A 141,451-nucleotide genomic window follows, 5' to 3' on the forward strand; every position below is an offset into this window, starting at 1 on the left:
GGGGGGACCTCTGCACCCTGCTGTAAGCATCCCCATGGGGAAGGCAGGATGCTGCCCACCTGAGGCAATGCTCACAACCATGCCAGCTCCTTCTTCTCTGACACAGAGTTTAAAATCCTCATTTCTTCTATGCCACACCACCTCCTTGCAAAAATTGAAACCCCAGTTCTCTCGCTCACAGGATCCACTAGGATTCACAAGGGTGTCAGGACATACACAAGCACAGTGCTGACCCACTGCACTGGTACAGCAACCCACACATCTGAAACAATCAAATCTGACCCAGTGTATTGCTGATCTAGAAGCCTTACCTTGTAGCAAATTAAAGATGCTGCCATGGTTAAAAGTCCATTGGAGATTTCCAGAGATGGGAAGTTGGTGCTGAAGTCCCAGGTCTCACAAGTAAAAGACCAAATCCCTAAAGACATTTATTCACTCAGAGATGCACCAAAGGTTGTGCTAGGAAGCATTCCAGCAAGCAGCATTCAGGGAATCCTCCTCCCCACATCTCTGTGCTTCCAAATACTGTTAAAATCTGAACTATAATCAGCCTATACCCTCTCAAGGAAATGACACACATTCCCACAGCCCTTCCCTTCTCCTGCTCCAGTGACTTGGATTCTACTTCAGGACTGACACTTTCCTATATGCACAATGTGCATGCCTAACACTGCTGATCAGGCCATCACCTTCACAAGGACCTCACAAGACAAATAATATATAATATTGCCAGGACTTTGTGGGAGTGGGGCTTGCAGGGCTCTTCAGTGAGCCTGGGTTTATTGCTAGCTGTACTGCTGTGCTCATTGATAAGAACTGGTCTTTCTTCCTCCGTGCTCAACGCTGCTTTGCTAGGGCAGACTTTGGCACTTTATCCTCTTGGCAGTGCTAGGTTTATGGTTGCACTTGATGATCTAAAAGGTCTTTTCCAACCCAAACAATTCTGTGATACTAAGAGGAAGGGAACACAGGTAGCTTAATGCTCTTTCAAGTGAAGGTCTGTGGCAGGTAAGAGGACTTCTGCAAAGATGAGCCCTTCCACTGGCTCATGTAACAGAAGGTGATGGTGATGTAACTTCATGTGGCAATACTCCCTTGAACACTCCCAAAATGCCAGTCCTTCCTTGGGTGTTTCCAAAGCAGTAGAAACCTTCCTCAGGAATTTGAAGTCCCATGGATGTTTTGCCTACTGAAGCAAAAAATGGTGCTCTTCATTGCCCTGCCTGCAATCCAGTCTCTCCCACTGTTGTGCCCTTGACCAGTAAGATTTTACCTGCTATAAAATGCTGGATAAGAGGCAGGGATTTCTGCCATCCTCAGCAGGGAGCCACCCTCTGGATGAGTGCTGGCAGCTCTGGGCTGTGCATCCATCCATCCATCCATCCATCCATCCATCCATCCATCCATCCATCCATCCATCCATCCATCCATCCCACTGTCTGGGTGCCCACAGTTGTCCATACAGCACTCAGTGTGACAACTGGAGCCAGGCTGTGACAGATAGAACTCCCAGGTGGAGAGCACAGGCGAGTCAGGGCCCTGCCAGTGGCTCATCCCCATAGCCGGGGCTGTCACTGGGAGTAACAGCATTAGCAGAGAAAAGAGAAAGCTTCCAGGCTAGGAAGAAATAGACAAAGTGAATAAGGAGTTCAGGCCATGTTTTTAAGCAAGTTTTATAAGTGTCAATAATAATGAGACTTGAGTATTTTTTTAAAAAGGGGCAAAAGGAGTAGCAAGAGCCTGCTCTCTCCCAGAAAACCATGTTGCTGCACAGAGCAATTCCCAAACACAGACACCAGTCTGGCCTTCCCAAAACCCGGCTGTAAAGCTAACTGCTGTGCTATTAAAGTGCCAGATAAGCCAGGCGACAGCACCAGCCAGACTCCTGGAGCTTCAGGACATTCTGGCATCACTCAGATGCATCAGCTTTTATCCTGAAAGTATCAGAATCTAGGAGTGTTAAGACCAGGGTAAACATTATCAGTTGTTGTTCTGCCCTCCCGCAGTGACTACAGCTGATCTGTTTGGACAGAAGGGCTGGGAGGAAGAAACAACACCAATTTCAGAAAGCTACCTATTCTCTCCCTGAAAGAACTTTGGGGGAATGCACAATTCACTGTGTGCCTCTGAAAGTCATGCAACTGCTTTCAGTGCTGAAAATGTGCATCTTGTTTCCAGTGCAATGTTTTCTCCAGTCATCATGTTGTGTCATGGCTGCTCCTCCATGGTGCTGGACACCTTGGCTCCAGGTGGGTGCTGGCAGCCTGGAGCCCTCACCACCCCAGATCATCCCCCCTTGCCACAGAGTGGAGGGGCACATTAGGACAGGGAAGGAAAAAACCAAAAAAGAAGTGAATTAAAGCCAATTAAAAGCACAGGGAAAATGCAGGGAGGCAGGTTGTCATTACCAGAGCTGGAATTTGGCCTGGGTGCCATGGAGATGAAACCTGGCAGATGGTTAAGGTGCACACGGGAAGCATGCACGCAGCACCTGACTATAGATTTATGACCAATTAATACAACAAAAGAGAAATCTTGACAAGGAAGCCAGAGACCTACAAAATGAGTAAGTGAACCATGAAAAGGGGTGGCTCTCCCATCCAAAAAAAAAAAAAAAAAAGCAGCTGAGTGTACAATACCTACAGAGCCGTGAATAAACTGAAGTTGGAACAGATGGAGAGAGAAACAAACCGCCGTGTGTATTAGTTGGCTCCCAAGTAAAAGAGCCAGCATGGGGAAAGAGCTTCCCCACAATTCAAGGAGAGAACAATAGGCTCCAGTTCTGCTGCAGCCCCTTCCCCAGGTGCTCAGTGTCCTTCCTACAGCTTAATTTAAGGCTCACAAGCTGCAGCACTCTCAGATACAAGATCCTAACAAACAACCAGCAAAGAATATTCTTTTAAATAATGAACCATGTGTCTCTAATTAAAAGAGCCCAGGCACAAGGCAGCAGAGACAGGAGCCTTCTCTGGCAACCCATCACGCAGAGACAGACCCCCAAGTACATGGCCTTGCCTCAGACTGCATGTGAACCAGGATCAGGGATAACAAACAAGGGATTTCCCATGGAGGGTGACTGCCCTGAAGTGGCCATGGTTGCAGTCTGCTGGGCAAACAAACACTTGGTAACCCCCAGCACTGTTTGGAGGCACAGAAGAGACCTTTGCCTTTGCAGGCAAGAGCAGCTTGGCACACCAACATTTCCACTGAATTTTGTCTGTCACCTGTAAACTAAAGCCCTGCTTTAGGTCAGAGATGAGAAAACAAGCAAGGAGGAGATGAGCCAACCCACTCTGGGAATGGGAGTAGGGAGAGGTTAGTGTGGTGCAATTAAGCACAAGGAGAGAAGCCCCTCACTACAAGGCTATTTCAAATCTCAGCCATGAAGAAAAGGAGGGATGTGTGCTGTGGTTCTGTGGAGCACCAGGCACCACTGCCCCACAGACACCCTCGCCCTGACCCGAGGGCAGCAGCAGCAGGCACTGGGGGAAGGCTCAGCCCCCTCCTTGGGATGAGCGCTCAGCTTGCTTTCCCTCCAGGTCTGCGAACTCGGGGCTGTCCCGCCGCCGTATCTGGGATGTAAATGCCAAAGATAACAAGGCAGCTCTACAGACAACATTTATCACCCACTTTAAAGACAGGCAGCTTGGGACTAAGCCCTTGAGGGGCACTCCCCGTCCGTGGCAAACTCAGCCTGGAAGAAACAAGTTTCAAGTCCTGCCTTGAAGGTGGTGGGCTGAAACTTAACTGAGTTCACAGTGAGAGGGCTTTTGCAGAGCCATGTGCTCGCTGTCCCCAAAAGCCCCTCCTTTTGCCCATGCTCCCCACAGCCCCTGCATGCTCATGCATCAGCTGGTTCACTTCTTCTGGGGACACCAGCATATTTCCCCCCACTGCACCTGAGCTTATACAAGAACACTGTCTGAGAGGCAGCACCTGTAATGAGCCCAAGCACAGGCACAAGCTATTAAAACCTCCCCCCACCTGATCCCCTCTGTGGCTTTAAGCAAATTGCATAACTTTTCCTCTTTAGTTTCTGCACCTGGGAGAGAGTAATATTTACCTATCCCAGAAGGGCGTTTAGGGGGTTAGTTAATGTTTGCCCAGCATTTTAAAGGATAAAATATTCTGTATTAATTCCTGACTGCCAGAAAGAACTGACATGTGTGACTCTTATTAGCTCCACTGGAGGATTTTTTACTTGAGTTGGGCTTTATGTTTCTGAAAAGTAGAAGCAAGATGATGTGACATTAACATCTCAGAGAGCACCTGCAGCATGGGCTGTAAAACCCCCTTCTCTTTTCACTGCCAGCAGGTTCCTGCTGCATGGCCTGTTCTGCAGAGGTGCAGCCGTGCCTGCTAAACATTAAAGCACTCCCAGCCCTACACGGGGCTCTGGGCTGTGCCAGCAGCAGCAGGTCCCCCCCAGGTGGGGATCCCATTGGGGAGCTGCCCTCACCTGTGAGGTGGCCTGTGAAGGGTTAAACACAGCCACTGCTTGGCACTGCCCCTCTGCTCAGGTTTGTCAGCTCTTATTTGGAAGCCAGGTTTGCTTGCCATGACAGCTGTGGGCTGCAGGTGGGATCGTGCAGCACCACACCTGCTGGTGGGTGTGCCAGGGGAACACACCGGCTGGGTGGGCATCCCCACTGCTGCTGTGCCACCGCTCTGGTTGTGTCCCCTGCCACCTGGTACTGGGCAGAAGGAAAAAGCATTGGATAAGAGCTGGGCTCCAGCAGCACCCAGCTGTCTCAGCTGGCTTTGCAACCCAGGACACTCATAGTGCATGGGAAAATACAGCGCTGCACATCCCTCAAATCAGACCACCCACTGCTCAGGCCCTTTACATTCTCCATGTGGCACCAGCAGTACCACAACATTATTGTTCCCTCCCTGAGCACTGGACACCACATTTTTCAGGCTGAGGACAATGAGCTGCCACCCTGGGCTCATTTCTCTCATCTGTTTCTCAGTGCTGGTATCCCATATGTGATGGGTCCACATGGGATCTCCACTCATGTGGGCAGCAAGTGGAAATGCCAGCAGCCTTCGTGTGCTCCTGGGATGGAGCAAGGGGAGGAAAAAGGCTGGCTTTGTCTCTTGGTGCCTGCAGTGCTCTGGGGCAAACAGGGCTCTGGGCACCACAGCCAGCCAGAACCCACCTGCAGCAAGCCCTGAGGCTGTGGGGATGCACCTCTGTAGGCCTGGCTCCAAAAGCAGCACAGCAGGGCTGAGCCCCAGGCAGTGGGGAGGGGGACAGGGGGCTCCTGAGCCCTCCGGAAAGGGATTTGGGTCTAACTGCTGGTTTACTGCCTGCCTGCAGAAGTAAATGGCTGTGCAATAGGGAAAGGCTGCAGGAAGGTGTTTGAAAACCCAGCTAGGCCACTTCAGACTCATGAAAGAACAACGCCACCAAAGCAGCCCCACAGTTTCAGGGAGGGAAAGCTGGTTTGAAACCTGAGAACAATGGAGCAACCTTCTCTTCCTTTCTTCTGGCAAAGGTAAAAGGCCTTGTGGAGGTGTCCACCCTGGGGAAGGCACTGAACAGGAAGCCCCACACCAATAAAGCATTCCCTTGTGCCTTCAAACACCACATCCACACACTTCCCAACCTCCATCACTGCTGACTGCTGGCAGCACCAGGAATTCTTACCCCTTGCTGTGCAAACCCTGACCAGAGGCAATGGCACAGCTGTGCTGCCATGGAGGGCTGTTTGCCAGGCTGGTCTGGGCACTCCCCACCAGTGGTGGGGCAGAGCAGAGGGTTTAGTTCTCCTTTCCAGAGGGATCCTTTTGTGCCCATCACTCCCTGCCTCTCCTGTCTTGCCCAATGTCCAGGACAGCAGGCAGAGACCATGGCAGTGCAGACAACTGCTGAGCAAAATCAGAAGCACAGACTGAAACATGACTAATTTCTAACACATCACAGCCTACGAGTCAGTCTGTTTGTGAGCCTCAACTGCTCTCTGCTGCTTGCATACCAGCTCGTTTCAAGGGTGAGTAAGCAGACAGTGGCAGACATGACTTTTATTATTCCCAGAGCTTTGAAGCTCTACCATTTCCCTGTGGTTAGCTGGCTGCATCAGCTGTCTGTAGTGACACATTTTGAAGAACTCAGCAATGAGACATAGGTAGCCAGACCAAGCCGAGCTGGAGCTCAGAAGCTCCATTGGCAGTATTTCATGGTGACTCAGTGGTTGCCCACCCTCTATTATTCTTTGTTTTTACCCTGTCATGTTATTTCTATATTCTTGGCTACTTTCAAGAAAGCACTTTCACAAGCAGAGGTCAAAGGCAACAAAAACAGCTTCAAGTTGTAAGTGAAGCCCATTTCTGTTAAAGTGAATTTTGGGATGAATATCCTCAGAGAATAAGCAGCACCATATGAAGAGAGAAAAATATAGAAAAAATGAGCTACAACAGTGTGAGCATTTCATGTATTTATACATGTGTATATACTCATACATATGCAAAAGAATAAATACAGAAACACAAATATCTTTGACTAGAAAGTGAAACTTCCTGCATTTTTCAACTACTCCCTTAAGCCAGCTTAATATACAGGTATTTTTTCATATATATCTTTAAAAATGTAACACTTGCACACACTTTGGAGAAAATGGTAAGTTTCCTTCCATCCCAGGTTAAACTCCTATGGTATTTTCCTGCTGCTCTAGTACTTCCACAGTTCTCATCTATATTTCTACATTTAACCACTTCTACTTTGAATGGCTGAACATTAAAAAGTATCTTTGCATAGCATGAAACAGCACAAACATCAAAGTCCAAGCAAAAGCACCAGATTGTGATTGTGGGTTTTTTTGCACAGACTAGTTCAAATTCTACTTTTAATTCCACTGCCAAAAGTTTAGATCTTGAGATAAATCACTCCCTCCCCTTGAAAGGGGCTGATTGTATTTATGGCCCATTTCAGAGTCCAAGGGCCCAGGCTGAGATGAAAGGCTGGGGGCAGAGCAGGGCGATGCCCCACAGCCAGTGCCACATAAGAAGAGGGTGAGGGCTCTGGCCACAGTGGGAGGAACTTCCAGATGTAGTTCCCAGCAGGGCTCAGCCCCTTTGGGTAACCTCAGATGTGTCATTCAGTCTTCCTCTGACTCAGTTCCTCAGCACTGGGGAAATAACACCACCACTGCACTACGTGGGAGTTTTGGGCAGATAGACACCTTTTGAATGAGTACTGGAATCCACACTAGAAGTGTAACTAAAATAGAGATCAGTTGCAATTCTAAAGAAATGACACGAGTGTGGGCTAGGAGGAAGGGATGAGATGTATGGTACGAACACAGGGAGCTCCCTACCACATTCAAAAGGGCTTGATCATGAACTCAAGCACAGGAGAGATGCAGTTCCTGGGTTACGAACCCTGCTTTGTGGCAGATCCTTAGGTACCCTCAGTGACTCTGCAGTGCCTTCACCTCCTGGTTGTGAAAGAAGCACTTGCTGCATGGGTCCCATGTCCCTGCTGGGGCTACTCAGTCACCCAGGAAGGGAAAGAAAACACAGTAGGTTTCCTACAAAACCGGTACACCTCTGTCCGTACCCTACAACTCCCCCAAAGGCAGGTGGCCCCACCTAAGTCCCCATGTTTGAACCTCTGGGCCATGCCAGGCTTTTGAACTGATGTCATATTTTGGCACATCAGACATGACCCAGATTCTTCTACCTAACCATGGAGCAGATGCCAGGGCAGGTCCCAGCCCTGTTAGTCTGGCAGGGTCTGATAGCATCTGGCAGCCAGGGCTGGTGGAGCAGGGCCACCTGGGCCAGAGTGCCTCGCTGTGTGCTCTGCATCACCAGCCACAGCAGCAGCCAGCACACAGGGAGGCACTGCACGGCTGGTGAGAGTTCCAACAAAGTGACCTCACAGCCTGTCCCCAGCACTGAGGTTTCCTCCTGGCGCTCTGTGGCTGACCACACCCCCCCTCTCACCCTCAGCACATTGCAGTGGGCAAGCCAGCAGAGGTAACAATACTCCTCTTTTTTCACAGGAGACAAAGCTGCGGAAGACGCCGATTCCCATGGCAACAAAGGCAGAGAAGTGTCCCAAGATGTGATTTGCTGTCACTATACCCACCTCGCAGCAGATAAGGACAAGTGATAGCTCTGAAAGGAACTGTTTCCATGCGACCCTTCCCAGTGAGCCCCCACAATGACAACCAACCATCAGCCACAGCTTTCAGCATCAAACAGCTCTGACTGGAAGGGAGCAATGCTGCTTCCTGCATCTTGTGTCCTCTTGTGGGGGACAGGGATCTGCTCTCTCAGAGCCTGCCTAACCCCCAACAAGCCACACTGCTGCTCACTAATCCACTTACCCAGGCAATTACACTGGGAGAGCAGCCTGCAGGGAGCCTGCTCAGCTTCTCAGCTAAACATCCTCCTGGGTTTTTTAACCCACTGAGTGGTATCTTAGGCAATGGCAAGAGCTCCTCACAGAGCACACATTTGTTCTTAAGCAGCGTGGCCTATGTAAGTGCATTTCCTTCCCACACTTCCATTTATCATAGTTCTTCCCTCCCAGTCCTGCCCCTTCAGTTCCCTGGGGAAAGTCAGTGAATTTATGAAGGAGCAAAGTCACCTTGAGCCTTAATCCACACCCCAGCAGAAGGAATACATCTGTCGGCAATCACATCCACCCACTCTGCAACAGCATTACAACAATGCTCACTTTGTTAGCACAGAAAATGCTGTCTCTCCTTCTCTGGTCCTGCACACAAGCTACCACAAAGGCTGGAGCAAAGAAAAGGCTGGGGACAAAGAACATGGCCCTGTACATCTGAGGTCAAACAGGTAAACTGAGGTGGGACAGTGGAATCGGGAAGAGAAGAGCAAAGAAAAGACTCCACAAACTTATGATAAACCCTCCAAAACAACTCCCTGCTCCCTTTCTGCATCAGAAGTGAAGGCAGTTGAGAAAATTGTGCTTAATAAAGTTGGAGAAGACAGACAGAGATCCTCATTCAACTGAGAGCAAAACAGCAACCAAAGCAAGTGTGGAACCAGGTGCATAAGGCAGTTGGGATTTTACCAGTTGGGATTTTGGCAGTTGGGAGCAACGGACAGATTCCCTCATAACCAGGCTTGCTGGAGCCATGGCTCTGTGTTCCTCTTTCTCCTTCCCTCAGGGAAACCAGCCCTGATGCCACCTGAGCACACAGGACCAAAACAGAGTTCTAAAATGGGCCTGAGAGCTGAAGAGATGCACACAGAGACAAAGCTCTCTCCGGCAGAGGCTGTCCCAGCCCTGCACAGGCAGTGCCCTGATATTTTGGGGGCGTGGGTCGGTTCCCAAGTCCCTGACGCTGCCACAGGACTGCTCCCACAGGCAGGGCTCCCACCTGTGTGCCCATGCCCATGGAACAGCTCCTTTGCACTCAACAGGAGCAAGCACAGCTGCTTGTTGCCATCTGCCCTACTTGCTGCCGTGACTTGATCATCAGTCCTGGGATGAACCTGCTGGAAGAACTGAAATTTTACTATTCCCAGAAGGATGCAGGAGTTACAGCAGAGAGGCAAGGAGGCTGAAGAAGAGGTAAATGGATAGCTGAGCCAGTCTCAATGAAACTGCTGCCTCTCAAACACTCCCATCCTGCTGGCTGGATAGTGCACTGGGCTGAAACCCAAATGCTTTGTCATCTTTGGCACTTGCTGCAGGCAAGCACCAGCTTTTGTCAGCCCAGCATCCTTTCCTCTGCCATGCACCCCAGAGCAGATGAGTGAGTTTCTAGAAACGTGTCCCAGCTGACAAACAGGGAAAGGAGTGAGGATATAGGTGTCCTGGTGCAGGAGTTCCCTGAACTAGTGTTGGAATCCAAGAGCCCAGAGAAATCAACCCATCCTAAATCCCCAATACTCTGCTAACTGCATTATAAACAAAGATTTAATTAGCACATGTAAGTAATCTCCTCCTTAGCAGCATCATTCCAGTGGTACACTCTGAATTCTGTTGCTACTTATGTGGCCCTCAAGGACAAGAGGTGGTGTTATATGGATTTCCTTTGCTTCACAACAGGGGAAGACCAAAACTACAGAGACTTCACCAACTCACCTATAAGTCCTCCAACTGCCATCAGCCACTTCAAAATGTATTCCCAAAAGAACCAGATTGTCCCCAAATAGCTTACCTGGAATTCTCTATCCTCAGCAGCAGTCTTTCTTCTCCTGCCAGCACTCTTAAATTTTACAAGAGAGTAAAAAAGCTTGCCTTTTGCTCCAGGAGAAGACTCCAACTTGCCTATTGCACCTGCCTGCTGTCACATCCCTGGTCAAGGGAGACATTCCAAGAGAACCTCCTGGATCCAAATGTACAGAAATATCATCACCAGTGCAGGAGAACCAAAAGAAATGTTCCCAGTAATTGCCTGAATTAATCTTTATACTAAATACTCTTCTAAGCAACTCTCATTTAGAGATACTTCAATAGAATCACAGAATGATTTGAGTTGGAAAGGACCTGAGCGCTCATCTAGTTCCAAACCCTCCCTTCTGTAAGCAGGGACACTTTCCACAAGACCAGGTTGCTCAGAGCCCATCCAAGCTGGCCTTAAACACTCCCAGGGATGGGGGATGCTTTCATGGGCGTGTACATAGCACAGGGAGCCCCAGTCCAGCCTCACACTGCGTCCTCAGAGCTTGTATTTACAGGCTGCTGCAAGTGGGAGGCTGTTTACTAAAAGGATTAGATAAGGCTTGACAAAGCAGGAAGGTGGGCATGCTGTGCCTTAGAAAACTTCTGCAACACAGAACGCAAAACATCCCTGTAGGCAATTCCAGTTAGAAAAGAACCTAGAAAAGAAGAAGGGGGGAGAAATTGCAAACAGGTTTGGCAGAGCACTTTGGGCACAGCTGGATAGAGGGTTAATGGCAGGAGAGTAACCAAAGAGCAGTGTGTCCAAGCCACCCCAAAGCAGTCATTTCTTGTACTGGAGAGGTCTCTGGGACAATCTCAAAATACTTTCTCCTTCTATCTCTGAGAGAAAACAACCCCTAAAGCATGCTGCTACTCGTCCCACTCTCCTGCAGAAGGGAGAGCTGCTCTCCTGGGTTTGGTGGGGACAAGCAGCTCACGTGCTCAGGAAGGCTGCCCAGCACTGAGAGCAGAAGCTCAATTCTTCCTGCTTTGGAGAGCACAGTGGTACCCACTAGGCAGACATCCAAAACTTTTGGGTTCCAGACTTCCAAAGAAACCAGGATACAGCAGCATTGCTTCTAGGACACAGCAGCATTGCTTCTAGGACACCTATTGCAAGGCCCTTCCTTGACACAGACAGGTGTCATGGGGCTGAAGCACACCTTTTCTGTCAGTATCAGTTGGTCAGTCTGTCATACCTGGCATTCAGTCTGAAATAGAGATCAGTTCCTTATGCATTTCCTTTGCACTTCTGAAGTTAAGCAATTCCTACTCTTTTGCTTGCCCACACATTATGCTCTGGAGATCACAGTCACAGTGGTGGTGATGGGGTTTACTACTGTCAGCATTTTCAGATGTTCAAGCAAAACTCTACTCCTTCTTCAGAGTGCTTCCAGAGTAGGCTGGGAAGTTCCTGATGAGTAGGTGGGGAAAAAAGTGACAGAAAAGGGGTAAAAACATGAACTGTTAGTTTCCTTGAGGAACAGCATGATAGTACCACCAAACTACTTGGGGTTGAGAGACCAGAACATGGAGGCAGGAGTTTCTCCAGTGGTCTGGTATTGTGCTCAGTTCAGAATTTATTATAAACTATAAAACACAAACACAATTACCAAGTCCCCCACTGTGTCCATTTAAACACAGCTAAGCAAAGACATGGATTCATGTTTAATGGAATGAGCCACAGGAGAGAAGGCACAGCAGGGCCACAGCCACATGGCACATTTAATTCCAAGGGAAGAACACCTGACTTCTACATGCAGATCAACAAAGAAATAAATTAATAAAACCAAGTATATGGTCTGGTTCCTTTAGGACCATTAGTTACACCATCTCTGTTAGGGGACTCTCACAAAACCTCCTGTGCGCCTGATCAGGAAGAGTGCTAGACTGCAGCCCTGGAACATGGTCCCCTTTTAGGCTGGGATGAGGGTTTGGTTTCAGCAATAGTCAGGGCTCAGGTCTTCACAGCAGCTGAGTGAAAAGCAGCTGCTAGAGCCAGACCTGTGAGGAGGAGGAAGGGAGGAAGAGGAGGATGCTCAGCAGAACCACACCAGGGAGAGTGGAATAAAGCACACGGAAGGACAAGCCCAGATCAAGTCAAAGAATGTTTATTCATGTGAGGTCAGTTCAGACATGACCAGATTGAAAACCTTTCTCCCTCAGAGCACCCTGGAGAAACACAGAAAACTGCAAACCCAGGACAAGCACAGCAGCAATCCCCAGGCCCTGGGCACACTAATGGGGGTGGTCCCAAAGCACCACGTGCTGGGCAGCCTGGCCTTGGCACTCCATCACTGCTGACACTTCCCAAGAGGGGACAGAGCTGTTTACAGGAAGCCATTTGTTACAGGGGCCAGCCTTCTCCTCCCCCTCGACCCCAGCCACGTCCCTTTCCCACCCCACCTTTCATCAGAAGCTTATCTGCTGCCCACAGAGGCAGCCAAAAAGTTCATCCAGGTTGGAATTTGAAACCAGAGATTCTCAGACGCTGTAGCTCAGGCAAACGGTGCCACAATCAATTTTAGAACTAAATTTCAGGGAGTTTTCATTCTATTTGTACAGGGGCTAATGAGTAGCTTGGGATGTGAAAACTAACCCCAGGGCATAATTCTGAGAACAGGATGATAGATTCTCAGTCTCCTGCTCTAATTATACAGGCAAAAATTGGAATGGGAATGAGAAGAGTCAAGAACAGGACTCAGGCCCCATATCAGCTTAATGGCATTATTTTTCCAAGCACTGAAATACTTTGAGGGTCACCAAAAATAAATGCAACAATCACCTCCACCCAGAGAAAAAGACTCAAAAAATATAAAATGGGGCAACTGAGTTCCACATTAAGCAAAGCTGTGCATGGAGACATAACTACAGAAGCAGCAACCACCAAGCAACCGTTCAAAACTGTAGAACCGTAAGGCACTAATGATGTTCCACTCATTACAATCAACACATGACTAAAAATTGACATTCATCAATTAAAAATAAAAAATAAAATCAATGCACATTTTGAAAAGGCAACTGTTCCCTTTTAAAGTTTCAAATTCTCAGCTCCAACTTTTGCTGCTCCCCACCTCCATCCAGGCACTGACTAGTTAGACAGAGTGTTTGCTCACAAGGTCTGTAGGTTAACACAGACCAATTACAATGAAACATTTCAAGGCATAAACAGAAAGCATTTTTTTGAGAAGTTACTCAGTGATCCCATTAAGATCACCAATAAATGTTAGAGCTGTCAGTTGGTCACCCCATTTAGCAGAGTACTGCAAAGCACTCAAACACCACCACAGCAAGCACAGCCACTTGTTTTTAGTGCTTGCAGGCAGACTTGCATCTACCTTTCCCTTCCAAGGTACAACTCAAGCTTCCAAACCCTGGAGCTTGAGGTCCCCTATGCAGCCATGGCCACAGGAGCATGAGGGGAAACAGCAGCAGTTGCTCATTAATGCTACTCCATGAGTACATTTCAGCCCCTCTCTGAGAGCAGCCAGGTCCCTTAAATTCCTTTAATTCCATTCTGATCCTGCTTTGCTAGAGATGAGCAATTGCCCAAGGAGTATGAAGTCAGTGACACCAGTTTCCTTCAGAAGGTCATCTCACACCCATTTTGGTCAGTATTGGTCAGGTGCAATAAACAAAGTAGTGAAAGTGTTTGTGTCCCATTACTGATCCCTGAAGCCATCCAAGGATCCTTTAGACACAAAGGACCTATTAAGGCTTATTTCAGAGATTACAGAAAGTATTGCACACTCTTTGTCTGCTTCAATAGTTTAAAAAATGAAATCTCATTTCTCAGAGATTAGTAACATTATTAAAAATGTTAAAAACAAATACAGAGGTAACTTCTTCATGTGACTCTACTGGAATATGTAACAATTAATAGATGGGGATAGCAGAGGTCCGTCTGTGCAGAGATTTAGCAACAGCAGTTTTTAAACAACTGGACAGCATAAATCCCAAATAATTATTTTTGCCCTTTCTAAAAGCTAAGGTGATCTGAAATTTAGGACTATCCATGAACTGCACTGTATGATTTCACCAGCACAAAAGAGCATCAAGATTCATTGCGAGACAGCCTCCCGAAAACCGTCAGTTTCAAAGAGCTGACTTTGGTCAGCAATCCAGAAATAAATAAGAAAAGGTATAGGAATGAGACACCCAACAGAAGACCCTGGTGTGACTGCTGGAAGGGTCTGGGAGGCTGGGACAATCCATCAGTCCCTTGGATTGTCTGGCTTAGGTCAGCAGCTCCACGACACAGGTGGTCTCAGGACAGGTATTTGGTGCTTCACGACTGAGCTCACCACAGGCAAGTCAATCAAGTCTTGTGGAGTCCTTCTGAATCAGTCCAAACCTGGAGGATGTACCCAACAAGTCTCCCAGAGCTTTGGTGAGTGTCCCAGGTGTCAGTTGCACACAGCAGTCCAGGCAGAGGGAGCAGAATCACTCTGCCAGCATCCGCAGGTGCCGCTCGTGCAGCAGCAGCCTGATCTCCCTCACTATCAAGGGTGAAATGAACAGGACTGTGGAACTCGTCTGGGGAAAGAAGCAAATCCAGGACAATTAGCACAGAGCAACCAGAGCTGCAGGCCCCCCTGCTCCAGTGTGCATCCAAGGCCATCCCAGGAAGACACAGGCTTAGGGAAGCAGTGACAGAGTGGCACAGCAGAGGAAGGGCTGAGCTTGCAGGAAAGCTCATACAATTTCAGCTGTCACGATCACCTTTTCATAAAGATGAGCTCTCCAGCTCCTCAGGGACCTTGCTCCTCACCACCTCTGCTGCTTACCAAAGTGGCCTTCTCCCTTGCCAGCACAGAGGCAGAGACATCTCCTGGCACTTCCAGCAGAGAAGACCAAGTAAATTGTGCAGAGTTCACCACTGTGGTGATACTGAGGACATCAGGGCCTTGACAGCTCTCTGCCCCAGCAGCAAAACAGGGCCAAGGCATTTTCAGTTTAGTTTCAATACCCTCACCACTCTTTCCACTAATCTTCAAAACCTAACAAACAAGCAGCTAAACTTCAGCTCTCCAAAAACATCAGAAACGCTGTACCATGGAGATGCAGGAGGGAGAAGCCCCACCTTGGAAGTCAGGTGGTATTTGATTTAGGAAATGCATACAGGTATTTTTGGGCAGGTACTTTTGTGTCTCTGCTACAATCTCAGTTCCTGTTGGGTAACGTGACTTTAAAGGATCCAAAATGAACTGATTTGACTTATAGACAACCTAAGGCAAAGCCACACCCCAGGCCACTTTGAGAATGGTATCAGGAGTCACAGTTCTCATGTTCCCACAAAAACATCCTATGGCAAATTGAGCTTTGACAAAGAATTTTTTTAAAAAGGTGATTTCTTACCATTAGAATGAAGAAATAGAAAACCCACATCCATCCCAGGTTCTCCTGGATCAAAGACACTAGGTACTAAACAGAAAGGGGAAAAAAAGTATTATTCAAACTGGGAAGATAAACATGACTTTCAGGCATGACACTTTCATTTTCTAGACTTTGTGGGCTGTTAGCACTCCAGTTGGAAGATTTTGTGACCAGCTCTGTGTGATCTTTTCCTGTCAGAAGGTATGACTCAGGACAGCAGCGTTTTTCTGTACAAAACCCACAGTTTCAGAAAAGCAGAGACACCACCCTGAAGCTTTACAGTAACTCAGAACAGCACAAAGACAGAAGTGAACTACAGTTTCAAAGGGTGACAAATTGACTCTGCTGAATACGAGGTTTTTGCACGGAACACTGGGACATAAGTGGATGTAAGTACTCTCAGAAGAACTAAAAGCTCCAGAATGAGTTATAAATTACACAGGACACATTTTCAAGAGCTGTGCTACCAGTAACTGCTTAACCCTTCATCTAGGCAAGACACTTGAGACTACACTCTGTTCTGAGCTGCACCCTGGCTCAGCTGGGCAGCCCGGGCCACACAAGGAAATGTGTCTCTTATTAGCAGATTTATACTCAGATGCTGCACAAGGGCCTCCCTTCTTCACCACTGGGTATATCAGAACAGGATGTGAATTTCCAACGTGCTCATTGTGCATTTACTGTCACTCACACACCCCCAGAATGACGTCGTGCTTGTCTCTGCTGGAATAAATGCAGTGTTGGAAGGGGAGGCAGGTGGAATCTCTCAGAAGCAAAGACCCACTTTTTATGATGATGTGAGTTTGGATGGTATGTGTGTGGGAAGACAAAAACACTGAGCTGATGCCAGAAGAGCACTGAGTGTAACAGTGCACTGATATTTGTCCTCAAAGCACTTGTAATTTTCCATGTTCAGAGGAGATAAGCAGCATCTATCCTACAAAACAGTGACTGAATGATTTCATTTATCAGGCAATCAATGGCGAAGAAACTCGCAAGCCTCGCCTGCATCCTTGGTATTTTACCACCACTGGAGGATGCCTGGAGAAACACTGGCTCCAAACTCTCTACTAAATCCTCCCCAGAGCACCACTGTGTTCTTTCACGTAGTTAACACTTGTATTTGAGAAGAAAACATCCCCAGTGGGCACACTGTCAGCTTCCTCCTCTGCAACACTCTGCTCCTCAGACTGTAAGGACTGCTGGAGCAAGTGGGGCTGGGATTACAAGGTGTAAAAGACACCCACAGATAAAAAAAGAAAGCACAAATAAGAGCAAATTTTAAATAACTTCATGAACACTGTAACATTCCAATTTTACTCGGTTATAGAGATACACTTTTCTGTAAGAAAAGGTTTGCCGATCACCTCAAAACAAAAAAACCCCCAAACTTCAAAATACTTTTTTTCACACTTTGCAAAGCTTTTTGAAGTTCAGGATATGAAAGTCTGTAAAATTCACTTGAATTACCAAAGTGCCTTAACATTAGCACTGTGAACACTTAGTTTAGATCTTAATTACATTGTTTCCACTGGAAACTTTGTTAAAACAGACGTGTTCCCTTGGTTGATTCTAAAGGAATTATTTTGAAAAAAACCCCAACCCTCTCTGTCTCCCCCAACACAACTCAGACTGATGAATGCACTAACACCTGTAACCACAACAGACACTTTTCCTCCTTCCCCAGACCTCTCTTTTCCCTGGCAGCCTCACCTGGCCCACGGCAGCACCAATACTGCCTGTTCCATCCACAATTCCTGTGACTGTCGCCAGAGCCTCGCTGCTGCCTTTCACCAGATCCTGACGCCCCAGGTCAGCAGAAATTGCAGAACTGATCATGTTAGAAGGGCCTCCGATGAAAAATCCTGAAAGTGACAGAAAACAGCCTTGGTGCAAAACAAATACTCATACAGATTCTCAACAAAGCATGTTCAAAACACAGATTTTATACTATGAAAGCTCAGGACAAGAATTAAGTCTAGGGACAGTGCTCAGAGACAAACTGCAGGGAGAGAGGTACCTGAAACACACAATCATGGAACACCCTGAAATATCTGGAGTAGTTACACAGAAATAGCTAACAAGAACATTTTAATTAGCATGGACACCCTCAGTCTCCAGGGGCTCATGGAAGAGATGGAAGGCCAAAAAAAAAATACCCACAACAACAGGACAGAGAGTTCTGAAATAAGAGTGTTTGGAAAGAAAGGCTCTATTCATGCAGGCCTAATTCCATAACACAGCACAGTATGTGTGGCAGCACAAAAAGCTTGTGACCTCTCCCAGCACACAGGGTGTTTTGGATTCTGACAAACACTCTCAAGTTTGAGCTGCAGCTCATGACTCTGCCATATCCCCACTTCCTCAGATACCACATCACTGCTAGGTATTTTGGCATAAATCCACCTCCAGCATATTGGAGTCAAGACAGATCCCCTCAGCTCCAGGCCATGATTCTATACAGTCTATATTCTATACCTCCCTCTGTAAGGCAGTTTTCCTACAGCTGTTCTCCAGAGGTAACAGAAACTGGGGCCCAGTTTTCACTCTCTCTGCAAAACCAGCAGAGATGGCAGCACACACAGACACCTTACCACCACCTGGCTAGTGTTGCTGGTTGTTCTGCAATTAATTTAGATGTCTACCAGCATAATAGTGGATTTTGAGAAGTTACCTGTAATTGCCATGATCACAGCATTGATAGGCTTGCTGTTTGGGGAACCTGCAAGAGAAAGACCAGGTGAGTGTAAATAAAACTTGAATAGTAAGAGAATCCTTCATTTATCTCTCTGGAGAAGTCAGACTCAGCTCAAACTCTCATCACAAAGTTTTCAGCACTTGAATCAGCCCTTTCACTCTTCCTACATTTTCCAAAACACAAATTCCTCCTTACAAAGCCATGTCTGAACACATACAGGTTCCCCATGCCTCTCCAGCAGCATGTGTACATGGGGCTAGTTTTCCACTGCAGCCCCTCAGGGCCTTTCAGACAGTTTTCCCTGGTATCTCACCTCCAGGCATCCCCTGAATTCCTCACTCCCTTCCCCTCAGGGCCCACACAGGGTGAGTTACTGCACAAGGCAAGGTGCACCCTCCTCATATATTCTCAGGCCATTATCCCTCTTATGGGCACAATAAGGTTTCCTGGCTTGGCTGATGGAAGCTGAATTATCACACTGCAGGAACTTTGGATCACCTGAGGCTTCTCTATCTGCCTGGACAGCAGCACATTTTGAGCTAAGTACAAGGCACCTGGGGCTCTGGCTGTTCTGCTACCTAGTCACAAACTTCAAACTTCATCAGCAATAATTTCATGTTTATTTCCAATTCACTTTTTAAAGCAATGAGTTAACACAAGAGCCTACAAAAACTCCACCAAACCCAATCCTTGCTATTCAATGATAATTACTTCAAGACCATCTGAGTAAGCCTGCATGCTTCCAAAAGTCACTGTTCATTTCCAGATCCAGCAGAAATTTCTGCCCACAGATCTCAAAGTGCTCTATAAAAGTCTGTATGGATCACCATTCCATTTTGGAGGAACACACAGAGCAGTGAAATGGCATCCCAGAGTTAAATCACTCTGTACCACAGGACATTGTCTGAAAACACAAACCTGTCACCCCTAGAACTGCTTCATAGATGTTTCACACAAATTACATCTTCCCATCTCCTCACACTCTGTTTTCCCAAGGTTCCTTTCAAAAACTGGACACCAAGAACTATATCTATCACAAAAGAGGCAGAAACTCTCCAGTTTCACCATTTTCAGAAGTCTAAGTAGTGAAGCCTAAGAGCTTCTCCAGCCTCTGAGTAGTGAATATATACTCCAGCACACATCTGTCCACAGATTCTCTTTCCTCAGAGTACAGGGATGCACCTGAGACTTCTTTCTCTGCCAAATATGGTGCTGACACAATGACAATGCCAAAAATCTCACTGACACTGGAGAAGGATCAGTACCAGAAGGACCAGTACCATAACTCACCACTACAGGGAAATCCAGCCACTCAGAGCATTCATTTCCACCCAATTAACCAGAGAACAGATTTCTTTCTGCACAGTGCCACACTTGATCAAAGCAGACCAAAAGGCCCCATTCTGATCCAGCAGCAGTTTGAAGACCAGAAAACCTAATGAGAACAGGCTGTGCTCTGGTTCTCTGCAGGAGGTTCTGAACGAGCCTCTCAGCCTGCGCAGCACACGAGTACTCACGGCTGTATCCAAAGAGAGAGCCCACAGCAAAGAGCAGGCTCACTGCCAGCACGGGGGCTCTCTTCTGCAGCACATCAGAAATCAAGCCCTGGATGGTCCCACCTGGCAAAAAAGAAGTTTCACTGTCAGGCTCAGGATGCTGATACCTTGAACAAAGCTTGTTTCACTGACTGCTGTGGCCTCCTCATCAATACACATTCCCTCTAACATCCTGAGAGCTAAGCCTCCTGCCCCTACTGCCCCAGACACAGAGACAACAGTAAATTTAAGTCTCAGATAAAGCAGAGAAAACTACTCATACTGCTTTACTGGGAGTTTATTGCTTCTTTTTTTTTTTCTGACATGCCACTAGCCAATGCATCTACTTTCCTTCCTCTTCCCCTAAAGGACCACCACAGCTCTAGGACCACCACAAGCCTGGATTAAGCTAGCTGAACACTGTGGCTGGCTCCTTTGACTGAAAGTGCAAGAAAAGGCAGCTCCTTCTCACAGGGAAAACATTATCACACAGGGGCCTCACATTCTCTGCTGTCTCACCTGCTTAGGGCAGGTGCAACTCAATGCAACAAATGCCAGTGGGCAATAAAAATCACCTTATGTACCATGGGTACCTCTGCAGGAACTGCTCTGCTGGTAGAAGTCAGAATGCTGAGAAAGCCTAATGCAGAAAATGCCACAGAGGCAAAACCAGACCCTGAATGGACCCAAACAAGGATGTCTATTAAAGCTAACTGGACAAGGGAATAAAACTAGAACCTGAGTACAGGAGAGTGGAAGTCCAAACACATGTATAGAATATACTCTTGATTCTGGAAGAACCAGGTCAGGTTTTGCAGCCAGCAGAAATAAAAGCAATTAGGTTTAATTTCTGAACATTACACAGTTGGTGCCTGCTCTCCTGAGATCTGCAATGAGTCTCTCCTTAGAAACACAGGACAGACAGGACAGTACAGAACCCACCAAGTCCAGATCTAAATCTTCCCCAAGGGTACCTGTCAGAAAGGAAGTAGCAAGCAGGGGCCCCATTTTGTACATAGAACTTTTCTTATATGTTAACTCTAATATGTTAACTCTTTAGGGGGTCATATGCTTTGTGTTTAAGGAAGAAAAGATAAGCCAAGCAGCCACAAACAAACTTAGACTTTTCCCACATTAAGTGACCAGCTAGATCCCAGTGAACACAACTGCTCTGGCTGCATTCTCTGTCTCTCATTCTCAAACACTGGGGAAGCAGCTGCAAGAAGGTGTCACTCCCCTGCTCACTCACCTATGATTCCTCCCACATCATACCAGATTGAGAGCTGGTCAGCTTCTGCTTCTTTCCATCCAAAGTTGCTGCTGAGGTAGAAGGGCAGCCAGAAGAAGAAAGAGTAATTCACCAGCTTCAGGCAGGCATAGGCCAAGGAGTACTGGAACAAAGAGAGGGCCAGTGAGCAGTTAGCACTTGAGAAATGCAAACAGCATTTCTGCTTATTTCCATAAAGCTCTGGATCCAGCTAAAGCTTTCAGAGGAAAGCACTTCTGAATTTCATGTAAGAAGGCAGGATCATGAAAGTTTAATGCTGAACATCAAAGGGAACCCAGGAATACAAAAATCATTGTCAAAAAGGTTATTTTTTTATCACTGAATGCAATGGGTTAATGCACTTTCAGTGTACCTTGAGAGGAAATGACACTAGTCTTCAAAAAATGAAGAAAAGTTAATTCACCTTCCGAAGAGAAGGGAGCCAGCCACATGACACGAAACAGGCTTGAGATTTAGTCATCTGTGCATCATGCTGAGAAAAGTTATGTGAAGTGGTTCCTCTGTGCTAGCTTGTGCTGCTCAGAAGGCTCATCTGCTTACAGCACCACAAGAGAAAGCTTCACTCATAATCCCCAGGCAGGTACTCCAGGACATGGGATGAAAGGTTTGGCCAAAGCTGAGCACAACTTCCAAAGCCAACAGCTGAGAGACAACTTTATTTTGGTTGCTGGGCTCAGTTTGTCCTTAGCTAGCAAATCTCCTCCCACAGAGCCTTCATGTGTGTGGCAAAGATTAGTGCTCAGGGGCTGCTGGCCCAGCATGCAGAGGGACAGGTCACCCTACTTCAGCAAAGACAGCAGCTCAAGGAATTAATTGGAAAAGGCAAAATAGGATAAAGATGTTAAAGCACAACCTTTGAGGCTCTGTGCATATGGACATTTGACTTTGAATTTCAAAAAGCAGATCTTTTTATATATTAAATTCCACAAAATCATCTCTTCTGAATTTATATTATTTTAATAGATGCAGACTTCTAAGCTGTATTATTAATGCTTTTTCACTCTTAGGACACAAAGTAATTTCCACCATACATGGAAGACATGGGGATGTTTGGTAGGGCTCTCCTGCTTCTGGGTGTGAAAAGTGCACTGTACAAAGTGATATTTATTACAACACACTAAGAAACTGTCTACCAGATTGTCTGAGTAATTAAACATTGAATTCCTAGAGGCTCAGGGGAAAGCTGTCTGTTCTAAAACTCTTCCACTGTATCACTCAGCAGGAGATGAGAGGAGCTACAGAAAAAATACGTCAAATGAATTCTTTGTAGAATCTTGACAAGGCTTTGGAGATTCTCTCAGCATTTGGTCTCTCACCGATCTGACATGGTACCCCTGTTTGGCTGGGCACTAAGCTGACATCAGATAAAGCTCTGACTCAGAGGTGCTCAGGTTGTTGGATTAGGGCATGGAATGTGTCCCCAAACCCCAAAGTTCAAAGCAAACAACCTCAGCTGCTGCCATCTCCTTTTGCTCAGGCCAGTGAAAACAAGTCACACATCAACTGAGGCAGACACCATCACTAACATTTTGTGTGAGGCATTTATCCAGAGTAGGAAAGAGCTCAAGATGGGTTTGCTTTGTTTTGCCACCCCTCAACTGCAGCCCTAACAACAGGACTGAGGTTGTCCTGCACTCAGCACACTGACAATGCACCCATCCCTTCCAGATTTTCTGTTGCCTTAATCACAACAGCCAACTGCCTTGCTCATCAAGGGTACCTGACAACACTGCCCATTCAGCAGTTCTGCTCCCTGGCAAACCCAGGCAGCTCCCAGTGCTCTGCCCCCTTTCTTGCACTGGCTCCAGTATTCAGGGGGCACACAGAATGTGTGTCCTGCTGCAGAAGGTTAACACTGCTTTTTAATGACAGGTTAACTTTTCAGCTGAACATGAATTGGGCAACAGTGCTGATACAGAAGCACAAGTTTGCAAGGATATGTGGAAACTGCATCATCAGGCCTTGTTTCCTGTTGCTCATAAAAAAACCCTGCACACTTTGCCAGATGTTACATCATGCTGATTCAGGCTTTTCAGGCAGCTTTCTTCTTTAGGATAGACTCAAGATAAAAACTCCAAGCCTCAGTGTCAGTGCCACAGAGCTCTGTGTGATGCTCAGTTAGGAGTGAGAACCCATTCCTCAGGGCAGGCATCTACCTTACCAAGAAAGGCAGATCCTACAGCCACCTTTGGCATGGCCTCCCTTGCAGATTCACAGCAGGAAGGGCAGGATCTCTGCTGCACTTCACTGGCTCATGACATGCACTCCATGGAGCAGTGGGAAGAGCAACACACACCACACATCCAGACAGCAGCATCCATGTACACAAGGACAGCAGGCCCAACCCCAACATTTTCACAGCTTGAGACATCAGATGCCAACCACTACAACATATGGTCAGCATATTAACAATGATGTGTACAAATCCTGACAACACAAAAAGGCAGCTTTATGTTCAACAGTTAAGTCAGCTCTTACTTAAGAATCTGTGTCCTCACCAATACTACACCAGGAAGGCAGCAAGCCTGGAAGAAGCCAATGGCCTTGGGCTGGTTGTCATTGTCAGTTGCTTGAATGGAGTAATTCTGGTCATCATCATCTACATCATCACTGCCCATTAGGGGTCTGTGGGCATCTTCTTCCACACTGGCTTCATCTTCATCTGCTCCAAGCTCAGGGAGGCCTAAGTTTTACAAGGAATAAGCAACAGGAAAAACAGACCACAGCCTGTTCACCCTCTCCCCACTCTAAAGCTATGCTCACTTCTTTTAAGCAATTCTAGCTTCCAGCAGTTCCCTTGCTCTCCCATACCTCCATCCTCCTGTGGCTTAGAAACTCTTCTAGATGGTGATCTGCAGTGCCGCCAGTTTCTACCCTTTGTCTTCTAGGGCTCTTGAAAGTACTGTGTGATCCTGGCGTCGCTTTGTCTGCTCTGAGTGTCTGGCCATTAGTTGGAAGACACAACAAATTAGTGCACTTCCCCCCTCATTGAGGGCTTGGGATGCTCAGCCTGGCCCTGGGTGCCACCTCCCTCGAGCGTGGAGCTGAGAGCAGCAGCAGGGCCTCAGACACCTGCTGCTGTTAATGCCTCTGCTGGAATGGGAGGCCTGGGAACTGCATTGTGCTTCCTGGGATGCAGAGCACTCTTACGAGCACGCTTTATGGCAGCTTTAGAGCTCCCAACTTTACAGCCTTTGCAGGCACCTGGGAAACCTCCTCCACAGCCCTGTCAAAGCCCCAAAGTTCTTTTGTTTCCCTGTTGCATTCTGACTTGCCTACCACCTTCTCAGAGAAGAAACACATCCAACCCAAGAGTTATTTATCTGGCTGTGGGAGACCTGCAGACCAAAGTTACTTTCCCTTCCCATCGCACACTTAAGGCTTGCCATAGTTTTCTCCTACAATAGCCAGTTATCAGTTTGCCTGCTGTTTCTTTAACAAACACTGATGTTTCAGGTGAAGAAAAACTGATAATTAGGATAATTAGGCATATCCTAGTGGAGATGTTAGAGCCAGGCTGTTTTATTTTGCTTTAAAAAACATCCAGACCCTATTCACGTGACACATGGCAGCATTTAGTGTGATCTTGGCAAGTAAAGCATTTGCTCCATTGAGTGCACTAAGGTGCAGCACCATTTGCTAGGAGCCCTGAGGATAAATGCTGTCAGAATGAGCAGCACTCCACGGGAAGCTGCAGATCTGCTCTCATGGAGGGACTGAAATAGCACAGCTCTTCCACTCACCCACTTCCTTGGGCGACGTCAGGAGCCCGAAGAACACAACGACTCCTCCCGCAAACTGCACCGAGGCCGTCACCAGGAAAGCATACTGAGCAGAAATAAATACAACATTCTTTTTAAAGCACTTTCAGCCACAAACACCTCCCTCTCTAATGAGGGTTTCTTTACATTCCAACCTCATGAGAGAGCAAACACAGCTACAACAAGCCAGACTGCATCCAAGACACCTGGAAACAAGTGATCTCTGCATCCCCTGAACAGACTTGGCTTATCTGCACTGACAGCAGCGAGGAAGGAGCTGAGCCAACACAATCAGAGATCCACCTCTATGGGAAGGGACTGCTCAGAGAAGAGTCAAGCACCAAATTCAGACAAGGTTGCTCAGAGCCTTGATCAATCACATTCTTGAAATCCTCCAAAGGCAGATCCTCCAGGGTCCGCCCCCGTGTTCCAGTGCTTAAAATACATCATAGGAAAATGGTTTTCCAAACATCCAAATGGAACCATCCCTGCTTCACTTTACACCCACTGCTTTTTGCTCTCTCAAAGTGCAGTCCTGGAAAGGGTCTGGCTCTGATTTCTCAGCACACTTCTCCCAGGCTTTTCAAGGTTGCTCTTGTCCAGAGTGACCAGCTCAGCTGTGCCAGCCTCCTCAGAGGCCCCATGCAATGAGATGTGCTGGGTCACTCCCATTCCCCGTGCTCAGCTGTCCACTGCCACATGACAGCCTGGCCTCTTCCCAGTCACAGCAGCTATGCCTCCATGCCCTTCCAGCTCCAGGGACTCCAGTCAGCTCAGAACCTGTGATGGGTGACTCTGAAGAGCACTTGAACCACCCAAATCACAAGAAGGTACAATGTGACACTAGAGCTCCTTAATAAAATCAGTCCCTTTTACAGAGGAGTCTTAGGCTCATTTCTCCCAGCTTGGAAGAGTCAGGAAAGGAAGAGCCTTTCTGTTCTGCCTCCACAGAATTCAGGAATGAAATTGGATATATGAGGCTGTTGTCTCTCAAAGACAGGATAAAAACCCAGTGTCCCATTCAGACACGCAGGTGTAGCTAGAAGCCAGGCAGCAACACCTACCTCATAGCCATACTTGAGAACACAGGAGGCAAGGAATGCCCCAAGGATATTTCCCACAGATGCACAGGCACTCCAGAGTCCAAAGACAAAACCTCTCCTGCAGAAGGAAAAGAAGATTTGAAGCAGACAATGCAAGGACAGATGACATTAAGAACAAGACAAAACCAAAACATTTAAGTGAACTTTAACTTAAGAATAAAGTTACACCATTTTCCCTTCCATTGCAAAGGGGCTTAGCTTAAAGTTCATTTAAAACAAAACACATAACAACTTGGAGGTGCCAAATAGATAAGCTAGAAACCCTGAAACATCTGTGTTAAAGGAGAGTGAGCTGGAAACAAGGTTACAAACTATGACTAGAGCTCATCTGCAATACCCCAAAGTGAGAACAGAGCCCAGCATGACTCAGTTATCATTAGCCCTCTTTAAGCAGAGAGAAACAGGTTTTTCAGTGGTAGGAAAATTAAAATTCAGTCACTCTACACTATGGGATTTTTGAACTTTGAACCTATGCTTTTAACACACACAGTTGTGTTCACACCAGGCTGTCCAGTGGCTCCACAAAAAAGTGAAAGAGAGAATGCAACAAGTAAGGCATATTTCACCCTACCTAATTTTAATTATGATCTAACAGTTGGCCTTTCTGGTTTGAGCATTTCAGCTCAATCTGTTACTCAGCATGTCAGATGAGTGAGTCACTGAAGAAAACTCAACTTACCCAGCTTTTCCAAACCAATTTCCCATGACAGCAACCACACAGGGCCAGCCAGTGGACTGCAGCAAGCCATTCACAACCCAGAGACAGCAGTAGAACCACTTGTTGTAGAAATGCAACCATTCTGTGAGTGTGCCAAAGGAGAACACCTAGAGGAGAGCAGGGGGAAAACAGACAAGACACCCTGAGGCTACTGCTGAAAGACAAGCAGGAGTGGGGTCCTAAAAAAAGGAACAAGCTTTCCGGGAGCTGTGCAGGGCCAGGGCAGAGGCCAGGCTGGTGTTTGAGACACAGCACAGGGCTCACAGCACCCTCTGCTGAGCCAGCACAGCTCTGACTCCAGACAAACGTGCTGTCATGGCAGTTCCTCTCCAAAAGACTTTTGCACACTTAAAACAGGAGAAGAGAAGGAAGACACAAACAGTTTCAATGACAACACTAAAAATACAGTAGCCTCTTGATCTGCTCTTGTACTGACATGCTAATCCCTGAGGCTCTCTGCAAACACAGAGCACTCACAGGTCATGTATCTTCACCAAACTTAACACAAATACTACAGCCAGCTCTCAAATTACCAAGTGCTCTAACCCAAAATAAACACACATTGTGGCACAGGGTGCTTGATGCACATTCAGTCATGAGTCTGCAGAGCCCAACAGGCCACAGTGGGGTTTGTAGCCACTGGTAAAACAAACACTCCACACATCTTACCACCACTTTAATAACCAGAAAACCACGAGATAAAACTGATTTACACTTATCTGAAGTGGCTTGAAATTGAACAGAAAGCACCTTTTGTTTTAAGCAGACATTCTTTTTTGACACATACCCTCCTGGCAGTTACATAAAATAAGTAAATGAGTGCCTGGTATTGTTAGGATGTCCTTTAAAGAACAGAGCAAAGATTGTGTTTGCAAGCAAAAGCATCAATAACAACATTATTGTTATTGATGGTCTAAGAGATTAAGTTATACCACAAAACAGTCCCCAAAAGCCCAAACACACTAATCTTGAGCAAAAGCTGTTCATTAATTCTCTAGATAAGCCTCAACTCAGGAATTTCTTTCTGACACAGTGTCCAGAGCAAGACATTTCAGGAAGGAGAGAGTCATCTATGCCCCATGCTTTAGGCAGTTCATGCATCCAGCACCAAGTTAGAGCTGCAGGCTTTGAGACCACTGAGGTACAGCTGATGAGCAGATTCACACAGAAACACAGCCTCTTCTCCCCTGCAGCAAAACCCTACCCAGAAACCCTAGGGCAGATTTTTAAATCCCACTACAATGTTCCAACTTACCACCAGAGCAGAGGAGCACATGCCAAAAGACAAAACCCAGCGTAAATTCAGGCGGTCCCCAACTATGCCGCTGACAAAGAGACCCTGAGAACAAACCACAGCATTAGACAAAGCCAGAGGATCTGCACCTTGCAGCTGTGAGAATTAAAACCACATAGAAAGGCCATACTAATCCAAACACTGCTGTTACATCAACATACAGTTTGATTCTAGCCACTTCTCCTGCCACCAAAGAAACCCTGCTTGTAGCTGCTCATTACATTTCTTGTTTGAAAGAATTCAGCTGGGAACTCTTGGAGAGACAGAACTAGTCCTCCCCAGTGACAGGGTGTAAGAAATTCTGAAGTGATAGTATTTCCCTTGTGTTTGTTAACAAGCATCTTCACATGGCTGACAGGCATGGGCAGAACTAACAGAAACTGAAAGAGGTTTGCTTCTGAACTAAGCTTTTTATTGTGGGTGTGATCTTCCCAACAAGAGTCAAGCAAAGCTGAGCAGTTTGGGGTTAGTTTTACTCACCACAGCATAGGAAAACAAAAAGATGGTGTCCAATGTTCCCAGGAATAGAGTTGCTTCTTCTGAATTTTGAAATAAATGGCTGCTGTTCCAGAGCTACAGAGGGAAAAATTGGACAGGTAAATGGGGAGAGGCACAGCTCATTCTACTCTTTTTCAGTGGAAACCCCAGCTCCAAAGCAGAACAGCATCTGGCCCAAGCAAGCTCCCATTTCTCCAACACTTCAGTTATCAACAAATCAGGAACAATTCTGGCATTATCTTCTGGCAGAAAATGTCCACTGACACTTTGCTTCACTTCTAAAATGCAAGCTAGTAAACCAGAAGTGAGAAATGCTCCTTTCACCTGAATCAAGACAAATGAGTGGCAAAACAAACCCTACTTCTAACAAGCATGCAGGTGTTAGACAGCTTCTTACTCTGAAACACTGATGAGCATTTTAATGAATTATACAATAAAGGCATATTCTGGTTTATGTGCATCATCTCTTCTGTACTTCTCTTGCTGTCTTCACTAAATGAATAATTCCCTTCAAGTATTTGTGGCAGCAGCCAAAATAAGAAATGACAGAAAACAAAGAGAAAAGAAAGAACACAAAAGCAACAAGGGGAAGAAATAGACTGGTTGGAAACTATTTACAACAAACTCCAGTCATCACTAATATTGCTGGGGTTTGTGCTTACTCTGAGTTTCACTTTAGTTTCAATATGATCAAAAAAAGGGAAGAAGTTTCACTAGTCCCCAAAGAAAGATTAGTGACATCAGATAAAAAAAATAGCAAGCTTTGAGGATAATTTGAAGAATTAATGAAGTGAATCAGAACAAAGTTGTCTTCCCTTCCCCCTATGCCTCCATTAGAAAACAAACAAACCCAACCCAAGCCCGACCTGGAGATGTGCCTAATTCAAACATCATCAGTTTCAGCTTGATTCTACCTCTCCAGGAGAACATCCTGTACAGACAACACCAATCACACATCCACTTAGTTTAACAGATGTAACATAAATTGATAACTAAAGGATCAGTTTGACCATTTTTCTTGATCAGACACATGCATCTCAACATCCAGCAAACGCCAAACCATCTATATATTAAAAAAACCCAACAAAACAGCTTCAAAAATATACTGGTTGTTTGAATGTTAGTAAAGAACTAAATGTAAACACCTTGCATTTCATTTTAGCATCCCTGAGATGCTCACTCCTTTTGGCTATCTATAAAATCCTGAACACATTACAAGCCAAATGCACTGTTTTCACTTATCACAAGAAGTCAGCATTTGTCATCCTTCTATTCCCTCTGTCAAACATTCAAATAACCAATGATTTCTAATGCAGGCAATGCTCCAGCAGCTGACTTGGAACTCCCAGCCCTAATAGATCTCATGGTCTGTGGCCAAGCTTTTGATGTGAGATTTCTTCCATTTCTCAAAAGCATCAGGACAAAGCATTACAAAAAAAAAAAAAAAAAAGGCCTAAAAACCCCATGGTAGGAACCAGGAGGTACTTCTTGCCTTCCCATTTGTGAGAAGCAAGCAGTTTCAAACCTCCTTTCCTGCAAGCAAGCACTGCCAAAACTCCCACTGCTTTAACCAGGATTTTACAGACAAGGGGTACTGGATGTTCAGCATGGAAACCAGGCATTTCAGATGCAAGGTAATATGCCATTCTTCACCATCAGTTTAAGATAACAGCTAGCACTGTCAGACAGCTCTCTTCTCTCCTAGTCTGGCTAACCTTTTAAGGGGGTGGCAGCAGCATGACTGCCCCAGAGAAAGCACAGCCAGGATTTCACAGGACTCTCTGTAAGCCCATTAACTGCTTTGGTTTATTGCCTCCAACCCTTCAGAGGAAGAGTCTCCCTTCCCCCTCCTCCATGCCACTGCAGACTCTTCTGGGGCCCCCTTCCCACTGGAACACTGCAGCTTCTTGACAAGTTTCTCTCTGGGCACCACCAGGGAAGCTTTCAGCATCACCTGGCGATCCATAAAACTACAGTGCCAACACGTGAAGCTTCCACTCACACTCTGAGAAGTGAGGAACACCTAAAGGGGCTTCTTCAGCCCCACAAGCTCAGCCCTCTGGCAGCTGCCCACCTTTCCTAGCACTCCCTTCTCCCTGGTATCCTTACCTCACATGGCTGGAGCTCGGGGGCCGTGCTGTTTCGGGGCGAGGGAGTCCACTGGCTGGAAATGCTGACTTTGACATTACTGAATGTCTTTCTGGAGGCATGGAGCAGGGAATAACTGCCAGGAAACACACAGACAGACACAGGTTGGCCCAATCTCCTCTGGAGAAAAGGTGGAAACACAAATCTCTGAGCACTCAGCCTACCTGAAGAAGGTCAGCAGGAACACAACAATGTGATGGTGGGTGCAGTGGGACACGAGGCCTCTGTTGGCAGGCTGCCTCCGTAAGGCTCCAGGCACAGCCATGCTCTGTTCCTGGCAGCCCTAGCCCTGCTCCTGCCTTGGCCACGGGGGCTGGAGGGTGATTAAGTCATTCTTCTTCTCCCTTAAACAGAAGAAGATGGGAAGGGAGGAGAAGAGAAAACCAATTTGAATTAAAACATGTGTATGAAGTACAGCTCTGCTCCCCAAGCAGCTCAAATCCAGATGGAACAACTCCATGCCACGCCTTTCCAACTTGTTTCACACCACTCCCCATTCATCACTTGTACATTAAGGTGTTTTGTCATTCCCATTCTCCCAGAACCCTCATGGCACTTCTTGTTTGGTTCTCTCCTAGCAGATGCCTCTTCAGTGCCCAGGACCAAAGGAACACCCCCTGATCTACCAATTTCCAGCATTCTCCCATTACAGACCATTGTGCACCATTTACACACGCGGTGCACTACAGAGTGACCATAAATTAGAGCTTTCTGCTGCTACCTGGCTGGACACAGACAGGTGATGAAGCCACAGGAGCAGCATTTGGCTATGGCTGCAGAAGGGTTTTGAAGGGATCTGACTGCCTCATCAAGATGTTGTTGAAGGAATATGCCCAAGAGAGGACTTGCACAGATGGAAGAAGGGAAGTAGCTGTGAGGACAGTGCTGAAATCCAACAGCTGGAATCCTTTCCCGTTTATTCTCAAGCCTGGCATTACAGCTCCAGCAGTCCCTAACTCATCAGTACAGCACACAACAAGTCACACCTTCCTGTCCCTACAGGACATGGGTGTAGGGCATGGGTGACACCTCAACCTCAAGAGAAGCAGGAACTGTCAGTACTGAGGGAAGGCCACCACAGACCACAGTTTCCTCATGCTGCTCCATGTCACACCACTGCAATGCCCCAGCTGTGCTGGCATGGCCGAGGGATGATGTTTGCTAACAGATTTTGGGAAACAGCCCCACTGGGCAGTGAGGGGATGAATCTCTCTACACATATTTCAGAAGACATGCCAACACCATATTCTGAATGCTGAGGAGAGCTAAATTGAAGCACCACCCCTGTTCCCCCAAAGGATCAGCACTGAAACAAGACAGAATATAATGCCTTTGAGTCCTTATGTATCCACAGGTGCTGTATGTAATTATTTGCACATCTGACAGAAGTCTTTTCATGTTCAGCTTCATAACCTCACCTGGAGAAAGTAGAAGTTATTGCCCAGACAGTCACATTCACATTTCTACAGCTGAAAACTCTTTATTTCACTCAGACTTTCTATTTCTGCTTTTAAAGCTTTCATCAAGACACCTTGCACTGCAGGCAGTCTCCCTTCCCTGTTCTCCCAGTGGTGACACATGCCTGGCCAACAGCAATATCCAGCTACTGTGAACCACTGTGAAAACTGACATCCCATCTGACCTCCAAAACAGAGCGTGGCATGGAGATCCTCTGAGTACCAGGAACCCAGCTATGACAGCTTTGAGACACCAGAGACACATTTATCCTACACCTCCCTGAACCCCTCCATTCTCTTTCAGGGCAAATGCAGTGAGTCTGTACAAGACCTGGCACCATCTGTCTCCACACAGCCCAGGAGCTCTTGGGCCACCCTGCCACTGCTGCAGCTGGCACACAGCACCTCCTTGTAGGGACATGTGTCTAGACTGCTTGGGCTCACACAGAGGAAAAAAAAGTGCCTATAGCTGGAGCTGTGGGAAGGCCAGACCAGCCCTGAAGAGGCAACTTTGCAGTCTTGATACTCCCTTGACTTGAGGTCCCAGCACCAGTGAATGAAGACCCAGCACCCACACAAGCACCACAGTACAGCAGTAACCCCACAGCCCTAGAGCCCAGGGCTGTCCCCACACAAGCTGCACTGAGAAGGGAAGCCAAGGCACTCCAGTTTCTCAGCTCCAGTCCTTGCAGGCTGTGAGCCACACGGTCTGCTGGTCAAACACAAAAGGTTCCTTGGCTCTCCCTCCCCTCCCGCCAGGCAGATAACCGAGCTGTCCCCAGGAAAGCAAAACACTGCCAGTTGTGCAATGCTGTGGGGAAAAGTTCCTTCCTTGGGTAATCAGTTTGCAGCCCAAAGCACAAGATTTACTACTTGCTTCATGTCAACACATGCAAACGTAGATCTTATTTGTCCAAGATACTGAGTCCTTTTAAAGCTAAGACCTGGCATGACCTTAAAGTCACCTGAACTTTTTTAAACAGCATTTGCTATCGAAACAGTCTGTTCCTCAGAGCTCCCCAATCTCAGGTCTTCTTTCTAGAAGGCTTTCTGGCACAGGACACTTTCACAGCGTAGAGATAACCATGAAAGATTTTGTTTTCCCTCTGTCTTCATCCTGCCCTTTCTATATTCAAAACTGGCATTCTTCCTAGTTAGAAAAGTCTGCAACCAGTTTTTTCTTTAAAGTTAGTCAAATTATTGTGAGAACACCATGATAACTTTGTGGTGGAGGAAGAGCAAAAAAGCTCAGCAGCAGGATGACCCACAGAACTCAAAGCAGTGAAGCACATGCCTTTAAGAAAGGAACGGGAGTGCTTTTAGAGTGTTAGACTGCCTCGTGCAACTATTCAGCACTATTTACCTACAGCCAGCCGGTATTCTGAGTAAGCTTTTGATAGGCTTCCACCCTTATTTGTTAAGCTCTCCTCGGTGTTCTGCCTTATCCTTTCACTTAAAGGCAAAATAAGACACCTTAGGTTCAAAAAAAACACCCTTAATGCTACCCTACTTCCCTCGAAAGCCAGCAGGAAAGCGCAGCCTTAACACTCCAAAATGCAGAACAAACGGAAGGATTTTTTCTTCAAAATAATAATAATTTAAAAAAACCAAACACAAATAAAACCCCATCAAACCCCAAACCAACAGCCCCCCACCCTCCTATGCCATTTTTTCAAAGAGAAGAACAGCGGCACAGCCGCAAACGCACCCAGTGCCCTCGCAGCCGGCACAAGCAGACCGTGTGTCACCGCGGATGCCCGGCCGGGTGCTGTCCGGGGGGAAGGACAAGGGGCTGCCCCGAGCACCCCAAGGCTCCGAGAGCGCTCCGGGCTGCCGGGGAGGCCGGGCCGTGCTCCCGCCCGGCACCGCAGCCCAGCCCAGCCCGAGGAGGGGGCGAGGAGCAGGACGCGGCTCCCTCCGGGCGCGGCGGCCACGTCCTCGGCGGGGCGGGGAGCGGAGCCGAGCGGGCAGCGCACGGCAGGGCAGGGCAGGGCCCGGCTCCGCCACCGCCGCCGCCGCCTCACGCCCCGGGGAGCCGCCCGGCCCCGCGTTCTGTGCCCGGCCCCGCGTTCCGAGCCCAGCCCCGCGTTCCGTGCGCGGCGCCCAGCGCGGCCGGAGGAAGTCGGCGGGCGGGGGCGGCCCTTCCGGGCGGTCCCGCGGAGCGGCGGGAGCTGTAGTCCGGCCGCGGCCGGGGCCCTGCCCGCCCCCTGCGCGGGGCGGGAGAGAGCGGCCCGGCCCCTGCGCGGCCCGGCCGAGCCCGGGGCGGGGAAGGGAAGGAAAGCGAGGGGAGGGGGCGGACTACAGCTCCCGCCGGCCCCGCGGCAGGGCGGCGCAGGGCGGCGCTGCCTGTCCCGGCAGGGCAGCGCCGGCAGGTGAGCGCCTGGCACCGGCTCCTTCCTCGGGCCTGCGGCTGCTCCTCCTCCCCCGCCTGGCCGCAGGCCCGCCCGGCAGCCGCGATGCCGTTCCCCAGCTCCGGCGCGGACGATGCCTTCGACTACCTCTTCAAGATCATCCTGATCGGCGACTCCAACGTGGGGAAGACGTGCGTGGTGCACCGCTTCAAGACGGGGCAGTTCAACGAGAAGCAGCAGAACACCATCGGCGTCGACTTCACCGTGCGCTCCATGGACATCGACGGCAAGAAAGTAAAGGTCGGTGGCGGGAGCGAGCCCCGGGCTCCTGGCGAGCAGCGCCTCGGCCGAGCCGCCCTTCCGTGCCGGTGCCAGGAAGCCGCGGGACGCACGGCACCTCCTGCCCGGCCCTGCCGAGGGCAGCTGGCATAACCTGGCTGCCTTTCTAACCAGGGGTGTTTCCCAGTGGAGTTTTCTCTCAGGAAGATGTCCTGGGGGAAGCAGTCACCCTAATTTGGGTACCTACTTGTTCTCGTGACTTCTCGGCATCTGCTTGAAGAGAGGGCTTGAGCTTTGCCTGCAGGGAGTTCTTTGGAAGAAGGCTATAGTTTGGAGATGTCTCTTCCCCACAGAGATATGAGGGTTTGAGCTGGCACACCAAGGAGGAAAAACCCCCAAAGTTTGCAAAGGCTCCACTTTGATGTGTGCTTAATTTGAGGGAAGAAGACTTCCAAGACAAACACCAGAAGAAATTGTCAGCTAGAACTTCCCTCTGTGTGCAGATAAAAATTAGGATGCCTGGCTTTTACATATAGATTTGCTCTGCCCAGCCCTGTGTTAGGGTTCTTTGCTCTTCTTCTTGAAAGGCTGTAATGTTCTGTGTCTTTTACTACAGTTGTTGAAAATGGGTTTCTTGGCCTCTTTGGAAAGCTGGGTTGACCCTTGGAGCTTTCTCTTTGGTCTGTGTAGATTGACTGTAGGGTTGTAAATGGCTTTTTGGATCTAGGGAGGGCACAGCACACTGGTGTGGTAGAGTGAGCTGGGACAGGTCTGGCTGCCTTCTGGACAAGGGGCTTCAAATGCTGAGGGCAAGCACACAGGAAAGTGGTGTTCAGGGGTCTTTACAACTTCTGTCCTTTCTCTTACAGATCCAAGTGTGGGACACAGCCGGTCAAGAGCGCTTCCGGACAATAACCCAGTCTTATTACAGGAGTGCCCATGGGGCCATCCTTGCCTATGACCTTACTAGGAGGTCCACATTTGAATCCATTCCTCACTGGATTCATGAAATTGAAAAGTATGGTGCTGCAAACTTGGTCATGATGTTAATTGGTAGGATTTTAGTTTTAAATATTGTGTTATGTAGATTTTTAATATGGATATAAAATCTCCCTCGTTTCCTACCACTACTTGAAGCATCTATACACTATGCATTAAGGAAGAATTCAGTTCTAATTAAAATAGATCACCAAGTGTGTCAATTCAACCTAAGCTTAAAAAAATGAGGAAAGTCATAGCCTGGTCCTGACAGGACCAAACCTATTGCAGACAGCAAAACCCTTTTGCAGTTGTTCCTTTCCTGCTGGAATAACACAACAAGCTTTGCTGCCAGGCTGGAGGCAGGGACCTTGTTGAGGTTAGAACTGCAGCAAGCCTGACCCTGTACTGCTGCTGCACAGGAATGTAGCAGCTCAATAATTCACGGTGAAGGGGGATGCACAGACTCCTGGTTCTCATCTTTCCTCTCTGCTCTCTTGATGTGCATGCGCTTTGCCCTGTAATGGGATTCCGAGCAGGTAAGACAATAGATGGGGAGATGGCTTTTGCAGAGCTGGAGTAGCCTGCTTGCATTCCACTGGCGCTCAGGAAATTGCCTCTTGGAGGAGAGCAGTGCTGGGAACTGCCGGGAATGGAGCTGGTAGGAAGCCGCGGTTCCTTTCCCTTGGGTTTCATGGTTATTATTGCTGTTCCCTCCCCCAGGGAAGGAGCTGCGAACGAGAACGCTGGTGTGGTGAAACACCAGAGCCTTTCTTGCCCTTATTTCCATTGGCGTGGCCGAGCCTGTTGCAGTGTGCTGCGAGCAGCTCAGCAGCGGGGCTGGGGCAGCGCTGGGCCCCTGAGCTGCTGTCTCTGCTCCCAGCACCCTCCGTGCTTGTGCTGGGGAGATTTCTCCTGTCCTTCCTCTGGACCTGCTTCTAATGCAGTGCTTGGAACTGCGGGCAGGGGAGGTGTAAATCACTGCACTTTGGCTGGTTTTTCCTAACTTCTGTCATGAATCTAAAGAAAGACTTATCTGTGTGTGGTGGGGGATGGTGGTGGTTGTTAGGGTTTTTTTTAGGGAGAGAAGTTCTTAAATTAGTGAAAAGTGAAGCTTTTGTTAAGGATCCAGCTTGGTGCTTTCTTCCAAAGCTGGTGCTGTTTGCTTTTCTTACATTGGCAGAAATAATTTAATTACACTTAGTCATGTTATACACCTTTCTAGCAGGAAGTTGAGGTTAGGAAACCTAACTTTCCTATCTGGAACTGAAGGAGGAAAAGCTGGGTGGGTTCCTCTTAAGAAAGCAAATAACCCTCAAGCTGGGTTTTTTTTTGTTGTTGTTGTTTTTTTGTTGTTTTTTTTTTTGTTTGTTTTTTGTGGTTTGTTTGTTTTTTTCTTTTGTGATATAGGTTGGTTTTGGTTTTTTTTTCCTTTTAGAAATACTTAAAGGGACTTTATGAGAGGGTAGTTACTTATATATATTCAAGGTACTAATTTGATGAAGGGTTGTCTTTAAACTATAAGTGTGGACTTCAGTCAGCTGCTATAACTGAATAATCCACATGTGCTGCAACTGCCTAAATATACAAAGATATTTTGTCTGAGGTGTTTCATGATAGATTTTGACTAATGTGCTGCAAGTAAAAGTTTAATCTATACATGCAGAAACAAGTATATATTTTAGGCATTAAGGTAGCTGATCTTAATTCTTGTCTTTCTTTTTACATCACCCTAAAAGATTTTTAACAAAAAAATATTCAACTTAAAGGCTATTTAATATTTAAAACCACTAGGGAACAGGACAACAGTTGCTTCTAAGTAATCTTTTACTTACACTAAGTAATCAGATGAACGCAAGTTTTTAGTTTTTTCTTGGATTTCATCTCTTTGTCTATCATATGATTTACTGCAGTTTTAAACCACAGTCTATATTTGTGGCTCTGGTGTTCTCACATCTTGTTCTATGCAGTAACTCCTACTGCTAACATAAATCTATTGTTTAACAAAACTCAATTCCTGCATCCATTTAAAAATAAATTTTTGAAAGCCTAAGTGGTTGAAGTATGTCTCTGCTTTCTTTTAAGGGAACAAATCGGATTCGCTGGACAAGCGCCAAGTGCTGTTTGAAGATGCCTGCACGCTGGCAGAGAAGCACGGGCTCTTAGCTGTGCTGGAAACGTCAGCCAAAGAAGCTCAAAACATAGAAGAGGTGTTCACATTAATGGCTAAGGAGCTGATAGCCCGAAATACCTTACAGCTTCATGGGGAGAACCCTCCAAACAGCTTCAGTCTGGATTCCAGGCCAGTGATTGCAAGTCCAGGTGTGGAGAAGAGCCAGTGCTCCTGCTGAAGAGAGGCTTTGGGGAGAACTTGGAAACTGCCATACTTCTGAGGCTATTTGATTCAATTTTGTTCAGTTGATGGAAGTGTTTTATGTGGCCTCAAGCCATCTCTCTTGATATTTCTACCTTGCAGTTTGGCTTGTGAGTATTTTCAGAGATCACTGTTGTTGTTGGTAGCATAGGTTGCTTTGAACATAGCAATGTGAACTTCTGAGATGAGACAACTCAGGAAGCTGCCAGGCCTTGCCCTAACCAAAGAGAACTATAAAAGTTATTGCCTTTAATTATTTCCTTACATGTCTTTCTGGCTGTGTCAGAAGATAAATTTGCACCAGAGTTCTGCACTGACCCTTGTAAGCTGTGTTGCTGGTTTTCAGCACTTTCCTCTCTGCCAGTAGCTGTAAAAAGTCTGACGCATGCTTGGACAGCACTAACCCACTCCTGCCTAAACTTTGATTTAGGAGCTCTCCTGAGGTCAGGCAGGTAGCCACCCATGCCAAGGAGCTTAATAACATTTGTGAAAGGGTAGAGGATTTCACATCTGCCCCGAGTTCCTCACCAGACAAACCTGAAGACATCTCAGGGGTGGCACAGCAGGCAGAATGTGATATACTTCTTCCTGGGGTGAGAAAAGTTGCCTTCCTTTGCTTTGTAATAGTCAGGATTATTTCCAGTACTGTTCTCCATCCTGCTACATGGACTTGCTGGGAGCAGCAAAGCTTCCAGTGAAAGAACCCTTTTTTTTCATTCCTCCCTGATAACCTCATCTTGCTTTTGATGTGCTGATTTTAACCAAAAGCCTTCTGTATCTTGTGATGGGCCAATGGCAGCTTGAGAGTATCCCTGTAGATTTTCAAGGGAGTGTGAAGGATGGATGCAAGCTCCTGTAAAACTCAGCAAGGGGTGAGATGGTTTAAGTTAGGCAAAAAGTTAAAAATTTACGTTGTGTTAGAGTGGTAGGGCAAGGGTGTGGGGTGCACCAGAGAGCTGCCCTAGGTGAGTATATCTGCTGCTGCACTCAGTGGAGACTGAACATGGTGGTAGCAATGGAAGGTTTTGGATTGCTCCTCCCAGTCACAAGCTCTGCTACTTGGGGCTCACTTTTCTGTATACCTGAACTGAAAAAGGGTTTGGGCTGGGGTTTTTTTGGTGACGGTTTTGAGGTTGTTTTTTTTCTGGTTGCTTGCAAGTTTTTTTCCCCAGTAGAAACAGGGAAGGAGGAGGAGGAAAGAAATGTCAGAGGAAGTTTTTTTTATGACAGTCCACATGTACCAAAGTGTATCATTTAGTTACTGTTAAGCTATGAACTGCAACTCCAACTCTGTAATGATAAAACACAGTTTGTGTTACATGCAAAGCAGCCTTGGGAAGGCTAGGGTGTTGCCAGCTTACCCAGTGGCTGGCTGCCCCTGTTTCCTAAGTCCTTGAAAAATAGAGAAAAACATGTAGCAAGTGTTGCTGGAAAATCTTGTCTTAGAAGCACAAAAAAATAAAGGAGAATGAATAATTAAGTAATAGTCTTGGAAATATTTCTGATGTTCTTAATGCTTCCTCTGGCCAGGTTCTTTGCTATTCCATGCCAAGGGCAGGGGTTAATTCAGCTCTGTGTAAGCTCAGGGAGGAACCTTCCACGCTACCCTCTTGCTGTAGCCTGCTGTGGAGAAAGCTTCGTCTTCAGACATCCTCCTTCTCATGTTTGCTTTTTAAATCTTTATTCCTTCTTCATTTTTACTAGCCTTGTAGTTGCATTTTGGTTTGCACATTCAAGCAAATACCATAGCCTTTCACAGTGGTGAGCCAGCTTTCAAACAACTAGTTTCTAGAGTTCTTGTTACTGCAAAAGCAGTCAAATGCAAGCTTAATATTTCTATTCCTGGTAGTACTTTGTAATCCATAATTTTTACTTTTTTTTTTTTTTGTAGTATCTTCCAGAAGACTGCAATAGAGAAAGTATTGCTTTCCTCTCCAGTTACAATCTTTCACTGGTCAAGAATTAGAGGAAGGATGGTACCAGCAGAGTGTTAACTTTGCATGGTTCATTGGGTTTACCACCTTAATTAGCCACTGCTGTGCAGGCTGTTGTGATCCGAGTGCCCAGCACTGCCAGCTTTCAGGGCTCTTGCTCTTCTCTGCCCACACACATGGAGCTGCTGGCAAAGCCAGACCTTCTTGGCTAAAGCTGTGCAACACAGGATCAGGGAGAACAGGCTTGTGACTGTTCCCTTTCCTTTAACAGGTCTAACAGGCTTCCTGCTCCTCCAAGAAACTTAGTCTTAGACACCTACCCATTGTGCAGCTAAACCAGGAGCGTGACCTCTTTTGGTTGGTCCTGTTTGTGTTTTCCACGAGGCCTTTGGGCAGTTACACTGAGTGGTTTCCACAGAGCTGCTTTTCTAGCTGTCCTCTGTGAGTGAAGAACAGCACTTGCTAACAAGGTTCTTTGGAGTACATTGGTAATGCTGTTACTTGTGAGGTAATACAGGAAGCTATGAACTTTAAAAAAATCCCCTTAAAATTAAAAAAAAAAATGCCCGTTATTCTAGACTGTGAGAACCACTAGATCAAAATACAGGCTCAGCATAATCTCTGTGGTTCTGCCTTTCCCCATCAGAGAGCAGATGGAAACACCCAGCTATGACAAGGCAAAGTAGCACTAACTCCTATGGAGCCTTCTGTTAATGGTTTGTTCCCCAGATCATATGCAAATGCCAAGTGCATCTTGACAGCATCAGTAATGCATTTGTACAAAGGGTTATAAGGTTGTTTACAAAGCTATTTTAAAAACTACTACTGCCCCACAGGTTTCAGTTTCAAGAGCTGCACATTCAGCTTGAAGATGAGCTCATTTGTTAAGTTCTTATCTACTGGGAAAAAGTATTTGAATCTTTGCTATGGCACATTACTTTGCACTGGTGTCACAGCCAGGCCAGATGAGAAGAAGCATTACCTCTTGGTGGAATAGGGTAATAAAAATAATTAGAAATATTTTAAAATGTACCAAACTGACACCTCCCAGAAGCTGACTAGTTAAAAGCCAACACAACCCAGCAGCCCAGTGATGTGGAAGACACACAGCACTGCCTATGTGGTCCAGCTTTATGTGCAGGAGACAGGCTCTCAGTTACAAAAGCTGAGGCTCTTATCTAATCATTCCAGTTAATGTTTAAGTATAGTTGGAAGGGAGACAATTTTCAGATGCTGAACAGAGGTGGAGCACTCTATCCTGGAGCCTTCTTTCAGGAAGAAGATGCATGCCTGTGATTTTGGACAAGGAACTGGAAGTGAAGCTCCCCCAGCCAGGTGAGTGCTCCAATGGCAGCGCTGTTACAGGTGCCCCTTCCCCAACAAGCATTTTCCTGGCTCTCAGCTCCCAGAACCCACAGCTGCCTGCAGGTGTATGTGAGGGACCCAAACAGTCATTGCTCAGCAAACTGGCTCCTGAAATAATTTGCAAGCACCACTTTTAAGCAACTGTGTTGAGAACTAGAACTACACCAACAGGCAATGTTGGGATATCACACTCTTTTGAGAATAGTTCTAGACAGGCCCAGAACCCCTTTGTCCTAAGAGTCCTTCACCTTGAAACAGGAATTCAAAAATCTTTTAAAGCACTTTTTCTAAAGCTGCTGTTGTAAATCAACCTTCACACAGCTGCCTGCACAGCTTCTGTGGATGCATTCACATCAAGCTGTTGTCAAGCAGGGCCTGACTGGTTTGACAGTGAGTGACAAACAGCACACCCATACGTAACCAGAGTTCAGCATATTTACAATCCTGCATTTCCTTGCTACTGCTGTGTCCATGAACATCACTGCTTATAGTTTTCACTCCTAAGTCTGGTTTTGCTAACCTGAAGTGAGGCTCACCACAACTACAGTTTAATGCCTTTCTAATGCTAGCAATTAAACTGACTTTGTAGTTACTTGATCCCTGCAGCGCAGTCCTGTATTGTATCTCAGTCCTAAAGGATTACATGTAAATTCCCTCATTTTAAATTGCTGCAGCATGAATAATTTCATCTACACAAGTTTTGTTCCAAACATGAGACACCCCATAGCTCATGTACCCTCCAAATACAATTCTCCTCTGTACCTGCAGTAGTAGGAAAGTTACTTTGTATTTCATTAAATGAACCAGGTATTTCCTCAAAGATTACAATCCACCTTGGGCACGAAGGCCGGCTGTGCTAGCATCATTTGAACTAAAGCAGCCAAAGTTGTAACAAGTGCTCTTACCTTGAACGATCACGTTCAGAGCAGGGAGAACAGTCAGCACACTTACCCTGTACTTTCCACAGGAGGCAAAGGTTGTATCGAATGAAATGTATTCTGGCTAGGGAGTACAGTCAAGGCATCTTAAGTGACAGCATCCATATTTTTCTTAAGATTTTGGATTTGAAATTAAGATTCTGCTGGTGGAAGTTTATGGAGATGTTATACCCTTTCCTTGATGCTACTCTTTTCAGTTTCTGTACCTTAAGTATTTCCTTGAAGAGAATGTAGCACAGCCAGAGTTGTCATCCACCATTGTCTTATAAGCTTAATTCTACTGAATTTATTGCTGTTCTCACAGAGGAATAACATAGCAGCCTACTAACACACGTATGTCAGAGACCCTTCTATTTTCAGCTCTTCCGGACTGGGGCTGGTGGGGGTGGGAGTCACAGTGCTCCAGCCAGCTCAGACACAAGGCTCTGGCTCAGAAGGGAAGCGGCACCCAGCAGTGCTGGCTTGGGGACAAACACAGGCAGTTCTTGAACTTGCACAACAGGAACCACAGCACAGTTCAAAGCAACAGGAGCTATTTGTCACACTGCCTGTAAACACATCAGTGCTGTGCAGCTCCACCCACCAGCCTCCACCAAAGCACATCACTCATCTGGGTATTCTCAGCCTCCTCTGTAATGTGTACAGGAGGAAGCTTTAGAAGCACCAGCAGCCACCTCTGTGCCACCCCTACAATCAGGCAGGGAGTAAAGCACACCACTCCTGACCCCTTATGAAAGCAAGCTCACACGTGCTCTGGCTGATAAGTTCATTGCCTTTTTCCACCTTATCAGAACACAGCTTTGTTACAAACTCACATTTGGATGAAGCTTTCCAATAGGATATAACTTATGTTCACCGTGTAGGACAGGGAGGCATTAACTTTTTTCCGTTTTCTCTCTTTTATCAGTTCAAAGTATAATTTGCTCAAATTACATTCCTTTCCTCCCTCTGCTACTTGGCCCCTGGGAAAGAAACCAAAAACAAGCTGAACAAACCAAAAATGGCTTCACTCTGTTCACTTAAAACTTTTTTTAAATCATGTCCCCAGCATCTTAATATGCTTCTAGCAGTTTACTTGCAACTTTGTGTATTTCTGCAGAAAAATGTTTCTATCTGAACACAAGCACATGGAGCCTCAGGAAGTGGCCTGTAGCAGTGCTTGGACTTGCTGCCCAAAAGCATTACAATAGGAAACTGTGGATAAGACTATGTCCTGCACCCGGCTTTGTCCAGTTCAAATAAAATTAACACAACAGTGGAGGACTGATTTCTGAGAAAGCAAGACATGTCAGTTCTTACTAATGACCCCAGATACTCCTTCAATGCATCAGCTCTCTCAGTTGTCCGTTTGGAATGTGTCTCTTGCGTTAGAGGCTCTTTGCTGGAAAGGCTCTAATAATGCTGGAATTCTGTACACAGTTCTGCAGGAGTTAAGAATAAGTGACAGAAATGCCTTTGCATTTACAGAAACACACAAAAAAATAATCAAGTCAAAAACCAGAACCTTCAAACTTGAAAGAACAGACTGACTTCTTGTTTAATTTTTTTTTTACTTTTTTTATTTGGGAAAAGTGCTTCTTACAAAAGGCAGCTGCAAAACAATACGTTATAGACCTCAGAACAATTTCTCATTCCATTTAAAAGTGAAAGGAGAGGCAGTCTAGGGGACAAGAGCAGCAGGAAAACAGATCACGGGGCATCCACAAGTCAATAAAAAACAGCAATAATGTAATGCAAGGTTAAAATTCCTGTGCTGGGGCTTTGGTGGCAAAGTAATTTCTCAATGCAAATTACAGCCAGAAACTGCACGACTGCCTTTGTAAGCAGTAACTCACATAAACTGAACAGCTTTACCAGGCAACCTGCCCAACCCAGCTGCAGAGAGGCACAAGTACCTCAAAGCAGCTGGGAGGCACAGCGAGTTTCTAGCAAAGCTCACGGCTTAAGTGTTTACATGAAGTTCTAAAACTTACAGAGCGATAAAGCTAAAGGGTCCTCTCTGGTGTTCCTCTGACCCCACCTTGGCTAACCGGATTTCTGCTCCTGGACAACCCTAATCATACACATGAAAGAGAGCTGGTGTATTAGGGAGTGCCATCTATCAAGTTAAGCGATAATCAGGATCGTTTCCCAGTCTGGGCTGAGACCAGATTCATGTCCAATTGGAGGCAAGACTTCATGCACCAAGAGGGGGTGAAAGATGATTTTGTTATTTTTAACTTACACAGAGTCTCCCCATCCTTGAGGTCCAACTCTACATTTATCTGTATATACACATAGAGAGTTCTCCTTTCACAAAGACATTTTCCTTTCATGCTAAACACAGTAAAAATCCAGAACGTTCACACCTGGTTCTGGTTACACAGTAGTAATAGTAATGTGCAAGTAAACAGAGACCAAAAGTCACAAATGAAGACATGTACATGAGGGGGCTGGAACGGAGCTGATTCCAGAAAGAATTATTTGTATCTGGCCTGAAATCAGAAATATTGGTACAAAGACAGAATAACGGCCATCAGCCAATTAACATCCCCACTGCATGGCCACCGCTCATTTTTGTATCTGGGCTCTTCAAAATGAGTGTGGAAGTCCTGTAAACACTTTAACCCTGGAACTGGGTGAACTCTGTTGGGTACACAGATGAAGCAACAAACCTAAGCTAACTGTTTGACAGTTAAATTCATTTTTACAAAAACTAACATTTTAAAGATTTATTTATTGTTATTTGTTGAAACAGAGGAAAAACAACACTCCTGGGGTGGGAAAGGAGGGGAAGGGAAGAGACAGACCCTGGGTAAAAGTTATTACAACAGCACCTGGAATTGATCGGCCTGCCTAAGAGAAACACAGGCACTGCCACAACACCACAGGTAATAGCTACTGCCTGAAGCCAAGACAACAGTCCACACTCCACTGACAGGTGCTATAGATCCAAATCATAATAATCTTCCAGCTCATCATGAAATAAGTCCCACTCATCCTCGGAATCCGTTAGCTCATCATCCCCTCCGGCTGCCAACAGCATCAGCAACATCTCACCGAGCTCAAAGGTCACCACCTCATCCTCGTCGGTTTCAAAGGGGTCACCGTTCTCTCGCTCCTCGATGAACTCCCAGAACCGATTCCTCCGCTGCGCCTGCAAACGAACACAAGGATTTCCCAGGTGACCCAGTGGTACAAAGCAGGAGCCTTTCCAGAGGCTGACATGCCTCTGGTACTTTCTGACATGCAAGAAATCACATTTTTCTTTCGGGGAGATACTGACCTCCAGCAGCATTAACCCTTACACACACCCCTATTACTGCTACCCAACATTTTTACTTCAGTATGTTGTAAGAAAGTTTTTTAAATTTAGTCTTTCCATCTTGGCCTCCAGCATTCACAAACTTTAGAGCACCGCTTCCTTCAAATTCACCATTACAGAGCTCTAGCAGAAGTGGAAAAAAGAAAAGTCAGTATTTCCCTAGGCTCTTCTCAAGGCAGAAGACATAATGCACACCCCTCCTGTGCTCTCTGTTGAAAGGACAATTGATCATCATCACTAACCCGGTATCTACTTGAGGTTCCTACTTTGGGTCTTTGCGGCTCCTCTTGGCGGCCATCGGGATATTCATGCTTGTAAAAACAGTTCCCTCCAAATGGACAGCTCCCACGGCCTTCATCAAAATACCTGCATGGCTTGTTGCTGGAAAGGAAAATATCCAACCCTTACTGACAGCACACCCCAATCAGACTTCAGAACTGCATCTACCTGCAGTCCACAAGGATCTCAGGTACCAGGCGCAGAAGGCATTTTGTGAGTGGAAGACCTACATGCAGAAATGATTAATTACACTCTGTGTGGACTGAGGGACACCATGCAGAGGGACACCAAGGGTGTGCAGTGCACGAGCTTGGACTGTCTTAGGGCTACACTACCAGTGTTCTGTGTAGAGAAGGGGAAGTCTGAGGTGAAAGAACACAGGAATAGCTTTGGAACTGTGTGCATGCATCTGTGGGCAGCTAGGCAGAGATATGTTTCACACATGGCGGTGGAAAGAAGGTGTGAAAAGGGGCTTTACATAACACCCTTCTTCTCCACGTGTGCCTTTATCTCTGCAGTCTCAATTTGATAAAAGGCTGCATTGCTCATACCTCATTGCCTCCTTGTATTTCTGAATGAGTTTCTGCTTCTCTTCCTTCTCCTCCACCCAGTACTCACTTGGAATGACAAAGTTAGACGTGATCCGGCATTCTGGGCAGGACCTGGGAAACGAACAGACTGTGCTGCAAAATTCCACATTACAGGGTGCTCTCTCTCCTATATAACAAACCATGGCATATATCCATGTTTAAAGAGGTACTGTACTCATATACTCGCTGTTAAATCTTTTCAATCTAGACTCTTATAAGTGAACCTACATTCTCTTCAAGAACTCAATGGCAATGGCAGCTGGTCAGCTTGTCTCAGAAAAGCTTGAAAAAACACTTCACACAGACTCCTTTTTCTTTAGAATTAAATAAATTTATTTTGGTATTTTTCCTGTATTTATTTGATTGGAACTTTGTATTTTCTAGAACAGCCTTAAATGGAGAAATGTTTTGCCAACTGAATAATGCTCTAAGGCAGTAATGAATTAAGCAGCATACATTCTGAACTGGTTAATCTGTTTCCAGATTCCTGCCTGGGTGTCCAAGACATGAACAGTAACCATTGGACAACATGCTACTAAATAAACAACAGTTATTTACTACCATTGAGTTTTGCAAACTTAACCCAGTATTAACCAAATCAGAGTGTAAATGTTATCCCTAACAATTATTTCACTCCTAAACTAAAAGTTAGTATGCACTGAATGCAGCCTCTGTGCAGTCTGCATCTGGAAGCCTGTTGCAAGTTGTCACAAGGTACTAAGCTGTTCCACAGTAACAAAGCACAATCAGAATGGGAAAGTGCCTCACTTTATAATCTTGCTCTCAAACTGCTTAGCACTCCTCCACTTGCGGATGCACTTGAGACAGTAGGTGTGGCTGCAGTTGGAGAGGATCCCAAAGCGGCGCTCGCTAGGATTGGCTTTCTCATACACCACCTCCATGCAGATCCCGCACACCATGTCTTTACTGCGCTGGACGGCAAAGGAAAGCTCCATGTCCTTCTCGTGAGCTTCAATGCAAGACTGAAAAGGAGACACAAAGAAAACAACTACAGAGATGACTGCTCATCTGGTGAGGTCTAAGCAGGTCTTTAAACTCAGTTTGCTGTTTTGCATAACGCATGAAGTGTGATTAAGCTGAAAAAATCTTCATCCTCAAAAAAAAATTTGTTCAAGTACTGGGGAACAATCAATTCAGAGTTCAAATTCCTTCCTTCAGACACTGCTTTTAAACATGAAAAGGCAATCTAAAAGACCATCCACTTTGACTAGGCAAAGAACAAAGCTCCAGTATCTTTAAGCAGACTGCTCTCCCGACACAGATAAGGAAATCCAGCTGCTCTTGAGTATGACCCTGGCAGGAAACAGTCTAGTTTACAGCCGGAATTTCATTCACTGCCTGACCTGCACACACCTTCAAATAAAAGGGAATTAGTAACAAGTCATTGAGGGAAGCTAGGAAGCAATAACTACAGCTGTTAAACAGCAGACAGTTGTTTGCCTACCTTTATGTGCTGAGATCTCTGTGCAGCATCAATGGGATGCAAGACCTGCAGGCCACACATATCACACACGTCCCCATGGATGTACACGCAGTTCTCTCCATAACGACATTCTCCTAATGCAGCGTAGGGACACAGCTCCTTTTTCATCTCCACATCTGCCTGCTGCTTCTCGTATTCTTCTTCAATCACCATTTCCTGCAAGGGTGCTTCAGCACAGAAAGGAGCAGCTGGGAACAGAATTAAGAACAGTAAGCAGCACATTCAGATTCTGAGCACCGGGAGTAAGAACACTCAGGGTTGCCCAGAGTAATAGAAACAACCTAGGTTCATTTCAGTCCAAGTTCACACACCTCAATCTGAACTAAATTGTTTTCCCCACTCAATTAATTTCAAGACCAATTTTTTCATCCTTCAACCCAGACAAGATTAAAGCTATCTAAGTTTCAGTGGTATGGGAAGATCCATTTACAGGCTAAGTCCGCCTAAAAAAACTGCACTAGTCATCAGCAGCTTAATACAGACTCTGGTTCAGCAACCATTAAATAAGGCTACAAATCTCTCACTGCTTTTAGAATCAATTTCACTTTACTTAAAATTTTCACATCAGCTAAAGTTAACATTTTTTTTTCCCCAGGAATCACACAGCTGAAATAATAAGGATGTATCCAGCATAGCAAAATGCTAGTATGGCAATACCACATCAGCAATTCCTTATGTGCAGGCTAATCAGCACACTCTTCTTTAGCCTGAACAAACTTTCATTTCTGGACTCCCATGCATCTCTAGGATTGATAGAAAAGTGGTGTCCACATCTCTCAAACTAACTTCATTCTACATATTTGCCAAAAAAACTGTCCTAAACAGATATCTGGTCAATTAGCCAGACACACGAAACTGAAATTCAAGCTATTATCCCTGTATTCTAAGCTGGCTATCAGTTTTGCAAAATCCTAAATCAATTCCCTCACCTAATCTTAAGCTGAACTGAAAACTGTATCTTTTCTCTTCCCCCTTTAGACAGCCACTGTCTGCTGAACACTCCTCCCTGTACCTCAAACACATGCTTGCCTGCCTCACCACCAGTCAGCCTTCTGAGATTGTTACATAAGTAGGATGATGACTGAATTAGAAGACAAAAGCAGTCAGTGAGAAACTGAAGGTGTAATAAACATAAAGCATTACTATATTCAGAGTAAACAGCTGGAGTTCATTTACATAACCAGAAGCCGTTACAGAGTAGCAAGTCATTTATGCTATAAGAAAGTGTAACTTTTAGAAGCTGTTCAAGCACTAGATTTGCAGAAGCAAGCAAAAACTACCAAAGGCATACTTGGATCAGTTAAAGTGAAGGACAGACTCCCCAAAATTAATCAGAGGCTGCACACTCGCAGTTTTCATCCCCATGGAGCAAAGACATAACAACAGGCATGTATCAGTCTGTTAGTCTTAGGAAAAAGAAAATGCACGTCCCTGCGACTTAAGTTTTGAGGAATAAGCAAATATTGAAGATTAGTGCAGAAAAATATTAGCTCTCAAGATAAGATCAAGTCTCCTTCTTGAACCATCTCAGACTGTAGTGGTCACCCAGTGATCCTGGAGAAGTCTGTTTGTTAGAAACATACTTTTCAAAGCAAATGAGTAACTGAGTAACAAGTCACCTGGCAACCTGTTCATTTTCAGTCTGAGATTCCCAAACAAAGTTATGTTCATTAGCTCTTCTTCCCCATGAGTTTTAGTGAACTAGCACCAAGAAAAGTGACAAGAAACCATGTACTAGGCTCTACATTCTCTCCTGAGTAGCTTAGCAGAACATGAAAATATGTACTTACTTACTGAAATCCCACTTGCCCTCCCATTTGAAATCCATGGTCTCCACTTCCATAAGAAGTAACAAAAATCACAACTACCATTCAGTTTTTAGTCCCTCAACTGTTGCATTTGTCAGTGTTTGCTCAAGTTCATGTTGTCCCAGATTTTTTTACCTAGTTGAGGGCCATGAAGATGGTTAGAGGGATGGAACACCTCCCCTATGAGGAAAGGCTCAGAGAGTTGGGGTTGCTCGGCCTGGAGAAGAGAAGGCTCCGGGGTGACCTTACTGCAGCCTTCCAGGACCTGAAGGGGGCCTACAAGAAAGATGAAGAGGGACTTTTTACAAAGGCATGTAGTAATAAGACAAGGGGTAATGGTTTCAAACGAAAATTCAACTTGAAAAAGAGTGGGTTTAGATTAGATACTAAGAAGAAACTCTCTACTGTGAGGCTGGAACAGCATGTATATTTTCTGTATGTTCTGCACTGTAGCAGCTACAGTTTTACTTCCTCTTTGAAACCACAATTAGAAAAATTCAGAAGACTTCACTGCCAAATCAGTTAAAAATCCAACATCCCTCAGAGTAGCATTTGTTCTCTGCGATTGTTTGCTGTTTCCAAATCTCTGCTCACCAGTAGGTGGACTCAATCTCCACCTTCTCATTGCCCATTTCCCAGTCAACAGGGTTAAATTAATACTAGTGGAAAAACAGGTTTGTTAACTTTGATCCACACACCACCTGCTTGCACTAGGACACAATTCATAGCATTAAACACATTAATCTTTCAGTAACAGGAAACAGACACCCAATTTATTCTTTCTTGTATTTCTGCCTTTCTACTCTTCCTCAATTACTGCAGAACAAGCATGGAAATGTGGTATATCTGAGCAACTAACAAGTGAGTACCTGAAGAATCATCACTATTTTCTATGCTAGGTCCTGAACTCATCTTCAAGATACCAGGTTTAGTCCTGAATCAGAGAATCATGGTAAAAGGTGAGAATTATAGTCCCAGCTATGCATGGTTAAACTGCCAGCCTTGAATCTTTATCATTTTCAAGAAAATTTGAAACACACAGGCTTCTAGAGAACCTTGAGAAATAGATTTCATTTTGAAGTTTCCAAGTATCAGTACATTTCTCCATCAATTTGACAAGAATAATCTGCTCTAAGGCATACGCTACAGAACACACTGCACACATTTTTATTTCTGTAGCTTAATAAAGACAGTTGCTTCAGAAAAGTGAAGTTTTTTTAAAGTCACTGTGGGAATTATCATCATGTAGCACTGTTCAGAACAGAAACAGATGAGTATGTTTACATCAAGTTTCAAAAGCTATAAAACAGACTTGCAACAAGATTCACAGAAGAGAATGCTATTTAACTCAATCTTGCACAAGTTTGCATGAAAAGTATGTCTAGGAAAAAAAATTGCTTTAGTAATACTAAGTTAACAGTGTAGTGACTTGGACTTCAGGAAGAAGCACCAGCTCTTCTATAAGGACTGTGTGTATTTAAAAGATCCCTAGCTGCTCAAACCAGCAATTAATTGATTCCAGTGGAGGGCCAGCCAGTCATTAATGGGGCTGACTCCCAAGAAAAGAGACTGACTCTTCTCAGATGTGCAAATGACAAGAGACAGAAGGCAAGCTGAGGCAGGGAAAAATCCAATTACATACTAGGAAAGAGGCTTTCTTTGTGAAAGAAGTCAAACACCACAAAGGATACCAAGAGGTTATGGCCCTTTGAACATCTCTGAGGATAGAGATTCAACTAAACAAAGTCCCTGGAAACCTTTAAGCAGGAAACAAACTAGATGAAATCCAGAGGTCCTTCCAATCTAAATATTATATTCTGATTAAAATATATTTTAAAATCCTTTGTCTCAACAAGCACAGAAGCTCTATCTTTTATGACACTAAGGTGGCACATTCACAGACAGCTGTCAAGTTTTCAATCCTTTGGGATATACTCAAGTTCACAGAGTTCACATCTATTACACAATTCCATAACCAAACTTCTCAACAACAGTAGCAAACTGTTTGTGTCACTTGACCATTCCTCTTCACTCTCCTCAAACTGGTTGGCAGGAGGCTCCAAGCAGCACCCTGTAACACTGAGAAAGTCATTCTCTTTCCAAATCTGAGCATCTGAGCAGTGCCATGGAGACAAAGCAGTATAATCTGAGCACTCCATGAGATCTTCAAACTCTTCTGGATGCAAGATGTCCATTTTGAATTTAAATATTTATTTAAACACTCATAGCCTCCTCATGCCTTAGAGAGACAAATATTTAAAAAAAGATTTTAAAGTGAACACCTTCAGCCTACTTTTCACTTCAATTTGAAGACTGTTATATTTTGGCAGGAAAAACAGATGAGATGTATGCTCCTCAAATAGTGTAGTCCCATTTGATGAGTTTCTTCAGTCTCATTCTCCTTGGGAGCTGTCACAGTATTGAAAGTTGAGTTCCAGAAAGCAAACTAGAATCAGTCATTTTCAGCCTCTGGCCATGGGATTCACAAAAGTAAGCATTAGGCTTCAATTCCTTTTACAGGAATCCATATCTCCACTGAAAAACCTTTGAAAGACTGCAAAACCACCCCAAACCATATCAACCAACCCAAACCACAAAGGCAGCAGATTATCTCTCCAGAGCAGCAATATTAATTTTATCACCAGTAATTTCCTCTCCCATCCCATATGCAAACTAAACTTCAAAGGAGATTCTCAAGTCATTCAGAAACATAACAAGAGAAAGCCAGTCATGCAGAGACTGACCTGAAATATACCTGGTTTCAGAATGAAATATACCTGGTTTCAGTCTGACTACTCATGCTGGAAAACCCAAGCTGACTTGAACTGATCAATAAATATGAATAGCTGTACTCAAATGCATTAAAATAAATGCACTACACAGAATCTGTTGAGCCATGATGGAAATTCACTGTTATCCCATGATCAGCTTACCACGTCCACAGTATGGCTGCCCAGGGACAAACTCCACTGCATTCACCCAGTCTTCAGCCCCTACTCCTGCTGCTGCCAGATCTGTGCTTTCATCTTCTATCTCAGGAATAAATTCTTCAACTGTTTCAGGGAGCGACGCAAACTCTGAGGACACTGATGGATAGATTTCTGCCTCTGGGTTAACATCAGTCACTTCTTCCTGTATTAGTGGCTTGGTATGTTCATATCTAAAAAGTTAAAACACATCATGTCAACTTTCCACAAAAAAATACCTCCAGACAGCAGCCTCATGTACTGAAAATGAACTAATGAAGATGTGAACATGCTATTTGCAAGGAGGACCCAGAAATGGCTAAGATGAGAAAATCACTGATGACTATGGAGAAATGCTTCCACTTGTGCAATCTCTCAGCATTGCTCAAGAGAACACAAGGTACTCTGAGATTTCTGGACAAAAAAGACCACAATTCTTACACACAGAACAATCTTCAAATATGTCCCAAACAGGTCAGTTACCTATTACACATGTGCAGTATTGCTGAATGAGAAAAATGAGTTCATCCAGCTCTATAAGGAGGAGACTCAGGACAGACACTGCTGTCTCCAACTACCTCACAGGAAGCCACAGGAAAGATCAGCCAGATCTTCTAAGAGGTGCAGTGATAGGATGACAGGCAGTAGACACCAGTCCAAAATAGGAAGTTACAGTTATGAATATTAGGAAAAAAAAATGCTCTAAGAGTAGTTAAATACTAGAATGGCTGCACAATCTTCATGCTTGCAGATATTCAAAGCTGGACAATGCCTTGGGCAACCTGGCCTCAGCTGGCACAGATTCAGAGATTCCCCACCAACAGAAATTATTCTTTTCCTCTGTCTCAGTATCTTGCCTCATACACATTTTACACTGATTTGAGTAATTATTCTTAATGCCTCTTTCAGTTTATTGTGGAAAATGATAATCAGAACCCTTTTCACCCTACCATCCACAATAAACAGGAAGGCCCCATTTCTCTCAAAAATCTGTCTTCCAGCAACTAGGAGACTACGTGGGGAAAATAAATGACAAATACACTGTTGTAGTCTTAATATTTGCTGACTAATTTCAAAGACAACAGGAGGGAATTTTTTGAGATCATACAGAAGTTTGAAGTGACTGTGATTCACTTAGCTTGTGTCAGATTGAAAACAAAGAAGTGTCACAATTCTTGCATATTAAAGAGGTGCTCCTAACCAAATGTCAGCTTGTAAATCCTACTCCTATGAAGCACAAATTTAAAATTCTAGTCTTCTGATCTCTCCATCCGTGGCCTCCAAAGGCAACCCAATGGGGTGCAGGAAGAAAATACTACAACTTAAGAGTTTTTTTTCCCCTTAAAAACACAATAAATTACTATTATTACTATTAAGATACGTATTGATGGCAGTGTTCTCACAGCCCATATGTCAGAGAGACCATGTGTGGTACATGTGAGGTGCTTGAAGGAGGTGCTCCATCACCCAGTGGGTTGACAGTGGCACTCCCTTGTCTGCTCACCTTCAGCACATTGTGACATATTGAACTTTGCTAGTGCCCACTTAATGGAGCAACAGATTATCTGATCTTGTTTTACCTAAACCAGCCCTGACAAAGTGAACAAGTGGCTTGAAAAGATGCCTGCAGCTGTGAGAGCACTGATAACGTGAGCAAAAGCCAACAAGAAAATGTCAGAGCTAACAGTTCTACTCCTGCTACCAGCTCCTCATCAGCCACACTACAAAGCAAAACAATGCCAACCTAATCAGCTCTTGAACTCAGGGGGAGGGAACCACAGAAGAGATCAAGATTACCAAGAAGGCAATCTGAAATATGGATTTACATTCACTGTTTATTAATAAAGAACCATGCCCTCACTGTATGCTGCACCTTGAGATATCAGCTACTGAAAGGATGGAGCCATCTCAATTAGCAAGGCATTGAAAATCACAACATCTGGAACATAAAGGCAAACCTCCACATTTTTTTCCAAGATGTTTCAAGTCATGTGCTACTCAATCCACTACTTTGCAGAACTTCACACAAAAGGTTTAGAAATCTCTTTTGAGGCTTGTTACATAACAATGAAAGACAAAAAGCCATATGCCACTGGACTACTTTTTCTTCCCGCTGCGGTAAAAATGACTGAAATAACTCATGGAAAACAATATGGTTACAAAGTAAAATGCATTCCTTTGTCAGCAAATACTGTTGGGAAACACAGAAAACACTGCTAGAGTTTGAAGAAACAAGCAGTAGAATAAATTGTGCAGAGTGGGAAGTTTGCTGTATGGCAGAAGGAAAAGTACAGATGTTTTTCACATCTCAGCTTATGATACTTGCTAGATTCTGTTTCAATATGAACTACTTTTTGTGAGACACCAAAGATGCACCAGTAGAGAAACATTCTCAACAAATTACTTCTTTAACAAAGACAAAAAGATTCACTGGAGGAGATATCTTCTCAGTAGTATACAATTACTTTAATAAAAACAATGCTTTATGGAAAAACTGTGCAAGTAAAACCACTGAAGCAGCAGCTGCCCTGACCACAGTAAGAGATTGCAGGGTGAGGCTACAGGGAAAGAACCCCACCAGAAATCCATCACTGCATCACTCACAGGCAAAACATTGTAGCAAAGATGGATGCAGAAGCAGCCAAGTGACACTAGAAAATGTCATCAATCTAGACTTTAAACAGTCAAATGTTTACTGCAGTTAAGAGGTGGAGAGCTACCATGAAAATCTTCTGTAGCACACAGATGTTTGCTGATTATCTCATGGCAAAGCACTTAAAAATTGTCATGGATGAGTTATGCATGTTTATTTCACAAAGACAAGTGCTGCAAATTTGCTGCCCTTTTCTGTGATGACAAGTCACTGCCAGCTGTATGCTGCTGAGCAGATATTAAAAAAAACCCCAAAACCAAAGCAACAAACCCAAACCAGCCAAACCCAACCAGATTCCAACTGTCTCTCCAAGATAAAGTCATTCTACAAACAGATAAGTGCTTTTTGAAGGAAATTTGTGGTATGGAGACAACACTTTGAAAATGAAGTGTTTCCACCATTGTGTTATTATACTGCCAAAAACAATCAAAGTGTGTCAATTACAAAAAACCTTTATCTCAACAACAAAAACCTTTCATATCTTGTTCACTTAAAAAACTTGGAAAGTGATTTCTCTAACATGTTTAAAAATCTTGCAAAATCAGAATTCCAGTGTATGTTGGACACATTTGCTAAAAATATAAAAATGCAACACCTTCCAGTGAATCTGCACTAAGAGCTGACTGACATCAGGGAAGGTGGAAACTTACCAGCTAAATTTATCACACATTAGTACAGGCAGCCAACAATACACTTCCTTTTGGATCTGCATATCTTTGTGAAAGATCTTTTTCAGCTACAACCGCCATTAAAACCAAGGACTGAAATAAACTGAACTTTGAATGAGGCCTTCAAATAACTGTATCACAAAATGCTACACTGAGATTTTAAACAATAAAAAATCCCAATAAATCAATATTACTGTCAGTAAAAAAATATTTTTACTAATCAGGCTCTTAGTGACAGTAAAAATTGCTTTGGACTGTTTATAAAATATTTATTAAGTATTTTTCATTTCACCTTTAATACACTTTTAAAAAATTCTTTTCAATTAAAAAACTTAAAAGAATTTTAAAAATCTTTAAAATTCTTTCAAAATTAAATTTAAAATTCATATGTTTTATAATGTACGTAACATTAGTACAGTAGTAGTTGTAGATACACACATATAAATTATAAATGTATGTATATGTTGGTGGGAGCTCAAAAATATTGAACTGATGGGGTGCATGATCCAACGTTGGAAGACCACTGATCTACACAATTAAAAAAAAACAACACTGGCAGACAGAAGACTACAAAGAGGCATTGTTTGTTACCTTTCTCACATATAGTAACCCTTCATGAAACATGAAAGCAAAGCTAACTATGAGCTACCATATAAAATAATGATGCAAACGTTTAATCACTAATTACAGCTGCAATAAGACACAATGTTAAAACTTCTGGTAAGTTTTAATAAAATAAATTAGGAAACATTCCTAAGCCCTTGTAAAGCTTTGCTCTACTAGGAAACTATCTGGTTTTCTTCTCCACACTTTCTTTTTTATTGTAATTTCAGGGGTATGGATCAATTCATAGTATGTTTTCATAAAGCAATTTTGTACAGGCAACTTATATGACAAACTCCAGTTACTTTCCTAAAATGGTAGCTCCAGTGTCAGGGTACCGATTCCTCAAGAAACAACATAAAGAAAATAAATTCTTACCTATTCAGGCTTTTATGATCACTTACATAGTGTAACTCATTTTCATCCACTCAGCTAGTCTGAATGTAATCTCAGATTTCAATTAATCTACTCATGTTATTAATAAAATGTAAGAAAACTCCCTGCACTGACAGCTATCACTTTTATGAAAACCAGTTACCACCTTGCCTTTGCTCATTTTTCTGCATAGCATAGTATTTAGCAAGACAAGAGAATCAGTGAAAAGCTATTTTTTAAAAATACCTAAAGTGCAACAGAAAAGAAAAGCACTAAGATGTACTGTCTTTCCCTGAGCTCTGCACGCAGGGATTCAGAGTGCACAGCTTGCTGCAGGATGGCCAGGGCATCTCTTTACCTGCAATGATCTCCATAAGCACAGCAGCCTCGCTGGTAATACCTGCACACCATGGCAGACTGACTGGTGGAGAGGTCATGGGAGTAGCGGCAGTTGTCTCCTTCCTTGCAGACTCCATGCATGAAGTATCTGGAAGAGAAGATAATGGTCAGTTAGGGAGAAGCACTGAAGCAGCAAAAATATTTGGATGATCTTATTGTTCTATAAATCAAGGTATGCTGTATTAACAACAGCACTAAAGACTCATGGGACCTTGCCCCAGTATAACCATAAAAATAAGAACATTTGAGGAAAGATGAAGCCTCAGCTACTCCAGTGAACTGTGCTGCACATTTAGAGACTTGCTCTTACAAAAGCCTGGGGAAAATACACAAATCTGTAAAAGCAAAGTTATCCTGGGCTGTGACACTAAGAGGAAAGAGTCTTGGACCAAATATATTGGCACTAAGTTTTACTTTGTAGCCCTGTGTCCTGACACAAGCAAAAACCTTACTGAAACCCAACAATGGATACAAGACTCAAATCCAGACACACCCTAAATCACCCAAGATTTTAAATCTATTCTGGATTCATAAATAATTCAATCAAATGTGACTTCCTCTCCAAGAATGAAAAACATGTTTGTGATGGATAATTACATCTGACAAAACACACACATTAGTTCCTGTGATAGGAGCCAAATAAATCAAAGCACTATGCTTCAATATTGTGCTGCTTGTCTTGAAAAACTTGGGACAGTTTCAATGCTTTTGAGGACAGCTTGATCAATTTTAGCATGTCAAGTACCACAAGTTTAATTCAGTATCTTCAATTCAGTTATTCAAGAGAACTGTAGAGTGGCTTTCAAGAATTTTTCAATTTTAACCTAGAAGAACAAGCCTCTAGAAATTCAATGCACCGTAACTGTTCAGATACAGTATGTTCAAAACTACAACTGACAAGTTCAAGTACACCTTTCCCAATCCACATAGAAGTATTAGCAAAGAAAGAAAGGAAAAAATGAAAAAACCCCTGGGTGAAAACTGAATCCATAAATGTTTACCAACACTTCAGTTTAGAAAGAAGCCACGCTGCCTCCAGCTAACAAGCTGCAGACTCTGAACTCACTGGAAATAGGAGGAGCTAGTAAACAAGAAAATTTGTGAGGATTTAGGTCTCATACAAAACACCACCTGAGGGAAGGCTGAGAAGCAGACAATATGCAGACAATGTGCATATGTGCAACGTGCCCTCCTCCTGTGGCACACTTCCAGCACTTTGCAGAGCCAGCAGAACCAGGCCCTCCAAGCAGCTGAGTGCAGCCTCACAGCCAGCACAAGAGACAGGGATCATCTTTCAGCAGCCACAACTAAGATTAGGATAGCTCTTCACAGAACAGGACATTCAAGCAGATATTTCTGGCCAGGAAAGGTGATAAGATGCTGAACTGCATGCACTTCTACACAGCTATTTAGTCTACTGCATTTTTAAGAAGTCAGATAAAGCCAGTGAACAATGCACTAAATGATATAAGTAGAGCTACATCTGCAATCCATTTTTAGGGAAATATTAAAACCTGAGGTTGAGTGTTTAGAGAGCTGATAACCCTCCATATGCAATACCAGTGGTGTATTCAACATAACAAGAAAAAAAAATCTCAACTAGCTTAACAGAACTCAAGCTAACACTTGCTGCAATTCACACTCCAAATCCCCTGTCTGTACTCTGTAGACAAATTAACCAGGTAAGAAATGTGATCCTACATAAAAAACAAGCAGATGAGGTTCTGCAGGGTCAGGTGGAGGCACAAACAGCAGGAACAGCGTGTTGCAAAAACAGAACAAGGCCCATCCCTGCAAATATACAATCAGCAATCTCTCAAAAAAACCCACACAAACCCCCCTAAAAGTCACACTCGCCCACCCAACAGCATTAAACACCTACGAAGACCCATGTCAAAAGGAAAAAACCAATACCCAACCGTTAAAACACCCATATTTGATCTCCCCTCTTCCCCAAACAAACAAAAAAAGCCCCCCAAACAAAACCAAAACCAAACCTAACCACCCATGAAGTCATAGAACTAGAATCTAACTGGAATTTCTGGCTTGACTGCTTTTAAGAAATGGGAGTCACACTGAAAGGGTAAAAAAGACTTCAGATTGCTTAAGGTTTGTTCTTTAACAAGTGTTACCTCCACCCTTTGCTCATTTCCACTCAGCATCCCTTCCCCCAAGTGCTGGGGCAGCAGCTTCACAGCCACGGGCTGGCACAGAGCAGGAAATGGCTGCAATGGAGCCTGGCATTCCTTCTGCTGCCCACATGGTTATTTTTAATGTGGATCACATCACTGCCCAGCCACTCTGCACAGCCACCCTGCTCCTTGAGCCAGCCATGTGTTGGGACACCGCTGCTGCTGAAATAAGGGACTGACAGAAAGGCTCCTGCCTGAAGTGAGGACATCTGATAGAAACTATTTGGCCAACAAGATTTCTAATAAGCCCCACAATTAGATTTTCCCACTGTGTGATAGGGAAAATGAAGCTCCAAACTCCTTTCCTTGTTTCCCAATCTACATCAGAAAATCCTCTGAAAATGCAGATTCTATGTAATTCTGAAAGTTGCCACAAATTATTATATTGAAATGGCAGGCTATAAAGGGCATAAAATAAACATTAAACACTCCAGGCTCTAATTCACACATCACTCTTAAAGGCCTTCCATCCTATGCAGCAAACTCAGCATTATTTGAACAAGAAGGCTGGAGTGGAAGGGGAAAAATGTATTTCTCTTAGGATTACACCCCAACTTCTTCCACAGCCCTCCCCCTCATCAAGAGGTAAGATTTTTACTTTACAGTCACAAAGAATGTATCACTTTACATTTAAAATTGCAGTGTTTGGCTAAAACACTTTAGCCAAGTAAAAAAAAAAATAAAAAAGAGTGCATTATTTTTGGGGTAAAATAATGAAATTTATTTTGGAGAGTATCTTTACTTACACAGAGTATTCAATTTAACCCTACTCAACAGCAATACCAGCCTCTTCATTCTGGTTATAGGAATAAAGCATCCTTAAAACTGAGAAATATATGAGTTATATGCCTTACACACAGACATGTAGAAGGACATCTGAAATTTGCATTTGGTCAAGTAGTCAGAGAACACATGTAATTTCATCTGAAAAGATAAAACTAGATCAAGACAAGCAGATAATTGGATTTTCTCTGAGCCTCTGTGATGCTGTCATCCAAAAAAGCACTTATTGTGGCAGTGCTCTCTGTCCTTCCAATTCAAATATACAAGTGTAATTTGGTTAAGCTGCTTGGGGAGCCAGACTAGAGAACTCATCAGGGTCCAAGCCCAGATCATTTCCCCAGTTCAGTTCACTGCATAATTGCAGAAAACATGAGTAACACTAACACATGGAACAACTAGACAAAATTAATAACTGCCTGCACTGGCATTTTATCACTGAAAAAGGTTCAACACCTGTCTAGTTATGAATGCCTTGATCAAAAGTGCATATCCTGATTTTCAGGGGTATTTCTCAATAGGCAATACTCCTATTTCTCAATAGGCAAAGTCCTATTCCAAATTCTTCCTTCTACAGCTTTGGAAGCTTGCAATGTGTTTCCTTATTCAGATGTATTCTGTTCTTTACTTCAGGTTTCTGCTTTCAGGTAATGCTAATTTGTTTTATCAACCTACTGGTTCAGCTAAATTAGAGTGTTACAGCTAACAGCAAACCTCCTTCAAAACCCAAACACTGCCATGAGTGGCAGATGGGGAAGCTCAGGATAACATCCATCTGCAGGCATTGGCCTCCTCAGGTGCCACACAGAGGCTGAGAACTCCTGGGAAGAAGGCAGCAGGAGAGAAGCTAAGCACGCTGCTCTAGCACAGCTCCTGGGTGTTCAGCCACATTACTTGCCAATGAAATTCTCCTGGAGTTAGTAAAATGGGGAAAAAAAAGTTGATCTTCACAGCATTTAGCTGATTGTCCCTTCTCCAAAACCTCCTTCAGCAGTTCCCAGGGATGCAGACCAGAGCAGCCATGAATGGGCAATCCAGGCAGGCTGTCAGGAGGTTTGTGCCCTGCACCTCATCCCTGGTGCTGCACAGAATTAAGGAGGCCTGACTTTTCTGATGCACTCTCTTCAGATAAACAGAAAAAATTACCTCACCCAGGTTTTCAGGAAGAACAGCAAAGAGACAGCTCTCAAAGTACAGCACTTAGTTGCTATGGGTTTTATTTGCACTCAGGTCTAAAGCAAACAAGTGAAATGCAATTTGTTTACATCAACTTGATGACTTTTAATGTCGTGTGACATCTGGGAAACACAAGCTCGGAACAAACACTGTCAAGCCTTTGGAAAAACAAGATTGGCTGTAGCACTGCTCAATAAAACCATGTAGCCATCTCAACCAGAAGGACTGAGGAACTCGGTAAGGACAACTTTCTTTTTTATTTCAAACATATTAATAAGAAAAGGTTCATAATACAAACAAGTTCTGAATTAGCTTTGTTCCCCTTGTTTAATCCAGCTGAAAATATGATAAATTTTTACAAAAGACAAGCCTTGAAAATTACTAAACCACAGAAGTAAAAAAAAAACAACCAACAACCTTTCTCGTCATCTCTTAGGGAACATAATTTCCTATATTTCACCCTGAGACTTCTAAACTTTAGCTGCAAGAAAAACAGAAGGGTAACATCAGCAAAACTGGATGTGTAGGAGAAACCAAAGTCCTTCTTCTTAGTCATTGTGTCTCTCACTCTGAGATATTAATCATCCATCCCAAGGATATCACATTGGTATATTAAAACTCATTAACCAACCTATTTATAATATCAGATATTCAAAGGAACAGCAAGAACTTATGGTACCAGTTTTAAGCCTTCCAGTTTCCCTCAAACACCAATATTTCTGCACCAGCCATCATGTGCTAGCTCCTTATACTGAAGGGACTGTCTCCCTAAAGTTTGTCAGGCAGCATTTACCGTTACCCCTATGATGATTCAACTAAAAATGCCTGTGAACAAAAAAATTGTGCAGTGTTACTCAAAGAGAAACTGCTCTACCTCCCACACTAAAAACCTGCATTTTGAAATTTAACTTCTTCATCTCACTGTTAAATCCTCCAGCTCATTTATAAAGGTAAACTAAAATTTAATAGTAAGAAACATATCTTCCTAAATACGAATATATCCTATCGAAACCAAACATAGAAATCCAAAATTTTTATCACAGGTTCCTAGAAGGGCAAGTCAGAATTGCTAATTTCACTTTAAAGCCTGATTAAAGCTATTCTTCCTCAGCTTGAATGGCCCCATAAAAATTAATAAAGCAAGCAATGGGATAACTAGCAGGATTAGGCAGAGAGAACAAAGAATGGAGACGTTCATTAGATCCAAGGCCAAGATCCCATTGTTTAATCTCAAATTAAAGCACATTAACCATTACAAAAGAGCAGCTTTAGCTTCTCACTCAGCCTGAGTGTTTGCAAATAAATATATTCCCTCGACTCTCTGCACTGCAGGACACTGATGAACTTGACTGCCTCTGTACTATGGCAGCGGCTGTCTTCAATAAATCGATCCTGCATCTATACCTATTCCATTGCTGCCTCATGAATCCAATTTGCCTAATTGAGCCTTTCGATCTTCAGAAATTACGAGGCAAACCCAAATGGAGGGAGCACTGACCCTGTGTCTCACTTAGAGCTGAGCTAAGCACGGTTCCCGGTCATTTCCCCATCAAACATGAACCGGGGGGAATTCGCAGCACAACGCTGTGCCCGCGGCACCCCCGGGAGCGCCGCTGGACGGAGCCTCGCGAAGGGAAACAGAGAGCGGGGCATGGCCAGGACCGATGGGGAGCACCAGCGAGCAGGGATGCGCTGAACACCGCGGGGCACGCCGGACAGACAGACACAGCCAGCGAGCTCCCTGCGCTGCTGCTGCTGCTGCAATCTGCCCGTGAAACAAACGGGGGAAAGGCAAGCAGCAGAGATACAAAAGAACTCAATGCAGATCTAGAGCCTCTTCTGTCCTAAACAAGCGATGCTCCTTTTTGCTTCCCAGCGACTTACAACTTATTTGTCCACAAACACGTTAAATGTAATTTAATTTATTAAACAAATAAATTTTAAAAAACTAGAAGAATGCTCCTAGATTATAATTTGCCTTTATAGTAACTAATATATGTCTACGTTCACAAAACTGTTTTAAATTCCTTACTGCCTGCCAACCGACCAGCACGGTAGGTTTAAAAATAGTCCATCTGGCAAGCTTTAAAACACGCAGTACGGCTTGCATAACCCCGGAGAGGGGATTTATCAGAAATATAGTTTAAAGGAAAGCACGGATAGGAAATGACGCAGCACACAGAACCTCTGTGTGAAACAGGCAGGGCCACTTCGCACATTCTGCAACATGGCACGACCCATTCCTGTTCTCCGCTTTAATAATTAGCTTTCGCTATATCAATCACTAGTTAATCGCCAATTTTGAATTTCGATTGAAACGCACAACAATTTAAATTACGTCGCGTTTCCTGCCTTGTCGCGCTTTGCGGAACGCGCCTGCAGGACTTCCTTTCGCACGGCGCCCTTCGCGCCGCGCACCGCGGGCCGGTTCCCGCACAATGACGAGCGGCCCGCGGCTCCCGGTGCGGCGGCGGGAGCGCTCCCGGCGCGGCGGCCGCAGGCGCTCGGCCGCAGGGAACACCCTCGCACGAGGCCGCGGCTGCAGAAAGGCCGCGGGCCGCACCGCCCCCACCGGCGGGCCCGGCTGCCGCCGCCGCCGCGCCACCTCCGCCGGTAGCCCCGCCCGGGGCCGGTCCCGCCCGGGGCCGGGGCCGTTCGCCACCCGCGGGGACGCGCGCGGGGCGGGGCCGGCGCGCGCCACGGGCGGGCGCGCGCAGCGCGTACGTGACCGTGGGGGGAGGGGCGGAGGGGGGGGGGGCGGCGGTGAGGGAGAAGGCCCCGGGACGGGGGGGGGGGGGGGGGGGCCTGCGGGGAGAAGGGAAGGGAAAGGAAAAGAAGGACGAGGAAGGGCGGCCGCGCCCGCCCGCTTCCCTCCCCCTCCCCACCCGCCGCGGACGGCGCGTACCTGCAGGTGACCTGCTTGGTCCAACCGCCTCCCCCAGGCCCCGCGGATGGCGGCGGCACGGCCGCGAAGTCGAAGGCGACGGCCGCCGCTCCCGCGGCCGCCGTGGGTGACCCCAGGGCCGCGGCCGCCGCGCCCGCCGTTGTCTCCAGCGCCGCCACCGCCTCCGCCATTACTGTTTATCCCGCAAAGCGGCGGCAGCGCCGGAACTTCCGGGAGCGGATCCTTCCGGCTGCGCGGGGCGGGGCGCGGCCGCGGCTCCGCCCCCCCGGCCCAGCGGCGGCTCCCGTTGGCCGAGCGGGACGGGCGCGCGCGATCGCGCCGGGGGCGGGGCCGCGCCGGTGCTGCCCCCGCGCGGTCGCACGGAGCGCGCGGCCCGAGCGCGCCCCCGTGGCGCCAACGGGAGCGCGCCTGGCGCGGCCCCGCGTTGGGGCGTGGGGCCCGGCTCGGCCCGCCGGGATCGGCCGGCGGCGGGAAAGGGCCTTTTCCAGGAGGGAACGACACGGAACGGCGACGTGGCGCCGGCGGGGGGCGGGAGCAGAACGGGACGGTGGCGCCGCAAAGGCCCAGCCCAAAAGTTGGCCCTGAGCCAGCCGGTGCTGCGCTAACGGGGTAAGAAGCACCGTGTCCTTGCGCTGTAGCGTGTCCCTCAGTGCGGATGTTCCAGAACCCTCTGGACGCGATGCTGTGTACCCTGGCACCGCCCTGCCTGAGCAGGGAGCTTGGGCCGGAGGATGGTCCCACCAACCCGAGCTGTTCTGTGGTTCCGTAATAAATCCTGATTGTGAAACTGCTGTTTGCCCGACCCACATGGTGCCCTTGGCTTCCTGCTGCCAAGAACCGTAAGCAAAGTACTAAAAGCATTCCCAAAAGATTGTGACAAGCTGGGGCGCAGGGACAAGGTGACAGAAGAACCCTGTCACTGCAGTGTTCCTGATATTTTGCCTCTCTCTTTGAAAATGTATTAATAAATCAAATGTATCCAGGCCATCAGTCACTCCAGAAAATACTGAAATGAAGCCTGTGCTCTAAACATAGGCACTAGGACAGTCCCCTCAGATGCTGGACTTTAGGAAGGGCACAGGAGAGAAGAGGAACATCTGTCCTCAGGTTTCCTTGGAACAATGACTTCAGTGCCCTTGAACTACTTAAGGAATGGGGCAATGGGAATGCTTGCTGGCATTTTCTGGAATATGCAGAGTCCAGACCTGGGCAAACAGAGCTCTGAATTAAAAGGAGGCGAAATATACATATCAATTTTAACAAGCTTCAAAACAAGGTACAGGTACGCATAAAACACAAAAAAAGGCTAGTTCTTGGAATGAACTATGAACTCCAACAGTCTTGGAATGAATAACTTCTTTGAATGATTGTAGAAGACCAACCTGCATCCAGGACAAGGAGCACCCAAATAAAGACCTCGATCCAGGCTCTCTATGCAGTAGACTGCCTCCTTATGTTATCAGCACAGTGATCAATGCCAAATAGCTCATAAATTCAGCTCAACAAATCCCTGTTATAAGAAAGCCTGGATGTTCAATGGAAAACTGTCCCATGAGAATTGGAATACCTTTTAGTATCTAAAAGAAGAAACTTATTTACTGCACCTGATTCCATCACAGAGCATTTCTCATGCAATGTTCAGCACTGAAATAAAAGTTCAAAAATGGCACAAAATGTGTATGTTCAGTCTTGCATTCTGTTAAAAACAGCTGGAGGAAATAAATACTTCATGTTAGAAAAAAAAATTCAAATACTTTAAAGCCATTAAGATAATCTGGGAAGTTATTTTGGATCCATTAGAATGATCATGAAAATCTGCTGATGAAAGCAGAAGGATGTCAAGGCAGTTAAAGAGGTTAAGTCACTAAAGAGTGACTTTGTCAAACTTTCATATTGGTTAGAGTGTTGCCCTGACAAGACAGTTCCAGGCACCATAATTCTCACTAAGGTAAAATAAGTGAATGGTTAAATGTGTTCTGGATGATTCTGCATGTCCCTAGGAGGTCTCCTGGATATTGGCAGCCTAGAAACAAGCTTCAAAAACAGATAAACACCAATGAGCAAATCCCAGCCTAACAACTGTAAATAGACTCTTGGAAATCAGGTACACAAGGAAAGGAAAATACTGTCCCATGGTGGACATGACAGAGTGACAAAAGTGATGTGGAGTTTCCCATTTCCTGAATGCCTCCAGCAGTGACACCCCTGGGAGAGGAAAGGTTCCAGGGGAGATGTAAACTCTAGGAATCGCTCAGAAAGGAAAATGCCAGGGTGGCCGTAGGGCCCAGCTCCCAGTGAGCAGTAGGAATTTGCCATGGCGATTTCTTTGTTCCCAGCTGCTCCCTTTTACTCAGGAACCTGTTTAATATTAACTTCTGCTTCTGAGGCCCAGAGGGGGAAGCAGCAGCAGCAAGCTCTGTGTCAGGGGCAGGCAGACAGCAGCAGGCAGGGAGTGAGTTAAACACCGCCCCACACTCACACAAACCTGTCTCCAGCTCCTCTCCAGGGCTTTCTCTCCTGCCAGTCCCCTGCTGGCTCCTTCCAAACCCCATCCTTGCTGTTGTCAGCCGTATCTCACCCTGCAGAAGCCTGCTGGGAGCAGTTCCAGAGCTGGGATAAGCACAAGGCTTCAGTGGTGCCCTCAGAGACCCGTCTGACCTGCCCCATTTTGTCTCAGAGACTCACAGGTTCATGTTGGAAAGCTGAGCTAAAAATCCAACAGGCTGATTTTCTACTGGATTTAAGGGCAAAAATGACAAATCAAGAAAAACATCCTTATCCCTGACTTACCTAATGTGACAGGCTGGATTTGGGTGACCACTGCTCAAGATCACCTTGAGATGATGTTGAGAATTGGAAACTGAGTGGCCAGCTTGGTTACTAAGGCATCTTCCCTGAGAGTATGTAAAAAACGTGATGGTCCAGATAGATTCCTCAAAAATATTGAACTGATGGGGTGCATATTCCAAAGTTGGAAGACCTGCAGTCTTTCCAAATAGATTTAATGGAAAATAAAACTCTGTCATTATAATTTGTGTGTATTTTTTAAAAAAATGTTATTTTACCTACACATTTTCTTTCCAGTACATCTGGCTACCCATCCTCCCAGGAAGAACATAATGTTCACAAAATCTTCGACATCCATTTATGGTATCTGAGGGTGCAATCTATCATTCCTGCAATTAAATTCCCTCCAGACTGGGTAGCAGAAGTCAGAGGCAGATTGTCTTTGTAACTCAGCAAGTTTGTTTGAAGTTTCCTTGGATGTGTTTAGTTGAAGAGACTGGAAGGATGTAGAAAATAAGACACAATTTTTTACTGCTGGGTTAAACAGAAGTTGCGAGAAATTTCTTTTGAAAGGGACGAGTGTAAAGTGCAAATACTGATTTAACAACTTATGTTTTACAATTTCCTGATTAATGGATTGCAGTAAAATCAGTTCTCTGACCCTGATTACTTCAGCAATATTTACTTCAGCTAGTTTTATGTTCTGCATGGAAGCTGCACAGAATCATGTCTGTCTTTTAACCTGTAAATCAGTTCCTTCATGGCTGTCTAAATCTCAGCTCTGATATTTTCTGCAGAATATAAAACAGAAACATGTACCATACCAGTGCATTAGATATCAAAGTATAATTTTTTTTTTTAGGAGGGGACAAACATTAATTTCACAGTCCTTGTTCAAAGCTGCCCTTGACCTTCTAGAATAGGCTGTCATTATAAGAGGAGACTATGATAGTTTTCGCTGTGAACTCATGTTTTGGGTGTAGCCAGGTATCTGCATTCATAAAAAATGTGGCCACAGCTGTCTTTAGACCTACAGCTTTCCTTGCTGAAGAGGCCAAGAGCTGGGTAGAGCTCTCACCCTGGGAAGAAAGAGCTTTAACAGCTGCATTTGGCAAAGCTATGGGGGAGGCACGAATGTGATTCCTCTGCTTTTTAGGAATAAGCACAAAGGGGCTCAGTCTGCAAAGGCATTGTTTTAGCGAGCAAAGAATTCACTGATTTAAAAAAAAATCTAACAGGAAAGGAATCTGAAAAATGAGAAAAGTCTTTTAAAGAGCAAGGGGAAAATCTGGCTCTGCATGAACAAAAATAATCACAGAAGCTTTCCTGGCCCTGCGGTGAAGCGGCCCCCTGCACCCTGGGCAGGGAGCAGTTGTGGAGCTCAGCTGTGCCTGCGGTTAATCATAAATAGATTCCCTTGGCCAGGAGTTCTGGCCAGCACATCCCCCCCCCCTCCTCCTCCCAGGGCTGCCCAGGCACTGCTCCCGTGCCCACCCAGCCTCCCTGCATGAGACAGACAGCAGAGGTAAGAGACACCAGGCATTGCTCCATGAGCTCAGATACAGCGTGGGGCACAGGGGAGGCGGGAGGAGAGCAGGTCCCTGCTCCAGCTGCCTGAAACGTGCACTGGGAACGTGCAAAGTTTGGTTACCAGGCTAAAGGTTGTGTGGGGCTTGCAGCAAAACTTGCCAAGCTGCAATAATCTTTGAGGCGGCTCAGGCTGGATGTTGGCTGAGCTTCCCGTGAATATCAGCTCAGCCCTGCTGGGTTTCAGGTGGTGACCAGCTGGTTTTTATCCACTGGCCAGTACAGCTTGGGCACTCCTTGCTGTTGTGCTTCTGAGTTTGGGGAGTTGTTAAAATTCAGAGCACAACTCGAGCAGCTCAGCCGATCCCTGGCGTAACGCTGTTGGCTTGATGAATTTATTCTGAAGCAGACTTTGCCCCAGAGAGTGAGGGGTGTGTAGGCACACACACAGCCATACCAGAACATTTGCGTGAACCATGAACTGCTCAAGCTGCTGAGCTTAGCACGAAAATTATTTGGAAACTGGAAAATCTTAGTGTTTCAGTCAGGTGTGCATTGTGTCTAGTTGATCTCCCTGGGTATAAGAATTTTCTATATAGCTGAAGTGCCACACACTGTACTGAGAGCAGAGCCATGTTCTGCTAACTGTAGCATGAACACAGTACTGTTTTTTAATTAATTTGCCATCTGAATCAACAATAGGCACAAAGGACTGAAAAAGCGAATCCTTTCCTCCTAGTGAAGGGGTGAGGAAAACAAGGAGACTGGAGGGATATGGCCAAAAGCCCAGGAAAAGTATGTGAAGCAGCCAGGCATTGAGTGAAACTGCCTTGAGGCCCAGACCAGACCACTCTCTTAACATTTACAGCTCTCTCCCCCTCTTTCTCTGTTTGGGAGTGAATTTAATTAGAGTGAAAAGGAGTTGCTAAGAGACCAGAGGAGTTCTGGAGTTTGTTGCTGGGGCTGAATTGCCACTCTGCTTCCAAGGCACTGTGCTAAAAAGGATGATGTAACATGAGCCTGCATAAAGCACTCCCAGCTCTAGGGAAAGCTGCTCTCTCCTCCTTGCAGTTCCAGTCTGGTTTGTCAGTTCTCAGCTCCTTTTTGAGCTCCTTATTTTCTCCTAGACACTGGCAGAAAACAGGTTCCTATCCCTATAGCTCTATTCTGCCTTGTAGATTTCTCCTTGTGACCCTTCACGTTGGAGGCAGCAGTGGCTGGGCCTGACATCTATCATCAGCAGGTCACTTTGGAATGTAGGTTTTCTGCTTCAGAATTCTCCCTGGTTTGTTACTCCTCATCCTTTCCTCTGCTCCACCACTATTTCAGCCCAGCATTAATGGGTCAGGTGACCCCCTCCAACTCCATTTCTTCAGCTTAAAAATTGTTTTGCCACTCTGGCTCATGCTCAAAACACCAGGAGATTCCAGGCCATCTCTTAGGCAAAGGGCTGTCTACCGTCCAAAGTTAAGGCAAGAAATGAGATTTTTAGCTTCTTAGGGTCACATCATTGCTAAATTACATCTTTCCTTTTCACCTGACCTCTGTTTTCTCAGGAAATTCTGTATGCACAAGATGATTAGGAAGATAGCCCTCAGCCTGGGAAGACAGGTGTCCTCCATGGCACGTGGGGCCACCCAGGTGAGAAGACTTCTGCATGGTGAGTAGTGCACTGAGCTCCTATGGCAGCCTTGGTGCTTCCACTCTTCCAAAACATATTTCCATCTTTAGGCGTGGTCGCAGGGCTCAGTTTGTTAACAATAATGTTCAAGTGGAATAACAGTAACCATAGAACTGCAAAAGTGGTGGCAGAGGATCCTTCAGTGATGGTGATGAGGATTATCATTCATGTTAATAGTTGAGATGTTTTCCACACATTTCACTTACGTAAAACACAGATCTAGTCTTCTTGAAGCAATTCGTAAATTCACCCCAAAGAACAGCTGAAGAGGGGGATAAATTTGTTGTGATGACGACAGTTTGCTTTTTATAAAACAGCTCAGTAGTTACTGCAAATACCCACACAAATAACTCACTCTTGTGTGTTTATCCCCAGGTGGTTATGTCAGGATCCATCCCTCTGTGCAGGAGGCTCTGGTGGAGGGCAGACCCGTGGTAGCCTTGGAAAGCACCATCATTACACATGGCATGGCCCATCCCCTGAATTTGAGGTGGTGGATGTTGATGTTCCTCATTCAGTGAAGTTGTAAGAATGAAGCACATAACTTACTGGATTGCTCTCAGTGTTCTTGGTCAAGGCAGAGCTGCTGCAAGAGCAAATGGAAATGTCAGGTTGTTAGGCATGCAGGCTGTGAGTTCAAGTGTAAAACAATTGTATTTGGACTTTCAAGGACAAATACAGAGAGCTTAGTTTTCTCCTTATCCAACACCTTAAATTTCTGGCTTCCTTTAAAACAGAGCAGCAGATAATGTCACCACTTGATCTAAAAGAGAGCTATCAGCTTTTCAGCTGCACAGTTTGTACAGACATTGAAAATACTCTGCAGTTTCTTTTCCTGTATCTTTTGTAATGCAAAAAGGATTGAAACACAATAATGAAGTCTGTTCCTTAGCCCACTCAGAGCAGCTACTGTGAGAGCTCCTGGTCCCTTCTCACTGTCTTCTGTACCCTGCATGGAACCCCCCTCCTCTACTCTTTATTTATCAATTTTCAGTAGCCTTGTGTTTCATTGAGTTACAGTGCCAGAAATCGTTGCACTCTCCCCTCCATCATTGCTTCCAGAAAACACAGAATGGTTTTGGTATTGATTTTCCATCTTGCTTTTTACCTGGCCATTATTTTGCTGACATTCTCTCTTAAAATGAAGCTCTAAAATCTCGATTTTTGAGAAGAGGTAGTTTCAGTAGGTAAAGATTGCCAAGCATATGTCCAGATAGCTCAGAAAGGGAGAAGAAGCTGCTCCTAAAAAAGATACTGTATGAATGATCAAGTACAAAATCTGCTAAACTTAGGCTTAGTCTGCAGCCCTGGAGTACCCTAAGGCAGCAGATTTTTGGCACTGTTGTTACTCTGTATCTCACTGACTGTATTATGAAAAATATATCCTGGTCATTTGAGCAGGACTTGAACTAGCTGGGGTTTCTGTGAAAGTCTGTTATGTCAGAGAAATAACAGGTAAAAGATAGAGAAAACTCCTATTTTGACAAGTAGGATTTTCAGTAGTATATTGTACAACCAGATTTGCTTGTAAACCAAATGATTTTTCTCAAAAATGAAGCACAAAGCTTGGGCATTGCCATCCTTGAAAATGGGAGCTCTTTGCTTCTGCAAGTTCAAGGGCAAAGATTTCTGCCATGAGGCAGATACAAGAAGAACAGCATGTAGCTGAAACCACAAGAACTGTAGAACTGTGAATGATGCCCATCAAACATGACAGTTTTCTTGCCCGATTGTTTCCATCCATAATTTTGTGGTTATTGTCTTGTTTGTCTTATTTCAGCATGGCCAGAGAGGTGGAAGAAATTGTAAGAGCAAATGGAGCAGTGCCAGCCACTGTAGGTATTTTAAGGGGCCAGATCCATGTGGGACTCACAGATGAGGAGCTGGAGTTCCTGGCAAGCAGTAAAAATGCAGTTAAAGTGTCTCGCAGGGATTTTCCTTTCGTCCTCAGCCAGGTATGGTGTGCAAACTTCCTAGTGGGGTCTTTCCTAGTAAAGTATGGCTGCTTTTCTAGCAACAGCATTGTGCTCTCCAGCTTCATGCCAGGTGGCTTTTAAACCTCTCAAAAATATCATGGGAAGTGGTATCCTATGGTAAGCACAAAAGTGGCCCTAACTGGACTCAAAATCCAGCAGGGTAAGGGAATGACATACATTAAATAGGGCTCCTGAAAAGTCATTCTGGTTCTGCTGGCAAGCCATGGGCACTTGGCTAAGAATATTCTTATTGGCATGATAGGACATTCTCTCATTGCATGTCAACTGTGTGACACTTGGGCCATCCCAGGCTTAAAGTGGCAGCTAAAGGTGCCGCTAGCTGCCTGTGGAACACCCAGGACAGCAAAGGCCTCTGCTATCAGGGCAAGAACAGCTTATATGGCAGGGACAACTGATGATTCACAAAATATTCTGAGTTGGAAGGGACCCACAAGGATCACAGAGTCCAACTCCTAAGTGAATTCCTCTGCTTTTGGGCTAAAGGAGTATTTGTGTTAGGATTTCACTGCTGTGGCTGCTCCTCCATGTCACCCTGGGTGCTGACTGTGACTGGTTGTTCCCCAACAGGGCTTGTCTGGTGGCACCACCGTGTCTGGAACAATGATCGTGGCACACAAAGCAGGAATCCCTGTGTTTGTCTCAGGTGGCATTGGAGGTGTCCATCGGGACGGGGAGAACAGTAAGAACATCAATGCATTCTACTTTGCACTCTGTTGCTACAGTTCCATTCAATTCCTTCTTTTGCCTTTTTCCCAGCCTGTCCTACAGTAACAGTTCAGAAGAATAAAGTTAACATTCTTCTTGATCCAGCTAGGATTGCTTTCTCCCTGATGTCCCCAAGTATTCCTCTTGAGCCCTGCACAGTTGTTAAGGGGGTGGAAGTTTCTCTTTCTCCTTTGCTTACACGGGGTTATATTGATATTGTTTGGTGCAACAGGAGCTGACTGCACCTCTGCCTCTTTGTAATGCCTGGATAACCTGATACTGGCTGCCAAGCACAGTGTTGTTATCAGCTCTCTCAGCTGAGGAGAAGAAGAGCCTTGCCACAAAAGAGTGTGCTCTGTGTTAGAGGTGTGTTCTCCTCTCTGGAAGATGGCCCAGTCTTGGCTGTACAGTTCGTGGCTTTTAGGTGCTTTCTCTCTTCCCAGCCATATCTATTTCCAGCACAGCCCAAGTGCAGTGCCCTGTTGTGTGCAATCCCTTTAAATGTGATATAAATTCCAGACCAGGGAATTTCCTGATGTTCTTCTGTGCTACTTTCTTTTTTTTTTGCAAGCATTATCAGTTCCAAACTCAAAATCTACTTCAATGATATTGCATCTCCTTGTACCTCATCCTTGCCATACAACACCTTTTTCTTTCTTTTCTACCAATTTTTTTTCATGCTCTTTATCAATGTGATCAAAGAGCCAAGAGATGGAGTACAAGGCTGCACCTCTGCCCTTAGCCATGTGCCTTCTTTTTGTCAATACCTCTTTCAATCTCAGCACCTAATGTCATGAGCTAAACCTTTAATATTTGCTCGTGGATCAAAGCAATTTTAGAGTCAGGCAGTGGCATGCTGGGCATAGGTGGCTTTTTAGGAGGTCAGAGCTCACCAGCCTGGAGTACAAGACAATCACCAACTCAGTGCTGCTTGTCCCTTGGCAGCTCTGGATGTGAGTGCTGACTTGACAGAGCTAGGACGAACACCGGTGGCTGTTGTATCTGCAGGAGCCAAGTCTATCCTGGATATTGGCAGGACACTGGAATATCTGGTAGGTAGCGTGGGCTGTGGTGTCAAAGCAGATAATGTTCTTTGTGCACAGTGGCACTGGGAGGGGTCCTAAGCCAATGATTTTCAGAAATTGCTGCTGAGAGGATGTGAAGCCACATTACAGTTCTGTAGTCCTGGGTCTGTACAAGCACTTGGCTGCTCCCTAACAGAAATCCATCCATGTCCAAGGGGCTGTTCCAGCAGCTGCTCCAGCTGAGGTCAAAGGTAGTGCTATCCATGTCCTTTTTCTTTGGCATTAGATTTGCTTTTCTGGGATGATGCTCCCAGAAACTGATGGATCAGGAAGGCTAGATCCATCAAACACTAAATTAAATTCAGAATTAAAAAGGGAGTCAGATGATTTTCAGCAGTCACCTTTTAAGGTTTGGCATGTTGGAAACCACCAGGGCCAGCACTTTAGATGACAGCCAACATTGATATTTCTCAATAGCAAGCAGAACTCATTTATATCCTGTCAGTTCACGATGTGTCTTCAGGTCCCAGGGTGTTGTCTTGGGCTCAGGATGGTGCCAATGACAGCTGCATGGCTTTGGATCAGCTCCAAGCACACACAAAGGATGCACATGCCTCCTCTGCCTCAGTGAGCCAGATCTGATCCAGCCACTTAACCATGTCTGGCTCTTGGTGAGAGGATAGAATAGAATAGAATAGAATAGAATAGAATAGAATAGAATAGAATAGGGTGTACAAAAATAACCATGACCTGTGCCAAAGGAAGGCAGTTTCTTTCTGGGTAGAAGGAAGAAGTCTCAATCTTTAGTTTCCCTCCACTGATCACCTGTTTGTCTCACCTCCACTGCTGCAGGAGACCCAGGGTGTGTGTGTGGCTGCCTTTGGAGAATCAAGGGAGTTCCCAGCCTTCTTCTCCCGCCAGAGTGGCTTCCAAGCACCATACCATGTCCAGGATGAAGAGGAGGCAGCTAAACTCATTGGTGTGTTTCAGATGGCAAAGGCCATGTAAGGTCCTGGGAAGGAGGGACACAAGCATTACCCTGGATGAGGCACTTGCTTTAAGTCTGCAGAAAAACTTGCCCTGATAAACTGTGCCATCCCACCTCCCCCATCCCTGCATCAAAAGTGCTTTGAAAATACAGCAGCAGAGAAATCCAGTCTTTGCAGCAAGTGAAACTGCAAGCCACCTGCAGCCAGCTTGGCATGCTCATTTGTGGTTTATTCCACCTGAAGTGGAGGCAGCATGTAATAATATGTGGACAGAAGGAAAATCAGTTTAAAAAAAGAAAGCCTTTGCCCCTTTTACTGTGCAGGCAGACTCAAAAGAAATAGGCAGATGCGAATCGGTTGGGTAGCTGGAAAAGGTCCTGATCTTGGGTCAGCTGAGAACTGGAGCTTGAGCTCTGGGGCTTCCTCCACCTTGTGCTCACTCTCCTCTGTCCTTTCCCTTCAGCCCCTGACTTCTCCCTCCAAGCAGTGCCACTAACAGTGTTGCCATCCTCTTGCAGACAGTGCTCTGGGGCTGGGGCTGGGCAGTGGGGTGCTGATAGCAGTGCCCTGTCCCCAGGAGCGAGCTGCCCAGGGCCAGGTCATTGAGGAGGCCATCCAGCAAGCTCTCAGCCAAGCCAGGTGAGGAGCAACCTAAACCTTTGCCTTTGCTCAGCCCGTGGGCTTGGGGAAGTAAACAAATCCAGGGACACTGCTGCAGGAGCTTAACCTTGGGCATGGGTGAGCCCAGAACTTATTTTCAACTGTACCTTTATCTAGCCCAAAGCTTGTTTACAGGACTTGTCATGGTATGTGGTTATGGAGATAAAGTATCTGCTGGCTACAGTGCTGCTCCTCTGATGCCATTTCAGCTCATCTGTGGGCATTTTCTTTATACTTGCAGGTCCAAAGGAATCACAGGCAAGGATGTGACCCCCTTTTTGTTACAGAGGCTCACAGAGTTAACTGATGGGAAATCGTTGGACTCTAGTATCCTCTTACTAAATGGGGGGGGGGGAAAGAAAGTCCCCCAGTGTATTTTCTGTCTCTTCTGATAGTGCCTGGTAGGAAACACTGTCACTTTTTTGATGGTCTAGCAAGAAGCAAACACTTCAGCGTCTGCATCCTGATTTTTTAGGCACATCCTTACTGCTTTCATCCCCTTTTACATTAAAAACTGGAGGGCAGCACAGATGGCAGCTGGTCCACACTCAAGGAAATCCCTCACATCTCAGCCTGGAGCTTGCCTGCTCTGTGATGGAATCTCTGGATGCTGTTGTCAGTGCTGGGCTTGCACACTGGGAGGTCCCTGGGCTTCCCAGAGCTCTGTGCTGTCCATCACACATCATCCAGCCCTCCCTGGGGGTACAGAGAAAGAGAGGCTTGGAGGACAAACACCCCTGGGCTAGCAGGAATCCTGCTGCACAGCCAAGAGAAAGCAGAGGTACAGGCTGGGATGCCAGTGCAGGATCTGGGAGAGACAGATGCACATCCAGGCTCTGCTGCCAGCCCTCTAGGAGACCTGACCAACCAGGGCAGAGGCATTTTTGGGTGTAAGACCTATATGCAGCCACAAAGTAGGGCTTTCAAAAGCTCTGATACTCTCCTCCCAATGCAATTTGCTAAAAAAATTGCTTCTAGTGACTTGGCAAAATCTCAGTAGGTATCTCTTTCTGGAAAAGCTGACCAAGGTCCTCTAAGGTTTTTAGGCTCTCTGCTGTAATTTAAGTACTTCAGCTTCTGTTTTCTCTGTGAAGTCTTTGCTTCTATTCCCCACCTATCAAAGTCAGGCTTCCTCTCTGTGGACACTGAGGGAGGAAGGTGAATTTTTTAAAAATTAAGAAAAAGGAAAAATCTGAATTTTCATGCAGCATTGTAACCCGCTATACTTGTCCCCAAAGGATTATGGTATGAGGGATCAAACCTATCAAGTCCCAGCATGTATTTCCTGCTTTCTCCCGTTAAACAGTTCCTACATAAGCTTCTAACAGGTCAGGCTCGCTGGTATTTTTAATTTTCCTCAAAGAAACACTCAACAGACCTTGCACTGATCCAGAACAATGCCAGAGTGGGCAGCTGCATTGCAGTGGCCCTCAGCAAACTGCAGAAAGCCAGGAGGAAGAGGAGCCAGGCTGGGCAAAAGGACATGAGTGCACCCCAACCAGTGAGTCCTCTGCTGGCCTCCACATGATGCCTCTCTGCTGACAGCATAAGATAAATTTATATCTGTTCCCAAAAGTAAGAGATGACTCAGCCAGGAGCCAACCATTCTCCTTCATGCTGTCAGACATTCTCCCTTTAGTTTCCCTTGTTATTCTTGAAAGATGTCTTCTTCTCCTCCCCTTATCCACATTTACAAGGAACAGACACTGACAATGGCCTGATCTCATTAAGTCTTAGACCATCAAGGCCATTAAAACTTGAATCACCTTTTCACCTTTTACTGAGTCCCTATGTACAGCTTCATCTCTACAGCTCTTAGTACCAGGGAACTTGTGACTACAGGAATAGACCTGGAAGAGGGTGGGGAGAGATATTTTGAGCTGCTGAGCCATAAATATCTCTTTTTCTTGGCCTCCTGCTCATGATTGACAAAATCACAAGAGTTACAGCACATCCCAAACAAGATCTACTATAATCCTAATACTCTCTTCTCTCTCTTGGATTTTGTCTGTGCCATGTAACTTGCAGGAAATCTCTTTAGGTGGTCTTTAGACATGAAAAATTTTCTAAAACCCATTTGCAAAAAGATTTGTCAACATAAAAGAGGGCAGTGACTCCAGAGGCAATAACCCAGCATTAGATGAGAAAAAACATCTGTATGTCCCCAAAGAATCTGGAAACTTCCTGTTTGTGGAGCTAAACTGCTTATTCTGGCTTTGTAGGACAATAAAAGAAGTGATCTGTAAAGTGTCACTGGGTATGGCAATTTCTCCTGGGAGCTTGCAAGAAATTACTGCATTTCCCTGCCCACTTTTTCCCATTTTCTTTGCTTTTTTGCACACCAGTGCTTAAATGTTTCTGAGGCCTTGTGCATAGAGAAACCATCAGCATCCCTGTGTGTCCACTGCAACATCCCACCTGCCATGGGATGGCTGAGGCATAATTCAGAAAGCAACAAAGAGAAGAGGTTTTGATTCTTTCTGATTGGGATTGCACAAACCTGCATCTGACTATTCACAAGAAGCACTGGCCCTTACACTGTAATGAGAGACCTTTCAAGAGGGTGGGAAAAGTGACTAGGCAAAGCAAAAAAGATTTGGAAACTTTTTCCTGAAGCACTTCCAACCACTTTTTACCTCTTTCTTCCCTCTTAAAGGTGGTGATTGGCGGTATCAACGTTGACTTTATAGCCAAGGCACAGAACCCTGAGATCCTGGTACTGTATCTGTAGCAGTTTTCCCAGCACCAGTGTATTTCCAGCTGCTTTTACAGGAGTGCCAAGCCACAGGGGTTGGGGGGAAGGTGTTATCCCTGGATGATATCCACATGTGTGCATGCACACACTTGGGCATGCTTGGGGTGTTGTCTAGATGGATAATGGAGTGATATATACTGACCTGCTCTGTCCCCAAGGTGAAAATCACCATCACCACTCAAGAGAGAGACAAAGCAATGTATCATTCATACAACCATAGTGGGGAAACCCCCGGTAACCCATCTCTGGCTGTCTGAGACTGTCTCAACTATGGGAAGCAGCACAAATAGGAGCAAGAGTCTCTGTGCAGAGTACTCATGAAGGATTTGAGTCTCATACACACACACAAAAACCAACAAAAAAAAGGAAAAAAGAACCCCAAAGACGGCTTTAAAAAATAGAACATTTTAAATGTTACCATTTGTCTCAAATTGGGTTGGGCAAGAAGCAAACAAGAAGCTAAAGTGGACCAAACCTGGGAGTTCCCCATGCAAATGACAGCTGTACAATTTTTGTCAAGCTGTACCAAGTACTGCAGATTGAGGTGGTGAAGCTTGCTCAAAACTTCTTTGGTGTCTCAAATTACTCTCTGATGATAACCAAGGCAGGAAGCTTCTGCCATCAGGTGGGACAGCCTGTGGAGACCTCTCAGTGAGACAGGGGAAATGTGCTGGGGAAGCTGCCTGTAAGGAATTTGGAATTTGGCTATTTAATGATGCAGGGGCCAAGCAATGTTACAATGGTCAGGGGTGAAATATGCTGTGGCATCAGTTATGAAAGCTTGCAAAAGCAAGAGTTCAGCTGCTTCAGCTGTGATGTAACCAATACTATGCACAGCCTACACTCAGCCATCAGGCAAGGAGCTGAGCTGTGTCCAAGGAAAGACAGGCATTCCTTGGCATGTCAGACATGAGTGCAGATTTCTGGAGCACCCATGGCATGGTGAGGGGGCCAAGGACCAGTGTAGGTCCTGCTGGGAACAGCTGACAAGGGAAAAAGGGGGCTTTTAATGTTGCATATAAAAGTGAGGTGTTCTGCCTTCAGCCAGCCCCAGAGCTTGTGGTGCATCATGGCTGGGACCCACTGCCAAGCCAAGGAGGATTTGGGAACTGCCAGCCAGAAAGCTCCTGCTGAACAGCTACTGTGGTTGGGCACAGAGGAAAAGCCTCTCTCAGTATCACTGTTTTGGCTTTTTAAAGACAGATTTTATCAAAGGGCTCCACACCCAGCAGATCCCACCTTTGTGCCTGCTGGATTTGTTGCAGAGCCCTGGGTACCACTCCCTCTGCTGTCTCAGCAGGAAAGCAGCTGTGTTCTGACCTGGTTGTAATTCCCACATGGCTCTCAAGGCTACCCAGAAGCTAAATGCTTAATATGTAACTATCTGACCTGCTGAGAAGGATGAACAATTTTGCTCAGAGAAAGTTGCTGGAAAAACCATTATGGTTGTCATTCTCTCAGGATAGCCAGAAGCTGAGCAGTCTCATTTTCACATTAAGAGTTCAAACCTCTTAGGACATGGAAGAAGGTTCCAGAGACTTCCTCAATTCTCTGATACTTTGCCAGAAAGCATCAGCCCAGCCTCATTTCAGATCACTTTTAGCAAGCCCATTTTCACCTAAATGCTTTAATCTGGGCCAGCCCCACCCAAACCCAAGAAGAGATATTTGGATACCACTGAGTTACAACTGAGTTGGCAAGGTGTGACAAGAGCCACTCATTTATTTTTCTTTAAGAGCCAGCTGCTGGCTTCTCTGTCACTGTACCCACCTGCTACTTTAACGAGAGATTTAGCATCTTCATTTTTTCAGGCCCTGTGGGATTGTACAACAGGAGAGGTCACCCACAGCTGGATCCCTGAGCAGAGGCTGCTACATCTGCTCTTGGAGCAAGGCTTGGCACAAAAAAGACACCCAGAACCTCTGACTCTGGGGTGTATGGGGAACTGAGAGAGAGGATCAGCATGCCAGGCAGCAAAAGGAGCTAATGAGTATATTCACCATTCCTGCAGGCATCAGTTTTAAACCACAGATAATGGAACTACATAAACCACAGTTTGTGCTTATTGCTGATGGCAGCCAGCACCCTCTTTAAAGACTGAAACAGGGACCAATGCTCAAAGCCATGTTGTTTGACTCTCCTAAAAAGCACCCTTGCTTTTAGGTGCTGAGGTTTGGTTTTTTCCCCCCTTGGCTGCCTATATTACAGAGAGTGAGCTTCAGAATTAAAATAGCCAAACTCACTTTGCTTTTGAAATCTGCAACTCTCCACAGGATACAGTTGCAGATGGAAATATCCTCATTCCCAGCAGTACCAGCGGCAATTCCCAGGGAGCACAGGCAAAGGCAAGGGAGGGGCATTTGGCAGGGAGTGACATTTGCATTTGATGAGGATAGATAAGCAGGGCAGAGATGAACAAAGGCCATCGGTTGGTTTCTTGTATAGAGGCAGCTCTGCTCAGGTGGCCTGAGCAGTTTAGGGCTTGGAGAACTGCCAGGCAGAAAAGGAAAAGTATCAAAAATTAGCACCAGATTTTACAGACTACGGAACTGGGGAGAGTCAGAGCTAAAAAAAAGAGCCTGAAGATGAGAGAAATAGAAGATCATATTTAGCTGGGAGAGCAGCCTCTCCCAGGGCTGGATGCAGGAGAAAGCATTGTGTGCAAAGAACAGATGTGCAGCTGCACAAGGGGAAAGAAGAATCCTTGGGGAGCTTCAGAATGAATTTTGAGAATGCCCAAGCACAGGGAGGAGAATATTCCTTACAGTGAGATGGCAAGACATGTTCTTGGTTAGAATGGATAGTGGTGTCCACAAGCAAGGCAAATGTTGTGTGCAGGGGTGTCCTTGTGCACCTGGGCTGGTGTAGGGCAGAGGCAGTGGGCCAGGAGCTCCTGCTTACAGGGATCTCTGTCTTCAGAGATGGAAAATAGTTTTCAGGATTTTATGAAACAAGATCTCTAAAACCATTTGATAGTCAGATGAAGCCCAAATTGATCTGAGTATAACTGATGTAATTATTCTGGCAGAAGAATTAGAATGAGATGGGTGAGCGACTGCCTCTGTTCTGACGATTTGTCTGTGACAGAAAGGCAGAGGGACAGAGGAGTGGAGGGCAGAGGCAAGAGAAAATAATTTGGTAGCTGCACATGCGGAAAAGAAGGGTATTCTTAATGAGGGAGATGTTTGGGAAGCAATGGGTCAGTGAAAAACTCTTCAGTCTCTGAAACAGATCCTTCCATGAATAAAGTACAGAGGCAGCACAGGCAAAGATAACAAATCTCATTTTACATTTAAAGAGGGAAATAAATAAATAAATAAATAGCTCACACAAACGGGTTAAGGTGGGAGCTAAGTGGCCTTGAGGGCAGAGCCCCAGCAACTTAGGAGTCACAGGTTGTTGTGGGCAGGTGAATTCAGAGGGCTGCTCACAGTCTCTAAAACACTCATTAGCCATTCTAGGAGGTCTTAGCAAGTAAGAGCAAACTAGCAATTCATGGGGAGATCAAGTGGGTCTCCCCTCCTTGAAAGCAGGCCTTGGTCATCAAACAGAAGTCCATAGATGGCTCTACAAGTTTGTATTGCCCTCAATGTGTGAGCTGGATGCCCTGTGCTCCCTCTGATTGCTTACCTATGTTTCAGCAACATCAACTTCAGGTGATAATGGAGACTTAGCAACTATGCCAAGCAGCCCTCCCAGTTTTGCCAATGACCTGTTCTTTCTTCCAGGGCGGTGGGCAAACAAATGCTGGAAGAGTGAGACGAGCCTTTGGCGGTGTTGGAAGGAACTTGGCAGGTGCTGGCGCTGGGTTTGCCTGTGGTGCATGCCAGCTTGGTCTGCCCTTTGGGACTCCTCCCACAGCAGGAGAGGGGGAACGCTGACAAGATTTGGGACACATTACTAGTGGGCACGCTGCCTGGAAAAGGCAGAGCCCTTTCCAAGAAATAAGAGTGGAGGGAGTTGAGATCAGGAAAAGGAAGGTCCACAAATATGAAGTTAGCTAGCACATGGTGCAGTAACCCTGAATCAAAGTAAATAAGCATCACTATCTCCAATGACTGCTGAGCAGCCTCAGATTTAATTCATGCTAGGATATAGACACAACAGAAGTATGCTTAGAGCAAGAAGATGAAGGGAATAATCACAGTTCCAAACTGATGTTTCACACTTCCACATCCCATGGACAAAAGGAACTGGGGTACAGGAGTGATACATGGTTTTGTTGAGCTAGGTCTTATAAGCTCTTGGAAATTAATGTTGCATTTAAGATAGCTTAGCTACTTTAGAAGGCATAAAATTAGTAGGATGGCTTTTGTGGTAGTGTTAGAAATAAAGTTTTAATAAAAGGCAAAATAACAAAACTTTTTACAAAGAAAAACTGAGTTAGGTGCAAGAGATTTTTGCTCTTGGTAAAGCACTCTACAAAAGCCATTCATTTCTTTGTTCTCTTTTTTTCTAATAACTTGCTCAGGTGAGACTTTTTAGCTTTTGTTTAATTTGCTATCTAAGTCTGAAGTAAATTTTTTTCGGTTTTATGAGGTATTTTTTTACTTGATTAAAAAAAAAAAAACTTTAAAGCTTTTTTTTTTGAAAAAAAAAATAGTTTTGCCACTCTATCAACAAAAACTACATTCTTATACAGGAGTTACTGCAGAAGAAAGGCTACAGTCCTGTCCATGGGAAAGGAGCACACAGCACCTGTGGCTCCACCACAAGCAGCAGCAGATCAGTATTCTTGTACTGAAGTTAACAGAGACAGATTACAAAAAGATTTTAGGACTATTCCAGCTTTCAGACATTTCCCAATCTCCTAACACATATCTACTGTCACTTCAGATCACTAATGAAGAAGCTTGAGTGGAAAAATCCCCCAAATACCCACACCACCTTCGGAGGTACAATGTGTGGTAACTTGAAAGGAGAGGAGGAAGGGTTTCCCATTAACACACTCAGATTCAGTGGTTCTAGTAAGACACCATGGTGGGAACAGCAGTGTGGGAGGGCAGCACCAGAAAATGCTGTGCTCAGAAGCAGCGTGGGAAAACCCACATGCCTGTGATGGTAAGGGAGGAGATGATGCCAGAAAAGAGCAGAATTTGCTTCCCCCTCTCTTCCTCCACTCCCAGATGTTCCAAAGAATCCTAAATTTCAGGGTGCTGGTTCAGCTCTCTGTAGGACACCTCACTCAGCCCTAAGCAGTCATTTGCTGCAGCTGCAGCTTCATTTCATCTTGAACATCCTTCCAGGCAAGGACTGATGAGCATTAATTTTTTCAGGAGAGGGCTTTCCCAGAGCCAGCCATGCTGCAGCAGCTGTCACTGTGCTCAGAGTACTCTGGTGGATTTGTTCACAGCTTTTGTTTCCATTTGCTTTTTAGACTGTTTAAGCCGTCTTGGACAAGCTCCTCTCCTTTTATCAGCCGTGGGGAAGGATGAGCATTTAGAGTCTGTCCTGCACTACTGCCACCACATGGTATGTGTCACAGAAGCAGCACCTCAGAAACTTGGAAGAGATGACATCACACAGAGGGAAAATTCTTCCCAGCCCTGGCAGGCATCAGAGCCACCTTCCATCAGGCTAAGAGTGGGAATAATTCAATGCTTCTTTAGCTGCAGACAATTAGAAGGCAAGGAACCACCTCCAAAACACAGGCTAGGTGTGTTTTGGAGTCTTTAAGTTTGAATTATGGGCTCTGAATTCATGGAGTCTTTAAGTTTGAGTTATGGGCTCTTTAACCATGGGCTCTGAATTCAGTTCCAGAAAGTGATGCTTGGAGGAGGTAGAGGTAAATCAGGACCAAGCACTTAGAATTCTAGTGAAAGCTAAGCATAGCAAGAAATATGCAAACCTTGAATCCAAGGACACACAAAGCATTGCCAAAACCAGCCCGGTTTAGTTAAAGCCCAAGACAGAGAAAATGTGCCACTGGAATTGCAGGTTGGACCTCTCCCCAGGTCAGAGGACAGGATCCTCTACAGAGCTGCATGCACACTTACCTGTGCATAGGGGGATGCCTGACTCCAGCAGCAGCAGCTTGTGCACAGCTGGAGAGCAGGAGCAGCAGGAGCTCCCCAGGACAGCAAGGCAGAATAGCACCAGCCCAGCAGGCAGCTCCATGGAGAAAAGGCAGGACTGAAGGCAAGGCAGGGTGTGAGTGCAGCCCCCAGGTGAGGCTGGTCAGGGTCACTATCATTAGTGCCCTCATGATCCAAACAGAGCCAATGGGGCCTTGGTTCTGGCAGCCTGACTTGGCAAATGAAGAAATGAGAATATGAACTCTATTTTGGGTTATAAAGGCTTCACCATGGCTGCTCTATAATCTCTTCTCCACACAGCAGTTTGTGCCATCCAAGTGAGCAGTGTCCCAAGGGAAGGTGGACTTGCTGGCCCCACCAAGCAATCCTTGCCTGTAATAAAACACATTCCCATCAGTGCTGGAGAGGAACTTTTCCCTAAAAACTCCAGCTTCCCTGTCAGCTCCTGAGACAGATACATTTCTCCATCCACATGTTCTTTCCAAGATATGCCCTGTGTTCCTTAAGCAGATCATTGCCAGGAGCCCCAAAGGAAGGACACCCCACAGCTGCAGGAATGGCTCCAGGGTGTGCTCAGAACCAGGCTGGGCAGTCAGTGAGGTGGCCAACACAAGTCACTGCTGTCTGCAGAGTGCCACCAGGAGATGCCATCCCACACTAGCTGTGAGAATGGGTGACTGGTGCAGGCAGGGCTGCAGACCACTCTTCTCTTGCCAGCATTGCCTAGACTGAGATAGCCCTGCCAGGCTGCTTATCCCGAGGGAGAGCAGTGAGCTGGCACAGAAAGGGTGAGCTGAGGGTGGCAGGAACAGGAATGTGCTCAGTGTGTGCCTGTCCTCCCTGTTGCAGGACATGAGCGGCGTCCTTCGGCTGGAGGGGGAGAGCACAGCCACTTACTGTGCCGTGATCAGCAGTGCTGGGGAGCTCAGCCTTGGCTTGGGAGACATGGCCATCCACCAGCAGATAACAGAGCAATATGTATGCATTCCCTCACAGTTATGAGCTTTTCTTATGAGAAAGAGTGTGGGCCTGTGACAAGAGGCCACTGGTGATGTGTGTACCGGGAGGGAATGGGTGCAGAGGGCATGGGGGATGCTGAGGTTAACCCTGGTCACTGGCCACTGGCACAGCAGCATAACAAGCCACCAGAGCCAATAACAAGCCACCAAAGCCCTCTATTACTGCTGACCCAGATGGAGTTTCTATTTGTTTCTGGTTTATAAATATCACCACTATCATCATCCATGATATGTAGGCCACAATCCTCTTCATTAACTTGTCCAAGCTAACTTACAATTTTGCATCCTAAAGCCAGTAAAAAATCAACCTGTATAACCCTAACCCGTATTTCTTCCTTCAGGGAAAACAGAAAAAAAAGTGGACAGAACACTGGTTAAAGCAAATTTTTCTGTTCCATCCCCTCCCTACCATCCCTGTTGTTTCTACACACTGAGTTGTATCAACAGAAACTGTTGCTCAGCACATCCAAACATTCAAAAACATCAGGGAAGCATAATGGCAGCAGTGATTAAAGAGTAATTCAGTGAAAGCCCCACCACTGCACCCTCCTTCTTTTATTGACAGAACAAAAGCTTGTGCTTCATGACTGACAGCAACATGGAAGTTAAGTGCAATTTACTCACCAGTGGCATCTCCATGAGGTGGAACTTTCCTAGGGAAAAATCTGGTTATTACTCCCACTTCCATCCTCACCTTGCCTCCCCAAAGCCTTGGCAGAGAAAACCATTACATGAGGGATTAACTCTCCTGAACTTTACAGAACAGCTGTGATCAGTGGAAATTCTGAAGCAGTCTTGTGCTGCAAAGTGCATTTTGGCAGCCCCTGTTCCCCCCAGGGCTGGCAGAGACACGTGGGATGCTGCTCCAGTGCCCATAGCCCTGGCCTGGCATCCTAGCAAGTGGCTGTGCAACCTCAGAGAGCCACAGGAGAGAACAGCAGCTCCCTGCTCCACTGTCCCACTGTTCCCCTGGACCCCATCCCTGTGGGTTCAGGGGGACCCAGGAGTCAAACACTCTGCTGAGCAGCCTCTTAGGGACCCTGTGCAGAGAGGGCATCCAATGGCACACACAGTGAGCGAGGCATGGCCCAGGGAATCCTGCAGGGGCATTAAACAGCAGCATTCCATTTCCCTGCAGTGCTCCATCAGCAATTATCTTCCTCTGCTGGAGGGGCTCTGCCAGTTGAGTCCAGCCCTCAATGACCAGGAGCAGGGAAAGGAGAAGGGGAGGAGATGAGGCAGATGGAAAAATCCATTTTCCTTAGGGAATCACTCTTTTAGGCTCATGCCTGCACCTAAAGGCTGGAATACAAGTCAGAATCCTACATGAAGCCTGACTAGCAATGATTTTGTCCCTCTGCAATGACTCAGGCTGTCTTTCCTGTGTGTCCTGGATTTTAACTAGGTGTCCCAGTTCAAGGAGAAGCTGTGTCAGGCCCCACTTGTTTGCATTGATGGAAATGTGCCTCTCTCCACTATTCAGTACGTCTGCCAAGTAGCCAGAGAGCACCAGCTAGCAGGTAAGGAGAGCTTGCCCTCACAGGATGTGTGCAAGACAGTCCAGGCACATCCCTGCTGCTTGCTGCAGATAACCACTGACTGTCTGACATGCTGGGTTATTCAGCACCTCTTTCTGTACTCTGCCACTCTGCTTCAGATGGAAAAAACATTTTGGATTTCTCTGCAGTTTTCCTCTTTCTGCAGCTGAACCACATTTCCTGAGGCATAGTTGGTAAAGCCCTTGAGCACTGCCAGAAGGCCAGGGAATGCTGCTCTCTGAGCTTTTAATCTCAGTGCAAGAGGCAATTTGAGCACTTCTGCCGGTTTGAGCAGCAATATAGTTTGCTTCTCAGAAAAAGCACTAAAGCATCTTTTGAGACGAATTCTCTTCTATTCCCATAAAATAAGTGTCCCCCTCCACTGGTATGCTGGGGACCTTTCACAAAGCTTCCTAAACCTTTGGAGTTACACCTTCCTTTTTAAAAGAAAATCCCAAAGAAGGACACAGTAGTCTAAAAACCTGGCAGAGGCTCCAAACCCAGCTAATTGGAGGAACAAAATTGGGGTCTGGTTATATCAGCCAGAGCCAGAAGCAGCTGTCTCATTGCTGGACACTGAGAAGGAAAGCTTGGGAGACCTTGTCCCAAGTTTGGGGGAGTATGTCATAATTTAAAGGTGTAACTCATAATTTAAAGGTGTAACTTTAGTTGTGCAGATTATGCTAAGTGTTCTCCACTGCATCCTGCTCTGACACAGAGACGAACCACTAATTAATCAATTAACTAACTAACCAATTGCATTGTTGTTTTGAAGTGTGCTATGAGCCAACAGATGAGAACAAGGCCTCTAAGCCATTCCTCTCAGACAGCTGGAAAGCACTCACATACATTTCCCCCAACCTGCAAGAGCTGAGAGCAATAAATCGGACCCTCGGGAACCCTGTGCCAGCAGGTATTGAACACTCAGGAGGATCAGTCAGACTTTTAGATAACCTAGATCCTGGAGAAGAGCGTTTTCTGCTTCAGCCTCTAATGCAGGCAAACTGGGTTATAGCATAGTGGGGATTCCTAAGTGCTCATGGTGTCTTGGACCTCACTGCCATCTCTGTCTGGGCTGCATGGATTGATGACCCAGCAGAGACCACAGTCGGCCTGGGGTGGCTCCTTGCCCAAAACCAGAGCTCCCATTTGCCTCACTTTATGACCCAAACAGGAGTAATATCTGGTTTGTCAATGTGTCCCTGAAGCTTGGTGCTCAGAGGGCACCTGTCCCAGCAGTACCACCCTTTGCAGGAATGACACACCCCACCAAATGCAGATGGAGATCCAACAGCACTGAAGCAAGGGAGCCATGCTTCAAGACAGCTTTTTGATCCCTACAGACATGCTTAGTCGCTTGAGAATTGGGTTCCTCAGTACAGAATACAGCATGGAAGGCTAACTCTGGAGAATTCCATGGTTCCCATAATATAAAGAAAAAAAATGTTACCAACCACATTTCAGAAGTGCCCATAAATAGTAGTAGAAGTGCCCATAAATAGCAGTAGAAGTGCCTATAAATAGTAGTAGAAGTGCTCATAAATAGGCTCCCAGCCCACAGACAGGCTGGCTGAGGACCTTTACAGCTGGAGCACATTTTTCCCTCTCCTCTCTCTGAAGAGCTGCCATCCAGGTTGGAGGATGCTGTCCAGGCTGCAGTGGCCCTGGCCTGCCCTTTGCTGTCCCACCTGCAGTGTGTGGTGGTGACCCTCGGCGCTCACGGCGTCCTCCTGTGCGGCAGGAGCCTGGCAGGGAGCATCTCCCTTCATCCAGGAGCTCACAGACAGGTAAGAGCATGGAAAACCAGCTCTGAGCTCTCAGTTGCTTCTTTCTGGGGCCATATGGCGCTGTTGCTATTTCTGGTGTGGTGGCAGCAGTCCTGGGAAACATGGCATCACTGCTGGGAAATGTATGTGTTTGGGGGGGTGGAACACACAGCTCTGAAAGCAAATGGAGTTGTCTGTCCTGTGCTGCTGGCTCCTAGCAGCAGTGTTTGGAGTCAGCTAGAATTAAATGTGCTATGTGAATATTCATGAGTGTGAGCTTCATTTGCAGGAAGCTTCATTTAAATGATCAAAGTGTGAAAAAAGATTATTGCCTTTTTTCCAGCCTTTTCTTTTTTTGCCATCCCCGTGGATCTGGCATCGGGCACATCAGGCCTCAGCAGCTTGGGCAATTCCCACTGACTTCCCTTCCCTTCCCTCTCCCCACAGGCTGCTGCTGCCAGGCTCTGTGCTGCCCACTACCCTGCCATCCCCATCAGCAGGGAGGAGATCGTCAACGTCTCAGGAGCTGGTGACAGGTACATCCTCGCTGCTTTGTCCTCTCCAGCTGCATGTGAAAGGGCCATAATCGGATTCCTTTGAAATTCTACTGGAAAAGCAGCTGCTGCTTGAGGAAGAGATGTTAAGGATGAGACCAGGGCTGGTTGCAGTGATTTCTTGCAAAGCTTGCTAAAATTGTCCCCCCGAAGCATCTTGGAAGCCAGGCTTGCCATTATTAGTTTTGCTTTTCTTCAAGATCCAAGCCTTTCCTGGCAATCTAAGAATTCTGAATTACTCTGGGCTGAGCTGCTAAAAGCAAAGTAAACCACCTTACATCAAAGCTGTCTTACTAACTAACTGCCTTACTTCCACACTTCTCCAATGGAAGTGGAACTGCCACTCAAGAGCTAAAATGGCCTTGTAAAAGCATTTCATCAGGTTCTGCATTTGCCTCTGGCAATTTTGAAGCTCTTGCTTCAAAAGAGTCTGCTGTATAATTCGCCTGGCTGTTCACACAATGCCATACATAGAAGTGGGAAATGACAGCTATTATTCCTAGCCCCAGTGATCAACTCTCAGTCTGTCAGAGTAATATTTTATTATGCTCCTTGTTAACTTGACAAACTATATGTAGCAGTCAGGTTGTTTTTTTCTTCTTGCTTCATATGTTGCAATGGTTGATTTTGTCCTTTCTTTGCCTTGGGCCAGACCAAAAGTCTGTATGTGACAGATATTTCCTTTTCCCTTTCTACTCTTGCCTAGCAATAACTCAACATAGCAACATTTTTTTCTCTGTTCAGTGTCCAGAATGAAAACGTTTTTGTTTGGGCTTTTTTTAAACATAAACAGTCCTCAATATTTTACTTAAAATCAATCAATAACTTCTTGCCAAGCTGGTGAGCCTACTTAACACTGGGATGTGCTGTTTGTGTCCCAGATAACCTCTGAGGTGAGCCGACTCAACTGCAAGCTGCTCTTCTCCAAAGAAGACCAAATGGTTATTTGGAGCAGTAGGTGTAGTAACAGCAGAGGAATAGGGGCTGGAGGAGTGTTGTGAGGTCAGCCTGACCTAAGGAAAGCTCAGCTTTGCTCACCACCTCGGGCAGGCGTCCCCAGCCGCCCCTCCAGGGACACAGCCTCCCCTCTGCACCATCTGCTCAAACACAAGTACTCCTTACTGCAGGACAAGGTGTTTTCTAGAGGCCAATGTAATGAAATGTCCTTCTCAGGGGTTCCTTTCCTGTTTTAAAATTCAAGGGAAGACTGAAGGTGAGATAAAATGCACCACTGCCAACCACCTCCACTGAGTTACACTACAGAATCTGGAAGCTTGTTTTTCCTTCCAAACCCATCTGAAAGCTTGGGGCCCATTACTGCTCCCATTCCTGAAGTAACATTGGTCTGGAAATTCCTCTCCACAGAATCCCCCACAGGCCATGTGGGGGAATTTTCAAAGCCCCCTTGTTCATTCAGGGTTTTACTTCCTAATAACCCCAATTGCTCCCCTGAACTCTGGAAATCCCTGCTCTACACAGTAAGAGTGCCAAAACAGACTGGAAATGCCAGGACACTGCAATGCCATACAAGCCATCTCCACAGCCTATAAACTGGTAACGTGTCCCAAGCCCAGCCTGGTGGCACTTTCAAAGGGCCATTGTAGAAACACAGAATGGTTTGGGTTGGAATGGACCTTTAGTGATCATCTGGTTTGAACCCTTCTGCAGTGAGCAGGGACAGCTGCAGGTTGATCAGGTTGCTCAGAGCCCCATCCAGCCAGGGAGGGGGCATCCACCACCTCTCTGTTCACGTTTCACCATTCTCACTGTAAATAATTTTTTCCTAATATCTAAAATAGCACTGGTCAGGGGATAATGCAAACCAGAAACAGTGACCCAGGGCACCTCATGCCTCCCCTCCACTCTGTGGCTCCCCTGCAGCTCCAGAGCTCTGCTCATGAGCTGAGCATGTGTGCAGGGTCTGTTTGCTCCTTGCCCCCAGCTGCCATAACAACCCAACACCACATGCACACACATGGCATTGCTAGGGGATGCTTCCCTAAATATTTACTCTCAGCTCCTGGAGCTGTTGAGAGATTGAACACTTTGTGGAAGTCATAATCGTCTGTGCCTTTGTTATAGATAAGAAGATGTTGATGTAATTAGGTGGAGTGCAAAATAAGGGCTCTTTTTACCTTGCCCATAGATTTACTTATTAATCCTCCCTGCCATCACCTTTTCCTGTCCTTGCTTCTTCCTCTAAAATGTGATTGTCTTGTCATTTCTCTTTCCCTTCTCTGTCCTCTCCTCCCTCTCAACATTTTTACAGTAGTTGCTGTGAATAGAGGAGTTGCTCCCAATCTATCCTGAAAACTGCACTTAGATCACTTTTACTGGAAAATCTCAAATGAAAAACCATAGCAAATGTTTCCCAAAAATCTGACTTTCCAATGTAATTTCAGCTTTGGATTTCTTTTTCCAGCTGCGCCTGTTGTCCCTCTCACATAGATACAGAAACTTTGTCTCTCACCCCATCCAACCCTTTGGGGAGAGGAGGCAACATTATGTAATGAGGACATAATGAGGCACCAACAAAGAGCAGATAAGTGACAAAATAACTAGAGAGGAGGGGAAAATTAGATTCTTCCCTTCTTAGGTTCTTTTCTTTTCTCCTGCCTCCCCTGTAAAACTGAAGAGAAGAGAAGAGAAAATGTGGTACAAGAGGAAGTATCTCAACTTCTCAGATGAGAAGAGCAAAAAATGCAAATAAATGATACTATTTGGAACTCTAAAATAGATACAGAAAAAGCAAACCCCATTCATTGTAACCTCAGCGTTCCTGTGTGACACATCCTGCTGCTGTAAATGCTGCTTGGGATCCAAGTGAAAGCTCTCACAAATGAACAGCCACATTCCTGGGTTTAAAGCCCTTCTCCCCTTGTTCAAAACCTTCTTTCTTTCCCTCCACAGCTTAATGGCAGGAATCCTTGCAGGGATGCTTGCTAAACACGACACAGGCACGTGTGTGCGGATGGGTCTGCTGGCTGCCAGCTTGTCTCTCCGTTCCTATGAGCCCATTTCCCCAGAAATCAGCACTTCCACTGTCAGCCAGGAGCAAGTCAAGAGCAGGAGCTGGCCAGAGGCAAAGGTATGGAAGATGGACTAGAACACTGTGCCTTTCTCATCCATCACCTCATTGCACTTGCAGCAATGCTATTTTCAGGAACTGGACTGTGTTTTGAGCTCTGAGAACATTTATCTGCTTCAGTCCTGAGTAAACCCTCAAGAAAGAAGGCCCCTACCCAGGGAACTCCTGTGGAATGAAAAGCTGATTTCTGGTCTTGGAGACCTCCTGGTTTTCTGACCTCCAGGCCTGCTAGATTTGATTTTCTATTGAGGGAATTGTCTCTTCCTCCACCTTGTGTCACTGTTGTCCATTATCACAGTGGCTCCTCTGTCATTGACTCCTGGATCTTCAGGACCATGTTTTTTCAGCTGGGCCCAGCAGCAACATCTGCTCTTGCTGCTTACTCTCTCCTATCCAAGAGGTCCCATGGATCACAGCCTGTGGCAGGGTGCAGCTGGCAGGAGCATGACACTGTAGGATAACCTCATCCATCTTCTCAAGCCAGCCAGCACACACCACACCTTCTTGCTCTGAAGTCCAATGCCTCTGGAGAAAGTAGGCAAGACAAAGTAAAGAAGAGTGACCAGGGACCAGCTGGTGGCCTTTAAAAGATGACAGCCCCTTATTCCACGTGCCTTCCTTCCTCCTTCTTTAGTCCTGAGTATCAAGTCTGAAGCAGAAGAGATCCGAGGGAGCCAAGCCATCTCCCATGGAAGCCATGAGGAAAAGTCACCTTTTCTCTCTAAGCCTGTAATGTGCACAGGATGCAACTGTGGGTGCCAGCAGATTGGTGAACAGTGAAACTCATTAAAACTGATTTCCAGTAGAGTTGGGTCTCAGTGCTGGCTGGTTCCTAAACCTGACTGATAGTAAACCTGGAGTACAGACCCACCCTCCTTTTCATCCACAGACCACAGTCAGACCCCTTGGCTGAGGAGCAGCTCCCTGGTGGTGTCTGACACAGCACTGAGGTCAACCAAAGCTTGATCAGGGCAGCTCTGACACCACTCTCCTGGGTGGGCTCTGCTGTTTAACCAGTGAGCTCCCACTGGAATGGATGGAGGCATTAACTGGGTGCCTTTCCTCCACCTGAGGCTACTCCACCAGCCTCATAGCAACTCCTTCCCACCCTCCCATCAGACACACAGACATTTGCCATCAACTCTCCTTTACTGAAACCTTGTTTGCAGCTGTGGTTCAGCTGAAGGATTCTGTGCTAGATGCCATGCACCCATGTGTGTACCCCAAGCAGGGACAGGCTGGCTGTGGCAGAAGGGTGCTGGGATGTTTGGGAACACATAGGAGGGGGACTGGGGCCCACGTAAGCAGCTGGGTTTGCTCACAAGCTGGAGGTGGGACACAGCAGGGGCGGGGGAAAAGGGCTGTGCCCCCAGGGTATGTCCCTGCACTATAAAAATTACCTTGGCTGCATCCAGAGTCAGGGGAAAGCAGCAGCTTCCACCTCTGCTACTGACTCCTACAGCCTTGTCCAGGCAGGAGGACCCTGAGCAAAGGCAGGACCTGAGGATGAAAGTCCAGGCACTGGCAGTCACCACGCTCCTCCTGGTGCTGCTCTGCCCAGTCCCAGCACTGTCTGGCGTACTGGGGAGCCAGGCTGGCACCCTGCAGAGGCAGGCAGAGGCTGGGCTCCCTGGAGAAGCCCCTTGGCCACCTGGACATGGAGGGGACAAGCTGCCTGGGCAGGGCTCAGAGAGGAGGACCCACCCTCTGGCCAGTGCATGGAAAGTGATGAGAGAGGCACACCCCAGCTCCAGGTCCCTCAGCAAGGCCACAGCCAGGGCTCTGCTGGGCAGTGGGGAGCAGGTTGCCTCTGGCAAGGCCTGGAGGCTCCCCCTGCAGCCCTCCCGCAGCAGGACGGCCAGGCTGAGCCAGCACCTGAAGGACTACGGGAAGTTCAACAGCGACACGGTAAGCACAGCGAGGGAGAGGGTTTGGGCTGGGGCTTGCAGGGTGAGAGGGGCACCAGTCAGGGTCAGACAGGACAGCAGTACATGCTGAGCATGCCATGATCCTGCAAACACCAAGTAGAAAAGGTGTTTTCGAGGCCATTCCTCTTAAGATGCATGTAAAGATGCCAGTCACAACATGGCTTCTCAATAGAGCGTGGGTCTGGGTGCTGGGAAGGGAGTGGGGCAGGGACACCCCCAGATCCCAGCTGGTACCTGGCAAGGCTTAGAGCAGAGCTGATGGCTGTGAGCAGCTCAGGAGGACAGTGCAGGTCTGGCTGCAGTTGTCCCCATGTGCTGCCCCCAGAGGTGCAGGGACAGTCCTGCTTCAGCCCCAGCCCCAGCCGGGTTCAGGAACAGGAGGGGAGCACTCCCCGCAGTGTTCATTCTACACAGTGCCAACAGAGCTCTGCCAGCTCTGCAATGGGGGCACCATGCCCTGATGCCCTGCTGGGGACAGCTCCTCTCAGCACTGCCCTGAGGGAGGCACAGCCCTTCTCTGCCCATGGGAAATCTGCTCCGCAGGCTCAGCACAGCATCCCACAAATAACCAACTTCTCCTTTAGCAAACCCAAACCATACTTTGGTGGCACACAAGTAGACCTTGCCTTAACCACAAGTGCTGGGTGATGCTGTGCCAGATGCCACTGGGGCAGGTGCCACCACAGCAAAAGGGCAGAGGCACTCAGGGCTGTGTTGTGGCTGTGGTGGCCAGCTTAGAGTGCTTCCAGCCAAAACCAGTAATGAACTGCCCCTGGAGCACTTCCTTGGGCCCCAGCTGCTCCAGCTCCTTGCAGTGAAGCTGCTGCTCCAGACCCTGGCGAGCTGCTTGTGCTGTGACTGCAGAGTGATGATGCAGCTGTGACTGGGCTGGTCCTGGCTGCCACGGGCATTGCAGCCACCCCTTCCCTTCTCCCTGCAGCACTCCTGCCCCAGCATCCAGTCCCGGCCCTGCCAGAAGCCCTCTGACTGCGGGGGCTGCCTGGGGCTCTACACCTGCAAGCTGCCTGCTGCCACCTGCCACCTGAAATCCGTCTCCAGGCAGAGAGGTGAGTTCTCATCTCCTGGCAACGGGCACCAGGGATCCCCACGTGCAGCAAAGTGCAAACACACCCCCTTGGCTGCCCAAGTCTGGCTGCCCCATGCAGAGCTGGGTCTGGTCTCCTGACTGCCCAGGGCTGTCTGTCCCTCCTGCCAGATACAGAATCAACAACTGCATGGTGGATGGGACATTCCCAAAAATTTCAGGGAGGACTGGGATTTCACAGGTGTCCTGAGCTGTTGCAGGACACCAACAGCCTGTGCTGTAAACCAAGGATGGGTACAGAGGCCGGGATTTAGCCAGTAGCTTGGGAGTGAGCAAGTGCAGTCCTGCACATCATGGGCCCTACAGAGCTCCTCACATTGGTGTGTGAGAGCTGTTTAATCAGGCAGGAGCTGTCAGGTAGTAGAGATCACAGCTTTTAATGTTTAACCAGTGTCCTGATTCTCAAGCACCCTTTGGTACATCCATCCTGCCCCCAGATTGGCCTCTTCCCTCAGCACGTTTGCCTACACCCATGTACACATGGTCATGGAGCAGAAACTCACCCAAGGCCACTAAACACAGACACCCAGCTCTGGTGCAGGAAACCCCTGGCAGGTGAAGTGGGCAAGTTTAATGTTTGTGTACAGTACAGAGTGTGTGTGTGTGTGTGTGTGTGTGTGTGTATAGGGCTACATACCCCAGTGAATGAGCTCTGCTCAGTCTTCTCTGGTCACCTGCTGCTGGCAGCCTCCACAGGAGGACACACAGACCCACGGGCACACCCAGCACAGATGGTCTTATGGCTTTTCCTTACAGGTGGCTTCCTCCAAAGCATACAGAGCCCTTAGATGGAGAGTCAAGCTCATCTTGGAGCAGCACAGCTCAAACTAAAGCTGAAGAGGTTGTCTTGCAGCTGGAGATCAACACTTCCTGTCCAAGTTTCATTTTAAATCCTTAATGACACAGTTGTAAATGCTTCTTTCATTGTACTTCTCTTGCTGCTGCTTTTTAACACCCCCTTTGGGTTTTGTGCACTATGTAGGCTTGATTCCCACTTTCCTGAGAGCAGCCAATAAATGCACTGAGTGGTCATGGAGTCCTGTGCTGGCAGAGCCCCCTTGGAGCCCCCCAATGAGGCAAACAGGGCTCTTTCACAGCCCTTTTTAATTTGAGCCATTAGGATAATGCAGTAAAAGCTGCCAGCATCTCAGCATGCTCACACACCAGTTCAAGCTGAGCTAAGTGTTGGGCAGCCTGAGACCTCTCCCTGCTCCTCACCACAGCTCCTGCCAAGGAAGACCAAGTCCCACGCTGCTGAAAACATCACTAAGGAGAGGAATGTGGAGTCCCCAGGAGCAGCCTTGGCAGTGTGGGACCATGTAGGAGATCTGCTTCTGAAGGCTGGAGCTGAGCCACACATCAGCTTTATTTAGCATCCCACAGAGCTTTGCAGGCATCCTGGCCACCTTTGCACGTGTGGGGGTGACCCCAGCTTTGCAAAGCTTCATAATGTTTCCATTTAAAACCCTTCTAAAACAAGAATCAAAGCCTTGAACCCCACTGCAGTTCCCTCCAATGAGCCACCACCAGCTCCTGTGACTGAAGTGGCACCAGTTTTGTTCACATACCCAAGGGCCAGCCCCCACACCTGGTCACCTCTGAGGGAGCCTGACTCTGGGTGGGGAAGGGGAGTAAATGCTGCTGATTTCTCTAAGCCCCTCTATTGCTGCTTCCTCTGTCCCTCCACAGAGGTTTGGGGGGCACAGAGCTGCAGGTGCTGCCTCCTGCCTGGTGTGACACCACAGCTGTCCAGCCTTTACTGTGCTCACCACAGAGAGGCTGGGGTGGGAAGGGACCTATGGGGGTCACCTGGGCCATGCCCCTGCTCAGGCAGGGCCACCCAGAGCCATTTGCCCAACCTATCTGGTTGCATGGCCTCAAAAGCTTCACAGAGCAGCACTGGACCCACCGCTCTGCTCTGGTGTGGAATGCAGGTGAGATCTTCTGAACCCCAGTGCTGGTCAGAAAGGTCCTCTCACCTGGCAAGGCCCATGGACCACAGGAATCATTTTCAAAGCCTCTGAGAGTCCTGTGCAGCCCAGCCCAGCACAGCTGCAGCAAAGGTCCCACATGCAGCTTTCAGCCTGCAGTCCCACAGCAGCTGGGACAGAGACTCTCCTCCCAAGAGCAGACGCAAGGATGCTCCAGGTGCCCTCACCCTCACAAGCACTGCAAGTGTAACAGTATCCACACCAGCTGGAGAAAAGCCCTCACCCTGCCTCCAGCTCCACTCCCCTCCCCTGACAGCTCCTCACTGAAGGAGGTCCCCACAGGGAGAGGAGAGGGGAGCAGGAGGCCCCACCTCCTGCCCGGGCAGGGGCACAGAAGGCAGCAGCAGCAGACACTCTGCCCTTGCCTGTTCCCAGCTGGGCTCCCAGCAGCAACACCCACGACAGCAGAGGAGAGCCCATCTGACCTTTGGGAAGCTCTCCCAGACAAGATCCTGCAGGTAGCTCCACCTTGGGCTCTCCTGGAAAGCTGCCAGGTGGGATATTGAGACTCACAAGGAAGCTGAGGGCCTGGCCAAGGCAAGGGTCCAGCTGCCTGATGTCCCCTCTGGCTCAGGCTTGGCACTACGTGGGACGGTGGGAATGCACAGCTCATCCCTTTCCATGAAAACACCATGGATCCACGTGCCTTTTACACAACTGGCTTTTAATTACACTGCATGAGGAAAGGCCTCTCCTCATGCCAAGACTCCCCAGTACAGCTATCCAGGGAGCTGGCTGGCCCATCAAGTCCTCAGTAGGTTTAGTGGTTCCCCCTCACCCTTTTCCCTTGCTTGGAAGCTCCTCCTGGTCAGTCCACATCATCCCTGCAGCCCTCAGTGTCCTTGCTTTGCAGAGACCTACTTGCAGACATCTCTGTCCTTCCCTTCCACACCCTCTTTGCCTGCTCAGTCCCATGGGAATCCCCATTTGGCCTCCTGCAGCACCAGGCAGAGAGGAGGCAGGGCAAGAGTCATCGGTTAATAACTGTTCTAACCTCAATATAAATAGAAAAATAAAACCAAATAAAGAATTGGCTAGCTAAGAGATCCAATCCATGGGGATGCCTGCAACATGCTAGTGCAGAGTTCAGACAGAGTGCTTGGTCCAGTGCTTGCTACTGTAGACATCCAGAAGCCTGTCCTGGCAGCTGCAGCCATCCCACCTTCCTGCAGCACCACGGCTCTGTGCAGCTGTGCCCAAGGCTGCTGGCTCAATGGGAATGGTTGAGGAGTCTGATTTATTGCTGCTAAGTGGTAAATCCATTCTCTTCTGTGGAATGAGGATGTGCTTCGCTCTTACTTTTTGTGGAGGAATTTCATTTTGCTGCCTGAAGAGACAGAGAAAAGAAAATGGACTCTCCACAGCAACAGGCAAAACAAGGTCATTTCCCACCACCTCTGTCCTGTGCAGTGCTGCCATCCCTGGCTCCTTGTCCACAGCCAGCTGCTCTGCAAAGCTGGAAGCAGGGGCCTGCAGAGCACTGCCCATTCCTGGGAGCAGTGCTGCAGGCTGAGACCCTGCAAGCTCCCAGGCACACCCTCCAGAGCCCATTTGTCCAGGGCACGCCAGCCCCTCAGGCACTGCTGCTCTTAAATGGCCAAGAACAGACAAGAGGACCAGGGATGTGATCTTTAGACCTGATCAAACTCAGCCACAGTGTCTGATGTCTTATCAAAGACTTCCCACCTCAGTCTGGAGCTCTTGGTTTTCCCTTACAGTGGAAAATAGATTGACTCTTAGAATACCCCTGGGCAGTTCCCACTGCTGATCCCTAAGGGCAAACCTGAAGGCAATGAAATTTCTGTCAATGCCCCCATCAGGACCTGCATCCACCATGCCCAAGTCCCTGGCTGCTCCACTGCCTCCTCAGACCTACCTGTCTCCTTTAGAAGACATGGATACAGCTCATGGCCCAACCTTTGGTTCTCCACCAGCCTCCAGACAGTGACTAACCAGGGCCACAGCCAACAGTGTGCCAGCACAGGGATACATGGCCAGGCACTGGATGCCACACTTAGTCACCAGCTCTGTCACCCCTGGGCAGCAAGGCAACAAGGCAACAAGAAGCCCAGCCCTTGGGAAGCCAAGGGTTTTGCTGGTTCCTTACCTAGGCCTTTGAGGAACCTATTGACTCCACTCTGCTCCCCACTGGGAAGTGTTTCCAGGTATTCCTGAGCCCGTACCTCAAACAGACCTGCAGAAAGACAGAAATCAACAGCTTTTATTCTGTGTCTCTATAAATCCAAGTAGGAATGCCCACCTGAAAATGTACTGTCTCAGCTTACCCACACATTATTGCACAGGAGAGAGAACAACTCACCCCACCTCCTCCATCAGCTGAGGCCAGATTTGGCACAGAAGCTTTGGTCTGCCCCCTCCCTCCCCACTCAAGGGAAGCTGCTGTACCTCACTCAGGGTACAGAATGTACCTCCCTTCATTCTGCCACGAACACAGCTAGGCCCAGGGAGTGACATCATCTGGGGAGTCATCGTGCAGAATTTACCTCTTTTACTCAGCCACCTATTCAAGCATTCCCTGCTTATTAATGCTCATCAGGAAGCTGCTAAGCCAGCACCAGTAGCAGCAGGGATAAGAAATTTCAGCTGCCAGTAGAGCCCTTGGGACTGTGGGATAACAGGAGTGAAGGGGAGGGTGGGAAGGAGATGAGCATCCAAGCTTTCTACTAGACAAAAGAACCATGACCAATCCAGCACATTTTTCCCCCAGACACAGGAAGAAGGCATGAGGGACTGCAAGAATAAATGTCATTCCAGCAGTGGAACTCAGCGTGGAATGGAAGGGGCACACGTGGAGGACACTGCAAGGGTGAAAGATGCCTGCAATCCCAACCCCATCCAGAAACCAGCGGATTCCCTTCTGGTGCTCCTGTACAGACACTGCAGCCTCCAGGCACGGAGCTGGGCATGCAGGTGGTGGCTGGGGAGCATCTCCCTGCTCTCACAGGAGCAGCAGCAGCCTGGAGCCCCTCACCTCTGACCCCCTGCTTCCGCAGCTCCCGCTCCTGAATGAAGCCCCCAAACATCTGGGTCTCCATGAAGACCTCCAGGAAGCGCCGGAGGCTCTTGGAAGAGACGGATTTGCGGAAGGCCTCGCGCTGCAGGGCCCGCTCCTCGCGCTCCGTGGGCGTCAGGAACAGGGAGTAGTGGCCCACAATCTCCACAAAGAAACGGACAAAGGCCTCGGACACCACCTCGTTCAAAGGGTTGGTTTCTAAGGGAAAAATAAAGAGGCAGTGCTCAGGACAGCGGTGTAAGAATGTGCTAGGAAAATCACTGGGTAAAAATTCCCTGGCTTTTCCCTGTATTTTTTCAGATCCAGCCTGAGAAGAAAAAGCTGCTCAAGAGAGCATCCTAGGAAGTGCTTGTCATGGAAGTAGACCAAATTGCTACTATGAAAGACACAAAGCTTTATTTTGGTGCTCACTTTACTCTGGTGGGATGGGGGAGAGAATCAGAAAAGTAAAAGTGAGAAAACTTATGGGCTAAGATAAAAAGAGTTTAATGGATGAATAGAAAACTGCATGCAAGCAAAGCAAAATAATTGTTTTACTCAGCAGCTCCCATGGGCAGGCAGGTGTTCAGCCCTGCCCAGGAAAGCAGGGCTCCAGCACATACGCCTTGGGAAGACAAAATATCCTATTTCCAAATGTCTCCCCCCTCCTTCTTCTTCTCGCAGCTTTATATGCTAAGCATGACTCTATGAGCATGATTCCATGTGGAACCCATTGTTTTTTTTTTTGGGTCAGGTGTCTCTGTCCCCTCCTCACTCCTTGTGCACCCTTAGCCCACTGACTGGTGGGGTGAGATGAGAGGCAGAAAGGTGTTGGCTCAGTCTGAGCTCTGCTCAGCAACAGCTAAAACATCCCTGTATTATCAACACCATTTCTAGCACAAATCCAAAACACAGCCCCACACCAGCTATGGAGAAAATTAACTCTGTCCTAGCCAAAACCAGCACATTCTCCAGGCTCCTCTGCACCAAGGAGATGCCCATACTGTCCCCAAGAGAGCTGTCCCAGCCCAGTCACCATAAGCCACATGGTCACTGCTGAGTCTGCAGCTCTGCAGGTGACTGTCCCCTGGAGGAGACTGCATCACTCATGGCCAGCAGCAGAGTGGAATGAAAGCCTATGAAACCCCTCTGAAAGGGAGTACAGGTGCTCCCTGGAATTCTAAGGGAAGCATGGCCAGAGCTGGGAAGAGATAAGTGCTGTTGCCCTGCACACAGAGAACTGTCCCTGTGTGCTGGAATACTTCATATGGCTTAACCAAAATCCTGATCTACCTCCAACACCTGTGGTGTTAAATTCAGTACAAGCCCAGTTCTCTTCTAAGAAAAGACAGACAAGAAAGGGGCAGGAAAAGACACGGTTTTCAGTTGAAAGGCACTGTGCTTTACCCTGCTTGCCATTGACAGGGCCCTCCTCCTTGTCGCTCGCCAGCTCATTCCTCTGCTCCAAAATGTGCTCTAGGGCAGCCTGCAGCTTGCGGGGCAGGATGGAGTCCTCATCTTCCATCTGTAAGACAGAGCCACCTCCTCAGGGACTGGGGCTGGGACAAAAACATCTCTTACCCTGTTCCCAGCACAGCAGGGGGAGCACTAGAAATGACCTGTGAGGAGAGGCGTAACTGTAATACATTTGGCACATTCCCAGCACCACCCAGCACAGTACTATCAAAAAGCACAAGAGCAAGGAGAAAGGGGGTGTGTTTTCCTAAATATTCCCCTTTTCTGGAGGAATTTTACATGTCTGACCCTGGAGGTTACTGGGCAGGGCTCACCCCTGGCCTCACCATCTGCCCACGAGCACTGGCCCCACCACAAAGAGGAGGAGTGTGAACAATGCTGGCACATGGCCAGGTGAGCAGAGCCTCCCTCAGGCACCAAACCTCTTACACAGGCATAAGGAATTCCCAGGGAGCATGGGAGCCAAGGAACTGCCAGTGACTGTGCAGAGCTCCTACCAGCCCTGGCTGAGTTGGCTGATTCAGCTGAAGCCTTCAGAAGAGAGGTGCAAGGTAAAGCATTACCCCAGAGCTGAGGCAGCTGGCAGGCGAGGGCTGTGGGAGCGCGCTTGGCCGCTTGGCCTTCTCCCACACGCTGCTCCCTGCAGCAGGAGGAGCACTCATCCCATCTGAGTGAGGGGGAGCAGCAGGAGGAGCACTCAGCCCATCTGAGTGAGGGGGAGCAGCACTCAGCCCATCTGAGTGAGGGGGAGCAGCAGAAGGAGCACTCAGCCCATCTGAGTGAGGGGGAGCAGCAGGAGGAGCACTCAGCCCATCTGAGTGAGGGGAGCAGCAGGAGGAGCACTCAGCCCCTCTGTGTCACGGGGCTGAGACCCTGCACAGACCCACGCTGCCAGCGCTGCTCAGCGATCTGCCAAAAAGCTCTGGGAAAAAAGAGCCTCGTGGGCCAGGAGTATGTTTGCTCATTTATCCTCTTCCCTTCCTCCTCCCCTTCCCACTCCTCCTTCCACAACAAAGGGAAGTGAAAATCAGCAGGCAATATTGCCTGCAGAGTAACACACAGGCTCCCATGTGCCACCTTCCTGCCTCTAACCCATCCAGTGCAAGGACTGGATTGAGGAACCCCAAGCTCCTGAGGCAGTAAGGATTTCAAAAAGCCATGAAGGCTCCCCTCCCACTCAGGGCAGAGGCAGAGTATGTGGTGGGAGATGAACTGACAGACACAGGCTGCAAGAACCCACACTGCCTCCCAGCAGACAGTGCTGAACCAAAGCTTTCCAGCTCTGTCCTCTGCCTTACAGGATGACATTTGAGGATCTATAGTGCCCAAGTGCCACCATTTTCCCCTCTAAAAAAAAAAAGAAAGAGGTAATGCCCAATGATTTAGGCCTCAACAGCTGTGGTTTGGGATGCAGATGTTACATATATACACAGCAACCCCTGTAATGCTGCCCACTGCAAGCCCTGCCTCAGTTTTTGAGTGGGGAGAAATTGATCCACCCAGGCAGGTCAGCAAACACAGATGGAGGTAAGTTATGGAGGAAAAAGGGGAGAAAAGGATGTGAATTAGCTCTGCTTACCTGTCTCAGAAACCGATTATTTACAAGGTCAACGACGAGGACCTAAGAAGGAAAGAGCAAGAATCAAAAGGGGAAGTAATTATTTCCACCATCAGAGTTCATCCTAATCTGTAACTGCTCTGGAGGAAACACTTCCCTGCTCCTCCTACCATCCACTGCAGCTGGAAGAGGCACCCAGCATGACCCAGGAGCACAGCCCGTGTTGTGGCTTCCAAGGGATGCCACTGCAAACCACAGCCCAGCTTGGACAGCAGGAGCTGTGCTCCAGGCCTGGGCCTCTGCTCCTTTACCACCCAGCAGGGTCAGAGCTTCATCCTTTCTCCCCATGTGCTGCACTGCTGGGGGAGGCAGAGATCAGATTCAGCCTTGCTGTGCTCACCCTTGTGCCTCAGGAATCCAATTCTTAATTATTTATTGCTATTGTGAGGCACCTGTGTTAACCTGAGGGGCAGCTGTCCTGGCCAGGCTGCAGCAATCACACTGAAGACTGACAGGATTTGCATGAAGCTCCTAGACAGAACCATGCAGAAACCAATATAAACTGTAATAAAACCATCTCCTACCCACATCAGCCCCATAGTTGGAGATTCCAGCCCCCTGCCTTCCCAAGCTGTGGCCAAGGCAGAGCACAGACCTTTGTCTGCCTGGGGGAGCACCCAGCTCTGCCCTTACCCCACACTCATGGCAGCCAGAGGATGAGCTCTGCTCCCTGGCACTGCCAGCTGACAGAAAACAGCTCAGCCCACAGGGAAGAACCTCGAGTTCAGCAGGGTGGGGATGCCGGACTCACTCAGAGTGAGGGTGCAGGACTCACTCCCAGTGGGGATGCAGGACTCACTCATAGAGGGGATGCAGGACTCACTCCCAGTGGGGATGCAGGACTCACTCATAGAGGGGATGCAGGACTCACTCACAGTGGGGATGCAGGACTCACTCCCAGTGGGATGAGGACTCACAGTGGGGACGCAGGACTCACTCCCAGTGGGGATGCAGGACTCACTCATAGAGGGGATGCAGGTCTCACTCCCAGTGGGGATGCAGGACTCACTCCCAGTGGGGATGCAGGACTCACTCACAGTGGGGATGCAGGACTCACTCATAGAGGGGATGCAGGACTCACTCCCAGTGGGGATGCAGGACTCACTCCCAGTGGGGATGCAGGACTCACTCACAGAGGGGATGCAGGTCTCACTCCCAGTGGGGATGCAGGACTCACTCCCAGTGGGGATGCAGGACTCACTCCCAGTGGGGATGCAGGACTCACTCCCAGTGGGGATGCAGGACTCACTCCCAGTGGGGATGCAGGACTCACTCACAGTGGGGATGCAGGACTCACTCCCAGTGGGGATGCAGGACTCACTCACAGTGGGGATGCAGGACTCACTCACAGTGGGGATGCAGGACTCACTCATAGAGGGGATGCAGGACTCACTCCCAGTGGGATGAGGACTCACAGTGGGGACGCAGGACTCACTCCCAGTGGGATGAGGACTCACCTCCTCCACGGGCAGCTCCTTCAGGCGGGGCAGGGAGCTGGAGAGCAGGCCGATGAGGAAGGGGGTGGGCGAGCACACGATGTCGATCATGGAGGGCGGCAGCACGGGGATGTAGGTGTGCTGCCAGGTGAACGGGTACAGCAGGGCCACCGTGGCATGGCAACACTTGGACAGAGTGCTGGAAGACAAAACACAACCAAGGGCAATGGCTGGTCAGTCAAGGAATCAGGGGTGCTTCCTAGAAATCAACTGCTCCCTGATTGATCTCTCTAATTACTGAGGGCTTTCCCACATTTCTGACCTCATTTTTCAGCTTCAGAAGCAATGATTTCTGAAAGATGACCCCAGCCCACGCTCCTATGAGAAGAGATGGGTTCCACTGAATCAGGGATCTGCTGCTCCAGTGTCCTGATGGAAAATATCAGACAAACGCTGCATCTTCTATGCCACGGCCTCTCCTTAGAGAAATGAGTTCATTTAGCCACAGCTCTCTGGCAGGAGTCAGGCAGGATATCCAGCTAGCCATGGCAGAGCTTGCCACAGGGCACCAGTTATTAATGTCTTCTGAGTCTGGAAGCATTTTTATGTGTCAAGAGAGGGAGAAGGCTAGCTGCTGTAAATCCTGTATATATAACATCATTTGGTTTTACCAGCATCCAGGAAGGGAGAGGAAGGAGGCTGGTGCAGCATGCAGGAGCCACGTGGATAGAGAAGGATGCCCAGCTGGCTCCCATTAGACTCCATGGCAGAATTTACATTCAGCAAGCTGGGTATATTGCTGACTTGAGAGGGAAGGGGTTTGATGTGTGTGGATTTGAGCTTGCTCTGAAAAGTGCAGCCTGCTTTCCCTCCCCCATCCAGTTAAGTTTGGTGGATGTGCACCCCTGTGCTGTGTCACTAGGGCATGCTGAGCAGAGTGATGTGGCTGGGGACAGCTGGCTGGCTTCCATCACGTAAGCTCAGGTTAGCAGAACAAAATTGTGGCTGCTGGGACATCAGTGTGCCAAAGTATGAAGTAATCAGGCAACAAACAGTGCTAAACACATGACACTTTTTGGAGATGAGGAGATCCCAGGGGAGAGGCTGGAATCTGCTCAACCTGAAAATTTCATCTGGGACTGTGACAGGTAGAGAACTGGCACTTGGGAAAAATGTGTGTTCTGAGAAAGTCTCTTCACAAAATGGGGACAGTGTCCTCTCTCTTCACTCCCAGAGGACTGTCTTTTCTAAGGAGATACTCAGTAAAAACAGAGGAACATCCTCCAAAGGCTCTGTTACAGAGTGGTAGCTTTAAATGAGAAAAAATCCTTCAGTTCCACATCATTTTTTGGGAAGGTGTGAGAGTATCCCCCTCGCTGCATTGACTCCTCCAGGCTGCCCCTCTGCTGCTGCTCTCCAGCTGTGCCTGCCATCATCAGCTTGCCCACACCTTGCCATGTCTATCACAAATGCAAGGCAGATAATTACTCTGAGAGAAGGAAAATTAAAATAATGAGAAAACAAGGAGCTACACGAAACAGAAGTATTAAAAAAAAAACAGAAAAAAGGGGGAATAATATCAAAATAGATGATTTTTGTTGTATCTTTCATACAAGCTAATCTTGAAAGGAACTGCAACAAAAGTGAATATGTCATCTTAGAAGTGCACTCCAAGCTAATGAAATCCTTTAAAAACCATCTCCTTCAAAGCTGTGCCACTCATACATTTCAGGTCATGTTAGCAGATACAAAAGCAGAGGCTTCTCTTCCTCTCCATTACTGCAGAGCGTATTTTCCACTCCTCGATTTCTGACTGATAATAGACTTGGTAATAGCAGCAGCAGCATAGTGAAAGCTGAAAGAATTGCACCTTTCATCACTTGTGCACAGCAGTGGGGCATTATCACCACCCAGCGTTCCTCTTCTTTGAGCAGAAGGTGAATGTGGAAGTGTTAGAAGTTTTACATTTGTCACCAATCCTCTATTTTGAAGGTGTATCCAAATTTTCTGCCTAAACATGGCACCTGAATTTACAGACAGCATGTGAAAACCCATGGAAAACATCTCTGAGTGCAGGTAGCTCCAGAGAGGAGCAGTGAGCAGCTGAAGTACGTGGTTATTTATGGATGGTGAGATATTATGGCAAGCTGTCTCCTGCTATATTTATGGTGCCTCGTTCTTGCCTCAGCCCAGTGAGCACACATGGTACGTGAGAGATCGAGGGGGAGGAGAGATGGCCCAGCTCCAGAGAGTGCAAGTCAAAGGCAGAGCTGTGTTAAGTCTGAAATTGCACACACCAGGCAGTGGGAAGTAAAGATAACTTCCCCTTCCACCCTTCCATCTGTGCATGACTCAACGCCTCCAGGGTGAAACCCAGTGATCTCTGCTCCCAAATATTTCTCACTGTGGAAGACCCTTCCAGGGAACAATACTGGTAGAGTTGAGGTCTGTGAGCCTCCCTTGTAGGCAGAGCAGTTCAGGGATGCACAGAGGAGGTATCACTGAGGTACCTTTTGCACATGTCAGACTTGCTCTGCAGTAGTCTCAAGGGAGCTGCAGGTTGCCAGGAGCCCAGGAGAACCGTGCCCATCTAGGGTGACTCAAGCCTAAGATCTCTTTCTCTTGCATTTGGCACTGCAGCATGCACTAAGGGACTGCTGATTCACACCAGGCTGATGAGCCTTGCAAAGGAATCCAGCTTGATAAATTCCTTTTATGCCACCTGTGAGACTCTTCAGGCAGCAGCCACATGACTGCAGTGTGCTGTGTGTCAGGAGCCACCCTGAGGCCACACAGGTTCAGGCCAGCTTCTCAAACGGGACACAGGCACCACTTCCTAAGGCTTTTGGTTTCATGAGTAACCTTGAAAATGCTGCAGGTCTTTGAAGAAGGCTGTCAAGATGCTGAGCACATTTTCAGGGGTTCATTCAGCCTTCTGCAGGGAACAGGTTGAGCTGAGATGTCAAGGCTAGTAGAGAGGCTCAAAAGTACTGAGCACACAAGAAGCCTCAGACCTCTCCCTAAAGGGCTGATTTGGGTGGGACTGACACGCAGATCTCCCTGGGTAGGCATTCCCCTGGTCAGAGCAATGATACTGCAGCAACCTGTGACACTTGTTTGCTTGAACAGACCTTCCCAGCACCCAGCACAAAGCCAGCACCCAGCACCCTGTGGAGCTGCTGCTTCTTGGCAGTCACCTTGAACACAGGTGGCCGATACAGACAGCTGCAACTACACAGAAACCCTTCTTCTTCTCCTAGGAGAACCTGCTCCAAGACTAGCTTGACTTGCTCCAAAAGACACCTTGACAAGTTGCAACAGCTTCTACAAAGGGACACTGGCTGCTCAGGCTGGTTGCTTTCCACTCCAAAAGCAAGCATAAGTGATAAAAAGCCTCCAAAGCTGACTCCCTTTTTGGGTTTAGGATCTGCATGACTTCTGAAACACACCAATGAATCAAACATCCTGCTGTAGTTTAATGCCAGGAAGTCCTGTGGTCCCTGCACTAGCCAAACTGCTCAAGATATACTGGCATTTGGCAATTTAAGACAATTTGAATATGTATCTTTTAATTTTTTTTTTAATAAGCTCTGCCACAGTAGGATTTGTTTTACAAACACCTTCAGATTTCTGACACTGTGTCACATCTGGAGTTACTTATGATGGATCACAGTTCTGGTTTGCAACATTTAGCAGGCACAGCAGCTTCCAAGCATTGTCCCATGACTTCACACAGCACTGCTGCAAATCCCGCCAGGAGGATGCCAAGTTCCACCAGCTCTCTGGGGACCCTCACTGACTCCCACAACATGGCAGGTTTGTGCAGGTGAAGAAATGATTATTAAGATGATCTGAAGAGACAACACTATTATCAAACTTCATTCTTGGGTTTCTTCTTCTCCCTAACCACAGGGCAAAAAGGGAAAAACCTGCTAGGCTGATATTCACAGTCCCACATTTGTTTTTGTAGCACATGGTAGAGGGTTCTTCCTGATGATTAATTACCTTTTGCTGGGGATGACCACATTTAAAGTGTCTACTCTAATTCTTGCAGATCTGCCTTTGATAACAATGACCACTTTGTGTTGTTGATACAGCTGTGGTTTCTGGCAGAGACAGAGGCAATTGCTTGAGTTGGTCAGATCCACAACAAGCTTTTGAGATCTGGAAAAAGGAGGCTTTGATTTTAAGCCTTTGCAAGCTTTTCTTTTTAAAAAGCCTTCTGAATCACAAGATCTCCTGCTCAGGCCATTAAAAACTGCCCAGCTTGAGGTACCTTGTGACATCAGGTGATTTTAGCTGAAAAGATGCCTTCTAAAAGGTTGTTTGGCAGTGCCTGGAGCTGCCTGCCAGGCAACATCCCTTTGAAACAAAAGCAGCTCTCATGTTGCAGTGTCTGACCCATGCCACTGTCTCCACTGGCCAGGGACTAAAGTTAACATTGCAGGAATGAACAAAAGCTGGGGGAAGACTGCACAACAGAGTTTTAACAAAGTCATTTTCCTGGGTTGTGAGGCAATGTATACTCCAGTATCCATAGTGACAGGGAAAAAAACCCACCCAAAAACTAATAAACCAAATTCTTTCCTTTTCCGCTGCCAAGCTGTGGATTGACAGGTATTTAAACACTCAATGCTCATTCTAAAGATGGAAAAGACAAAGTATTTCACTTGCTGTACACTTGTTAGATGCATTTTTTTGGCTCAGCTTGAAAACATTTCACAGTTCTTGCAGTATTTGGCAGGAGACCTTTCAGCTTTCTTTTCCCACAGACTGATTTTATAGCAATTAAAGGATGTAAATAAATTGTACACGTCATTTCTCTGTCCCTCACACCCAGATACACCTTTTCAAACTTGGACAGATAGTTATTAATAGTACCCACATAAAGAGCCCCAAAGATTAATGATAAATGTAATTTATTGTGCATCTTTCACTGTGTCACCTGCACTCTTCCCATTAATCCATCTCAGCTGGATTATTTCTAGCATTCCTAACCTCTGAGCACTTTCCAACAGCTGCTTTTATAGTTTTTTTCCTTCTCTTCAGCTATTTCCAAAAAGTGTTTCTTATCTTTCCTCTCAAACTGGCATTTTCACTCCTAAAGTGAATGCTACTTAACTTGAGTTCAATGTGTTCCTGTCCCAGGAAAAATATAATTTGGACAGAAGATCCTGTATCTCCAATATCATCAGCTTTCAAAACATGGAAAGTCCACCTATGAGTAGAAGAGACTGTTCACCTCAGGAAAGGCTCACAATGCCAGTCCATTCAAGTCACTGAACTGGATTAAAATACAGCAGTTACTTAATTTTGAGGGATATTTTCTTTGTTTTCTGTATTTCACATCTTTACAGCCCTTTGGGATAATTTCCAAGCTTTTGCTCCACAAAAACAAGCCAGAGAAATTTCATATTTTGTAAGAGGAAAAGAAAAAGACTCTCCTGAAATTGCTCAGAGTAAGGTCTTCTCAGAAATATCAACTATTAAAAGTCTCATAGAGAGCTGGCAAATCTATGGTAAATATTTGAATCTGAGCCCTGTGGTCTAACAGACCCTGGATCTTTTAAACATGACAATTCTTTTTTCACAGGAAAAAAACCCAAAAAGCTGTTTATGAGATATTCAGAGATTCTAGAAGCTATGATTCTATAGCTCTCTCCCACTCTTTTAAAGGCCTGTACAGCTGGACTCATTGCTAAGGACCCTAGATATGCTGACAAAAGATACAGGGGTGGGAAAGGAACACCAAAACCGATCAAGGTGCCTTCATTTACAGATATCATACCCCATGCTCAGAATACAGAGTGTTGTGCTGTCATGTAAAGATGTGATAGGAAAAGATTTGCTAAAAAATGTTCATTCTAAAGTGATGTCCCAACCCCCCATCAAAAAGTTCCCTGCCATTTCCTGATACCACCCAGCTCTCTTGTAGAGATTACAATGTCAATCTGTGTCCTTAAAAATTTTTCTCAGAATGTAAAATTTATAGAAAGAATTTATTTAAAGAAAAATATTTGAGAGCCTGTGATCATAGATGATGTCATGAATCATATATGTTACATAGAGATGTAGTGTTTGGATGAGTTCTCTCACTTTCAATACAAATCTAAATGTTCTGCATGAAATGTGTGGTTTAAGTATCCAGAATACCAAGTTTCTACACACATAACATATCAGGAATTATAAAGAGGCAAATTTTCCCCTTTCTGAACCAAGACATCTGCCAGCAGCCAGTGCTACAGCTTCCCTCTCTGAGTCTTCCTATTCCTGTGATGAGACTGCCTGAGCTCTGCCCACAGAGAGCCCCGGATCCATGCAGAATGAATTTCCCCCCTTCATTTTCCTCTAGAAGGGGCCTCTCCATTCAGTGCCCCAGTGCTCAGTCCCAGAGCTGCAGGCTGCTGCCTGGAAGTTGTGAAAACAGACAGCTTAGGGGCATTGTACACTCCTGAAACCTGAGCATGCTCCTCAGTGTCATTACTCATCCATGCAGCTTTTCTTTCCCCAGCCCTGGCGAACTTTCCTCACTTTCCTCGCTGAATCCTCAAGTGCTTCAAGGGCTGGAGAGCTGCCAGCCACCAGCTGCACAAGACCTTAAAGAAACCCAGACCCATTTTCATCCTCTAGGAGAGCAAACAAATATATTTTTAAAAGAGCAAATTGAGCAGATTCAAAATAGAAGGGGGAACTCCTCTGTCTCAGTTCCCCTCCTCATTTCCCCATTTCGCTGCATCCTTTGTTTTCATCCCCATGAGAAAAAAGAAGTATTTAGAAACCAATATGAAAATACAAGCAGAAAAAAAATCAAGAAGATTTTGTGACATCAGGGAACTCAGAAGGGACAGTGATCTCTGCAAACCCAGCACAGCTCAGCAGGGAACAGTGCAGCATGATGAAGCAAAGGGAGGGGTTTTGCTTCCTTAGCACCAGGGATCTGAAATTATCTAGAGGAAGTGGAATTTGGTTCTCCTTGGGGATGAGAAGCAGTACTTTTTGCAAGCTGCAAAATGAAATTATGGTTCATGGCCCGAGTTCCCAATTCCTGGGAAGAACAGCCCTATTCACATCCTTACGAGGTTGAAAAGGGCAGAGAAGAAAAAGAACAAAGCAGAGAGACCTGTGACTGCAACCTTTCCAGCCTCCCTTCCCTGCCAGCATTTTCTTTAGGGGAATGCAAGAGGGTACCTGAGCTTGTCTGCAATGAAAATCACCCTCCTTTCCAGCAGCAAGGAGGCAAAGACTCTGCTCAGGTGCCGCACGCTCAGGGAGGTGAACAAGGACTCGAAATCAACGTGCTCCAGCCTGGAGTCAAGGGGCCGACGCAGCTCGATGACCTGGGGGGACACAAAGAGCACAGGTGAGCTCCTGGTGCCACCCAGAGCGTGCCAAGCAAGGACCCAGCAGGTATTTTCACAGCCAGAGCCCTCACTGACTGCTGGTGAGGGCCACAGAGCAGCAAGTCCTCAACCACAGTCCTTCCAAAGGCTCCCATAATTCCTTCTTCCAGATGAAGAGGATCCAGAGTCCACTCCAATAGGCACAGCATGAGATCAGCCACAAGTTCTTCCCACTGGACTGAGGACAGCGAACTCTTCATAAGGAGGAAAACTAGTTTGTGTCCAGCTAGGAGTGGTTTTCAGGCAGCAGAATGTCATGGAGCCTTGCAAATCTACACTCTGACTTTTACAGTTAGGATTTATTTATTTTTTACTGCAAGAATCTGGATGCCTAACCTCCTGACCATAAATTTTTTATATCAGTTACAGACAAGAGCAGCCTGTGGGTATTTTTCTTTGTTCATATCTACTTAAATAATGCCTGTCATAGCACCTTAGCACTTCATACTCCTTATCTTAGACAGATGCTTATCTAAATTGTTTTTGAAAGTCTCCAACACCACACATTTCATAAATCCCACAAGAAAATTACTCTAGTTCTGAACTACCCTCACCAACACCAAGCTTGCAGCTGAAACATGTCAGTGGCAAATTACTTCAATTATACTCTCAGTACACACTGAGAGCAACTGGTCACATTCCTCTCTGCAGGAAACTTCTTGTGTATTGAAAGGTTATCATGTGTCTTCCTTTGTCTTTTGTTTTCTATATTAAGTAAGCAATTTTCCCAAGCTTTGCCGGCATTTTCTAGACCACTTAGTAAAAAGAACTACCCTTCTGGGGCTTTCTCCTAGTGGGTGCATGTTTTGGAAAACAATACTCCAAAGAAAATACCATCAACACTGGAAAGCAGAAAATTTGCTTTCCTTTATTATTCATCCCTTCACTTGCTTTCACAATGAAGGATTTTGTCTCAATAATACCACACTGTTACTTTTGCTCACTTTAGGGCCCACTGTGCCACCAGATCCTCCTCTGAAGTACCACTGCTCACTCAGTTACTTTCATGCTGTATTAGACTACTCCTTTTTTCCTCCCAGCATTTTGCTCTTGTTCATATTGATTTTCCCACCAGATGTTCCATTTACAGAATCACAGAATCATTTAGACTGGAAAAGATCTCTAAGATTATTGAGTCCAGCTGATCACCACCATGACAACTAGACCACAGTGCCACATCCAGTCATTTCTTGAACACTTGAACACGTTTTGTGAATTCAGGGGAGTGGGGCACTTTGACTGTTAATCCCCTACTCTCCAAAGTGCCTGCCCCCATCCCAGTGCTGTACTGTGTAAATATGGAGTTTATGCCATCAATCTGATAATTAATGAACAGAATCCCAGACACAAACCAGCCACAACATTCTCACAGCACACCACTGGGACTTTGCTCCTCCAGCACACATTTTTAACCAGCTTTGCATGTTCTCTGCAGTAATGTCATTTAGTTGGGACTGTTTCTAGTTGGGTTGAGGAGAATGTCATCATGTAGTGCTCTGCCTGAAAGCCTGCAGACACAACTTTATCAACTTGCTTTCCTTCCTCCCTCTCACATTCAAGGCATACCAAGTATGGCCAAAACTACCTTCAATTTGTCTCCCTCCATCCCCCCACAGTCCTTCAATGCCATGCCCTAAAGCTCTGTACTCTTAAAACTCTCCTGCTGTCCTCACACCGCATCTTGTGAGATGCAACACAGATCCTCACCTCCACACTGTGAAAATGCCATTCTCAAAGGCTGCAATATTAGCCTGGTGTGGTTTCAAGGATTTTTTGTCCTGATCCACACAAACAGATATTCTGTATTAAGGTGCTGGAGCACAGTGTTCAAACCTGTCATTAGGAAGTTAAGTGTGGTGTCCTTGAGCAAATCCAAGTCATATGCTGGGCAGCACAGGACCTGCTGTCTGTGCCTCCTGGCCTCAAGGCCAATGTCCTGGTTCCTTTTGCTATATTAGGCTGTGTGCTTACATTCATTTTTACCATAGGATTTCCATTTTGATTCTGAGTCACTGAAGTCTCCATACCATCCCCTCTGGTCCCCTGTTTTACACCCCAGCTTCCCCCCACAGCTGACAGATCATCTGTTCTTGAAGATCCCCAGTGCTATGCCATGGTCCCAACTTTCAGTTGCTAGTCCTGCACCATTTGCTGGCCTGTCTCCCTCTCTCTAGGAAGTGTCTTTACCTCTGTTCCTGAGCCTGGCAAGAAGTTCTTGACTGTAATGGTCCTGCCCAGAGCTGGGAAAGGAGCCTCCATGACACTCCTCATGAGAGGCTGCACCAGGGCTGGGGAAATGCCCCGTCTCTTCTCAACCTCATCCAAGATCTGAAATAAAGGCATGAAGACACAAAAACATGCAAATCAGGAGGAGGGAGATAACACCAGGAATTAAGTGCACCAGTATCTATGTTCTCTCCTTAATCCAATATTGACATGGAGCTGTGTGTCAAAAGAAAGAAGGCAAAAGGTGCAAATGAAGATCCTGGAGTTCTTTTATCAGGAGAAACACAGCTCCAGTGAGGCCACTGTGAAGCTGAAAATTTCCAAACTCCCCATTACACTCAGAGGTTAAAAGGACTCCACCTTTTAACCTCTCTTGTATTCTGGGAGGTTGTGCTGAAGGAAGTAGGTAAGAACTGACAATCTAGTTTTCCTATTAACTGTGCTTTTGCTAGGTTCTGTAATTAGCATGTCATTGCCTCACCAAATCTTTCAGATCCTTGCTTCAGCTATCAGCCTCCCCGATCCCCATTCATTCAAGTGCTGGCTTCACTCTCAGGTCCCTCTTCACCTACGGCACAAATCCCTCTCTTTCTCCCCCCTCACCTTAGAGAAGAGATTGAAGCATCCAAGGCGACTCACAATGCAATAAACTTCTGGGAGACGCTTCCCTTTTCCACTGGGCTTTCAAGACAAACACACACACACACACAAAACAAGGAAATGTCAGAGTTATAACTACTGCAAAGATAGAGTGACTGGTCTCTTAGTTGTGCATCTCACTGGCTGGCTCAGAAACTGGCAGGCATTTGACAGTATGGTGATGGTGACAGCCTGGCTCAAATCCTGGTACACCAGAAACAGGGAAGAGAAATGGGCACATCCACAGTGTGGTCCCAGCTTACCTAAGTCAATGACAAAGGCAGAGCAGACTGATCTACAGAGACAGCTCTGAACCTACAGGACCAGCCCAGGTTTAGACAACTGTTTAATAGGTATCCAAACCTAAAGAGGATAAGCCCTGTCTTCAGCTTCAGGGGTGAAACAACAGTCCGTGGCCATGGTAAAGTGCTGGTGCAAGGAAAATGCAAGAGAGTTATGTCTGGACTGGAGGATGGGACACAGAGAGGGACTTTGGCACTGAACAGAAGAGAGCAAATCTGTTCTGTTGCCACTCTTTTCATTCCACACTGAAAGAGAAGAGCAGCAGCCTTCCACTTTCCAGAATGGGTGCCAGTAACACCAACCCGACAGAAGGCTGCACCACTAGGAAAAGGAAAAAACTCAGGGATAATTACCAGCAGCCTCCTACAATATCCAAATCGCCTGCTTCCATCTTCCCCCGTCAGGACAAATGAGAATGTCTCACTGCAGAAAGAGAAACCAGAAGGACAAGATACTCATCAGCCTCATTACCAGTCCCAGACATACAAATCCAATAAACCCCCACTATTTCTGAATTTTCTAACCCCTCTCAGAGTTCTGCCCAATCTTCTACCGTAACAGCTCTTGCATTTAATTAGCTTGATATAGAAATCTGTTTCTCATGAGTCAGGATACCAAGTATAGTACTTACCTGGCAAATTGATGGATGGGAGCCCAGTCCTTTGCATCAGGGAAGCAAAACTGGGGAATAGCTTTCAACTGATCTTCTGCCTCACGCATGAATTTGAATGAGCGCTCAAGCTAGCAGAACAGAGAGAAGGAATGTTTCCAATTAGTCATGTGGGGATGGAATGACTTCAAATATTTTTCCTGTGACAAATGAAGAGGTGATGACAGAGGCTAAGCTTCTGCCTGGAAGATATTAAAATTTCTGTGATTCTGGCTCACCTAATCTTTAGATATCTCAAGGTAACTCTGTGCCCCCAATTCCATCAAGCCCTGTCTCTGCAGCACCTGCCTCTGTTATATTGTGCCTCTAATCTGGGACACACCTTCCAACAAGGGGAAAGAGAACTGAAGTCTGAGGGGATCTCTGGTCACATCCCATTTACAAACACTCTATCACATTGGCTCTGTGCTTCTCCCATTCCTCCTTCCCCATTTTGAGCTAGGCTATCACTGAAAGCTGTTCCTTCCCTTTCAGAACATGTATCTTCTCTCAACCATCAGTTATCTTTGAAGAGGAAAGGGGGAGAAAGGGAATAGCTACATAAAAGTCATAGCCAAGGGCAGCAGGATATCTAAATCAGCTGCCCTTTCAGGAGTGAGCAATACCATGACAATTCTCAGGCAGTGACTGAAGCCCTCCCACCATTTTCAGTGTGCCCCAACACTGAAACAGCAGAGGGTCACTGACACAACACACGTCAACAGAGAAGCTGCAGCTCCTCCAGCGATCCAAGTGCCCCACACAATCTGAGACAGACCTTCAGTGGGAACTGCTGGGTGACCTCAGGGATGTAGGCAGCCCCAGCCTGCTTCTTGTGCAGCGACACCACCACGAAGTACTCGAAGAGCTGCCTCTCCTGGTACTCGATCAGGTCCCGCTCCAGGGTCTGGTAGCGCGGCGTTTGCTTCAGCCGCGACTTCACGTGCACCAGGCGCTGGCTGTGAGCTGCAGGAACACACAGAGAGCCTGGCTTGCTCTGGCTCTGCACAGACTGGGGGATGAACCTGAAATCACCTCACTGCACGGCTTTCTCAGTGGAAAGCTTCTTTTGGAAGCTGCACTATAATATTGACAGAGATGGGCCATAATGTTGTGCCATCACCCTGAAGAACTCTGGCAGCAGAAGGATTTCATGGATAGCTTTTACAGCCCAAGCTGAGATCCATGTGGGACAAGATGTATCAGATAATGTCCAGCCATTCATCCTAGCACTCATTTATGCACTTTGCAAAGCCAGCACAGTGAGGTGATTGACCACCTTTGTCCAGAGGAGGCTGTGGGCAGCAATCCCCAGGGTTTTACAAGACCAGCACTGGGTCAGGCCAGGGCTGTGCTGTCTGAGTAATACTGGGGACTCCCAGCTCCAGCACACAGGCTGGGCTGTAGGCCAACAACAGAAAACATGAGAAAAGAGGTGCCAGTGAAAAATGCTGGCTCATGCCAGTTCTTCCTGTGCTTAAATTTAATCTCCCAGTACCATGCTTCTACAAGTTCACCAAGACAATGGGAAAACAAGCAAGCTGTAGCTGCAACACACACATGAGCCATGGGACAATAAACATTCCAGCATGGAAAGTAATGAAAAGTTGCCCGCTGAGAAGAGACCAGATGAAATTCCCTGAGACCACCCCCTGCTTAGTTTTACAGTTGCATCCCAAATTAAATCTCCATGATGTCTCCCTTATCCCTGCTACAAAAGAAAGTAAGAATTAACTACAAGCAGAGACTACAGCACATTCTCACAGCTTTGCTTTTTGGGAAGGTGGGTGGCAATGCAACTTTTTGATGGAAACAACCACCACAGAGATGCTATAGGAACTCCAATACATAAGAAATCTGCTTGGGAGACAGGACTTCCTGAAAAATGGGATATACTTGTTGATCTTTTTTCTGGTGTAGTTGTGCCACTCATGGATTATTCAAGACAATGAAATTTAGGGCAATCTTGAGGTGCCTCCCAAATCAGAAAGTGTAACAAACCCTGGGCAGTTAAGGCCCTGGAAAGATGGCTTAGAGTCCTTTTTCTTGTCACCTACTATGTTATTTGCTCTAGGGCTGTAAAGCTTTCAGAAGTGCTTTCTGTTTCACCAGGGGCTTCAAAAGGAGCAGCGTCACAGCAATGCTGAGTGCTTCTGAAAAGCTTGCTCAAGATCTGCACTGTTTATATTCTAAAGATATCAGAATTTTACTGCTGTCATCATGGCAGAGTTTGTCTTCCTAGACTTTTCCTTTCCAAGGGTCAGCACTTCCAACTCTGCCATGCAACCTCATGATTTACTGTGTCTCAGGTGATGTACAGTGGCTTGCATGCAGAGGTACCTAGCTGATATGTACATTTGGTGTAACACATAAACCAAAGTCCCAAATACAAGAGACTTGCTAAATCATCTCACTTTCCTATTTAAAAATAGGGAAGTCAACAGTTCAACAAGGCATAAAGCAGAATCCAGCTGTATTTAGAGCAAACAGCAAGTGCCAGAGCTCCTGTTCACACTTATGCAGACTTGCAGAGTCACTCAGCCCCAGGTCTGGATCTGGATATTGTCCAGAGCCCAGTGCTGTTGGATTTGAGGTGACTTCATATGATCTCCATCATCCTCTCTCCAGGGAGTTCTGAGCTGCAGTTACAGAGAAACACAGGATGATGCACATGATTCACTATGGCAACAGCAGCAGGCAAGAGTTCAAGTCTTCCTGGCCACATCTACACTGCCTGTCTCAGCTAAATGTGAACATGCTCTGTATTTTCACAACATTTCAGGAGGGTTGTGAATATAATTTCTGCACCATCCTGGTGCAAACCCTTTCTCCTGTCTCCAGCCTAGCCTTAGAATGTGCCAAAAGGAAGGCACTGGCAGCAATTTTCAGCTTGCTCTTGCTAACATAGCAATACAGATAAAAGATTTCAATGCAGATGAAAGCAAGAGCATACAGTAGTTCTTGAATGGGAAGCTGTGCTCCTAAGAGGGAACTCAGCCTGAGCTTTCACTTCTAAAAACCTGCAAGAGGGTGAGAATGAGCACTCCCACTCACAGTGCACACTGGCTGACACAGCTCATGCCTGTCTTTTCAGCTTGGAACTGAACTGACCTGCTGTCCAGATCTGATGTGCAGGTGAGTCAGGAAACTTTGGAATGTGAGGGAGTTTCCATCTTCCATTCTAACTCTGCCAGGATTTTAAATATGCCCCACAAATTCCCAAAAGACAGCAACGTCCCCAGAATGTGCAGGGGCTAATTACCAGTACAAGGTTTCAGGAGAGTATTTTGGAGACCAGTACACCAAATAATCCTACAAACAAGAGTGAAGAAAGAAATGTAGTGCTTTATCCCAACCCAGCCAGTGCAGGAGAGTTTAACCAGCAATAAACCACATAGTGCCACTCTGTTTTCCTAGCTAGCCAGTCTGGCTGGTGGCTTTTCTCCCACAGTAAGCATGTGCTGAGGTGTCTGGACATCCAGTGCCATGCAACACTGCCACTCTGGTCACACATTTCTGACTCTGCACTTTGAAAAATCTCACTGTATTTCCTCAGTGTCCAATACTCCTCCTGGAAAGTCAATCAACCAGGAGCTTTGATGGGAGCTGGAAGAGATGTTTGTTTTGGGCTCCTGTAGCCCTCTGCCCATGGATTTTCTCCTGCAGCACTGAGATCTCCATGTTCTCCTGTGTTCCATGCAGAAACAAGGTCCTTCTCCAAAGGTAGGACACAGATCTTGTCCTAGGAGCTCAGAGCAGAGTTCATCAGGAGCCATTTGCTCTCTCCACACATTTGCCTTACCTTTCAGCTTCTCTTCAGTGTCACTGTCTGATTCACTGTTTTCATCTGTAACTAGGAAAAAAAAGAAAGTAAGGGGAAGATGAATTAAGGAAAGTCTATTTGTGCATTTGTTATCACTGGCACGAGAAAGCTGGGACTGGCAACTTCAGGGGAAGCAGTTTAGGTCCCAAGGGCCTTGTTCTTTTCAAGGGTGCACATACCCACATATATTCAGCTTACTAACCCTGGTATCTTCCCATTCATTCAGGGATAAAACACCCAAACCAACAACAAAATCAATTTTGCACAGCCAGAAGAGTTGCATAAAGAATAAAATGCCAGAATACTATTTTATCCAAGTTTGTATAAGCACAACACCAAGGTAAAATGCAGTAGTTTCTGGGACATGGGATAAAAACCAAGGAAAGAAAGAAACAAACAAAATTGTCTGACTGAATCAGATTCAAGGTCTATATTGTCCAATGATCTATTTCTCTGAATGATGCTATAGGAAGGGGTATAAAAAGTCTGGGGTGCTTCCCCTGAAAGTTCATATAAACACTCATCCACCCTGTGGCTGTCTATGCTTTATGAAATGGGATAAACAGTAACAAATAATTGTGGGAAACAAATAGAGGTGGTCACTTTCTGCTGGATATTAAAGTGGTTTGGAAAAACATCCTCTGTTGGAAAGACACAATCTTAATTTTTATTGAGATGAGATGCTTAAAAGCAATTGCTCTGAAGTGTCTGAATGCTTTGGGCAAGTTGTTAATTGACAGTGGGAGGCTGAGAGTCTCAATCCTGCTATGATGGAGATGGTCCTACAGTCAGTTGCAGAAACCCTGATTCCCAACTGAGGCTATTTGTTTATTGGGATGGTGACAGAACCAGGGCTGTTCCAAAATCTCCTGTCTTCCACTGGACAGTTCACTGAAGTGACACATTCCCACAAAATATTTTGAACTCAACAAATCAGAGTTTTTGGACAGAACATTCCTCTCCATAGCTTCCAGCATGTTCCAGAAATAAACATCAAAAAGAGGGCACATGTTTGGGGTGACCTATAAGGTTATCATGCAAAGCCATGGACTGAAAATGAAGCAAGAAAAACAGAAACCTTCCATTTTAACCAAAGGGCAGAGGAACAGCCCTTATCTTACAAAAAAAAAAAAAAAAAAAAAAAAGAGTGGAAACCCCAACTCAACCTTAGTCTGGACTGGATGAAGTGCTAGAAAGTGTCACATAAACCACTAAGGCAGTCTAAAGTCCAGGGCAGGTCCTCAGAAAGTCTTAGAGGAATGATGATGTGAAGCTCCTTTACCTTTCCCTGAATTGCTCTCTGTAGACTGTGACAGTCTCTTGACTCGTTTCTTTCCCCTCCGTGCCTCGTAAATGGCATTGATTTTCAGCACCAGCTGCTCAGCAAACACACAAACAAAACAAGGTTAATTTCTTCCCCAGGCAAGAAATTGAGCTAGAATTTTATGCAAACTGCTCTTTATCCCAACCTTGGCCACAGTGAAACTGTTCCCTTGATGGTGCAGGAGGCACAATTCCCAGGATCTGTGCTGCACTGCCCTTGCTGACTCTGGTACAGCAGAGCCCAGGGGAACAAACCCCTGGTGTGAAAGGCCACACCTGAATGCACTTCCACACTGTGCAGCTTTATCAGCTACACAGAGTCCACCTCTCGATACTCCATGGGAGCACCAGAGGGTCCCTTAGCAACCTGTGCTGGTCTGGAAGCAGAAAACTGGCTGGAGGATGACTGAAGAAAATGAGAAGGATGGAGGCCAGTGATGCTGAAATATTTCACACCAGTGGTTTCCTTTGCAATCCTGTAACTCCTGTGCTCCCAGCTGGCCAAGAGAGAGGACATTTCAGTGTGGGGCAGTGCTGGGCTCAGTGGCTCATTCAGTGCCCCTGGTCTCCCTGTCCATTCCAGAAGGGGAGGGGAATTGCAGCAGAGCCATGCCAGGCTCCCTGTCTGAGCGGACCTGCCTCCTTCTCAAGGTACCAGGCAGGAGCACTGGGATATGGCCACAGCATTCAGATTTATTCCATAAATAATTGGAATAAATTCAGATTCCAGATTTACATCCACACATGTCTTGTGAGCTCAGGGTAAGACAGGCCTCCCACCTACTTGGTCAGGCAACTCTGAACACAAATACAGAAGTGGGAGGCAGGATGCTCTGCTGTGGAAGTGCAGCCTTCACCCAGATGCCCAGCTCAAGCCTCGGGTGATGCTGCCCTTGACAAGCAAACCTCAGTTCTGTCCTGGCCCTGCAAGACTGCTCAGTGGCACTGTGGGGTAAATAAACACTTGAAATCCTCTCTTCAGTTGACATAAAAGTATGTGTGAATACACAGACAGAGCTCAAGCCCATGCACAGATGTGAAGACATACTGGGAAAGAAACCCTAAACATTTGCAGTCTTTGGCTCATTTCTGAAAGGCTGAGGCACACAGAGAGGGCATTCAAAAATCAGATATGCAAACATGAACACAGATCTGGCAACCAGGAAACAAAGAAGATACACAAACACATCCCTTTTTCCCCAAATGCAAACTGTGGGTTTGGAAAAAATTCACCACAGACTGTCCCTGGTAGCCTCTGCTTGTCCTGCAAAGACCGGGATAAGCAACTGTGTTTTTCTAACTGTGTTTTTGAAACATTCAATAGATAGACTGCTGCCAAACCTCATTTGGATTGAATACACATCCTGCCAGATCTGAAAGAAAATAAAATTTAAATGGAGTAATGCTGTATCCAAGTAAGAAATAGGAAATGTTGCTGAAGAAAATGCTCATAACTGCAGACAAGTCCTTTTGTCACCCAATTGTCATTATGTTCATTGTTAACTTACAGTCACACCTTAAATTATAAACAGCCAGTGCATCAATCAGAACAAGCAAAGAACAACAGATTTCCAGGAGGAAACAAACACACAACACACAGACAATTTCTGACTGTCCCATCCAGGAAGCACAGAAGGGAGTATGATGGGGTACATCTTCTGCAAAATATGAACTGCTTCTTTCCTCTCTGACATACTTCAATTTCTATCCGAAAATTACAATGCATTTTTTTCTTCTTATTATGAAATCTCAGATGGAAAAATAACTTCTTTGAAAGGTGCAGACATGTTTGTATGTCTTCTCCTTCAGGCAGAAAGGGGGTTAAGCACAAGTCAAGTCAACAGCCAGGACAGCAGCTGCCTTGCAGGGATGCCACACACTGGAAACTCAAGAAAACCTGGTCTCATACTCACACTCCTGCCTGGAAGAAGCCAAACCAAAAAAGCCAAAGCCCTAGATTTACCTTGGGAATCTTCCTTCTCCTCTTGCCATTCTGAGAGTCTCCCAAGGAGAAGAAGGTGTCATCTGGACTGCTGGGGGTTGAGGGAGGGCTGACCTTGGACGGTGAGCCAGTCCCATCCCGGCTCAGTTTCCGTATGTCCGGCAGTTTGAAACTCCGCCGCTCCGAGTTTTGCCGGAAAATCGTGGGCTTGGAAAGCAACTGGAAACAGAGGAGAAGGAATGAATGACCACAGAACCTTGTGGGTCTTTACTCCATTGCTTACACTTCATATCAGTAAATCCAGCCACAGCACTCAGTTGTCAAAACAGCCTGAGAGTGCCCATGGATTTGTGCACATGCAGGAAAGCCAGGCAGCTGCCAGGCTACATCTTGGCCAGCAATTTAACCAGTTCATTTTCATTCCAGAACAGCACACAGGCTCAGGGGTTGGCCAAGAAGCTCTTGCTCCAGTGTGGAAAAAAAATCTCCCAGGATTTGGGTAATCCAGAGGTTGGGATTGTAAACAGGACAAGACTAACCAACCAACCACAGGCATTTGGGATAAGGAGCAGCTAGCCAGGAGGGACAGAGAAGCAGTGAGAGCAGGCAGAAAGCACTGTCAGTATGGCTGCCTTTGACAGGAGCCAGAATCAGATAGTTCAAAGGGTACAAGAGATGCTGTTAGACAATTATGCTTTCCTCCTAAACTCATTAGCAAGTTTGGTGGGAGTACAACAGAAGATGTTTAAGAAGCAGAGTGAAGTTCCTAAAGTCTCTGACCAAAAATAGCATCAGAGAAGTAGAAAGCTAAGCTCCAGATAAAGAGGGGCAAACCACTTCTCACCAGAAAGATGCCCAATAAGAACACTTTTTATCTTCTCTTACAGAATTTCCCAGTAGTTCTGACAAGGTAAATTGCACCTTTTGTGGGAACAGAATCTGCACTGCCAGAGGATGTATCTGGCACTAAGAAGTGTGGGGGAGAGTTATCTAGCCTAGCTCTGAACAATTCACAGCAGCACTGGGCCTGTAGCTGAGGCAGCACCACCATCTGCCTCCACCAGCAGACACACTCAGCAGTTATGAGTCACACCAATTAATCCACTCAGGTTAGCTCAGGTGTCTCTGGATTTGGCAGAAAATCCAAAAAACGTTTGCCACCTACAGAGAAGTCCTGTAAAAATGAGGCTGTAGGGAGTCTTTGCATTGAAGAATCCCATTCTGCACCAGGGATGTGAGCTGTTACATCTATAGTAGTCCTGAAAGTCTGTCCAGACCCATTCCCCACCACTGCAGCCTGGCCAGGCTCTCCACAGGATGAATGCTGCAGCTGCAAACCCATCAGCTGCCAAGAGAGCTGCAGCATTCCTTTTCTGACTGATGCAGATCAGGGCTTTTAGACACCAAAGCACAGCAGAGTAACATAATGACTCCCGTTCAGCTCTCCTGCTGGGAACAGTATCTCTGGTGTAAGGCATTGCTGGGCAGCACTGCAGCCCCCTTTCCACAGCACATGTGGGAAATCTGGGTGCACAGGTGACTGCAAATCTCTGAGGGAGATCAGCCTCATCCCAACACACACATGGCCCCTTGCTGCTCTAGACCTGACTAGCAACAAGGAGAATGGATTGAGAATCACAGAACAGTTTTCACTGAATTATCCAAAGACACCTTAGTTGCTGATTAAGCTGGTTGGAAAAGAGCAGCATGTCAAGGAACACTGCACATAAAACTTCTGAATATGTTGGATAACAGCTCTAATAATAGTTGTTACTTGGACAGCATGATAAAACCTTAGATCCCTGCTATCCACTCTGGACCCATTTATTGCCAAGATGACTTTGACTGTCATGCTGTCCCTGCTGTCCTAGCTTGGACTATCTAAATAGGCAGCATGAATCAACCAAAGCAGCTTGGGAGGCTGAGGGAGCAGGGGTGCCCTTGGTAAACCCTGAGCTCTGAGCAGGAGATGCCAATCAAAGCTTTACCTCTTCTTTTGGTTCCATGGACAAGGAGGAAAAAGCCCCAAGCTGTGAGCTGGACTGTGCTGGGGACACTCTTCTAGCACTAGCTCTGCACGCAGGGGAGTGGCACTGCCTTACTTACCAGCAATTGTCTCATGGAGAGAGCAAAAAAGGCTCCTGGGGGGTGGGGGTGTGCTGCAGAGGCACCTGGGCACCAGCATGGGCAGACTGCACTGCCCAAGACACTGAGACAAGGCTACTGCAGGCCTTGATTGCCCAAATACTTCCATGCCCTCTTTGAGGGGAGGAAGGTCTTCCCACACCACCAGGGAAGGCAATCCTGAAGTGAAGAAAAAAGTGGAAGCAAACCACTTATGTAAGGGAATGCTGGTTTGTTTTTTACCTCACTGAAGGGGAGTAAATCCCCTCTTATCACACTGTACCCTGTGGCAAAAGACATAAAGGAAAAATCCCTAACATGATGAAGGTGTCCACTTTTTCCACACAGCACCTGGATTTCACCCAAAAACTCTCTGGAGCAGAAGAGGTGGCCACTTGAATCCAAATACCTTTGTGGGAGTCCCAGGGACAGACGAGGTGGGGGATGCTGGGAAGGTCAGGACACATTTCTTCCCCAAACAGCGGCTGTTGGTCTCGATGTCTTCATAAGGGTTTTCCTTTGAGGGTGGATCTGCAGCAAAAAGCCAAAAGCAAAAGATTCTAAGCGCAGAAAATCTCTGAGGTTTGCCATAAAAATCCGTTTTGGGACCCCCTGATCTTCTCCCACCTGCCACATCACACATAAAGGCCTGTTCTAAAGCATTCCTGCAGTTGCTTCATTCTCTCCATAGCCCTGGAAGTCCAGCTGCTTGCTGGGCAGTGTCCAAACCCTGACACAGACAAATGCAGCCATAGAAACATATCACAGATATTACAGATGGAAAAGACCCTGCAAACCCCTAAGTTCATTTTCCTGCACCCAGAGAACTGTGCTGTTCTCATGAACATTAGTTCATAACTACATTTCCTTCTTGCCAGTCGTCTGCTTGGAGTTCCTCAATGAAACTGTGAGCTGAAGCATGGTATGAAGGTCCTCTCTCTGTTTAAGTCCCACATTTAGGGGGATGAATCTGGTCACCCCTGACTTGGGGCTGAAGTGATGTCCTGCTCTTGGGCTGACTGCAGGAAGATTTAATCCACACTCTGAACATGGATATCTATCACACAATCCAGGACTTCAAACATGTCTACCAATCATGGAGACCTCAACCTCACATGCTGTACTTTAGAAAGAAGGAAGGATTAAGCCACTCAAAGTCAGGGTACTCCTCCCCTGCAGAAGGATGGCATGTGGCACACAGCCCACACCTCTGACATAGATGTAGATTCCTTTCTTCCCAGCAATTCTGGAGATGAGGCACACAACTAATTTGAGTTTTGAACACCCAAAATTGTATATATTGAACTTATTATATCCCACTCTTCAGCAGTACTAGGGAATGTAAACCTAAGTGGGTTCACAAAGAGCACAACTCTGACAAAGCAGGTTGTGACATCTCCACTCAAGCAGCTAAGAAACCACTGACAAAGGCTTAGCCCAAGCATCTGCACAGGCAAATGACATGCTATGAGCCTTGTCTCTTCGCTGCCCTCATTTCATGCCACATCCCAGTGGATAGCTGGGACCCAAAGCAACTGCCCTTCTCTTACTGTCACACAATGCTTGGCTGAGAGCAAAGACTGGAAGCCAGGGGTGCTGCACACCCCTGCAGCAGGACCAGAAATGGCTGTGGGATCTGTGTGACTGGTGCCTGCCCAGCTGGGGCAGGAGTGCAGCTGAACTCTGCAGACAAGGACAGAAAGCCAAATCTTCCCCAGCACTGTCCTCTCCAGTAGCTGGTGGCACCCAGTGCTCCAGCAGGGAACCCAAATTCACCATGGAGAAGGCAAGGGGGTGTGACACCAGCAAAGCAAGGCTGCACTTGGTCAGCAAACATTCTCCTGTCCCTGAAACTGGCTCCACTTTCTAATTTCAATCTTTCAGTATTGAAAATCTACTTCAGCTGTCATGCAACTGGGAAGATTGGAGAAAAAAAGAACAAGCTTGGATTCTGCTGCTTGTCCCATTCTCACACTGCTAAACAAGTCCAATTAGCTTCAGCCTAGAAGAAAGAAAATAATTTCCCTCTTTTTGTACAAATCAACCTTGTCATCCATCACTCAGCTTCCAACATTCCAGGTAAGCAATGGTGAACAGGGGAAAAGAGGGTGCATGAAGGAAATCTGTGTGACTTGCTGGGAACTGGAACCATTATTCCAGCAGCAGCTGAAGCCCCCCAAGTCACACATATGAGTGTGTGTATGTGTGTGCTTGCATGTCCTGATGGGCACATGTGATTGTCTGTGGGCAGCAGCACTGTCCTGTGGCTGAAGTCTTGATTCCCCTTCCACTGGTGAGGTTTTCACATGATGTTTTTCTTGTGGATTAAACTTGTCTGTGAACAACAAAACTGCAGCTTTTTCTTTTGAGTTATCCCCATCCACCCTTTTCCCAAGCTTCCATGGTAACACCACCAGGATTGCAGGAACCAATTAAAGATCACTGACTCCAGGCAGGGCCTTAACATGCAGCAAAAAAACAAAAAACAAACATGCTCTATTAGCTGACAATTACCTATTACTTTGTTTTCTTCTAATCTTTGCAAGTAAAAGCTGGAGGGGAGAAGAACTTCAGGCTGAGATTTAAGTTCCCTGCACACTTGGGACATGGGGGTGTGCTTGTGTTTGAATAGATGGATTTGCCTTCACAGCCACTCTGTAATGCTATCCATGTTATTCCAGCTGACAAGGTGACCCTTACTCAGTGGTTTCTGAGACCTCCCATCATGGCCCAACACAAAAACCCCACAGCAGCTGCTTAGACACTCCCTGTTCCTTTGGTCTCCCAAGAGAAGAGAAGAAAAAAGCAAACACAAGGCTCTTAGCTCCACAAATGAGGCCAAAAGCTTCAAAAATGTCAGAAAGGATGGATTAGAATTGCCTTGTCTGCCATTAGCCCCAAGGGAACACAATTCCTTTCAGAGTCTTTCTCATTAAGTATGATCAGGTTTTATTCATATCAAAATAATAATGCCTGGCCTGCTCCTGAGAAAGTGCAGCTCCTCCTATGCCCAACAACCACAGAGCACCTTTGTAGGATTACAGCAGCATGGAGCTGATGCAGCTATTCCCTTCCTAATCTGCTGACCTCTGCCAAGAGATTTACACAGCACCAGCCTATAGCTACTAAAACTCATTAAGGCTTTTTCAAGAGGGACATTTCTATGCTCCATCAAAGGCCACATAACACAATATTAAAAAACACTATACAAATGGAGAGGGTTACAGGAAATAGTGTTTAAAATGGCACTGATCTGACATCGCAGTTAGAGAACTAAATAAAACTCAATTTCAAAGAGCATGAGACCCAGTTTCTTAATTGCAATGGTACCTGAAGCCATACACAACCCTATTCCTGAGCTGTGGAACTGCTGACTTCAAGGCTGTTTTCAGACTGCTTGCATTATCTCAGCAGTGACAAAATCACCACAATGGACAGATCAGAGCTGTGAGAACTAATCCACAGGACAAAAGGAAGGCAGAGAAGATATGCCAGCAAAAACTAAAAGCTGCTTCCCATATGCCTCAGGTTTATCTTTGAAGCTGATGAGCTTTGAAGTACCCCGTCCATTTTTCTTATTACTTGCCAATAATATGCGCAAAACGTGTCCTGGTTTACATTTGGACAATAAACACACTTTATTCAGCACCTCTGCTGAATGCCTGTTGACCAGGAGTCCCTGCTGCTCAGGACGGGCAGGCAGCTCCCTCCCCTGTGCAGGGTTCCTACCCAGGATGTCTTCATAGACGTTCTCCTCAGATAAAGTGCGTGTGAGGGCCAGCTTGGTCTGCGCGTACCAATCCACCCGGCCGTGCTCGGACGAGGACTGCAGCAAGTCTTCAAACTCATAGGATTTCCTGCACCACAGAGGGGGGAGGAGGGGCAGAGAGGAGAGTGATGCAGTTAACCAGCATTTATAACCAAATTACAGCTAATTCACTTCTCCAAAGTGCGACACAGCTGGCAAAATAAATCGCTGAGAACGTTTGGCTGCGTCATCCCATATAAAGCATGAAAAAGCAATACTGAGATTGGCTGTTTTTATCAGGCATTTAGGGGTGCCACAGATAATCTGGGTTGTTATGGCAATAGCACACTGTGGAGATGCAAGTGTGAAATGGCACATCCTGTAGCACTGCACAGAACCTTAGGATGTGAGAGGTCCCATTTACTGCACAGATCCCACCCACAGAAAGTGTAAGAGGGCCCCAAAATCAGCTCTCTGAGCAGCAGAGACAAACAAAACTTGCTTGTGGAATGGTAGGAAGGGTAAAACTGTGCCCTCCGTGAGCAAACCTAGCAAGTTTTGATTCCCTTTCTGCAACGGAGCCAGGAACTTTTAAGTGACAATTTATCCAGAGGGCATTAGAAAAGCTGTGTATTTTATCTTCTCCACCCCAAAAATGTGTGACAATCATGTGGGAGGGGATAAAAGGCAAGCAAGCACTCCAGAAGAATATATACACATCAGATTCACTGAGGTTTACTATGGGCAGTGAAAATGCTGCACTAGAGACTACAGATTATCATTCCAAACACTGTTCCAGACCAGCTGTGGTCATTGTGTAATTAAGTAGAGTTTCTCCTAAGAAAACCAAAACAAAACCCCAAATCCCTCAATTTTAGGCTTGAAGGTTAAGCCATGTAATACAGTGACCTTAAATCTGCCATAACTTATCCTTCCACAGTTACCCTGTGGAGCAGTGATGGCCACTCATACATTCTCCGAGGGCTGATTATGCTGGAGATTCTGAGCAAAAAGGGAAGATTTGTCTCTCTCAGAGAAAGATGGGAAGGTGGCACTCCACCATGAACACCAACAGCTCCATGAAACACACCCCCAGTACCTGTGGTCAGCGTTGTTCTTGTGCTTCCCGCTCCAGAGCCTCCTGCTGACAGCTGATGGGGGAGGAGAGGAGGGCAGAGGAGGGGGAGGAATGGATGGCAGAGGGGGTAAGTTTCTTTTATTCCTAACTGCTGGCGCCCAGTCCTCTTCCCCCTCGTGTTTGAAAGTCCGCCGAGGCTTGGGCAGTGGGTTGATGAAGGGCTTCTTCTCTGGCACCCCTGGCTCTGTGTACACATTCTCCACTGTGCTGTGCTTGGATTTCACATGAGAAGTTCTGATCTCTTCTAGAGTCCCAAAAATCGGCTCACTGATGTCAGAGTCCACGCCAAGAAGCCTTTTGTTGAGCTCAGCCCCACACACACCCTCATGGCCCTCAGGAGCGGCGTGCCCTTGTGCTGCCTTCTCCTGCAAGCACTGTGGGGAATAGTAAGTACCAGGCAGCTGTGGCTGCAGCTCTGCTGAGCCATCTTTCAAAGCCTGCTCTAGCTTCTTGACCTGACTAAGCACTGAAAGATTCTCCTTCTGGACCTCCCACTTCCCACCTTTCACTTCCTTGCATTTTCCAGGGCTGAACTCCATTTCCTCATCCTTCTGCGCTTCCCCTTTTCGCTCTGCTGCTTGCCCTGTGCCTTTCTGAGCTCCTGCTTTCCGCTCATTCTCTTTGCCTGCCCCTTTACACTCCAGTTCCCAGCTCATAAGTCTCTTGGCCTCTGCTTTCCTTGTCACCAGTGCTTCCCCACTCATCTTCTCAGTTCCACAAGGCATCTTGTGCTCCTCTTTAACTCCTGCCTCATCCTCCCTGCGAGGAGCGGACTGCGTTTCCTTTTTCCCTTCCCATTCTGAAATTTTGTCCTTGATGCTGAAGGACTTATTCGTCAAGCCAATTTTTCCAGGTGACCGTGTATTCTGAGTGCCTCCTATCTGTCTCTTGATGATTTTATTGTTTTCTTTGACATTCAGATCCACAGATGGGTCACTGATGATCATTTTAGGACTAAGCATGTTCTGCTGAAAGCAGTCGAGCCTTGGATCCAGCATCAAGTTCTCCAAGGCTCCCAGTGGGTTCTTCACCACAGAAGAAACTGGTCCAGCTTCAGGTGTTGAACCCAGGGCAACAGAGGAACCTTCAGAACATTTCTCACTCAAAAATCCACACAGAGGTCTTCCTAATTCCTTCACAGCTGCTGTATTGTTTTTATCTGCAAGCTTGATCCTGCATATCAAAGGCAAAAAGGAAAGAAATATTCACTGCCATTGCTCATCCTTGGTTTACTTCATCAGCTCCTCAAGCTCTACTCATAAAGGTGATGGCAGAGGATGCTCAAACCAAGCACTTGACATGGGCCTAAAGGGGAGGATGCCCAGGGAAAGGTCCTTCTAGCCAAAACATACTGCCCTTCTCTCGTTAAAACCAATATGAGGTTGGAAACGGAGCCTTCCTCTGTGGAAGAAGTAAGCTGCAGGTTAGAGAGGGATTTTTTGTACATCAGACATGCTGATACCAATGAGAGCTTCACCTGTGTGTGTGTGTGTGTGTGTGTGTGTGTGTGTGTGTGTGCAGAAGTGCAGCAGAGCTTTGGACATAGCAGGCATTAAGCAAACAAATGCAAAATGGACCACCTGCAAACAACAGCAAAATTACTGCTGTTACACAGAGGAGAATGCATGTGGTACATCTGGCATTTCTGCAGTGCCTGCTCAGAGGATCTCTCTCAGTCCATCCTAATATTCCCCAAATGCATATTGATACCCAAAGACTGCACTTTTATTATTCCATTTGTATGGGCTCTACCATCCCAGTCCACATGTGCACTCAGTCCCCACATGCATTCAGGCACACTCCCCCAGCACCCAGAAACCAGATTCAACATTCTCACATTAAACATCTTCACTGTTTAGGTCCAAAGTGCAACAAAAATTCCAAACATATTTAATCTAGAGATTTTCAAGTGTGTGATACCACAGTATCAATGCTGTGATATTTTGTCAATATCCTGCTGAACAGGCAGTTATTCCAACACAAAATGTTTCTGAACTGAAGCACTTGGCTACATCTTTGAGGTTTGCCTGGGCTTGGGAAAGAGCACCAAGACAACAAAAGATAATTACTGGGATGCAAACCCATATAATTAGTCCCATTTAATCACAATTCCAACATTAAGATTCAGCTTGGGAAATTGTCCTATTAACTTAAACATGTCAATTGTGACTCCTGCAGAACTGAGCAGCCGTGTAGGAGCATCCCTGGGGATACCCTGGGTGCTGTCAGGCCTGGAGCTTTGTCCTGCAGCTAAGCAGTGCTGGCAGCCATGGCAGACTCGGTTGTGGTGCAAACTGAGTCTGGGACAGGTTTTGGAGAGGAAACAGGACCTGAGCCACACCTGCTCTTCCTCAGCCTCACAGATACTTCACTCCTGGCTGGGCAGTGACACTGTGCTTTGGTTAAGAGCTGGTGCTGTGAGCACCACCAGCTTTCCCAAGTCAGGCATCACAGTGCCATGGTGGCTGGACCTCAGAGCAGAAGGGACCCTGCAAAGGGTGGGGGACAGTGGGGCTCCTCTGAGGAGTCTCCAGGCTTAAAAACCTCCAGTGCAGGCAGGACAAACATTGGCAGAGATATCATCAGCACAAGTGCTCTTGCCTTGGGGCAGACCTTTTCCAGCACTGTGAGTCTGGAACATTAGAAGTCTGACTGGATGATTTAACATGCAGAATCACAAGATGGAACCTATGGGGTGTGTTTTAATGTGGGAGCAGAGAGGGACAGAAGGTTTCCTTCCCTTAGTTTCCTTTGTGTTGGAGACAATAAAGACAAGCAAAGCACAGTGGAACATGGCAAGCTCTCACCTCTCACCAGACCGGCAGAGAGCACCCCCAGACGTGCTGCTGACATCGGCCACCTTGCTTGCTGTCATCATGTCAGCACACAGCAGGGCAGCAGGTCACCTGCAGACAGACACAAGGAAGAAGCATTGCTCTCTGCTCAGCATCCTTCTCTTTTCCTTCTACACACACATACATTTCTCCTTGAAATCCAGGAGAGGACCTGCAGCAAGACATGACAGCTGTCTAAAGACAGCCCAGGCTTCCTCCCCTGCTAAATGGGAAGAGGGGTGACAGCAACACCCCTCAGAAGCCCAGTGAGGAGCTGAGAGTTTTTGAGGGTAAAAATTGTCTTTGACTCAGCATCACTTGCTGCACCTTGAATTAAATATGGAGAACATTTCAAAAAGGCTTTTATTGCTGTCAAAATCTCCTCAGATTTAGATTTTTTTTCCCCTTGCAGAAGACTAAGCCAAAACCAATTTTATAACAACCTGTGCTAAGGCCACAAGTCTGAAGTGGCTGCTGAACATACAAGCCTGTCACAACATTTGAAGCTTGGGATAAACAATTTAGCCTGAAGAAAAACTTGGGAAAAAATTTTAGCCTGAAGAGACACTGCACTGCAGCCACTGGTCTTCTCTCTGGTGGGCCATGTTAGCCTGCTACTGATCTCATTTCAGAGGACAACTCCTTGTGGGGATAAGATAAATCATTCACAAAAACGAGTCACTCTCTTTGCCTCATGATTTCTAGCACTCTTGGAATGACTGTCTCTCTCTTTGAGTGCCACTGCTACCCAGTCAATGCAACAGACTCCATCTCCATTTTATTGTGCTGCAATGCTCTTTTTGATAAATAGAAAATGGAAGAATTACTCAGTTACTCTGCAGCACCATCTCTGCTCACTTATCAGGGTGGTCAGCCTGCTCTAAAGCACTGCAATGACAACAGGCTCACCACCTTGTAGGCAATACTTGGAAAAGTCTCTCAGGTTTCTTCACTGGCTGCTCTGCCAGAGGCTGCCCTGCCATACCTGGCATTTGACAAGACCAAATGCCTCTTGTCATTAAAAAAACATACAGCCCACCACACCAGAAACAGGAAAGAACAAAAGGATCTCTCGTTTCCACTGTTCAAGTTTTTGGGCAGAGAAAGGAAAAAGGGGGGCAGGGAGAATCAGTTTTGTTTGTTCACAGTTTTCTCTCCCTCCTTTTATTCCATACTGGCAATGTTCCTGAGGCGAGGAGTGAACTCTGGGTCAACTCAATGTGTACACACTCGGGGCAGCTCATTGCTAACCATTTAGCAGACTCTCTTTTCCCAGACAATAAACTCCCTTGGCTTCTCTCCCTCATTAGTAACTGGAACAAGCACCCACTTCACTTCACAGAGCAGCTTTGCAACACTGTCAAGAAAATTTACCAGCCCAAGGACCAAAATCTATTCATCCATCCATTAACTGTTATGGATTGAAAATAATGAAAAACTAACCATACTCGTGGCCTTGGCCAAAGAGTGACTCACCAGCCAGCCAAAGCAGATTCCTACAAAGCTGCAACACAGTCTGCTCTGCACTTGGTTTACAACATCCCTAGAGCAGGGACAGTGTCTTCACTCAGCACTCACTTGGTGCCTTGCAGCTCGTCGTCACTGCCTTTAGCGGTGAGAAATACATTTCTTGTGTCCTCACACACAATCCCTGTGGCTCTGCTGAAACATCAAATGTTCACTGGGGATGCACTCCTCTGTCTTCATGAGATCACCCAGTTTCCCCATCAGGAAACTCCATCTCTCAGCCTTTTCCAAGAGCCCATGAACAAGCCCTGTTTGAAAAGGAACATCTGGGTACCAGCAGATGTGTGCTGATGCTTGGCACAGTCAGCTCCCTGGCAGGCCTCCTGTGGGACAGGCCAAAAGCAGATCATACAGACTAAGAGGTGCACTTGTTTCTTCCTCTGTGGTGGATGGGACAGACTCCATCAGCCCTGGTTTGCAGAAGTGAGCCACAAAGCAGCAGCTGAGTGCTGCAAGAGTCTCACGGGAAAGGAGCACCACTGCCAGGAGCAGATGAGCGTGACTTGGAACCAAGGGCAGAGGGATGTCTGTCCCCTGCAGGCACAAGTGTGGCTGGACTAACCAAAGCAACACACCCATACCAGGCAGATTAAAGGGTGCTCCAGGAGCTTCCAAAGCACCAAAGCAATGTGACCAGGGCCCTACAAACTGCCTAAAAAAAAAACAAGCAGGGCTGAGTTTCATCAGCAGAAGCCCCAAGAAGGACAAGCACACACTCATCAAGCTGGTACTTCTTGGCAGGTCGCTGCCTTTCTCTAAAAACCACACAAGAATTTTCTACCAGCAATGGGAGGCACAGCCCTGCAGAACCAGAGCCTGAGGCCACTGCACCTGGCACTACACCCTGGAGCAGGACATCAAGGCCATGAAAGGGGAGAGAAGATACTGAGCACCATTTGGAGAACCTTGCCACTGCAATTTATTCCCTGTCATTGTTTGGGGGAACAAAGCAGTCGTCTGATAGTGTTTCAAAATTAAACTGGGAAAGGAAGGACAGGGGAGGAGGTGGGAGGAAAGAGGGAGGGAGCCCTCAAACCTGTTGGCTGGGCCCTGGGAAGGATGTGAAGTCTCCCAGCAGAAGCCTCTCGGCCTATCTCCCACATGCACCCGGCCTCACAATTCCCAGGGCCATGTGATAGGGGCTTCCTGCTACCAAGTGAAGGGAGACCTACCCCGACCTCTCTCTTCCAAACAGAGTTCCTGCCTGCTTTGTGTTCGCAGAGAGGCGTTTGTTTACTGATCTATCATTGGCATGCAGGAAGCAGCCTTGACATGAGCTGTAATCATCTGTCTCCAGCAATGGCTGTTTGGCTTTCTTCTAATTTAAGTTTTCCTCCCGCCCCCCTTCCCCAGTGCCCTCTTCCCCACTTCTGATCCAAACGCTCTTGGAGCGTGCACATCTGGTTCAGGGCACGGGATACTATGTGATGTTTCCAGAGCAACCAGTGAATAAAAGAGAGGCACACTCCCACCCTCAGAGGGCAGAGAAGGCTTCCAGAGGAACACCTCCAGGGAGAGGAAGACACCAGCTTTGCCCACTGCACTTGGTGCAGCCACCAGATGATGACAAAAGCCAGGGGAGCGCAAAGGCCCTGCAGTCCATGTCACTGGAAATGCACACAGCCAGCACACAGGTCACATAGAGGGAGCCTGAGGTCTTGTCTCTGAGGTCAGCAAACCTCCCAGGCCTCCTTTCTTTGCAGTTTTGTTTATGGGGAATAAACCAAGCACTCCTCAAAGGTGGTTTTGGGTATTACCCTTGCTGCCTGCTGGAGGCCGTATCTCGCGGTTTCCTCTGCTCTGTTTACTCTGCACCTCCCAAAAACTTCATCCATGTCCACATGTGCTGCTGGTGCATATGAACAGCAAGGCTTCACAGCAACAGGAACAACCTGCAGCTGGTCCAACTCTCCTCCATGAAGAAAAACAGGCATGTTTTTCTTTTACCAAAATCTGGGTAACTCTGAGCAGCCAAAGCCTACAAGTCACATCTCCCTGCTCTGGTGCTTTAGACAACAAAGGGTGCAGCATAGAAACAGCAACAATATATAACATACATACACATATAAAGAACAGGAAGGATGCCAAGAAGACAAAACACTAACAGGAAAAACATGAGTAAGGGGAAACCAACAGTTAAAGCCTTCAAGTCTCCCTCCCCCAGCCCCTGCTCTGTTTGGAGCCTGTTTTCCTTTGGGGGAAGCAGCAGGCATGAGGATGCGTGCCTGTGCTCACACACACACAGCCCCAGCACCAGCAGTGTCCACGTCCCCAGCAGGAGCACACCGCCTTCCTGAGGCCACTGGCAGAGTGTGACCTCAGTGAGGGAGTCCCTGCCCAGCAGGGAGGACACAGCCAAGCAGGGATGCAGCCAGAGCTGACATGGGCACCAGGAGAGGCTCCCTTGGTGAAACAAGATGCTTACAGTAGAGGAGTCCCTGACTGGAGGTGCCCAACACCAGCCAGCAGCAAGGCACAGGTTTTCTCAAACTTGAGCTCCACAGCATGTGCCATGAGCCCTCCCTAGCTGACAGCCCAACAGCTTCTCCTCAGACAACTTACACAAAGTCCTCTTCTTTCCTCTCCTGGTCAGTCCTGCAGGTGGGCCGCCTCCACAGCAGCAGGGCTTCTCAGAAAGGATCAATCAGCTTAGTCATGGAGAAAAACCTCTTTACCAAGAGGGTGACCAAGACCAGAGAGATGGTGGGGGCTCTGCCCTTGGAGATACCCAGTACCCAACTGGACAATGTCCCAAACAAGCTGCTCTACATGACCACACTCGTAGCATGGGGCTGTACTTGCCACTTCCAGAGGTGCCTTCCCACCTCAGCTACTCTGCCATCCTGTGCTGGGCACAGTCAGCTTAGGGTAATGTGACCTCTTTGCAGACACTGATTGTCCTGGTCAGTGAATCTCGTGAAGACTGAGGACACCAACAGCAGGATTGCTCAGTTCATCACACTCGTAATGGGATCCTAATTGTAGATAATTCTAGATAATCAGGGCCAAGACACTTGTTAAAGAGAAAAAAGCAGGATAAACTTATGCAAAACATATTGATAAAGGACCAAGGACTGGGAAGTGACATGCTCCTACAGTATCTTTTAGAGCCAGATTCCACATAGCCTTCTATTCCCCTCACCCCACTCTGTCCTAACTTTTCCCTTTGATCTATCACGTCTTACACCACAGGGCTTACAAGGGGGTCAGGAGAATCCCATGTGTCAAAACAAACTGTATTTTCAAAAACCCCCAGTGAAATGGAGGTACCACAACCTCTGCCTTTGTGCAACACCCCACGTCAGGGGAACAAGGCTGCAGTGCCAGGAATGCAGGAACTGGCTGTGTCCAGCAAAGCTGGGCTGGGTGCTAGGATGTCTTTAATTTTATGATATAATTTAGTCTACTGACCTTCTCCCTCTCTGAGCACACAGAACAAACTCTGCTGCTTACATGTCTTTAACTTGACTGAAAGATTACCATGGTTCATGGCCTGCCCTGCTCCTCCCTTGGCTGCCAGCAAGGTGGCCCAGTCTCTGTCCTTGGTAAAAGGACAGATCTCATCTGATGGCTGCCATTGACCCAACTTTTTCCCTCCCTTCTTGCTTTTGCTTTGCATCAGCTCCCATGCTTGTAAAGCCTTTTCAAGCTAGCATGGGCTCACAAGATGCCTGGCTCAGCTCCCTAAACCAGCAAGGAAATAAAAGGGGGCGGAATGCACAAAGTTTTCTGCTCAGATAGCAACATCATTCACCTGTCTGGGAAAACCTAATGAGCACTGAAACACATGGAAGGAATCACAGAATTATTTGGGCTGGAAGGAGCCTTGAAAATCATTGAATTCCAATCCCCCTTGCCAGGGCTGGCAACAAGACTCTGCTTGTAAAGAAGTTAACCCTCAGCAATGAGAAGAGGGAGCCAGCAGGACCTGCTGTGGGCAGTATCAGGGGGTTACCCCAGGTCTCAACTTCACCCTGAGACTATCCTCATTCTGTAGAAAAGCAGATGGATCCTTGAGAAACAACTCTCACCTCTTGTCCATTACTTCCCTCCACCAACCATTTGCTGAAAGCTGTAGGTCAAGCTCCACAGGGATATCACCAGCATCACCTGCCTGACACCAGGAGCTGGAAGGACAGCATATATGGTAACAAGGTAGCTCTAAAAATCTCTGCTGACCATGTGCCAGCTGAAACTTTCTTCCCACAGAGCCCTGGAAAAGTTAGGGTAGAGATGACTCAGGAATGGGAAAGGACAAATTCCTGATCCAAACTGCACTTCTGTTTCAAACTAGAAGATAAGTTTTCACAAAAGAAAACCTGATTTTCTTTTCAAACACAGGGGAAGCAGCAACAATTTTCTCCCCAGGCTCCACACTAAAACAGCTGAACCATTTTGGCTGAAGGCTTTCTAAAGTGATTCAGCCAGAGGCAATGCTCAGCATGGAAAAGTGCAGACTGAAACAAAAATAAAATCTTGACGTGAAGACAGTAATCAAAAACAGGGTTCACAATATGAATTGTCTTCTGTTAAAGGTGGGGCTCATTGCACCCACTATTATTAAGCTTGTTCCACATTTCCCATTGTTTTATTTTCTCTTTGTTCCTCCCTCTAAACACATAACAGACAGAAAAAAACCAACTGAAAGGGTATTGAACATTTCTTCAGTTTCCTTCAGGCAGACACACCCTCAGCTGAAAAACACAGCATTTTCAGGGTTAGTGGTGGGATGTTTCATGACCTTGTCAAAAAACTCAGAAACTCTCTAACTCACTGCCCCCAGTCACAGATTTAGTCCTGCATGCATAGAAGGTAAATACTGCTTTTCTTCCTGGCAAGGATGGTTTGTATGACTGCTTAGAGACATGATGAGTCTTAACTCCTCCAGGTAGGTTAACAAATAGTAAGAAAAAATTCACATGGGAAGGAAGAGAATGATTCAGTATTTTCCATTCTGGCTGCTAAAATGATTGCAATGCTTAATGGAATTATGTGTTTCAGGCTATGCTTTCTACAAGAAAGTAATGAAAAAAAGATTGAAAAAAAAACTTGTAATTCCAGATGAGGAAACCAAGACCCTGGGAAGTGAGGGCAGGAGTAGAGGACACCCCTTCTGGGAGAGTTTCTGACATAACTACATCATCTCCCTGTGTTTAAGGTCTTGTGTGAACGTTTGTGCGTACACAGGGGGGTTGCTCATCCCCTTTGAAGGGGTGATAATATTTGCTTTTGCTTTGCAGCCTAATAAATGAAAATCCAGTAACTTGAAGTCAAGGCTGAAGAAGACACTGGTGGTGTGCCCTAGCCTGCAGATTACATCAGTGGAGATGGTGATCAATACCTGGTTTGTTTGGCTTTGAAAATACCCACAGAGAAGATGACTGTGGTCAATACAGAATAAAACAAAAGAAATATGGACCAGATTCACACAAGCACACATCTGCCAGCAGAATCATCTATCAGCCACACAGGCAGACAGGATTCCACCAGATGCAGTGGAACTGGAACAAAGTCAAAGAGAAATTGGCAAATACTCATTTCTACCAGTGCAGGTGCATGATGTAGGTGCTTTTCCCTCCTTTGATTGGTGTGCTGTGTTACAAACAGACCAGTCCTACTACACCAGTAAATAAAAGAATTGGAAAGAATTCAGGGTTATTATGCTTATAAGAAACCCGAACATTTGACAGCATAGGAAACAACCTGTCACTAAAAAATAGTGTTCAGCTCATGAACCACACTGGAACTAATTTTTGAAGTGGTGAGATAATCTCTGCTATTCTAACATAAATGGGACCCAAAGAGGTCCGTTTGAGGAGCAACTCTGCAAAGAGTTTCCTGGCAGGAAGACAAATTGTCTCACATTCAGAAAGGAAATGAGAGCATTAAAAAGAAGAACCTCAACTTCTTCCAAAATAAGTTATCATCAGGGAGACAAATGGAGACTCAGCAAATCTCTCCTTTGGTGGCCTTCACCCTGCAGGATGCTGACTCGTCCCTCCTGAGGTGGATTTAGCACACAGCTTCCTGAAGTGTCCATCACAACAACCTTGGGGCACCATCTGCATGCTCCATGAGACCTTCCTGTACCCACCCCAAGTCCATGACCTCCCACTTCAGTCTGTCCCTATCGAGCACCACCTTGTGAGCTCAAGCAAAGGGTCACCCACAGATTGCTTTTGGGTTCAGCAGAACCTGCTTCCCTCTGTCTCCTCCAAGCTCCTCTTTGCTCCTACTCTCACTCTCCCTCGTATCTTGGCCACCACAAATGCAGAACCTGTTTATGGCGGCCTTTATTCTGTATGGAAACCTTCCAACCTCGGCACAGCACATCATCCCCTCACCCAGCCTTCCTGAGCAGACAGCAGGGCCAGGCAGCACGGGAGCTGCCCGAGATTTGGCCAGCACGAGGAGGAAGCTCACCCAGCTCCAAGGAGGAATAAACCTCTGCAAAGAGAGCTTGCATTTATTTATTTTTCCAGAAGGAAAGCTGCTCTCGGTGGGTGTGTGCGTGCGTGTGTTTGTGTCGGGACAATGGGAAAAAGACAGTGGAGTGGAGCTGCCAGGAAACAGTCGGCCATCTGCCCGTGCAGAGCAGTTTTTCCTTTCCTTTTGCATGGAGAGGAATGGAGCTG

At 46.6% G+C, this 141,451-nt stretch overlaps 5 protein-coding genes across 12 annotated transcripts in view; 2 read left to right on the forward strand and 3 right to left on the reverse strand.

Annotated features, from left to right (window-relative positions):
- Nucleotides 1-12,245: 12,245 nt before the first annotated feature.
- Nucleotides 12,246-34,078, reverse strand: SLC37A3 (solute carrier family 37 member 3). The gene is made up of 15 exons (XM_059473005.1): nt 33,735-34,078; nt 30,734-30,913; nt 30,531-30,645; nt 28,404-28,496; nt 27,885-27,968; nt 26,591-26,736; nt 25,873-25,969; nt 24,791-24,875; nt 23,546-23,730; nt 21,009-21,150; nt 19,742-19,843; nt 18,201-18,248; nt 17,240-17,391; nt 15,509-15,574; nt 12,246-14,686 (listed from the first exon to the last, which is right to left on the reverse strand). Exons 2-15 carry the CDS (start codon nt 30,832-30,834, stop codon nt 14,594-14,596), a joined length of 1,509 nt encoding a protein of 502 aa, XP_059328988.1. The 5' UTR covers nt 30,835-30,913; nt 33,735-34,078; the 3' UTR covers nt 12,246-14,593.
- A 245-nt stretch (nt 34,079-34,323) lies between these two features.
- Nucleotides 34,324-39,488, forward strand: RAB19 (RAB19, member RAS oncogene family). Its single transcript, XM_059472871.1, has 3 exons — nt 34,324-34,677; nt 35,526-35,709; nt 37,720-39,488. Exons 1-3 carry the CDS (start codon nt 34,483-34,485, stop codon nt 37,983-37,985), a joined length of 645 nt encoding a protein of 214 aa, XP_059328854.1. The 5' UTR covers nt 34,324-34,482; the 3' UTR covers nt 37,986-39,488.
- A 4,287-nt stretch (nt 39,489-43,775) lies between these two features.
- Nucleotides 43,776-64,654, reverse strand: MKRN1 (makorin ring finger protein 1). 6 transcript variants are annotated; one of them, XR_009418463.1, is made up of 10 exons: nt 64,448-64,576; nt 57,354-57,482; nt 52,664-52,890; nt 49,866-50,006; nt 47,884-48,110; nt 47,187-47,401; nt 46,380-46,490; nt 45,792-45,930; nt 45,511-45,672; nt 43,776-45,381 (listed from the first exon to the last, which is right to left on the reverse strand). XR_009418463.1 is itself a non-coding variant. In XM_059471779.1 (9 exons), exons 1-9 carry the CDS (start codon nt 64,615-64,617, stop codon nt 45,169-45,171), a joined length of 1,572 nt encoding a protein of 523 aa, XP_059327762.1. In that variant the 5' UTR covers nt 64,618-64,654; the 3' UTR covers nt 43,776-45,168. The 6 variants fall into 6 exon arrangements, 5 of the variants coding, with proteins under 5 accessions (XP_059327762.1, XP_059327763.1, XP_059327765.1 ...); XM_059471779.1 differs by lacking the exon at nt 45,511-45,672 and having other exon boundaries at nt 64,448-64,654; XM_059471780.1 differs by lacking the exon at nt 45,511-45,672 and having other exon boundaries at nt 45,816-45,930.
- Nucleotides 64,655-70,321: 5,667 nt separating this feature from the next.
- On the forward strand, nt 70,322-93,345 carry LOC132073367 (uncharacterized). Its single transcript, XM_059472392.1, has 18 exons — nt 70,322-70,421; nt 70,818-70,932; nt 72,223-72,397; nt 73,007-73,118; nt 74,090-74,196; nt 75,022-75,148; nt 75,677-75,797; nt 76,060-76,145; nt 77,195-77,319; nt 78,475-78,534; nt 82,302-82,368; nt 83,951-84,045; nt 85,458-85,586; nt 87,033-87,147; nt 87,941-88,078; nt 88,786-88,952; nt 89,379-89,467; nt 92,396-93,345. The coding sequence occupies exons 1-18, from the start codon at nt 70,328-70,330 to the stop codon at nt 92,589-92,591; spliced, it is 2,118 nt and encodes a 705-aa protein (XP_059328375.1). The 5' UTR covers nt 70,322-70,327; the 3' UTR covers nt 92,592-93,345.
- Nucleotides 93,346-98,240: 4,895 nt separating this feature from the next.
- Nucleotides 98,241-141,451, reverse strand: part of DENND2A (DENN domain containing 2A) — a 56,890-nt gene continuing 13,679 nt past the window's right edge. Inside the window, exons 2-20 of one of the 3 annotated variants that reach the window (XM_059472139.1) lie at nt 133,263-133,361; nt 130,417-131,628; nt 129,299-129,426; nt 125,979-126,100; nt 123,467-123,664; nt 121,463-121,556; nt 120,160-120,204; nt 117,136-117,323; nt 116,340-116,449; nt 116,062-116,131; nt 115,370-115,447; nt 114,728-114,868; nt 112,329-112,477; nt 105,162-105,339; nt 103,666-103,707; nt 102,018-102,135; nt 100,590-100,829; nt 99,705-99,791; nt 98,241-98,924 (exon numbers count right to left, since the gene is read on the reverse strand). In XM_059472139.1, coding sequence (XP_059328122.1) covers nt 98,893-98,924; nt 99,705-99,791; nt 100,590-100,829; nt 102,018-102,135; nt 103,666-103,707; nt 105,162-105,339; nt 112,329-112,477; nt 114,728-114,868; nt 115,370-115,447; nt 116,062-116,131; nt 116,340-116,449; nt 117,136-117,323; nt 120,160-120,204; nt 121,463-121,556; nt 123,467-123,664; nt 125,979-126,100; nt 129,299-129,426; nt 130,417-131,628; nt 133,263-133,333 — 3,303 coding nt within the window. In that variant the 5' untranslated portion in view covers nt 133,334-133,361 and the 3' untranslated portion in view covers nt 98,241-98,892. Of the gene's footprint in view, nt 98,925-99,704; nt 99,792-100,589; nt 100,830-102,017; nt 102,230-103,665; nt 103,708-105,161; nt 105,340-112,328; nt 112,478-114,727; nt 114,869-115,369; nt 115,448-116,061; nt 116,132-116,339; nt 116,450-117,135; nt 117,324-120,159; nt 120,211-121,462; nt 121,557-123,466; nt 123,665-125,978; nt 126,101-129,298; nt 129,427-130,416; nt 131,629-133,262; nt 133,362-141,451 lie in introns of those variants that run through there. The other 2 variants (XM_059472138.1, XM_059472140.1) reach the window with 2 other exon arrangements.

This window comes from Ammospiza nelsoni, chromosome 5 (genome assembly GCF_027579445.1).
Source record: "Ammospiza nelsoni isolate bAmmNel1 chromosome 5, bAmmNel1.pri, whole genome shotgun sequence".
Taxonomy (NCBI): Eukaryota; Metazoa; Chordata; class Aves; order Passeriformes; family Passerellidae; genus Ammospiza; species Ammospiza nelsoni.

Bases quoted from the DNA above. Each gene is read 5' to 3' on its own strand.
- SLC37A3 (XM_059473005.1), bottom strand. From the start codon at position 30,834: ATGGCTGTGCCTGGAGCCTTACGGAGGCAGCCTGCCAACAGAGGCCTC. The intron at 24,876-25,872 runs GTAGGTGTTGCT...ATTTCTGCTCAG, and splicing joins TTCTCAAGTATGGCTATGAG to TATGCTTTCCTGGTGACGGC. The intron at 18,249-19,741 runs GTGAGTACTCGT...TTTCTCTTGCAG, and splicing joins CTCTCTCTTTGGATACAGCC to GTTCCCCAAACAGCAAGCCT.
- RAB19 (XM_059472871.1), top strand. From the start codon at position 34,483: ATGCCGTTCCCCAGCTCCGGCGCGGACGATGCCTTCGACTACCTCTTC. The intron at 34,678-35,525 runs GTCGGTGGCGGG...TTTCTCTTACAG, and splicing joins TCGACGGCAAGAAAGTAAAG to ATCCAAGTGTGGGACACAGC. The intron at 35,710-37,719 runs GTAGGATTTTAG...CTTTCTTTTAAG, and splicing joins CTTGGTCATGATGTTAATTG to GGAACAAATCGGATTCGCTG.
- MKRN1 (XM_059471779.1), bottom strand. From the start codon at position 64,617: ATGGCGGAGGCGGTGGCGGCGCTGGAGACAACGGCGGGCGCGGCGGCC. The intron at 57,483-64,447 runs GTACGCGCCGTC...CTTCTCTTCCAG, and splicing joins ACCAAGCAGGTCACCTGCAG to ATACTTCATGCATGGAGTCT. The intron at 47,402-47,883 runs GTAGGCAAACAA...TCTCCTTTTCAG, and splicing joins AGAGATCTCAGCACATAAAG to TCTTGCATTGAAGCTCACGA.
- LOC132073367 (XM_059472392.1), top strand. From the start codon at position 70,328: ATGCACAAGATGATTAGGAAGATAGCCCTCAGCCTGGGAAGACAGGTG. The intron at 77,320-78,474 runs GTGAGTCCTCTG...TCCCTCTTAAAG, and splicing joins ACATGAGTGCACCCCAACCA to GTGGTGATTGGCGGTATCAA. The intron at 88,079-88,785 runs GTATTGAACACT...CTCTCTCTGAAG, and splicing joins CGGGAACCCTGTGCCAGCAG to AGCTGCCATCCAGGTTGGAG.